The sequence below is a fragment of the Bos indicus genome, chromosome 1 (genome assembly GCF_029378745.1).
Source record: "Bos indicus isolate NIAB-ARS_2022 breed Sahiwal x Tharparkar chromosome 1, NIAB-ARS_B.indTharparkar_mat_pri_1.0, whole genome shotgun sequence".
Lineage (NCBI taxonomy): Eukaryota > Metazoa > Chordata > Mammalia > Artiodactyla > Bovidae > Bos > Bos indicus.
This window is the reverse complement of record NC_091760.1, coordinates 73662336-73806514: the sequence shown is the minus strand read 5'-3', so window position 1 is coordinate 73806514 and position 144179 is coordinate 73662336. Positions and strand designations below refer to the sequence as shown.

The 144179-nt window shown below is 41.3% G+C and overlaps 4 protein-coding genes across 8 annotated transcripts in view; all 4 read right to left on the bottom strand.

The window, feature by feature from the left end:
- The window catches only part of CPN2 (carboxypeptidase N subunit 2), a 9346-nt gene extending 5911 nt beyond the window's left edge, over nt 1-3435 (bottom strand). The window contains exon 1 of the mRNA XM_019957818.2: nt 3279-3435. The gene's annotated coding sequence lies outside the window, so the exon portion shown is untranslated. The remainder of the gene's footprint in view (nt 1-3278) is intronic.
- A 1589-nt stretch (nt 3436-5024) lies between these two features.
- Nucleotides 5025-10660, bottom strand: LRRC15 (leucine rich repeat containing 15). The gene has a single exon (XM_019957806.2). The coding sequence runs from the start codon at nt 10649-10651 to the stop codon at nt 8897-8899; it is 1755 nt and encodes a 584-aa protein (XP_019813365.2). The 5' UTR covers nt 10652-10660; the 3' UTR covers nt 5025-8896.
- A 34664-nt stretch (nt 10661-45324) lies between these two features.
- Nucleotides 45325-49483, bottom strand: GP5 (glycoprotein V platelet). The gene is given in 1 exon segment (XM_019957794.2): nt 45325-49483. A coding segment is annotated over 1 exon segment (1620 nt). The 3' UTR covers nt 45325-47863.
- Nucleotides 49484-54560: 5077 nt separating this feature from the next.
- On the bottom strand, nt 54561-134043 carry ATP13A3 (ATPase 13A3). Of its 5 annotated transcripts, XM_019957746.2 has the most exons (34): nt 133546-134043; nt 132394-132437; nt 112267-112365; nt 111631-111804; nt 110581-110763; nt 110218-110288; nt 108377-108457; nt 107145-107214; nt 104281-104415; nt 103530-103602; nt 100535-100666; nt 99215-99394; nt 98907-99064; nt 98038-98226; nt 96436-96497; nt 92562-92712; nt 89964-90080; nt 89335-89352; nt 89038-89191; nt 88821-88941; nt 85264-85388; nt 83423-83598; nt 82765-82887; nt 82608-82687; nt 81643-81685; nt 81445-81554; nt 81067-81163; nt 80080-80152; nt 78246-78423; nt 77137-77324; nt 71109-71197; nt 66020-66100; nt 64108-64197; nt 54561-57974 (listed from the first exon to the last, which is right to left on the bottom strand). In XM_019957746.2, the coding sequence occupies exons 3-34, from the start codon at nt 112315-112317 to the stop codon at nt 57777-57779; spliced, it is 3771 nt and encodes a 1256-aa protein (XP_019813305.1). In that variant the 5' UTR covers nt 112318-112365; nt 132394-132437; nt 133546-134043; the 3' UTR covers nt 54561-57776. The 5 variants fall into 5 exon arrangements, with proteins under 5 accessions (XP_019813305.1, XP_019813342.1, XP_019813332.1 ...); XM_019957783.2 differs by lacking the exon at nt 64108-64197; XM_019957773.2 differs by lacking the exon at nt 108377-108457.
- Nucleotides 134044-144179: the final 10136 nt, after the last annotated feature.

The window sequence follows — 144179 nt, the reverse complement described above, 5'->3', positions numbered from 1 at the left end:
TGATGATCCACTCCCAGCCCAAGACTCACTCTCACATCCCTCTAGAATGGCTAAGAGTTTGTGCTCTAATGTCAGACAGTCTGGGTTCAAATTTTATCTCCACCCCTTATTAGCTGTGTGGCCTTGGCTAAATTACTTAAACTCTCTGTGCTTCAATTTCTTTATCTTCAAAATAGCAAACTTCAACACTACCTTCCTCATGGGTTCTGAGGACTGAGTAAGAAAACGCACTGAAAGCTCCCAACCCAGAGCTAGGCACAGAGAGGACTCCCAGTGACAGGAGCTCAGGCCAGCCCCAGCTCTGGGCTGAAGTAGCCACAGGAGTCAGCTAAGGAGAAACGGATGGGATCATCCGAGCGCCTCACTGGTAGACCCGAGAGAGGCCCCTTTAAAAACTTTCTGGCTCTTTCCTCCCAGCCAGCGGAAATGGGTCACTGTTTTGTGCTTGGTTTAGTGGAGCTTGGATTCTGATGACTCTGGTCAGGATGTCCTGGACTTGGGCCCCTTCCCCAAACCACCCTTGAGAGCAGGTCACCAGGGACTTAGGAGACGGGGAACATCCCTGCCTAGGTACCTCGGAGGCTGGCACCAGAGGGGACGGTGGGGCAGCAGCCGGAAGATTCTAGCTTGTCACCTGACAAACCACCTCTGCATTTGTGCAGAGAGCAGCAAGATACCCACAAAAATGTTCCATGCTTTCAGCAAGCCACAGAAGCCTGGCTTTTTGAGGGTGGGGGATGTAACTGGCTGCAAATGGACTCTTCCCTCTTCTCAAATTGCTTTTGTGTTGGTACATTTCTGTGTCATCCACCACAAAGCCAACCCTCACTCCTTCCAGAGGGTGATGGGAGCTCAGAGCCCAGTCCAAAAAAAAAAAAAAAAAAGCCCCAGGGGCTTGCCCCTTGACTGGGATATCTACATCAGGGGCTGTCTCACCAACACGGTTGGATTTTGCCCTTGGGCTCCACTACATCTGGGGGCAAGGAAAAGGGCTTCCAAGGCTCATCTGGAGCCCCTGACTGCCTCACCCAGGTTCCCGGGACCCCTGTCTCCTTTGTTCTCAACCAGAGAAATAAGCCAAGTGGCTGAGGCTGGGGGACCTGGGCTGGGCTCCTGCCTCAGGCCCCTCCCCACCAACAAACCCCGCCCCCCACCCCCCAAAACACACAGTGCAGTAATCCCTCAGAGTCCCAGTTTCCATACTTGTAAATAGAGAACAGTCGTGAAAATAAAACCCACATTACATACTGTTAGGGCTATTGTGGCAATTAAATGAGATAATTGGCCATGGGTTTCTGATACTCTGATATAATAAATATATATTTGGTCTTCCTCTTGGTTCCTGGCACAGAGCTCCAGAAACCTTTGGAATATCCTGAGTAATAAGAGAGAAATGTCTTTGCTATTCATAATAAGACCCTTCCACCCACACTGGAGGCTAAGTTAACGAAGTGACTCAATGGCTTCAGATTATACACAAACATATTTGCAGCAGTTATCACTGACGAACAGAATTAATTGCAGGTGATTCTCATTTTTTCCTTTTGCTTAATCATATATTTTCAACTTTAAAAAATAATAAACAGACATCACTGTTGTCATAAGAGTGAACGTTATTAAGAAAATCATATAAAACATGAAGCATGGTTCCAAGCACACAATAGGTGCTTCCTTGATTCTTTCCTTCCTTGCAATTACATTGCAGAGACTCAACGAAATTTGTCTGTCTACTGTGTCATAGCTTCTTTTTTCTTAATTTTTAAAAATTGAAGTATAGTTGATTTACCATGTTGTACCAGTCTCTGCTGTATAGCAAAGTGGTTCAGTCAGACATATATAGACATTCTTTTTTGTATATTATTTTCCATTATAGTTTCTTGAAGAGAACGAACATTCTGAAGTAAGAGCAGGTTGTGAACCTGGCACTTTCCTTTCCACAAATGCTCCCCATGGGCCCCACCTCTGGTCCTTGATTACACAGTCCCCTCCACTTTAGAAGGCGCACCCTGACCTTTCCCTGTCGCTCCCTGTCCCCACTCTCCCCATCCTGCGGGACAGCATAAGTCACACTTCCTCTGGGAAGCCTTCCCTGCCTGTATCTCCTTTGGGTCCCTCAGGAACTTGTCTTCTATTGACCATGAGGGTCCTTCTTCTCTGCCTTCTAGTCAGTTGCATCACCTGACTAGGAGCCTCTGGGATGGCGGTGGAGAAGCAGAGGTCTTGAGATCGCAGCATCCCTTACCTGGCCGTGCACCCCAGTACCTGACTCAAAGTTGAGCACAGATAGGTGCTCAGGCCGTGGGTGCCAAATGGAACTGAATGTGTCTGCGGCTCTCGTGAGCCTGTATCTAGGGCCTTAGTCTTCATCCTGCTTCAGGGATTGGGGTGCTATTGACACTGCACCCTGTGTGCAAATTCTGATACCACTCCCTACTGGCTGCGTGGGATTGGGCAGTTCACTCCATTTCTCTAGGCCTCAATTTCCCACTGCCTGGTTATAGCCCATCCCTTGGTATTAAAATTAGCACTCAGTTGGATGACAATATGCTAAATTAGATGGTAAATAATAAAGCACTTAATACAGTGCAGGGTATATAATAAATGTTTGACTAAAAGGTAGCCACATGCACATTTTATTTCAACTTTATCATCCAAATCAGGACACTTCTGAGAATAAAAGAGGAGCTATTGATAATTATGGGCTTCCCTAATGGCTCAGTGGTAAAGAATCCACCTGCGATACAGGAGTCATGAGTTCTATCCCTGGGTCAGGAAGATCCCCTGGAGAAGGAAATGGTGACCCACTCCGGTATTCTTGCCTGAGAAATCCCAAGGACAGAGGAGCCTGTCAGGCTACTGTCCATGGGGTTACAAAAGAGTCAGTCACGACTTAGTGACTTCGTTGTTGTTCAGTCACTAAGCCGTGTCTGACTCTTTATGCCAGAAGGACAGACATAAGCAAGGGTGGCATCAGGCCAAGTGGAACATGTGTCACACTACTTATCCTTCCCATTCACTGGCAGCCTGAGCACAGGGACCAGATCACCCTCATCTCAGAACTCCCCCGCCACAACCTGCCTCCAGCCCCAATGCAGCACGACCCGGGCTGAGCAGCCCTCAGGGACTTCCCCTACCCTGGCACAGAGGTGCAGCCTGCCTGGAGTCGGGCATATGGTCTGAAATCTGGGACAAGTGGCCAGCCCATCTCCTGCCCCTGAGCTGGGACCCCAGATTCCTCCCATGCCCCCATGTCCCCTGTAGTCTTGTAGTGACCATACCGTGAGGGGCTGACAGGTGGGGACCAGCTGCCCTGGCTCTTCCTCTGGAGCAGAAGGGCCTCTGAGGTGGTCAGTGGTCAGCACGAACCCAGCAGCCCTGGCGCTGATCAAAGTTCCAGGCAGAGGTTCCTCCCCTCACGTGGCCTGAGCATTCCTGGAATGTCACCAGCGTCACAGGACAGCAGGAGAGAGTCTAGGCAAGGCCTCTGAAGATTACAAAACGACCCTGAACTCTTACCACGGACAGATCCTTGTTGGAGCCAAAATCCAGCCAAGGTTACAGGTTTGGCATCTTTAGGACCCCAGGGGAATCCATCAGGCCCTAGAAAGTTCCCAGTAGGCTGCTCTGGGGTGAGCACTGGGATCAGGGGTTAAAACTTATATCCCTTCCTGTGCTAGACAGGCTGACCACAGCTGGGCAGCCAGCCACAGGCACCTGCAGACTCCCAGTGCCAGGAGAAATCCTAAGAGGTCTGCAGCTTTGCTGTCCTTCTGTAGCTGTTTATTGAATGCTTATGTTTCTAAACCCTTTCTGAGTTAAAACGGGGGAGTGATATAGGGAGGTGAATTTTGGCTCAGTATGGACAGGAACGCATTCACCGCTGAGATTATCCAGGGATGAAAGCAGTTGCACGAGGAGGCAGTGATTTTCTGGCCTTGAAGGTATTCATGCAGGGGCTGCAGAGCAGAATGAGGAGAGCGTGTGAGTGTGTGTGTTCATTCGTATGCACTTGTGTGAAATCAAACAGTGGGTCTGTGCTGCTGGCAGGACCCTGGGCAGATGTGCAGGTGTGGAGGGCAGGTTTGTATTAAGAACTCCAGGCATCTTTTGGGAGATGGGAGATAGGCGCTCACTGTTCTTCCGTTGTTGGAATTCCAGGCTCCCATCTTGAGTGGATGGGCTCAGTGGTTAGGGAAGGTGCATAACGCCCTGTCCCAGTCATTGATAGGGTCCTGCTTTGTGAGACAGTGAATACACTACTGACCCTCGCCAGGTCCAGCCTCCTGGGACAGGGTTACACCCGGCAGAAGGGATTGAAGAGCTAAGAGAGCCTAGGAAATATGGTTTGAAGCCCTCTTCCCAGGCACGGCCGTGGGATGAAGGGACAGAGAAAAGATTACCCTTCTCATAAACCCTGGACTTGCACCAGCAACGGTGACAACCCCCGAACCTGGAGGCCTGAAAAGGTCCCAGGGACTTCTGGACACCTGGAGAGTCACTTTCACTCACAATGTGTCTTCTGAGAGCCTGGGGCTCACTGAGCCTGGGTGCTAGGCACTGTAAGAGTCCAGACGTGTGCAGGAGAGTCCTACCCATCAAAGCTAGTGTGCACCTGTGTGTGCATGAGTGTGAATGCATGTGCACTTTGATGAATGCTGAGGGAAATTCACTGCCTTTCTGAGACATAGAAGAAGCTCCAGGTTGGGAGTGGAGGCCTGGTTGTCTTGCAAGCTCAGCCACTAGTTCACTAGGTGACTATGAAAATTCATTTCCTGTCCTGATCTTATTTTCTCCATCTATAAAATGGGTTGAGCCTATTCCTAAGGCCCCATCCAGCCATAGTGACCTCAAGACATCATCTTGATCCCACTCGCTTTCCAAAAGCCTTTCCCAGCCCTGAATATCTGGTGTCTGTGAAGAGCTGTCTGGGTCAGCCTTGCATTCGTGTGACAAGCATAGAATCAACAGCGAGATCCCTTAGCCAAGGCGCCCATAGGAACACATGTGTCCTTAGTATACCATTTATTGTCGATTCTGTACTCCAAATCTGTTACAAGCAGCATCCAGCAAAGAAGGACCCCCCACCTCGCCCACCAGGGCTCACACTCTATAAAACCCTGGGGGCCTAGAAAGCTCTAAATACATCACCAAGCACCTGGGACTATTTGCAATGGTTCCCTAAGTGAGGCAAAATCGATCCACTTTTGAAGGCAGCATGAAGGCGATGAGTTGGTGAGAACAATCCCTCCTTGGGTGAAGAAGAAAGTTCAGACGGGGAGGAGTTTGGCCTGGAGGAGTGCCCACCCCGCCCCTCTCTGAACCACAGCCATGACCTCCTCCCCAAGATCACCACTGCCTCCCCAGCAACTCCAGTTCAATTCCAACTGTGGGATCTGTGGGTTGATTTCTTTGAGTGATTCGTAGCTAAAGGCAGGCTACCGCCCATGTCTCTCTAGCAACTCCAGTTATCTTGTTATCTGTAGTTGCCTCCTCTTCATAAACTTCCTGAGTCTGGAAATGATTCCTAACACTTCACTACACAGACATCTGTGACAATGCTGTTGCCGCCCATGAAGAGTTCTGAGAACGGCGTTGTGCCTTTAAATCCTGGCGAGGAGGAAAAATATACACTCAGCCCAACAGTCCCTTGAGGAAAGCCAGTTTTTCTTTAATGGATGGATGAGTTTAACTTTTCCTGTATTTACAAAGCTTTGGATCCACACAGTACCAGGTGGGGTCGAATAGCTAAGATGACGGGGAGCAACAAGACAGTGACTCCCATTTTCCTTGGTTTAGCAATGAAAGCCTAGGACAGGCCATGAATTCTTGTATGAGCTTAAAGAGAGAAGGAACACTCACAGCCTGTTAAATAATGTTGCAGAAGCAAGAGGTTTTAGATCCTCACACGTGTACCACTCCTGCACAGGGCTGTTGTGAGGGTTAAAAAGAAAATGCCTGCTAAGTGCTTTGAAGGGTATCTATGCAGAGTAAACATTTTTGAAAAACAGTGGTTCTAACCAGTTTTTATTATCTTTCCTCCAATATTTACCCTCCACTCCAAATGGAGAACTGACAAGGAGGACTAGAAGCCAATGAGCTACGGAGAAAAGTGAACTCAACTCTGGGGAACCAAGCAGCTCACTTCAGCCCCAAGAAGTGAGCAAATGCCAAGAGCCAAGAGCCTGTTGGAAAGGAAACTCCACCCACCTTTTCCGGCAGCTTCCTGACCAGACAACATGGTTTAGAGAGACCACATGGCCTGCCAAGGAAGAGAAGGCTCAATGGTTCCCTCCCGTCTCTGATGGAGAAAAGACCAGGGGCACTCAGAAGGTCAGGAAAAGGGTCCACCAGCCCCACCTAGGGTGCTTCCCTGGGGAGTCATCTGAGGACAGCTGCCCTCAGGCCAGCCTTTGATCTGGAGACATATGAGGTATCTTGGGCCAGAGAGGAAGATATTCCAAGGTCGTGGCCAATGCTGTTAATACCCAGGGGTCTGGGCTCAGCTTGACAGGTCACACTGGATGACGAAGACTCCTTCCTTACCTTTCTGATATCTCTGGCCCACTTGTACCCTTGCACAATGACCCGCCTTACACGGAGTCCTTTGAAGAATGCAGTGCCAAACCATGCTTCCTGTCTGGAGGAGAGTAGGCCACGCTTCCCCTTTGGGGCCCAGGATCAACAAGGCAGGTCACCATTGGGAATGATGCTCAAGCCCCAAGCTCTAGGCTCATTTCTTTTTGGACCCTGGCAAACCCTGGTACATGTCTGCCAAGTACTATACATATTTTGCAAACATTTTGGAGACCCGGATTTACCTTGGTGAGATAATGTCTTTTGCCTCTAACAACATCTCTCCCAGATTTCCTGTGACAGAGTGAAAAGCTACAAAATGCACTAGCTCTTAACACACATCTGCTCCTGGACTCTTCATCGGGGCCCGTCAGCACAATGCTGTTAAGGCCAAAGTGGATTTCTTATTTGTCTCGTGCAGCAGAGGGAACTAGTAAAGGCCAGTCAGGATTGATGGCAGATTTCCAAATCTGTACAGTATTGGCTTCAGCTCTTTTATGGGAAGACACAGACACCTGAAAGTCTCCATTTCACTGTTTCTATTTCTAAAGTGGTATACCAGTTGTCCAGAGAAAGACATGCATCGTCATGAGTGTCCTTTCTTTACCACTGTGAATATGTGTGCAGCAGGAATGGTGGCCAGGGCAGGTATTCATGTGACTGCAACACTGAACCAAAGCACTCAACTGTTGTAACCAGACTACAGGCAGGGGGAAGCTCCAGAGTGGTCCCTGACCCAGTCTGACCTGTCTGTGTATCCGTGTTGCCTGCTGTGTGTGAGAATGCTGAAGTTCAGTTTCTAGCTGACTGTAATGTCTATGAAGAATTTTACCATGACCAGAAGGATTGCTGGGTTCTATTATACTTGGCTGTCCAATTAAAGGATCTCATCCCTAAGCTATTTCACTTCCCCAGATGCAGAGTGAAAATTAAAAACAGATATAGGGCATCTCATGCCCATAAAAGGCCCAAGCAGAGGAACCTCCAGTGAGCAACAGACAGCTTGTTGGCAGGGTAGGGTGTGTGGTTGCATGGGCCTCTCTAGTTGAGATGCTTCTGACCTGCCCAGTCTGGATGCCTGAAGGTCTGGCATTGAATACAATTTCCTGTTCAGGCCAGAGTATACCTACATCTTCTCCTCCACTGCTGGTAGCTGGGCCTTTGCAAGGACTGGCTGCAGGGGGAGGGCAGGCAGGGGCCTATCCTGGTCTGTGGGGAGCCAGTTTCCAGGTAAGTCCATACCATCTCCACAAGCCCCAGTCTTCTCCAGTAAAAGCCCCAGATGGAGGATCCTGGTGATGTCTCGTTTCTTGAACTGGGTACTAATCACACAGGTGTGTACAGTTTGTGAAAATCCATCAAACCTTACACTAGCATGCTCCCACTTTTCTGTATGTAGGTTACATTTCCAGAAACAGTTAGAAGAGAAAAACCTTGCAGGTGAACACAAGGATCCCCAGGTACCAGACTGCTTTCTCCATCCAATACCAATAAGCTGACTTTCATGTTTTGGGGAGGTCAGAACTTCTACATGATTTTATTCCTTAAAGGACTAAAATTTTCAAAGCAAAGTTTGCAGTTCAGAAATATTCTCTAAAGAGGCAAAACTTGTTTCACCGGTGCCTTTCTTCTTTTTCCAGATAAAAATCACAAGACAGATACTGATGATGGCTCTGTCTTCAGAAACTGAGCAGCCTCAGTTTTCCCTTTCTTTCTATCATAGCATCCTGAAAGCCAGGGCATTTGGCAGTTCTTGGAAAAGCAGCTAAAAGGTTTGAAGCCTCCTTTGAGGAGAAAAGTCACCTTGTCTTCAGGGGCAGGAAATGAAGAGAGACTTTTCATTTGAGGGGACAGGGTGGAGCCATGCCACAAACAAGACGAGCAAAGAAGGGGAATCAACTTACATAATACTTGGGAGAGGGGCTGTCCCGGTGGAGAACTATTTCCACAAAGTGGCAGGTGTGTGATAACTGTGTCTATGGAGGCCAGTGGGGGCACAGACACAGGGAAGGCACGTTTTGGAGGAGAGCTGGTGAGCTTTAGAGGAGGGGCTTTCTGGAAATAAGCCCAGGCATGTGAATTGGGACCACCACAGGATTTTTTCCATGGCAGGTTAGATCTCCCTGGTAGTAAGAAGGTTCTGACAGAACCTCATCTACAGGAGAACCAGGCAGGTCAGGAAAAGGTAGGGATGCCTTTCTCTAGGGAACCCGAGAGAGAGGGACAGGGGATGGTCTGTGGACCCAGAGGTGAAGGCAGCACGGTGAAATCCCAGGTCCTCTGGGGTCCCACCGTCCCCTAGCCCTTCCTCCAGCCCTCCTCTCTAACACTCATTGGGTGCCTTCATCTGCATCAGGACCGCGTGGCTCCTCTTCTTGCAGCAGCAACAGCAGATGCAGGCAGCCAGGGAGCAGGCCAGTGCAATGATGCCGATGACAATGGCGGCAATGGCCAGCCCTCTCTGGGCCTGGGGCATGTCCCCCGGGCCACGACTAATGGGGGTCTCAATGGTGGTCAGATCGGTGTAGTCCTGTGAGGGGCTGGTGAAGTCAGTGGTGGAGGAGATGGAGGTGGTGTCGGGGTAGCTGGACGTGTCCGGGTATGTCGGCATCCCTGGGTAGCTGGGCACCTCGGGGACCACTGAGCCCTGCACACTGGGGACAACAACATTGATATTGATGATGATGAGGGACTGGCCACGGACACTGGCTGGGCTGAAGCACACAGGGACGCTGTCTGTCCCCAGCCTGGCCTTGTTGAGCAGGAGCCAATTGTGGAGCGGAAGGATGTCTGAGTCACACCTCCAGGGGTTGTCATAGAGCCGCAGCTCACACAGCTTCCCCAGGTGATCGAAGATGCCCAAGGGCAGGTTCTCCAGCTGGTTGTTCTGCAGCTGGATGGTCAACAGGTTATTGACGTTGGCGAAGAGGTTTCCAGGGAGCTGCCGAAGGCGGTTGTTCTGCAGGGAGATGTTCTGCAGGTTGACCAACATGCGGAAGATGCTTCCATCCAGCTCCTGCAGTGCATTGGTGTGGAGGGACAGCTCCCGCAGCTCCACCAGCCCGTTGAAGGCATCCGGGGAGATGTAGCTGATCTGGTTGCGGCTGAGGATCAGGACCTGAAGCTGGCTGAGGCTGCTGAAGACGTTATCCGGGAGGGAGGTGATGTGGTTGTCGTAGAGCCACAGCTCCCGCAGGTTGTGCATGGGTCCAAAGATGCCAGGAGAGAGCTCTTTCAGGGAGTTCCCAAAGAGCGTGAGCTGGTTGAGCTGGGGCAGGTGCAGGAAGATGCCGGGGGGCAGCTGGGAGATGTGGTTGTTGGACAGGTAGAGCTTCTGGAGGTTACGGTTGTTGTGGAAGAGGCCAGGGGACAGCATTCCAATCTGGTTCTGCTGCAGGGCCAGCTCTTGGAGGTTGCTGAGCCCATCAAAACAGCCCATGGGGATGTCTGAGAGTCTGTTCTCATACAGCCGGAGGACCTGAAGGTTGCTCAGGCGCTGGAAGACCCGGGGTGAGAGGTGGGTGAGGCTGTTCTTGCCCAGATTGAGCTTGGTGAGGCCCACCAGGTGGTCAAAGACCCCATCAGGGATGTACTCCAAGTGGTTGCCATGCAGCTGCAGCTCCTTGAGGTTGCTGAAGTGGGTAAAGTGGGCCGGCTGGATCTGCACCAATTGGTTGCTGGACAGCAGGAGCGACTCGAGGTTGTCCAGGCCCTGGAAGAGGCCAACAGGCAGGATCTGGAGCTTGTTGTTGGCAAGGCTGAGGTAGCGCAGCGAGCCGAGGCTGCGGAAGGCACCGGGAGCAATGTGGGCCAGCTCGTTCTTCTCTATCCGCAGCGCAATCAGGGCCGAGATGTTAAGGAAGGGGGACTCATTGAGTTCGGTGATGTGTGTGTTGAGTATCTGCAGGCTCATGGCGTTCCAGGGCAGCGGGGTGGGCACCACTGCGATGCGTGCCCCTGTGCACTCCACCTGGGAGGCCCTGGAGCAGGTGCACTCGCTCGGGCAGCCATAGAAGGCCAAACCCGCAGCCCAGGCCTGGCAGCCCACCAGCAGAAGGAGGTAATGCTTCGGTAGCATGGCCTCTGCAAGGGGAGAGAGAGCATGTGGGTCAGGACTGCCTCACCGACACTGCCACTACTTTTAAGCCAGCATCAACCTTGGGTGCCAAACACTGGCTTGCCTTTGAACCCCATGACCACGTGCCCATCTCATGCTACCTATAGGTTGATCTGCAAGCCTCTTCATCTTCCCCGCTGGCCTTCCTACTTCCAGGCTGCTGCCCAAGCAACCTAGAGGGCTCTTCATCCTCATCCAAATCTTTCCCGCACTTCACATGCCTCCACCTTAGGATTCCGTGAGTCGGCTTTAGTCGCCCTCCAATGCCGGTGGTTTCCCCAGCCTCCTCCCCAGCCCAGCCACAGAGGCACATATGGCATCCCCTGTGACCCCGTCTGCTTCCTCACTACTCAGTAGGCTTCACAAGGGCAGGGCTGCTGGTGCCCCATCCCAACGAGTTCCTTAAGTCAGGAACAGTATCTTATCCATCTCTGTGTCCCTCTCAGTTCCTGGACTTGCTGGCTGAACATGGCTTCCTCAGGAGAAACCAATAGGAAATGAGAACAAATAAACCAGGCCTGAACCAGGAGGAAGATGCTGAGGCCATGAACACGGAGGCTGCTGGGAGGAGCTGCGGCAGCCAACAGAGTGGGACCATGCAGTGATCTGGTGGAAAAGACTGCAGGGAAGCTCAGTTTTTGCTCTCCCTGGGCCCCGCCCTGCCCCATCACCACCGGCAACAGCCTGCCCCTGTGTTAACCCTTTCACAGGTGCTTCATCAAGGTTTAATGCAAACCACCTTCCCAATAAAAGAAATTATCCACACCACTTCCTGTCTCGCTGAAAGGACTGCTGTGCGTCAGCTGACATCTGGAGTCTGCCTTCTGGGTACCAGTACCACTTTCCAAAAGAAACATCGAGTGGCCTTAAGTAAGTCCGAGAAAATTTAGGATGTACTCTGAGCTGAGAGGGCTTCCCTGGTGGCTCAGACAGTAAAGAATCTGCTTGCAGTGTGGGAGACCCTGGTTTGATCCCGGAGTCAGGAAGATCCCCTGGAGATGGGAATGGCTACCCACTCTAGTATTCTTGTCTGGAGAATTCCATGGACAGAGGGGCCTGGCAGGTTATAGTCCAGGGGCTCACAAAGAGTTGGACACACTGAAAGGTGGTAGGTAGGCCCAAATGTTCCCTCAGACATGGTACTGATCTGAGAATGGATCCAAAGTCATGGAAGTTTTGGTATTTGAGTTCAGGCCTATAAACTGTATAGAAAGTGGAAAATGGGGCATGGGGGTTGGGCCCTATGTGAATATTTAAGGACCACTAACTAGTTTATTTTTGGGGGCTCCAAAATCACTGCAGATGGTGACTGTAGCCATGAAATTAAAAGACGCTTACTCCTTGGAAGAAAAGTTATGACCAACCTAGATAGCATATTGAAAAGCAGAGACATTACTTTGCCAACAAAGGTCCATCTAGTCAAGGCTATGGTTTTTCTTGTGGTCATGTATGGATGTGAGAGTTGGACTGTGAAGAAGGCTGAGCGCCGAAGAATTGATGCTTTTGAACTGTGGTGTTGGAGAAGACTCTTGAGAGCCCCTTGGACTGCAAGGAGATCCAACCAATCCATTCTAAAGGAGATCAGCCCTGGGTGTTCTTTGGAAGGAATGATGCTAAAGCTGAAACTCCAGTACTTTGGCCACTTCATGCGAAGAGTTGACTCATTGGAAAAGACTCTGATGCTGGGAGGGATTGGGGGCAGGAGGAGAAGGGGACGACAGAGGATGAGATGGCTAGATGGCATCACTGACTCGATGGATGTGAGTCTGAGTGAACTCCGGGAGTTGGTGATGGACAGGGAGGCCTGGCGTGCTGCGATTCACGGGGTTGCAAAGAGTCAGACACGACTGAGCGACTGAACTGAACTGAACTGAACTAGTTGTTTGGGCTTCCCTGGTGGCTCAGAGGGTAAAGCGTCTGCCTGCAATGCGGGAGACTCGGGTTCAATCCCTGGGTCGGGAAGATCCCCTGGAGAAGGAAATGGCAACCCACTCCAGTACTCTTGCCTAGAAAATCCCATGGACAGAGAAGCCTGGTAGGCTACAGTCCATGGGGTCGCTAGATCTTGAATGAAGTTTGAGGCCTCCAGGCTCAGCTTCCTCGCCCTCAGTGATGTCGATAACCACTGTCCCCACCTGAGGCCATTGTGAGGGGCAGATAGGAGAAAGGCTGTGGAGGTGATCTGTACAGCATTGTGAAAATGTGTGAGATGTGCCAAGCTCACCCACAATATGCCCTTATAACCTTGGCATTCTTAGTCAAGTGATGAAGGATTTCTGTGTATGTGCAGAGCATCTGTAACTTCCATCTGAGGTTCAAAGAGGTCTTTAACTCCCAAAGGGTTAAGAACTGCTGATCATACATTCCCATCATTTTAAGGGATGTAGGAAGCAGGGAAACTGAGGCTTAAAGCCTCAAGCCAAGATCTTCAGATAGCTGATGAGAACTTTGAGTGTTAATGCAGTGCCTCTCCTTGCCTCTCCTTTTAATGAGCAAAAGCCCTGAGTCAGAGGAAAGAATTTCAAATGATGGTCTATAAGGCCATAAACTGACTGGGTAGAAAAGGTATTTCTTTGACCTCTCTTTGCTCCCCTGCACTCATGGGGTCCTGAGCCTGGTCCATAACTCAGAATAGTCCAGGCTTCCTTACCTGGAACTCAGTGCAACCCTCCCCCGTCCCCCAAAAAGTTTACTCTAGGGACAGAACCCAAGTTCATCCCACCTCAGACCTTGATTGTTGCCTTAGTCACAAACCATACAAGCCTTGACCTGCTGTGCTTTCACTTCAAAGACTCAAATAAGTATGTAAAACTGTAGAGAGAAGAAAGAAAAATAACAACTTGACTAATGAAATCAAGATGTAAAGGAAGGGGGCCAGAGTAAGCTATGGACACATTTAAAAGTATAGAACAGTCTTATGGACTCTGTGGGAGAGGGAGAGGATGGGAAGATTTGGGAGAATGGCATTGAAACATGTAAAATATCATGTATGAAACGAGATGCCAGTCCAGGTTCGATGCACGATACTGGATGCTTGGGGCTGGTGCACTGGGATGACCCAGAGGGATGGTATGGGGAGGGAGGAGGGAGGAGGGTTCAGGATGGGGAACACATGTATACCTGTGGCGGATTCATTTTGATATTTGGCAAAACTAATACAATTATGTAAAGTTTAAAAATAAAATTAATTTAAAAAAAAAAAAGGATGAACGTGTATAGGCAAATGTCAGATCCAGAACTTGAGAGCAGAAAATTAACAGCTTAGATAAAGGGCACTGAAAAAAGTGAATTAACATCCACCCTTAGATGTTAGGGCTTTTTAACTGATGGTAACAGAGAAGGAAGGCTGCTCACAAAAGCTAATGTGATTGTAGATTGCATTAATAGAAGTGTTAAGTGTGGAACAAAGGAGGTAATTGTCTTCCTCTACACTGCCCTCATCAGTCCACATCAGCAGTGCTGTTCTCAGTTTCACCCTGAACTTGAAGAAGACCAGTAATAAACTGGTCTCCTGAAGGACTTCTGGAGAAGAGTTTGAGGAGGGTGAAGGGATGCAGACACCAGAACATCCTTGCATCCACTGAAGGAACTGTGGATAAGTAGCCAGAAGAAGAGATGTGAAGAATCTGCAAGCACTTTCTTAATATATGTCAAGGGCTAACTTGGGATAAAGAAAGCAGCCTTACTCATGTGGCCTCCAAGGTCCAAACCAGTGTGCAGAAGCTATGGGGTCACATATTTCAGTTCATCACCAAAGACAGCTTGTCAGAATCAGAATGGACAAACTTATAAGATAGTAAGCTCCCCATCACTGAGAGTGTTCAAATAGAAACTGAGCAACTACTTGGTAAGGATGCTGGAGAACAGGGTCCTACACCAGGTAGAGTATTGAGCTGGATGACAGCTGGTGTCCTGTTCATCCCCAAGAGGTTAGGATTCTAAGGCTGGGTGTCAGAGCAAGGACATGAGAGCCATCTACCAAGACAATAGTGTCTGCACTCCCAGCGAGTGGCGTTCTGCACTGCACTCCCAGTGGGTGTTCGCCCATCCCCTTGATATGTGTGAGAGAGCGATCCACTCCCTGGACTAACTTACCAAAGGCAAAGCGTCACTTCTGGTTATGAGCCATGCAGTACTCAGCTTCTATGCCCAGAATGCTTCAAAATGGTATTGTCACCCAAGTATTAAAGATTAAATTAAAGTGCCCATAACCTGGCGAGCCCAGGGCAGCCTCTCAAGTTTCCCCATCTATAAATGAGGGTGTGGGCCAAGGTACCTTCTGAGGACACATCTAAGACCTCTCTGAGTTTGTACTCCCCAGCTGGGGAGGGGCATCAAACCAGGCCCCGGAAGGGCCCAGGGCCAGGGGAGGTACCTTGTGATTTGGGAGGAGGAAGCACAAGATAATTCCTTATAGGAACAGAGGCACTGTTGTTTAAAACAGACCACACTCAGCTTGACAAATATTGCAAGAATTTGCAGATTTTCCCCCTCATAAAACCCTCCCGTCTGCAGAGCCCACCCCAGCACCACATGCAGTGGGCTCCTACTTGCCAGCACTTGTTGCAGCTGACACTGCTCCAAAGGACCTCTGGGGAGCCCACTACAAACCCAGCTGCAGAGCTTCCGGGGAGGGAGGGACCGCAGGAGCAGGGCTGGACACCGGGCAGGCCCTTAGATTTCCAGTAAGGGTGGCCTGCGTCTGTGGCAGCCTGAGGCACTCGGGAGCCCAGCACACAGCAGCCTAATAGCCCACGCTGCCCTGCGCTGCTTGGTAGCCGTGACAAATGCCAGTTAAAGTCCCACAAAGCTACCGTAATTACACCTTCCTCCTCCAAGCAGCCAAACGCATTCTCAGTCACTGCAGCGACCAGCCCCTGTCGTTGGAGGGGGCCCAGGCTGGCATCTGCCACGGGTCCGGGGAATTCACTGAGCCCACAGTACACAGAAGGACGGACAGACAGCTCACCTGGGCACTCTGACGTGGTTCCTCCCCAGGAGAAGTGCTCGGACCCAGAGCTCTGGCTCTGGGTCGCCTTAGCAAGAACTGCCTATATGACTCATGGGCAAACACATAATTAGCCTCGAAGCCCTGGGCTTTGTTGGCTGGTGGGTTGGGACTTTGGGGTTTAATACCATCATTCACATTCCCTAAACACGAGCTTCCATGGGAGGAGATGCCTTCTTATTTCAATGCCACGGAACAAAGATTTTGGAAAGAGCCTCGGAAATGGATGAGCTACCCAGTCTTGACTCTAAGCTGGAGTGTAAGTTTAGGTGAATTCTCCAGACCTCAGTTTCCCCTCCTGTAAAGACTCCCAAGGCCCCTGGGCAGCTCTGATATCTTCAAGGACACAGAATGGAGATTTGGCCTGAAGCCCCGCCATTCCCACCGCCCCCTACAGGTTGCATTGACCCACCAGCATAGCCACCTTCTCACTGAGGCTTGAGGACCTCATATCCATCTTTTCAGGCCCACCATGTTTCAGAAGTTTTCCAGGCAGGGTAATCCCACTCGTTAACTGGTGCATTTTCACATGGCCAATAGCCATTTCATGGACTGGGGAGCTCAGAGGTGGCCTTTGGGAGGCAACCTCCTAGCCCATCTGGGGAAACTGAGCCCCAGACAGGAGATCTCTCTCCCTGGCCTGTGTCCTTCCCCCAGAGAGGCCTCCCAAAACGTGGCTTCGTGTGCACTGAATGGTGCCCCATTCACCAAGGGAGCTGTATTGTCTCTCCCTCACTCAGCCAGCGTCAGCCTCGGTCCAGCTGCTCCTCTGTACATGGTCCACTGGATCTGAAGTCACTAAGAGGCTCACTGCATCCTAACCTCCCATCTCACTGATATGAGGTAACCACCCCCCACCCCAATCAGTATACAAACACTGTCTGGAAGTGCCTGGGAAGTGTGTTTAACAGAACCAACCTCACGGCATCACATCAAAGAGGATTACATGTAAAGCACTTAGACTCACTCTTGGCCCCAAATGAGTACCTACTAAATGTTACTTACAATTATTGTTCTTCCACCTGTTGAGTAAAATCCGAATCTCTGGAGGCTCCACCCACAGAGCTCCTGACCCTGAGGTCTGGGATGAGTGGGTGCCCAGGACCCTGCACATTTAACAAATCCCCCAAGTGACCCTGATACAGGGGTCCACAGCCCTTACCACCACTTGAGACCTAGGTCAGCTGGGACCCCACACTCCTGATGTATGTCATTTACTGCCAAGCAGTAAAGAGAGACTGAACCCTGGATGGGGGGAGCTAAAGGTCAGGCCACAGACCTGGTCCAGCCCCCTCTGTCGCTATTTCCTTCAGTGGTCCTTTCTCCATCCCTGTCATAAATCTGGGGCTGAACTGAGTTGAATCCAGCAGTGGAGGCTGTTTCCAGGAGCAGCACTTAGAGGGCAGGGCATCAAAGGAACCAGCGTCCTCTGAGCCCATCTGATCTAACCATCTGGTCAATGTGTAGAGAGGAAAACTAAGGTACCCAGAGGAATGAGGGGTCTTGCCTAAGGTCACACAATCAATGGAAGACTCCAGACACACAGATCAGGGCTCTATCTAACCATAATGCTTGGTGACCCCCTGAACCTTAACATGAGGCTTTAGGATCTCATCAACCACATGTCTGGCAGCACCTGGAAGCAGAAAGAGGTGGCTTCTCTCTCTCCATCCTAAAATGATCTAAGGTTTATCTACAGTCCACCCTCTAGCTGCCCAGCATGATTATTCAAGGTCAAGTGCCTCTCCCAACTTCCAGGCTGCATGGTCTGAGAGATGTTCTTCCTCAAGTCTGCCCTGATGCTTATGTTCACTCAGTTTCACCTGAGTGCCCTGGAGGAGTGCAGGGAAGGAACCAGAGGGATTGATCCCATCATCTCAATACACAGCCCCGTTCAGGACTTTACCCCCAAACACATCCTGGAACCCCAAAGGAAGAGTGCCCACATCCTCATTCCCCACCTGGTTCAATCATTGACCCCATCTCTCATGGCCCACCAAAGTCAATATACAGTTCATTTGTTTAAAGAAGAAAATGAGAAAGAAAAAGCCAGTCCTTTCCAGACCCAGGGTTAGGGGATGTAGGGCTTCCTAAAGAGGCCAGAGCAGGGCTGTAATTAGGTTGGCAGAAGCAGCAGGAGATACTGACAAACTTGCCAGCAGACCAAAGAGATACTCCTACTTGGGGCTTTTATTTTAAAAGCCTTGGGCTACAGCCCCCTTCTCAGGGTAACACCTGGGGGGCCCAACTTTGATAAAATGGATCAGCCCCTCCTCAAAGGATCTTGAAAGAAGTTTCTAAATCCCGTGTTCCCAAAGCCCATGGAGGCAGTGAAACCAGAAGCGGGAGTCAGTCTTTGGTGGTCAGGACTCAGCGAAGCAAATTGCCATGTGTGATCACCGCCCCAGGAGCGTGCGCTGGCAGGACAGAGTTAGAACAGCTTCTGCCCCAGCTCTCCTGACTTCTCCCCATCTGGATCTACTTCCACCCACACCCCACCCCCCCTTCCATTTGCTGAGCAAGCCAAGTAGTGTCTCCAGCCCTGCGAGAGCCTTCCATGTCCTGACTTTCTGCAGGGTCTGTTCAGAACCCTTCCCCCTGGCCCTGACCTCTCTCACATATTTGTCTCCTCCCCACAGAGCCTGCCTGGCTGACTCAAGACCACAGGCAAATACTACGGTCTGGCCCTGAATGTACCCCAGATGTTCAGTCGAGGCAGAGTGTAAGAAGTGACAGCCATTAGAGAAGTTCTAAATTATGGAGGCAGTGGTGCCCACACTGGTTGAGATACGGTGATATAATCCTAAAGGAGAAGCCAGAGCATTTCAGATGGGCATCTAGCACCTTCAGTCTGAGTGATGTGTCATCCAAGAGAGAGTCCCAGCCCGCTCAGAGGTCAGGCATTTGGCCCTGGAAGTAGACTGGCACTCTCACACTCAGCATGGCGGGAAACTCTAGAAAAGTTCTGGTTTTCCACAGTTGGTTCCTTGGCCCCACTTCTGTCTCTGTGTGTGAGCAGAGAAGCTGGTAAAGGTACAAGAGTCACAGTCTTAAATGCAAACCACCCTCATCACAAATCCATCTTCAGCCCTGACTCTCTCCGCCCATAGCCATTAGCGGCCAAGGCAAGAGGGGAAAGTGGCCTAAGCCACACACAAACTTAGCATCCGGAAAAACTCTGAATCCACAGCGGAATTCCAAACTGGAATCCAAACCAGACATCAGAACATCTGCTGAAGCTGCTTTTGTAGCAACTGTGAGTCAGTCTATGAAAAGAGGACAGTTCTTGCCTGGGGAGCCCCCAGCAATCCCTGAGAGACCCAAATTCACCATGGACCACTGGTGGCCACCATAGTATGTGCTGAAGAAGAGGACCTGGGTTTGAATCATCTGAAACTTAAAAAAGAGAAAACTCTTCTCCCGATGGAGCTAGTATCCTGAAAGAGGTACACTTGATGGGTAACTGGTGTGATAATTTAGTCAACTTGCCATGCGTCTTGCCAATCTAAAACATCGTCTCAGCATCTCAGGTGGACATCAGGGATGGGTAGGACCAGTGGAGCCAGAGGCGGGCCAGGGATCAGGAGAGGCGGGCTGTGGCCCCAGGCGCCTGGGCAGCAGGGAGGCGCGTTCTGAGAGCATCCTCAGGCACCGCGCCAGCCCGGCCTCTTCTGGACTCTCTTCCCCGGGGGAGCGGGGTCAGCAGAAAGAGAGGGGGAGGGCAGCCGGGTCCTTCCAGTCCGGTAGGAGGGAAGGAGGAGGTAGGAGGCCGACCCGCCTACTTACCAGCAGCTCGGCGCCCGCCCGCCTGCTTGCCGTCGACCAGAGGGAGCCGGAGAGGAGGACGTGGGGCGGCTCAAGGCTGCAGCATGAGTGCGGCTCCCGGGTCCTCCGCGTATTTAAGGGCTGCCTGGCGTGAGTCACCGCCAGGGGCAGTGTCGGCGCGGTGGCAGGGAGGGGCGCGCGCCACTGCAGCGCCCGACGTGCGAGGACAGCCGTGCGGCATCCCCTGGGGAGGCAAGCCTGCAGCGCTCAGGGGAAGGGGTTTCCTTCTGCCAGATTTTGTGATATTTTTTTGGCCCGGGAACCGGGGTGGGAAGGGAGCGTTGTTTGTTTTTTTGAACACGTTTTCCTCTTGTCTGTTTTTCTCCAGTGTTTCTTTTGGACTCTCAATGGCATTGGCTGCTGCGGTTCTAAGAAAGGGCTGTGGCTCTAGAAAAAGCATCTGTCTTTTCCGTTTAAACCTTGTATTCAGAAGTAATTTCAAGTTTACAGAACATTTTCAAGAAGAATACAAGGAACCCTCTTATTTGCTTAACCCAGTTGACCCTGTGCGAACATTTTGGGAAAATTCTGAGGCAAGTTACCCCCAGGGTGTCACTCCTAAAAACAGTGTTTCAATTGCCTTCTGACATCATCCTCTGTTCCCTCACTGCCCCTCGCAGATGTGGGTACACAGGGCAGTCAGCGGACCTGTCAGAGTGAGGGGCTCCCTATGCCCTGCACCTCTGCATTGAAGCCATCAACCTGCTGCCCCAGTGGGAGGGTAAGAAACCATTTCTGTGCATAGCATCACCAAGAGGGCCTGGGAAGGGAAGAAAGAAGTCATAGTTGGAGGGGTGGGGAGGCTGTTAAGCCCCAGCTTCTCCAAGGTGGAGCCTCAACAAGGTATGAGCCACGCTGGACTAAGCCACCTGCCCTCTTCCGCTCAAGTTACCCTCGCAGCCAAGTGGGGAGAGTGATATTTACACACAGTGCCTCATGGGATGCCGAGAGTCTTAATTAATGTTTGCACTGTGCTTTGAGATCTATGATGAAAGGAAAACATAAAAGTGCGTAGTGTTATTATTGAAATAGTCATTTGGGTGGCTTGCCATGGTCAAGCCCTTCAACCTGAATCATGCTGCATTCCTCCTCACCATGGCCCCATGATTCAGAGCCAGAAACAAAAAGTCCCCAGTCCATAAGTCATACTGGCCCAAGAGGGAGGCAGGCAGAACTTGGAGGGGATACCCACACAGCTCCCAGCTGTCCTCTTCAGCCACTAGCCTCCCTTCCAAATAATAGTCCACGTGGAGAACTCCCCCCAACCCCTTACTCCCCTGGAACCTCCACAGCCCCATATTTGAGTCTTCAACTGCCTTTCCTTAGAACCTATAAGAATAAGAATATTCCCTCTTTACTTTCTTTCCTCCCTTCCCAATCCTGACACCCAGCTGCCCTGTGCTAAGCCCCATCCTGGGAGCTGTTGGACAACACAGGGATGAATCAGAAACATTTCCTGCCATTCAGTGAGCCCCTACTGTGAACCAGAAAGCGCACAGGCACCTTATTGCATTTATGCATTACTTTGTCTACACTGGGTTTCACAGCTTTACCAGTATTGCCATTTGGGGTCAGAGGATTCTTTGTCATGGGAGCTGTCCTATGTATTGTAGGATGCTTAGGCATCCCTGACCTCTACCTGGGGCTTCCTGGGTGGTGCTAGTGGTAAAGAACCCGCCTGCCAATGCAGGAGTTGTTGGAAACTCTGGTTTGCTCCCTGGGTCAGGAAGATCCCCTGGAGTAGGGCGTGGCCACCCATTCCAGTATTCTTGCCCAGAGAATCCCATGGACAGAGGAACCTGGTGGGTTACAGTCCATGGGGTCTCAAAGAGTCAGACATGACTGAAGCAACATTGCATGCATGCGTGCAAGACCTCTGCCCACTAGATACCAGAAACATCCCTCCCAAGTTGTGACAACCAAAAATGTCTCTACCCAGTGCCAAATGTCCCCTAGGAAGTCAATACAGACACAGTCGTGTGCATACACATAGACATGGCCAAGAACCAATGATTACCAAATAAGCCTGTGAGTGGGAGTAATTGCCCGCATTTTACAGATAGAAAAACTGAGGCCCTGGGCAGTTAACTGATTTCCCCAAGGCCACCTACTAAGTGGCAAATCTAAAATTCAAACCTTAGATTCTTTGTTGTATGCTATTTCCACCACATTGTATGCTTGGATACACATAATACTATAGACAGAAGTGTGACTGTGTGGTGATTGGTGCAGAGTAAGGATTCGAAGGGGAGGCCCCTGACAGAAGGTCACTGATAGAGGCTTCCCTGGGATAAGGTTGGTACCTCTGGGTGCATTTGAAGGGATAGGACTTGAGTTTCATGTAAAAAGTGGCCTAAAAAGATGAGCAGAGGGAATTCCTTGGTGGCCCAGTGGTTAGGACTTGGTGCTTTCACTGCTTTGGCTCAGGTTCAATCCCTTCTTGGGGAACTAAGATCCCACAAGCCTCACAGTGGGGCAAAAATAATAGATAAATAATTTTGTAATTAAAAATAGAAAGATGAGTTGTATCTGGAAATGCGGAGACGATTAAGGAAAATCTTGGAGTCAGAGCAAGAAGGAGAGAGAGCTCACAGTCAGACACTGCATGAGCCCAAGGTGCGTGACGGCCCCACAGGGGAGGCCTGGGCGCCTTTCCAAGGGGTGGGATGCCCCTCTGCAGGCAGTAGGGAGCCCCCAAAGTTTTCAGAGGAGGGGACTGGCACAGTCCCAGCCACACTGCTGGAGGTGTAGTACAGCAGGGTTCCCAGGTTTCACGGAGGACCCATGGGTGCTCACAGAGAAAGCAGTTTCCAGAGCACTTCTATCATTTTCTTTGTCCTTATGACCAGCCCTAGGTTTCAGTACAGTAACTGGGCTGTGCAGGGAGGACTGTTTCCCACATTAACAGTGTCTATGGGCAACAGTTGCACACAACCATATATAAAATAGAGAAACATCAAGGACCTACTGGATAGCACAGGGAACTAAATTCAGTATCTTGTAATAACCTATAATAGAAAAGAATTGAGAAAAAAGAATATGTAAGATCCCCTGGAGAAGAGATAGGCTATCACCTCCAGTATTCTTGGGCTTCCATGGCGGCTCAGCTGGTAAAGAATCCGCCTGCAGTGCGAGAGACATGGGTTCAATCCCTGGGTTGGGAAGAGCCCCTGGAGAAGGAAACTGCTACCCATTCTAGTATTCTAGCCTGGAGAATTCCACAGACTATATAATCCATGGGGTTGCAAAGAGTCGGACACGACCGAGCGACTTTCACTTCACATACATATAACCAAATTACTTTGCTATACAATTGAAAGTAACACAATATTGTAAATCAACTATACTTCAATTCTAAAAAAAAGAGTGTATGTGGGGATCTAGCTACAGGACGTCTGGGTTTCTGCTCACTGAGCCCATCTTTTTCATGGGGAGGCATATTCTCTGCTACAGGGAAAGCGAAATGATCCAAGCCAATCCCCAGAAGTGAGATCTATTACTGGTGAAAGTAAAAGCCTGATTCACTCCCCGCAGGCCCTGTAAACTCCAGAGCTCACTCTCCAGCCCCCCTGGGAGAACCAGAAGGGCCAGGTTGTCTCAGAGTCTCAGGGAACTCTGCACTCCCACTCACACATGTTTCTCTAATTTGGGAAACAAGCACAGAACCCAGGGAACTGGGGGCCATGTGATCTAGTGTCCCCCCTGGGGAGGAAGCCCCTCCACCTCCACCTCAAGAGATAAAGTTATAACTCTGCTTGGTCTGCTTCCAGGGTAGGGAGGTCATTACCACACACTGAAGTCTCCTGGTAGTTGGGCAGAATAAAAAACATGGAGACACTTAGGCGTGGGACAGATGTGTGTGGTCTTATGCACTTTTATGGGAATATAAATTGTCAGAGCAGTAGGTACCAAAATTCAAAATGTGTAAATCCATTTACCAGCATCAATCAATGCTACATACACAGATGGGAAAATGTGTGGGCAAGAAGCTACATGTTCAAGATGGGTCCATGCAGCATTGTTGTCAATAATAGATCACTGTAAACGATGCAGATGTCCATACATAAGACAATGATTCCATGCATCATCAAACCCCTGCTGCTGCTGCTAAGTCGCTTCAGTCGTGTCCGACTCTGTGGGACCCCATAGATGGCAGCCCACCAGGCTCCCCCGTCCCTGGGATTCTCCAGGCAAGACCACTGGAGTGGGTTGCCATTTCCTTCTCCAATGCATGAAAGTGAAAAGTGAAAGTGAAGTCGCTCAGTCGTACCAAGCAGCTAATTTAAAAGATGGGATTCATCTCTGTTTGCTAAGAAAGAAAAATATATGATGTTTTCAGCAGACTAATATACAGTGTGTTAGTTGCTCAGTCATGCCTGACTCTTTGCACCCCATGGAATAGCCCTGCCAGGCTATTCTGTCCATGGAATTCTCAGTGGATTCCCTGAGAATTCCAAACTTCAGTGGATGTTCCCAACCCAGGGATAGAACCCAGGTCTCCTGCATTGCAGGCAGATTCTTCAGCATCTGAGCCACCAGGGAAGTGCATGATTGCACTAATTGGTTTTAGGAAAACACTCTGTTGATCACAATCACTCAAAAAGCCAGATGGTACAAAACTTCAGTCTTCCCACTGCATGGCTCTTCAGTGCCTATGGGGTCAGCCTGGCACGGGCATCCAGGGCCTGTCCCCCTACTTCTCTCCTTTCCCAGGTGGCCCTGTTCAGCCCTCACCTGTTCTTCCCCTCCCAGTGGCCCAGCTGTCTTGGAGGCAGAGAAGGCCATGGCCCCTGAGTTCCAGATGCATGATTGTGGTTCCAAGCTAATTCCCACAGCCCTGGCTTCTCTCTGAAGGAGGAATTTTAGTTTTTTCCTCAGAGCAGTGGATCCCAAAGACAGGCATCGCTTTTGCTCACCTGGACAGCCTTTCGTAACAGGACTGGGATGCAGCCACCACCTGTCTCTGATCACTTACTCCGTTTTATAAAAAACCAACACATGCAAGGAGAAACAACAGAGGACAGTGCAGGTGAGAGAAAATTTCAACCAGCTATACATCTGTATTTGTGTGTAAATTAATACATATTAATGCATGCATACATATATATTAATACATATGTTAATACATACTTTGTCTATATCTCTTATATAAACACATAGAAAAAGATCTAGAAGGATACATGTAAAATTGCTACAGTAGTGGGGAGCAGGGAGCAATGATGAAGGAGAATTTTTTTATAACTGTGTATTGTTTTATGTTTCTCTTAAGAAAATACACAGATGAACTTAATTCTAAAACAGAAAGGACACACAAACACAGAAAACAAACTTATGACTACCAAAGAGGAAAGGGAGGTGAAGGGAGGGATAAATTAGGAGGCTGAGACTAATATATGCACACTAATATGTGTAAAATAGATAACCAACAAGGACCAGCTGTAGAGCACAGAGGACTGTACATCAGAAACTTAAACAATATTGTAAATCAACTATACTACAATTTTAAAATTTTAAATAAACATACATTCTAGAATTGCATCTAATTGATCATTAGAATGACTATTTTAAAAGATAAAAATAAAATTCTATTTTTTTATGTTTCATTTTATTGCACTGAGACCTATCTCCCTGGGCCCTCTACCAATGGTTCTCTCCCCCTCTTCAGGCCCCATCATGCCCACTGTCACCCATGGGCCAACCCCTAGGACGCTTGGGGCCCGTGAGCAGGCTCACCCCTTTCCAGAGCCCCCTCCTCTCCTACCCCTTTGGACACATCACACAGTCACTTCCCTCCACCATCCTGGTTGCTCAGCTTGGAGCCCCAGCATTCACTCAGCAAACTGAGTGTTCAGTGAAAAGCAGGTCTAGCCAGGGGCCCGCATACAGAAATGAATTTGTCTGAAAGGGACTCACACACGTGAACAGTTGAGCATAAGGCCTGTGTGAGATGGGGCCACACAAGGGAGCTGCCCAGTCTGCCTGAGCTGCAAGAGGAAGGCTTCCCCTGGGAGATGACTCTTGGTCTAAGCCTGGTAGGATGGGCTGGCCTTTGGGCACTCTGAGAAGAAGAAATAGCATTTGCAAAGGCACACAGGCACCAAAGACCATGGCATATCCAAGTTGTAGCAAATAAACCACAGGCAAGGTGTGTGTGAGGGTTCTGTAGCAGCACCGTCTAGGGAAGAAAGCAGAGTGTGCCGTGTGAAGGGTCCCACCAGCTGGACTCATTCTGCAGGCCGTGGAGGGCCATGGAAGGGTTTAGTCAAGGAGAGATTTATCAGCTTGGGGTCAAGCAGTGGTTTTCATCCAAGAGTGATTTTGCCACCCTGCCCCCCAGGGGACATTTGGCAATGACTACAGACATTTTTGGTTGTCACAACTTGGAGAATGAAAGTAGCATCTAGTGAGTACAGGTCAGAGATGTTGCTAAACATCTTCCCAGATATGGGACAGTACCCCTACAACAAAGAATTATCCGGGCTGAGATGTCAAGAGTGCTGAGGATGAGAATCACTGATACAGAAGGATGGACAGTTCTGGCAGCAGTACAGAAGATGGATTGCATGGGAGGAGGGGGTAGGGGTATGGAGACATGAAAACAATTACAGCAATAGCTCAGATGGGAGACGGTGAAAGCCTGAGCTAAGACAAGACAGGGACTGAGAAAGAAACCTGAATCAAATGTTATATTAGGAGTTAAACTGGTAAAACGTAGTGATGGATTGGTTATGGTGGTTAAGTGAGAGCTGTTACTATATGGATAAGATAGCAACAAAGTGAGCCCCAAAAAGCAAGAGTTTAAATGAGTGCTTATCTTCCATCCAGAGCTGGAATGGTGCTGCCTCGGGTACTGGGTTCCCATCTGTCTGATTGAGATGGAATTCCCATCGCAATCCATGGTTGCCATCTCATATCCAAAATAGCTGCTCCAGCTCCAGCCTTCACATTCATATTCCAGCCAAAGGAAAAGCAAGGAAAGAGGAAGCGAAGGACTCAGTCCTTTTCTTTACAGAAATGACCTAGAGGCTATACATACCACTTCTGATCACATTCCATCAGTCAGAACTTAGTTGCATGGCTGCCGCCATGTATGAAAGCAAAGCTCTTATAACTATGGAAGTAGGGATGAGCAGCCTCTGAAGAACTCACAGCAGTCCATGCCACAGGTGATGAAAGAGAAAAAAATCATGAAGGAAAACAGGCAGGTGTTCAGCTTGAGTGACTGAGTGGGTGGTGGGTTCTGTTAAGAGGAGGAAACACAGGGAAGGGCATGTGGGGAGATGGCAGAGTCACTTGGACAGACTGTATTTGAGCCCTATGGGACCACAGTGTAGACTGTCTAGCGGAGTCCAAGATCAGGGTCTGAGCTCAGGGGAAGGGTCTGGGTGGGGATGGAGATGTGGGGAACTGTCAATAAGGACATTGTTCCGAAAAGGTGCTGGATGTGGAGTCCAAGAACCCCAGCCATTCAAGCAGGCTCTACACATAGAGGACGAGAGGGAGAGGCCACCTGTGACCCCCTGAGATCGCATGTCGAAGCATGTGCTGTGCAGGAGCACTTTTCTAGGGAGACAGCTTGAGGCTGGCATCAGATTCTCAGGGGTCTGGGTGCACAGTAAGAAGGTAAGAAGGGGTTCAGAAAGGCAGTCTGGGGCTCCCCAATATTATTGAGGCAGGCAGAGGAAGAGGAGCCCGGCAGAGGGACCAGAAAGCAGTAAGGAAGGTAGTAGTGCTGAGCAGCAGGATGGAGAATTAAGATGGGGATGGCAGTCGACGGGTGGGGCCTATAGACATAGCAGTAGTGTACAGGACCAGAACAGATGTAGGAGACAGGGTCCCGGAGGGAAGGGTGGGAGAAACGGCCCATCCTGGAGGGGACACGGGGCTTTTGGGGTGACAGAGGATTAAATGTGCCAGAGGTTGAGTGCAAATGTCCAGCAGAGAGAGTGGGATTGTGAAGAGAGAGAGGGCAAATTATATCTTCTTCTTGAAACCAGTTCCTGATACCAGCTTCAGGTGTGGTCCACCAGGGGCCACAGATGCATCCTTTTCTTGCTGCCACAGAAAAGGGCTCAGACTGCTGGAGTGTCTTCCACCTCTGCCTGTCTTATCTGACTGGGTCCTTGATAAGTTAGTCGCCTCTCCAAGCCTCCTTGTCTCCGTGTGTGAACTCAGATGAGAAAAAAAATCATGGGTGAAATACCCAGCTCAATCGTGATCACAGAAGGTGCTCAGTGCTTGGGAGGGCCCTTCTCTCCTCCCCATCCTCCCCTTCTTACAGGACAGCTGCTTTTTACTTCTCAGGGAAAGGACAGTCTTTAAGAAAATGACTTTTTAATCTTCCTACTTATCCCAAAGTATCAGGATTTGGGCCATTTAAAGGATTGTACACCAGCCTCATGAAGGAAGAATGAAATGCTTAAAATACACAGAGAAGGACAAACAAATTAATGGGACAAACAAACAGAAAGTCACCTTATTTTCCTTCCATCATAGTTTATTACAGGTTCTTGAATATAGTTCCCTGTACTACATAGTAGGTCCTTACTGTTTATCTATTCTATATATAGTAGTGTGTATCTGTTAATTCCAAACTCCTAGTTTATCTCTCCCCACTCTTTCCCCTTTGGTAACCCTAAATTTGTTTTCTATTTCTGTGAGTCTGATTCTGTTGTGTAAATCAGTTCATTTGTTTCATTTTCTAAGATTCCTATGTAAGTGATATCATAGGGTATTTGTCTCTCTGTCCGACTTACTTCACTTAGTATGATAATCTCTAGATCCATTCATGTTGCTGCAAATGGCATATTTCATTCTATTTTCTGGCTGAGTAATATTCCATTATATATATAACACATCTTCTTTATCCATTCCTCTGTTGGTGGACATTTAAGTTGCTCCCACATATTGGCTGTTGTAAAGAATGCAGGTGTGAACTTAGGGGTACATGCATCTTTTCCAATCAGAGTTTTGTCCAGATATATGCCTGTGGGATTTCTGGATCATATGGTAACTCTATTTTTAGTTTTTAAAGGACCCTCCATACTGTTCTCCATAGTGGCTGCACCAATTTACATCCTCACCAACAGTGTAGGAGGGTTCTGAAAGTTACCTTAAAATCCTGGTGACAACTCCCAGACTCATCTCCATCCATAACTGGTTATTAGTGGTAGTTCTCCAAGTGTCATGAGACGGTTCTTTATCCTCGCGTTCTGTTCCTGATGATGATGATGTGTTTAGAGTTATGAGTGTCCCAAGGAGGCTGTTTGGTCAGAGGCTGTCAAGCCTGGAAGCAGTGGGTGGAGGAGAGAGGATTTCACACGTGAAAAAGCAATCTTAAAAAACAAACAACCCAATTAAAACATAGGCAAAGGACTTGAGTAGATATTTCTCCAGGAAGATACACAACTGGCCAACAAGCACATGAGTAGATGCTCAACATTACTAGTCATCAGAGAATTGCAAGCCAAAACCATATGTATCACTTCACACTCATTAGGATGTCTGCTATCCCCAAAATAGAACCTAGGAAATGTTGAAGAGGATGTGGAGCCTTTGTGTGTTTCTGGTGGGAATGAAAAATGGTCCAACTGTTGTATATAAAAACATGATGGCTTCTCAAAAATTGAACAAAGCAAGGCCCTCTACTCAGTACTCTGTAGTAAACAATATAGGAAAAGGATCTGAAAAAGAATAGATATATCTATTTGAATAACTGAATCACTTTGCTGAACACCAGAAACTGATACATTGTAAATCAACTGTACTACAATATAAAATAAAATTAAACACAGCATTATTGTATGACCCAGCAATTTCACACACACACACGCACACACACACACACACACGTATATGTTGTTGTTTAGTCACTAAGTTGTGTCCGACTCTTTGTGACCCATGAACTGTAGCCCGGGCTCCTCTGTCCACAGGATTTCTCAAGTAAGAATACTTGAGAGTAGGCTGCCATTTCCTTCTCCAGGGGCATCTTCCCAACCAGGGATCGGACCCAGGTCTGCTGCATGTCTCCTGTATCACAGGGAGATTCTTTACTGCTAAGCCTGGGAAGCCAAATTTGGAAAACTCAGCAGTGGCCACAGGACTGGAAAAGGTCAGTTATTCTGATCCCAAAGAAAGGCAATGCCAAAGAATGCTCAAACTACCGTACAATTGCACTCATCTCACATGCTAGTAAAGTAATGCTCAAAATTCTCCAAGCCAGGCTTCAGCAATATGTGAACCGTGAACTTCCTGATGTTCAAGCTGGTTTTAAAAAAGGCAGAGGAACCAGAGATCAAATTGCCAACATCTGCTGGATCTTGGAAAAAGCAAGAGAGTTCCAGAAAAACATCTATTTCTGCTTTCTTGACTATGCCAAAGCCTTTGACTGTGTGGATCACAATCAACTGTGGGAAATTCTGAAAGAGCTGGGAATACCAGACCACCTGACCTGCCTCTTGAGAAATCTGTATGCAGGTCAGGAAGCAACAGTTAGAACTGGACATGGAACAACAGACTGGTTCCAAATAGGAAAAGGAGTTCGTCAAGGCTGTATATTGTCACCCTGCTTATTTAACTTATATGCAAAATACATCATGAGAAACGCTGGGCTGGAAGAAACACAAGCTGGAATCAAGACTGCCGGGAGAAATATCAATAACCTCAGATATGCAGATGACACCACCCTTATGGCAGAAAGTGAAGAGGAACTAAAAAGCCTCTTGATTAAAGTGAAAGTGGAGAGTGAAAAAGTTGGCTTAAAGCTCAACATTCAGAAAACGAAGATCATGGCATCCGGTCCCATCACTTCATGGCAAATAGATGGGGAAACAGTGGAAACAGTGGCAGACTTTATTGTTTTGGGCTCCAAAATCACTGCAGATGGTGATTGCAGCCATGAAATTAAAAGACGCTTACTCCTTGGAAGAAAAGTTATGACCAACCTAGATAGCATATTCAAAAGCAGAGACATTACTTTGCCAACAAAGGTCCATCTAGTCAAGGCTATGGTTTTTCCTGTGGTCATGTATGGATGTGACAGTTGGACTGTGAAGAAGGCTGAGCGCTGAAGAATTGGTGCTTTTGAACTGTGGTGTTGGAGAAGACTCTTGAGAGTCCCTTGGACTGCAAGGAGATCCAACCAGTCCATTCTGAAGGAGATCAGCCCTGGGATTTCATTGGAAGGAATGATGCTAAAGCTGAAACTCCAGTACTTTGGCCACCTCATGCGAAGAGTTGACTCATTGGAAAAGACTGTGATGCTGGGAGGGATTGGGAGCAGGAGGAGAAGGGGATGACAGAGGATGAGATGGCTGGATGGCATCACTGACTCGATGGACGTGAGTCTGAGTGAACTCCAGGAGTTGGTGATGGATAGGGAGGCCTGGCGTGCTGCGATTCATGGGGTCGCACAGAGTCAGACATGACTAAGCGACTGAACTGAACTGAACTGAACTGGGAAACCTGTATATGTTTATCCAAATGACTTGAAAGGTTGGTTCTATGACCTGTCCACATTGGGTGAACCAGGAACCAGATCATTTAGACTGGGTCTCTGTGTTTATCTTTTTCAAAAAGGCCTTGTTTTTAATTGCATAGGAAAACATTTTACCAGTTAAACAGGATCTTCAACTCTGTCCCACATAATTTGATATGAGAATTGCTTTTTTTTGTGTTGTAAAATACATATAACATAAAACTTAGAATTTTAACCATTTTTAGGGGTACAGTTCAGTGGCATTAAGCATATTCATATTATTGTGCAACCATCATCACGATCCATCTCTAAAGTTTTGAATTGCCCCAAACTGAGACTCTGCACCCATGAAGCACTGGCTCCCCATGCCTCCCTCTCTTAACCCCTGGCAACCACTGTTCTACTTTCTACCTTAATGAATGTGAATGCTTAGGCACTTCATATAAGCTGTGTCATACAGCATTTGTCCTTTTGGACATTTGGGTTGCTTTTCCCTTTTGGTTATTATGAATAATGCTGCAATTAACATGGGTGTACACTTATCTTTCAAGTCATTTAGAGATACGCATGGCAGAAAGTGAAGAGGAACTAAAGATCCTCTTGATGAAAGTGAAAGAGGAGAGTGAAAATGCTGGCTCTTAACTCAGCATTCAAAAAACTAAAAATCATGACATGGCTTCATGGCAAATAGATGGAAAAAAATGAAACAGTGACAGACTTTATTTTCTTGAGCTCCAAAATCAATGAAGATGATGACCTGAGAAATGAAATTAAAAGACGCTTGCTCCTTGAAAGAAATCTATAACAGACCTAGACAGTGTATTGAAAAGCAGAGACATCATTTTTCTGACAAAGGTCCATCTAGACAAAGGTCCATCTAGTCAAAGCTATGGTTTTTCCAGTAGTCATGTATGGATGTGAGATTTGGGCCATAAAGAAGGCTGAAAGCCAAAGAATTGATGCTTTTGAACCGTGGTGTTGGAGAAGACTCTTGAGAGTCCCTTGGACTGCTAGGAGATCCAACCAGTCAATTATAAAGGAAATCAACCCTGAATATTCATTGGAAGGACTGATGCTGAAGCTGAAGCTCCAATACTTTGGCCACCTGATGCAAAGAGCCAACTCATTGGAAAAGCCCCTGATGCTGGGAAAGATTGAAGGCAGAAGGAGAAAGAGACAACAGAGGATGAGATGGTTGGATGGCATCATTGACTCAATGTACACGAGTTTGAACAAGCTCTGGAAGATGGTGAGAGACAGAGAAGCCTGGCGTGGTGCAGTCCATGGAGTTGCAAAGAGTCAAACATGACTTAGTGACTGAACAACAACAACAACTATATATATATCTCATATATATATAGATATATATATGAGATACATATATGTATATAATATATATGTGTGAACAATTCTCATACTGAATTATACTGGACAGAATTGAAGATTATTGTTTAACTGGTGAGATATTTTTCTATGCAATTGAAAAGTAGGCCTTTCTGAAAACATTATCAAAGATAAATATAGAGACTAAGGAAGCTGGTTCCTGGTTCAGATGGACGTGGACAGGTCATAGAACCCACCCTTCTGCTCTGGCCGGAACTCAGCTCACTTCACCCAGCAGACATGTCTGAGCCTTTGAGAGAGACTGGCCTGCCTCTGGGTGACGAGCATATGAGCCATCTTTCCCTCCCCTATAATTTTTTGTCTTCTGTAATTTTTCCGCATTTTCTGTAATTGATTTGATGATTTTTACATTGAAGAAAACGTTCCTTAAATTCCCCATATTTTAAAGACCCCATCCTCCATGCCGGCCCCTATGATCGAGGGCTCAGCATTTCTCAGGAGGGGCCTCCACTGCTCAGGACCAGACCTCGAGTGAAACGCTCTTTTGCTAAGTGAGTCGTGCAGGTAGGGCCACAGGGATAGGTTAGGCTCACAGTCCAGACGAGCAGACGTCCCAGCAAACCTTTGTGGCCGTCAGCTGAGCTCCTGGTAGGCACTCGTAGGGACAAACTGCAGAGACAAACTGGAGTGACCTTCAAGGCCGCATCCTGAGAGGTCAGTCTCAGGGGCCTGAGACACATAAACAGCCACCATAAAGCATCCCAAACTAAAACATCTCCTGACGTCATGCAAGCGGAGTGTCCGGAAAGGACAGAAGAGGGCAAGGTTCCCCAGCCAAGACCAATCAAGGAAGCCATGGTGGGGGGGTTGCAGGCTTCAGAGAGTGAATGGGGTTCTGAAAGGGTTTGAGGTGGATGAAGAAGCATTCCAGACAAGGGCCACGGGGTGATCAAAGGCAGGAAAGGGTACTGTTTGAAGGGTGCTGGTTGTCAATCATGAAACCCTTGTATGTCCAGCTGAGAGATTTGGGCTTCAATAGCTGACTGCAAACCAGGAGGGTGGTTGGTGGTGGCCAGGGTTTCATTTACTTTATCAGGAGACTAGCCCACCTGGACCATGAGGCCTCAGAGTCTGTTTTGTTGTCCTGGCAGCCTCAAGTCACGCCAGGAGGACAGTATGAGCCTAACTAGTAGCTGTCTCAGAATCTACAGACTGACTCCAGCAAGCCTGCCAAATGTCTTTTTAAACACTGCTTTTCAAAGAGCCCCATCCTCCATTTCCCTCAAAGCGATTCAGGGAGTTTTAAAATAGTTAACAGACCGGAGTGGGAAGGGGACAGAGCTAGAAGAAGGGAAAAGTTCTCTTTGGCCTAAAGCAATTTATTTGAGTTACATTTAATTGCACATTTTAATGTGAGACTTCCAAATTTTATGCCATAATAGAACAGAGAAGCCTTTGAAATGATTATTCTAGCACGTTCCTGGTCCTCATGGCTAGAACAGCTTCCAGCGCGTCACCACACCTAATTAAAGGTCAGAGATGAGCGAGGGGAGGGCAGCTGTGTTTTCCTTAATTATGACACGAATGAACAGGTCTGTTTTGAATGCCCTACATGACTGAAGTTTATACAAAAACACAGGGGCACGTGGGCCCTATCTGAGGAGCTCTATTCTCCTGGTTCCCACTTTGAGAAACTTGCCTGGCTCATCACTCCCACTACAAATGCCTCTCTGTGCACAACCCAAAAAGGAGCAAGAAGATGCTTTTAGCTAGACCAACATGTTTAACACAGTCAGGGACAGCCAGGAGCCCAGAATCTGGACCTTAGTAAGTCCTGTTCCCTTTTGGGTATCAGTTTTCCCATCCATAAAGTGGGGACATTATGTGAGCTAACTATTTATAACAGTCTGTTTTTCTGTGAAAAAATAATAAATTTTCATCCAATTCCATCTGATAAAGGAGAAGAAAGAAAGGAGGGAGGGAGGAGAGAAGGGATAGAAGGAGGTGGGAAATTTTTGTTCATATTTGCATTTGCCTTGACTCCTTTCAGGCTTCCCTAGTGGCGCAGATGATAAAGAATCTGCCTGTAAAATAGGAGATCTGGGTTCAATCCCTGGGTCGGGAAGATCCCCTGGAGAAGGGATTGGCTACCCACTGCAGTATTCTTGCCCGGAGAATTTCATGGACAAAGGAGCCTGGCAGGCTACCACCCATGGAGTTGCAGAGAGCTGGGCATGATTGAGTGGTTAACACCTTAATTTTGACTAATTTCAGACCCTTTTAACTCCATACTGTGCACCACATACATCAGTTCCCAGACTCGACAGCTTCCAGCTTAATTTATTATTGTTGTTATTTATTATATATAAATGGTAAACAAGATCTCACCACAGGTGCAGAGAGGGAACCAGGCTCCTTCTAGACTTGGCTGGGGAAGTGGAGGCTCCTGAAGGATGGGAGTCCGCTGGGCTGGGTCTGAATAAGTCCCAGACCCAGATTTTTTCACAGAATAACAGACTGTCATAAATAGTTAGCTCTTCAGAGGTTTCATCGCACTTGGAGCCTTCAGCAACTCAGTTCCACAGTAGGACTTAAAAAGAGCATTTCAAATTGGAGCCCCTTCAGATGGCTTGCCTGAGCTGAGGCCTCTGTAATTCTGCTCCTTGTTTGCTTCAAAAAACTCCCAACTTGTGTTTTTAGGCCATCTATTCAATCCTGTACCTTGAAAGGTCATGGCAGCTACTATTCAGAAACGGAGATATTTTCATAGCAAGGTTCCCATTTCTCCTTTTAAGGACTTGTGCAAAAAGGAAATAAATCTATAAACTTTTCCAAATAAAATCAGTATCAGACAGAATTGGGGTTTCTTCTTTCATTCAAACAATTGCTTATACATGTGTTATTCTCCAGAACCATTTCTGTCACTTAAAAGTGGTCAGGGTCCTCACAATACTACCCACCCAAACCATATGCTTTTGGGGAGGTGTTGGGGGGAAGCCAAGATCTGGAAAGGCCCCTAGACCTCATCTAGTTTAAATCTACACTCTTCTAGAAAAGGAAACTGAATTCTAGAGAAGTCTTGGTCAGAGATTGAGATTAGAGTCCTGCATTTTCTATTATACAGAGTGAAGTAAGCCAGAAAGAAAAACACCAATACAATATACTAACGCATATATATGGAATTTAGAAAGATGGTAACAATAACCCTGTATATGAGACAGCAAAAGAGACACTGATGTATAGAACAGTCTTTTGGACTCTGTGGGAGAGGGAGAGGGTGGGATGATTTGGGAGAATGGTATTGAAATATGTATAATATCATATATGAAACAAGTCACCAGTCCAGGTCCGATGCACGATACTGGATGCTTGGGGCTGGTGCAATGGGATGACCCAGAGGGATGGTATGGGGAGGGATGAGGGAGGAGGGTTCAGGATGGGGAACACATGTATACTTGTGGCGGATTCATTTTGGTATATGGCAAAACCAATACAATATTGTAAAGTTAAAAAATAAAATAAAATTTAAAAAAAATCCTCAAATCAAACAAATAATAGAGGGAAAAAAAAAACAACAACAACTGCCTTCCGGTCAGCTTTCGCATTAGAAATAAGGCAACTGAACAAGCTGTTGCTCTTCATTAATGAAGCTGTGGTTACTGCTCGGAGGGGGAAACAAGGATAAATGACGGTAGTAACTGGGTTCCATCATCAGAGCCATCATCTGAATCCTTGGAATGACAGGCTGTCTTCTCTGGCATCAGTCATTTCCCTGGTGACAAATTAAGGGACATGACTAAGCTTTGCTCCTGACAGCAGAGGATTTTGAAGACAGAAGTGCAGTGATGGAGCTTATTACAGCTGGAACCTAGAAGGAAGTGGCAAGTGGTTAACAGGCTGAGTGGAGACCCAGGTGACAAGTGACAAGGAGGAGAGAGCTGATGTCAGAGCTGGTGTCAGGACTGAACAAGGATTCCTCCTGGCTTTCTCCTGCTCTTATCACCCATCCCTCCTGGGAAGCCTTTCCTCATGTCTAGGATGGAGTCGTGGTCCTCAGGACTAGTGACTTTGGGTGGACCAGCTTCCCAGTCATCTGAGAACTGTGTATTTATCCAGACACTCATTCATCTTTTTGCATATTTACTCTCATCCCTTCCAGTTCCAGAAAGGATTTGAGGTAGCTCAAATAAAAGGTCTGTATAGTCATGACGTCCATCTAGTCAAAGCTATGGTTTTTCCAGTAGTCATGTATGGATGTGAGAGTTGGACCATAAAGGCTGAGCACCGAAGAATTGATGCTTTCGGACTGTGATGCCGGAGAAGACTTGAGAGTCCATTGGACAGCAAGGAGATCAAACCAGCCAATCCTAAAGGAAATCAACCCTGAATTTTCACTGAATGGACTTATGCTGAAGCTGAAGCTCCAATACTTTGGCCACTAGATGTGATGAGCTGACTCTTTGGAAAAGACCCTGATTCTGGGAAAGATTGAGGGCAGGAGGAGAAGGGGAGACAGAGGATGAGATGGTTGGATGGCATCACTGACTCAATGGACATGAGTTTGAGCAAACTCTGGGAGATGGTGAAGGACAGGGAAGCCTGAGGTGTTGCAATCCACGGGGCCACAAAGAGTCAGACACCACTGAGTGACTGAACAACAACAAAATAAAATGTAACAAAACATTTATAAACAAAACCTAAGTTAAAAGGAAGAAGGAAAGAGGGAGGAAAAGCAAAAGTGAAGGACTAAAAAGATTCTGAAGGAGACCCAAAGTGGACACTTCAAACTTCATTTTCTGATCATTCATCCAGTGGCACACATGTGATTCATGTACTTTTCTGTATGGGTTTATGGGTGGGAATTTAAAAAACTGGTTCACCACCTGGTTAATCTGAGCAGAAGCAGGTATTCCTCAGGAAGAAACAAAGATGTGGGAACTGGTTTTCCACTGGGTGTTTAAATTACATCCCATAACTCGGTCTATAAGCCACGTCCAAAGGGTAGGGCTCTGATTAAGAGGCTGGCACTGCAGGCCCGTCAGGAGGCTGACGCCTCAGTGCGGGAGGGCTGTGGGGGTAGAGCCCGAGCAGGGATCTCCATGGCCCCACTGGCTCCCTCCTCTGCCCAGACCACTCTGGTTCCCTGCTGCCTCAGCCTTGGCGTCCCAGGGAGGCAGAGAAGAGCCTTGAGTTCACTGAAACTCACTGAGAGCGGGGGCTTGTGGTGGTCTGACATTGAGAACAAATTTCTCGATTTGCAGTTGAGGGGACTGAGATCACAGAGACGGAGAACTGGCCGAGGGCACTGCAGTGAGGGGCGTGGCCAAGATGGAGTCCACACGCAGTCTTCGTCTCGTTCTGTCTCTCTGTCTCTGTCTTGCTCTTTCTCTCTTTCCAGGAAGCATCTGACTCAACGTGTCTAAGCCCACTAGCCCCAGTTGACCTAACATGCCTCCCCGGACGCTACCAGGGAGAGCCCAGCCACCAGGAGGCCCTGCCTTACTGTCCCAGTGGACCTCCCAGATGTGGTCATTCCTCACAGAGAACTCTGCCACTTACAAAACACTTCCTCACCCAGGTCTCACCATGATTGTTCCAAGAACACCTGTGTCCAGCCATCGGTGGGGGGCAGAGAGCAGGGCCAGGATCACCCAGAGAACTCTTGCCATTACGCTAGGATGAGTGAGATTCCAGGACTGCCAGAGGGTGGCAGGGATGAGGCAGCAGGCAGCTGCTGCAGGACAGGCAGGCTCTGTTCCCAGTTAGCAGGGAGCCCTGGGCCCAGCCACAGCGCCAACTGAACTCAGGGCTCAGAGGGGACCTCGCCGGGTGGCCTCCAACCAGGAGTCATGAGAACAACGCTAAAATGCGCTTCTGCAAAGGTGGTAAGAATGCATATGGGGACAGAGACACTTGGACAGACTCAGACTCTGTAGTTGCTTAAGTATTAGGAAGGAGATGAGACACTCAACTATTCAAGGGCAGCCTAGGGTGGGGAGACAAGTGGCAGGGATTTGTCTTTGAAAGGACAGAGGCAGACGGACAAAGGAGGGAAGTGTTTTTTTCATGGTCTAGACTCTGGGCTCCCGTAGCATCAGAGTGGGAGGGGCCTTCTGATTCAGACCCCTACTTTACCAGTGGGGGCACTAAGGCCCAGGGAAGGAAAAGAAGGCATTCACAGTCACACAGCTGGTCAGTATCAGAGTGAGGATCTGATCCCTGGGGGGTGGAGTGGAGGAGCTGGGGGAGTGGGTATCTAGAGGAAGGGCACAGGAAGTGAGGAGAAAAGCAAACACACATTTTGGCCAGGGGCCAGCCCTCAAAGGACTGTGGGAACCTAGGACTGAGCTTTTCCAAAGCAATCTGGAATATAAACCCCTGGGAGGCCCTGCTGGCCAGTGACAGGCCTCCTCCCCGAAAAGAGCAAGCTGCAAAAATCCTGCTGTTGGGACAGCAGGCTTTAAGTCTGAGGACGGGACTGACCCCAGGGCATTAGGCACCGACACCAACACAGTGTCAGCAAATTGCTCTTCCTTTTTGTTCAAAGCAGCTCAACAAGGCCATGGCCAGTGTCTCCGGAGGCCAGAGTCTGGGCAGTGGGTTACACCCATATTTGCCCAGGTCAACCCAGGGCAAGGTAGAGTAATCACAGGCCATGTGAGGGAGAAGGGATCTTAAAGGGCATGATCCAGCCTCACACCTGTCTCCATCAAACACTGGAATTCCTTCCATCTCTGGGTGGCTCAGCTGCAGCTTGAGCAGCTCACAGAGACAGCTCATGCCCCCATGTGACGGCCACTCCAATCCTTGGGCCAAGCGTCTCCCCCACCACCCACCGTGTGTTCCCTGCCAAGTGGTCCTCCTTCTGTTCCTTGGGACCAGAGGGGAGAGGGAACAAGTCCCTCTCCCTTCCCCATGGCAACCCTGAACTGGTTAAACACAGTGATGTATGCGTGCTCAGTGGTGTCCGACTCTGCAACCCCGTGGACTATAGCCCGCCAGGCTCCTCTGTCCATGGGATTCTCCAGGCAAGAATACTGGAGTGGGTTGCCATTCCCTCCTCCAGGGGATCTTCCCGACCCAGGGATCGAACCCCAGTCTCTCGTGTCTCCTACATTGGCAAGTGGATTCTTTACCATGAATGCCACCTGGGAAGCCCTAAACACAGAGATCAGCCCCTCAAATCCTCTCCTTTCCAGACTAAACACCCCTGCTTATCTCAACCAGTTTCCATATACCTGGGTTCCAGTCTTTCACCAGCTCCCCTTCCCACCCTTTGCCCTAATCATTTTCTATTACACTGCCTCCACTAGATTAATTACTAATCCTGGTTCCACATAACATTCAAGGTGAAGGCCAACATCTCAAATCACCCTCCTAGAGACCTAAGGAGGCAGCTTATCCACAGGCCCCTTCTCCTTCCTGTCATCTCTTCTCTAAGCTTCAGAGGCACACACACAAAGGCCACAATTTCTCAGAGAACAGTTACGTGAACCTATGCTCATAATTACATGCATGGTAAATCCGGATTTTCCAAAACCTTAAAAAGGAAGAATATTTAATTCTTTAAAAGGCAGGACATCTGTGTGGCAGCTGACCTCTGTCAGGTCTGATTCTGGAGTTCAAATTAGGTAAGGAATATTCATTTAGGAGAGCAAGCTCTGAGCACCTATTAGACCCAGGAGCACCACGGCAGAAGGCTACTTAATATATAGCTTTTATTCCAAGAAGCCCAGTTAAGGAGATCCGTACATGTAGAATTACAGTAAACATTGCTAGATGCTGTGATCGAGGCATGGAAATGGGAAAAGTTAGTTTCCTATTGCTGTAATAATGAATGACCACCAACCCAACATGTGTCTCCCTGGTCAAAGGTGTCAGCCGGGTTGGGCTCCTTCAAGAGGTACCAGAAGAGGATCCACATCCTTGCCTTTTCCAGCTGCTATAGGCTGCCTGAATGCCTTGACTCAGGGCCCCCTGTCTCCATCTTCAAAGCCAATAGCATTGTCGTCACATCTTCAATTCTTTCTCCAGCTTCTGCCTCCCTTCACTTATGAGAACCCTTGTGATTGGGTTCACCTGGATAATCTTCTCAACTCAATATCCTAAACCCAATCACTTCTGCAAAACCCCTTTTGCCTTGTAAGGTAAACTATTTATACATTCATAGGTTTGGGGACTAAAACCTGGACATCTTTGGTGGCCATTATTTTGGCCATTGTGTTCCACAGGGAATAACTAATTGCTTGTGGGAATAGATTCTTTAAGGCGTTGTAGTTGTATGCAGGAGGCTTCCCAGGTGGCGCTAGTGGTGAAGAACATGCCTGCCGATGCTGGAGACTCGAGGCCAGTAACTCAGAACACTAGCATTCCCAAAGCTGGGTGGGCTGCAGGGTTTCACTGCAGTCCTCTCCTCTACCTCTGCCCTACAAATTAACTGAAAAGAATTTAAACTGAGGCTGACTTTGACCTTGAGTTTGAAGGGGGCAAAAACACGGAAATACTGACATTTTCTGTTTCTCTTTTGATGTCACTGAGGATCTGAATTGCTAGGAGTTTGGAGCCAGGAAAGAGGCCCAGCTTTCTGCCTTCTGTCAAGGCAGAGACAGCCCCCAGCTCTCCGGGGTTCTACTGGGGTTCAGTCTGGCAGCCCCCGCTATGGTGGTCGAGGGGAATGTGGGTGCTCTGGGCTGCAGGGCCTGTGGAGGGAGGCCAGGACCATGGGAGAAAGGCTTGTGTCCCTGTTGTCCCTTTGCATCCTCTGCTGTGTTTTTCAATGCTGGGTCTTCTTTGTGTTGAGCAGGACTGTTCTGGGTTATTCTCTGAAATGTGGAGGCCGTGGATCAAAAACCACCTGCCCTCATGGTGTGCTGACAACAAGGAGACCATTCCCTGCTGAACAGAACTCTGGTTTACAATGCACTTTTACACCCATGATCATCTTAGACTCGATTTTTTTGGGCTACATGCGACATGTGGGATCATGGTTTCCCAACCAAGGATCGAAACTACTCACCCAGCAGTGCAGCTTTAACCAGTGGACTGTTAGGGAATTCCCTTTCTTTGACTCTGATAATACCCCCAAGAGGATGGGGGAAGTCAGTCGGTGGCATTGCTGAGACCCACAGCTGAGACCAACCCTCTGCCACGCCCACCGCACAACAGTGCCTCCCGTGGGCTCTTGATGGTGACTGCTGGGTCGAGGCCACCCTTGCAGCCACTGTCAGAACTTCTTTTCTCTTGTTTCCTTCTCCTCTCAACTACCTCTCTCCCACTCTTTTTTCTTCCCTATTCCTCTCTCTTTATCTCTCTTCTTTCCTCCTTCTCAGCAACCAAAGCCCCCCAAATAACTCTCAGCTCTCAGGGAGCCCCCAGTAGGCTTAAGGGACTAGAACTCCTAGGTCAGGATGTCTACAACCACAAAAGAATGTCCTCCTGATGCTTGCCTCCCATAATCATCATGTCCTGGATTGAGCAGGTGACCTGTCCATACCAGGAGAAGCACTGGGGGCTTGGAATAGTCTAGGCCAGAAGCCAGGAGACTAGAGCTCACAGACAGCTCTGCCAATCATAACCTTAGGTACACCACTGCTCCACTCTGGACCTCAGTTTTCTCATCAATAAAGTGGGATAATAACAACTACCTCTCAGGGCAGTTTGAGGGTTAGGAAAATTGGTTTCATGGTACTAAGCATGTATTAGATGTTTAATAAAGCTTGGTTGAATGCGGCAGATGCTGGAACACAGAACCCTCCCAAGCAGTGGACTTGAAAATATCAATATCTGTGCTGGGGTAATAAAAGTCAAGAAGCACCTGGAAGCATCAACAGAGAGGTGGAAGGGGATGGAGGAAGAGTGTCATTGGGGAGGGGCTGTTTACTGTTTCCCTCTGCTGGGGGCATTTCAGGCTCCCCGTACTCTGGATCCAGCCACTGAATTCAATTAATGCTTGTCTCTTTATGATGGTGAGGAAATCGTGTTGTAACATTCCAGATGCCTAATGAGGGTGTGTGCAATGACTGGGCAGTGAGTCTCGGAATCTCCCTGCCTTCGACACGCCCTGGTAGTAATGGTGATTTTTAAAAGCTGGGAAGCCCAGAGTGACTTCTCCCAAAACAGACTTGGTCAATCCCAATGTCAGCAGAGATTCAAAGTCCAACTTGCAGTCATTCCAGAAAGAGGAGCCAATTACAACACACTGGGGGGAGAGGGGATTGGAAACTTGGAGAAAAGAAATGGATGGACTTGCAGTTACACATGCAAATTGATTGTCCCCATTTATCTCCTCTCCCTCCAGGGACCCCACTTAGATAGCAGTAAAGGAACTGAAATGATAAACCCACTACATCACAGGGAATGGAAAAAGATTATCAATGGACTAGAGATTTCAGCACATTTATGGAACTAACAGAGCTCCAGAGAGGTTTGAAAATTGATTATACCAGGAACAATGCAGGACAGTTTTTAGGCTTCCCTGATAGCTCAGTTGGTAAAGAATTCTCGTGCAATGTGGGAGACCTGGGTTCAAACCTTGGGTTGGGAAGATCCCCTGGAGAAGGGAAAATCTACCCACTCCAGTATTCTGGCCTGGCGATTCCATGGACTACAGTCCATGGGGTCACAAAGAGTCGGACACGACTGAGTGACTTTCACTCACTCAGTGCAGGACAGGTGGGTGTGAGATATGGGATTAAAATCCAGGGGGCTGTTTGAAAGCTACTAAATTAGTTTTTAAAATTACATTGTGCTAGAGAAAACAACCCTCCACAAATATTCTGGCCTGTCGAGATCCCCAGGATAATACTCAGCCTGCTACTCCAGAACTCTTAACATGAAGCTTGCCCATGCACACAAAGCTCTCAGAGTTGGTGATTTTTATTGCCTCACTTTTCAAGTATGAGCCAATAACCAAGCACTTAAGGAAAGCAAACAACAACAACAAATCCCAGAGAAAATAGATACAGCTGAGAAAGGAAGCCTTTAAAACCTCAAAATTTTGGATAACCAACAAGGACCTACTGTACACGTGGAACTCTGTTCATGTGGATGGGAGGGGGAGTTTGGGGGAATGAACACATGTATATGTATGGCTGAGTCGCTTCACCATTTACCTGAAACTATCACAAAACTGTTTGTCAATTGGCAATCAGTTCAGCTCAGTTCTGTAGCTCAGTCATGTCCGACTCTTTGCGACCCCATGAATCGCAGCATGCCAGGCCTCCCTGTCCATCACCATCTCCTGGAGTTCACTCAGGCTCACGTCCATCGAGTCAGTGATGCCATCCAGCCATCTCATCCTCTGTCATCCACTTCTCCTCCTGCCCTCAATCCCTCCCAGCATCAGAGACTTTTCCAATGAGTCAACTCTTCGCATGAGGTGGCCAAAGTACTGGAGTTTCAGCTTTAGCATCATTCCTTCCAATGAAATCCCAGGGCTGATCTCCTTCAGAATGGACTGGTTGGATCTCCTTGCAGTCCAAGGGACTCTCAAGAGTCTTCTCCAACACCACAGTTCAAAAGCATCAATTCTTTGGCGCTCAGCTTTCTTCACAGTGCAACTCTCACATTCATACATGACCACAGGAAAAACCATAGCCTTGACTAGACGGACCTTTGTTGGCAAAGTAATGTCTCTGCTTTTCAATATGCTATCTAGGTTGACATAACTTTCCTTCCAAGGAGTAAGCGTCTTTTAATTTCATGGCTGCAGTCACCATCTGCAGTGATTTTGGAGCCCAAAACAATAAAGTTTGACGCTGTTTCCACTGTTTCCACATCTATTTCCCATGAAGTGATGGGACCGAATGCCATGATCTTCGTTTTCTGAATGTTGAGCTTTAAGCCAACTTTTTCACTCTCCACTTTCACTTTCATCAAGAGGCTTTTTAAAAAGTTTTAAAAAAAACTAGGAAATTTTAAATTCTATTATCCTAAGAGAAATCCAAGAGACTGCATCCATAAAACAAAAGTCTATGAGTGCTAAATTGCTTCAGTCCTGGTGGCTCAGTGGTAGAGAATCCACCTGCCAGTGGAGAAGACACAGGTTTGATCCCTGGTCTAGGAAGATCCCACATGCCGTGGATGAACTAAGCCCATGAGCCACAACTATTGAATCTGTGCTCTAGAGCCCAGGCTCCACGACAAGAGAAGCCACTGCAATGAGAAGCCTGAGCACATAACAAAACGTAGCCCCTGATCTCTGCAACTCGGGAAAAGCTCACACAGCAACAAAGACCTGGAACAGCCACATAAATACAATTATTTTTTAAGAAAGTCAGATAGTGAAAAAAGATAATTGCAAAGAATATAATTTACAGAACATTAGTGTCCAGAATATGTACAGAGTTCTTACAAATTAGTAATAATGAAAAGACAAAATGTCCCATCATGAACTGGTTGATGTATATACACAGATAATTCAAAGAAGGATCAAAACACTCAATAAACATTTAAAAATAAGTTCAAGTTCACTATCTTATCTTCACTATCAATATCACTATCACTATAAGTTCAAGTTATCAGGGAAATATAAAATAGCTATGAGATATCATTTCATACTTTTCAGATTGACAGAAATTTAAAATTTTGATGTTATCAAGACTTGGTGAAATTGTAGAGTAATGGGGCATAAAAAGAAAAGAAAAAAAACACTTGGAGTGAATGTCCTTCAACAAGAGAACAGGTAAGTTGTGGTGTATTCATTCACTATTATGTAGCTATTACAATGAACTAGAGCCAAATACTTCGTGTGGATAAATCTAAAAAATGTGAGCCCAGGAAAAAATTTTAATACTATATGCAAAGTAGCATTTATATACAATCTTGAAAATAGGCAAAGGATTCCATTTGCTTAGAGTTGTGGGCACATGTAGTAAGAGTATAAAAAGACACCTAGGGATGTGAAAAATTCAATTTATTAATGTGGTTACCTCTAAGGAAAGGAATAGGAACAGGGGAAAGACGGAGACAGGAGCCTTCAAATTTATCTGTTGCATTTTATTTGGTTAAAAAAATATTTGAAGCAAATAAAGCAAAGTATAAAGATTTGACACAGCTGGTTAAGGTGTCCAAAGACATTCTCTACACGTTTCTGAATGTTTGAAGATAATGACCAGGAGTTTGGGGGAGATGTTTTAGCTGAAGGGGGACACCAAAATGTAAACATTTTGTTTTATTTGCTATTTTTATTTGCTTCTTTATCCTTCTGCTTAGAAGAGTGCCTAGTACAGAGGACGTTGTCAGTAAACAATTGCTGAATAAACACATGTGCGCAAAGGCATTGAGCTGCGTTAGAACATGCTGTGTTCTGAGAGAGCAAATCACAGTAATAGCCAACTTCTGCTGCTGCTACTGCTAAGTCGCTTCAGATGTGTCCGACTCTGTGCGACCCCACAGACGGCAGCCCACCAGGCTCCCCCGGCCCTGGGATTCTCCAGGCAAGAACACTGGAGTGAGTTGCCATTTCCTTCTCCAGTGCATGAAAGTGAAAAGTGAAAGTGAAGTCACTCAGTCTCGTCCGACTCTTCGTGACCCCATGGACTGCAGCCCATCAGGCTCCTCCGTCCATGGGATTTTCCAGGCAAGAGTACTGGAGTGGGGTGCCATGGCCTTCTCCGAATAGCCAACTTCTATCAAGCCCCATATAGCAGTGCCCTGGATTATTTCATCCTTGCAAGAAAGCATGGCAGTTAGGACTGGAGAACACAGTCCATCAAAAATAAAAGTCTGAGTTTTATCCTGTAGGTAGTTTCAAAGTGTGGAGGAGTGGAAATAAATAAGGAGGCACACACATACACACATTCCCCTAGAGTGCAAGGTGAGCGGGCCAGATGGGGTGGGGAGCATGCCCAATGCCTGACAGCCTGAGAGGGGGCACACAGAAGGGAACACTTTTAGTCTGCCAGGAAGACTTCACCAGGAGGAGACATCTGAACCTGACCTTGAAAATGAAGTGCACCTACAAATGCCAGGAACCCCCAGCTCTTCCTGCTCCGTATCCAGTGGTTGTTGTTGGAGGATCTATTTCTCTGGACCCTGAGCACGGAGCCTGACCGCACAGGGCTGAGACCACTCACAAGTGAAGACAGACTAACTTGAATGTAAGCACCCATTCCAGGATGTTTGGTCTCACCTTTAAATACAACAGAGGAAAAAAGAGAAAAAAAAACCTACCAGCTCAAAGCTCTTTTAAAATTATGACAGCAGTAATAATTGCTTGCCCTTTAATAATAAGAGCTACCATTTATTGAGCATTTACTGTATGCAGGGCACTGGGCTAAGTCATCAGAAGCTTGTCTTTAGTTCTTACAACAACTCTAAGAGGCAGGTACTATTTATCCCTTTCCAGGGATGAGGAAACCAAGGCTTGAAGATTTCAGGGGTGTTGCCCACAGACCTATGCAGTTAGTAGGTGGAGCTGGGATCCCAACCACCAGTTTCTGACTCTTCTCCAGCCCATGCTTTAACCACTGCTTCTCCCAAGCAGACACCCAATTAAAGAAAGGAGGGTTTTACTGCCTTCAATTGGAATAAATGAGAACGTGATCCGAGCATAATAAACTAGAACCCAAGCTTATCATTACATTCATGAATACCTGTCACTGTCAGGTGTCCCGTAAATGCTTGTGAAATGAGGTAGCGTTTAGTTCCAGGAAATGAAACCCAGTGTCGAAATGACAGACTTCACCCTTGTGGGACTCCAGTAGGAACTCACACATCACGTGAACAAGCAGAGCAGGGCTCTTCGGCTCGCAGCAGCCGGGGACAGTCGAGATCAACAGCATCTCCCAGCAGCACACTGAGAGCCCCTGGAACGTCCCACCCTTCCTGATGCCCGCCCTTCTCCAGCTCCTGGGCACTCAGCCTGCACCGTGCTGGGTACCCAGCTCTTAGAGGGAGGGCTGGGTTGTCTCTCTCTCAGCCCATCATCAGTCACACAAGCCTATCCACACTCTTGCGTGGATGGAGTTCAGCACTTTCCCCCAAATCCGACAGGTCAGACATACGTAAAGTGAGAAAAAACGGGACGAAAAGAACTGTGAAAGAGTTCTGCTTTTCAGATAAAGGGAAAGAGAGCAACCCATCTTCTCCCCTAGGAAAAGCCACCATCGCCGGATCCCATGCATTCTATTTATTCATTTCGCAAACATTTGCCAGACATCTACCAGGTGCAGGAAGCAGGCCCTGGCCTGGAGCTGACTGTCTCCTTTGCATCCAACCCTCAGTTCACAGTTCAGAGACCGCCGTGGTCACCCCACCCACCGACCCCTGACTGTGGGCACAGGGAGGGGCCTCGCAGTCCGCGCGGCCAGGAGCACACTGTGGGTAGGCAGACAGGCACAACAGACAGTCACGGTTTACCACTGTAAATGGTACGGGGGCTCAGAAGGAGGGGGGTCACTGAACGGGGAGGAGAGAAGGAGGCAAGGACATGGCAGAGGAGGAAGGGAGAGGAAGATAGCGTCAGCGGGTCTGGGCTCTCTCCGGAGCCGCGTCCGCAAATACTCCGGTCACGTTTTAATTAATTGCAAGGTTTTCTCACCGCCTCAAACCAGAGCTCTGTGATTAATTTCCGAAAGAGCCTGCAGAGTTTAATCATCGCAAACACAATGATCCCGGTAATTAGGGCCTGAGCAGCTAAAAGCAGAAAATAAAGACCCCAGAACAGGTTATGGTCCTGACTTTGGCCCTCAGCCACCAGCCGGGTCCACGACTCGGGGCGCGGGCAGCCGAGGTCGCCGGCCTGCAGGGTCCAGAGCAGTCGGCCGGCGTGCGGCCCGGGCCCGTGACACCGCGGGGGCTCAGCTCGACCCACGAGGCCCGCGTGCCGCCGCAGCCACGCCAGGAACGGCCCCAGGCCACAGTCGCAGCGCCAGGGATTGTGTCCCAGCAGGACCCCCGCCAGCCGGGGCAGAGCTTCAAACGCGTCGCCCGGCAGGGTCTCCAGCTGGTTGTGGTCGAGCTGGACCTCCTCCAGGCTGCTGAGGTTGCGGAAGAGAGCGCTGGGTAAGGCGCGCAGCCGATTGCTGCGCAGCTACACGTGGCGCAGCCTGCAGAGGCCGCGGAGCAGGCCGGCGGGGAGGGAGGCCAGGCCTGTGGAGCTCAGGGCGAGCACCTGCAGCTCGCCGAGGCCTCGGAAGGCGTCCTCCGGGAGCGCGCTCAGCCTCGGGCTCAGCGACACCTCCAGGACGCGCAGGCCAGTGAGGTTGCGGAAGGCGGCGGCCGGCAGGGTGCGCAGCTGGGTGCTTTTCAGCCTCAGCTCCCGCAGGCCGCCTATCTCCCCGAAGAGCACCTTGGGGAGTTCCTCCAGCGGGTTCTCAGACAGGGTCAGGAAGGTCAGATTGTGCGAATGAAGAAAGAGGGCAGAGGGCAGGAACTCGAGGCGGTTTTCGGAAAGGGTCAAGGAGCTCAGGCTTCGCAGCCGGTCGAAGGCTCCGGGGACGATGGAACGGAGGTGATTGGTGTGGAGCTGCAGCTCCGTCAGGGCGCGCAGGCTGTCCAACAGCCCCGACTCCAGAGAGGCCAGCCGGTTCGAGTGGAGCAGAAGCTTCTGAAGCTTAACCTGGACCCCAAACAACCCCTCGGGCAGGTGGGTCAAATTGTTTCCCGATAAATCCAACAATTTCAGGTTCCCCAGGTGTGTGAAGAGGCTAGCAGGCAGGAAAGCGAGTTGGTTTTGGTTCAGAAAGAGCTCCTGCAGGTGAACCAGTTTCTGAAACAGGTTTTGGTCAAGGCTCTTTAGTTCATTGCCGTCCAGAAACAACTGTTCCAGGAGCACCAGGTTATCCAACAGTGCGCTTGGGAGATGAGTGATCTTGTTGCGCGATAACCTCAGGGTTTTAAGTTTTATAGGGTCGTTGAACGTGCCCGGGGCAATGGCGGAAACGTGGCTGTCGGACAGCAACAGGCGCTGCAGGACGGTCATGTCACTGAAGCTGTTGTTCTGCAAGGTGCCGCGGCCCATTTGGAAGAGCAAGATGTGCGTGAGGTTGGTGGGCAAGCCGAGCGCGGCGATGCCGGCCACCGTGCCGCGCGAGCACTGCGCGGCGTCGCGGAAGGCGCACCTGCAGGTGGGTGGGCAGGGAAAGGGCTGCGCGCGCAGGAGCCAGAGCGCCGCGCATAGCAGAGCGCTCCTCAGCATGTCTGAAACGGCGTCCGCGGCAGATCTGTGGGCTACAAGCAAAAGGGCAAACGCTCGTAATCCTGCATGATCCTTTCACTCGAATTATCACTGACTTTAAATGTTACCCGGATATGCTACATCTCCCTCTTAGCAGTGCTGATTTTTCCTGGGTGGTGAAAAGACATTCATTTTGCACTCCGAGGTCTCATCCTCTTGTTTCACTGATTTTCCACTCTTAATTCAAATCGGTAAAATTAAAGCATTTGCAAGCTATGGAAAAGGTAATAATACCTTTAAATCTTTACATAGCAAGAACTAAAATAATCTTTCTCACAATCAAGCTTGGAGGTATCACAGAGCAGTGCCCGTTGTGAAAATAACGCTGCTCCTGACTTTGTTATTATTAATTTTTTGGATTCACTTAAAAATTTTTTTTAATTATTTATAATTTAGCCAGGGGTGCCTATAACCTACAGCCCTGAAGGGAACAGCAAAGTGTGTTAAAACAGCAGCAACCACTGCCTGATTCTTTTAATCACTATCACGCTGTATCTGCAGTGCCTTCTTACTCCACTAACACAGGACCGCTCAAAATAATGAATAGTCTCAGCCACACTGAGACAAGTAGGTTAACAGTACTTCATCACTTTATGCCACACACTGCTCTCAGCACTGTATTTAAATTAATGCATTTACTCCTTACAGTAACCTTGTGAAAGTCACTCAGTCATGTCTGACTCTTTGCCACCTAGCAGGCCAGGCTCCCCTGTGCATGGAATTCTCCCAGCAAGAATACTGGAGTGGATAGCCCGTCCCTTCTCCAGGGGATCTTCCCGACCCAGGGCTCCAACACAGATCTCCCGCATTGCAGGCGGACTCACTGCAGTCTGAGCCATGTGAGTTGGGTTATCCGCAATTAAAGGATGATGCAACTGAAGGCACAGAAAGGGTAAGTAACTTAACCAGGGTCACAGAGCTAGAATTTGGAAGTATTTCTGATTGTGCCATAAATAAGGAACTATTACTTCTAACATGCTATATTAAAAATTAATACTCAAGGCACTGAATTATCCATGAAATACACGCAGTAATACTAATCTGCCAAAACAATGTTTCCCACGTGTAATTTCAAATAAACTGCATCTTGTACTAAATTTTACTTATTTGTACAGACTAGCCAAGCCGTCCAGTTACCCACACTTAATTTTTAGAATATTTGGCCTTACCTGAAATGGTGCTGCACCCCAAAGCAACTGAATGGTTTAGAGCTTTGCATGCGATTTGGCACTTTCCAAAGGAAGAGAGGAGTATCTTTGCATCCTGAAGATAAAGACTTTCCCAGAACAAAAGTCATGGAAAGAGCCCTATCGCAGAGGCCATATTCTGGTTTTTTAATGACAAATAAATGACAACTGTCTTCAAACTCTGAAAGAGACTGTATGTAACCCAAGTCCTGCTGCCAAAGCCGAAAGATGAGCAGGAGGGGTGCAGTTTCTTCATAAATGGCACAGTATGACCTGGTGATGTGTGTCTAGTGTCACACAGAAGGATCATTGTAGCAGCCATATATCCCTGGTTGGTCTACACTTCCTTGGGACCTTCCTTTATCTGCTACTTCACTACAATTCTACTCAGGTTCCCCTCTGCCCCTCTTAAGAACAATAAGGTTAAGGACATTCTCAAGTGCTCCACTCATTTTTTTAAAAGTATTTTCAAGTATGTTCCCTAATGGCCTTGCTGGGTTGAGGGTGTCCACATGTTCAATTGAACATAGGAATGTCCAACTGCTTTGCAAAGTAATTGTACCAATATATGTTGTCACGTACCACGTATGACAGGTCCTGTACTTCATTTCTGCCCATGCCTTGACATTTTTTTTTAACTTTTGCCATTCATATGAAAGAATTGTGTGGTTTTAGTTTTTCATTTTCCTACTGACCGATAAACTTGAGAATTTTTCACATTTTTAAGGGCCAATCTTCTGAGAAATTTGGGTTTTTCTGACCATTTTTCTATATGGAAAAATGTCTTTTAAAAAGTAAATTGTAGGCATTCTTTATATATTCTGGATGTTAATCCTTTGTGGATTATAAGTGTTTGTTGCAGATATCTTCATCTAATATGTGCTTTGCCTTTTCACCTCCTTTATGTCTTTTACTGAACAGAAGTCTTAATATAGGCAGTTATTAATATTTATGATTTGTTTTTTGTGTCTATCAAAATAATTCCTCTTCTTGCAAACCAAAAAACTTCTCCTATAATAACTTACTACATTTTAGAATATTGTCCTTTGCATTTAGGTCTTTATTCCATCTAGAATTGATTTTTGTGTATGATGTAAGTACAATGTTTTTTTCCAACAGATCAGTTGTTCTATATATATATATCCTTTCTTCCCTCAGAGCTACAATGTCAGCACTGTCACAGAGCACCACTGGATGAACGTGTGGTCTGTGTTCTCGGCTACTTGATAATCCCTGTGCCAACACCACACTGAAATATAAAGCCTGAAAATATCCAGCGTCTTATCAAGTGTGAAGAAGTAGACATTCTCATACATTGGTGGGAATATAAATAGTAGCAAACTTTGGGGAGGAAACCTTAATTGTATCAGCCAAATTTTAAATATACATATTCTTTGTCCAATAGTTCCATTACTAAAAATACACACTATGGAAATGCTCATTAAGACATCTACACAAAAGTTTATTTGCAGGATTGTAATAGAAAAAAGGAGATCCACCCAATCCATCCTAAAGGAGCTCAGTCCTGGGTTCATTGGAAGGACTGATGCTGAAGCTGAAACTCCAATACTTTGGCCACCTCATGCGAAGAGTTGATTCATTGGAAAATACCCTGATGCTGGGAGGGATTGGGGGCAGGAGGAGAGGGTACAACAGAGGATAAGATGGCTGGATGGCATCACCGACTCAATGGACACGAGTTTGGGTCAACTCCAGGAGTTGGTGATGGACAGGGAGGCCTGGCGATTCATTGGGTCACAAAGAGTCGGACACGACTGAGTGACTGAACTGAACTGAATAGAAAAAAAAAAAAAAAAAAGCCTAAATGGCCATCAATATGGAAGTAGTCATTTAAATTATAGTACATCCATGCAATAGGATGCCTTGCAGACTTTGAAAAGAACAGATTTGAGCTGCAACTACTGATGTAACTTTCTAAAATACACTGAATGACATAAAACAAGGGCTGTGTAGCATATAACAATGGGGTTCTACACAAATGTGTACAATTTTTAAAAACATGAGCATATATATATATTTTCTAGAATACACACAAGAAACTTTAGTAGTCCCCCTTTGAGAGAAACTAGGGAAAAGGCGACTTCCTTACATACCTGTGAGGTTGAAATTTTATCAAATGTGCTTAATGTCACTGTTAAAATTTTTTTAATGCAAATATAATTTGGAAGGGAAAATGGCATTATTTAAGAAAAAAAGGAAAGAACATAGGTATTTTAAAATACTGGGAAAAGCCAGTGGCTGAACTGCAAAAGAATAAACATTAACTTCTGGAATTATTGACTGGAGTGGTGCTACAGAAATGGTCTTTTATCCTGGTTGGGAAAAAAAACGTCCCCCAAACCGACACTGGCAGGTGTAACAGAAAAGGAACTGAAATCTATTCAGCCTGTGATGTAGCCAAATGCAGGCAAAGCCCATTAAATGCTAAACTGACTGAAATTACCTTCTAAGGCATATAGTCCTAAACCACAGGGAAAGCCGCTGCCTATGCCAGGTGTTGTGGGAGGCCTGTCTTCCCACTCAAATCAAGGGAAGCAACTCCAGAGCTCAAACCAGCTCCCCAGCAGGAAGTCTGTCATGCACATACATGGCCACGCCAAGTGAGAGGCCCCTTGCCCATCAAATGCCAGGATCCAGCCCTGGAAGAGGTGCTGTGGATCAAAGTACAACTTCGAGTCAAACTCAGGAGAAGCTTCCTTGGCCTATTTCCCCAGGAAGATTTCCAAGAATTACCTCCAAGTTTTATTTTGAAGAGAGGACATTACAATCACCCAAGGAGGGAACACCGGGCACAGAAGTTGCGGACAGTAGAGGAACACTGAGTTCATTCAATGGACAAACTGATGAGCTACTGAGAACTTTGAGCACTGAAGTAATGACACCACCAGTGTTTCCAGTCCTTTGGATTTTGAATCCATGAAACAAGTCAGGAACCTGCTGTCCTAAGTGGCAGCTTCCGGATCAAAGTCACAGAACCCTGGCTTACAGGGTTTGGCCATTCAAAAGCAGGTTATCCACCGGAATGAGATATGCTTTTCTTCCTCCATGGAGGGGAGGATTCCAAGGCCAGGGCACAGCAGGGATCTCTCTGTGCTTGGAGAGTAACCACAACCCCAACTTGGCATGGGGACAATCTCATTCAAACTCCTAGGACTCCCTCTGTCCTCTCCTGCAATATACACCTGGAATTGATGGAGGGGGAAGAGGATGGAGAGACAAGCACAACTGTACCACCACCAGCAGGCTGTGGTGCAAGGGACAGGATCAACCCACACTGAATGGAAGGAACTTGGGCTCAAACTAGGTCTTACACCATGCAACCATCCACATGGCTCACAGAAGACACAGAGCTCCTGCAGAACCTATGATACAAGGAAAGCCCTCCCACCCAAACAGAAGGCCAGGTACAGCCTGCCCTCTCTGGGATTCCTATGGTCAGTAGTTAGTTCCAAGTTTTCCCACTCCATGGAGTGCTCTTTTCACATTCATGGGTGCCACTTCATCTCAAGTGTACCATGGCGTACATGGCATTAGCTTTTAGTTTGATCTTCCTAACTATCAATAAATGCTGAGTCCTTAGTCTTCTATTTCACCATTTCCCTCAGATCTCCTGATACTAACATTTGGCTCTACAATGCATCTGACTGATGGGTTACCATGGGCTGGTCACAGACATGTGACATGTGGAAAGGTGCATTGTTTTCTTGAAAAATTCAAAGTTAAAAAAAAGAAACAGGAGAAATATTAAGCAGGAAAATAAATCCAGAGTGGGCAGTATTCATGTAACTGAAGAGCAAACAGATGTATATAAAGACACAGAAAAAAAGAAATGTTGTATCATTCATTTAAATCTTTATTTTGATCAGCTTCAATCAAAAAAAAATTCATAAGGTTATTTACAGTGCTGAATGTACAATTTGAATGTATGCCTTTTTGACATCAGGGTACCATTCTTGAGCAGCAATACAATTTTAAAAATATAAAGATGCAGTATCATTTCTGATATAAAGTTACTTAAAAAAATCCAAAGTCTTAGGGAATTCACAAATCATAACAGAAAGTAACTATTAATTTAATGTGCACATAATTACCAAATCTTAATGCATTAAAAATATGTGTAAATGCCCACAGACTGTACAAAAATTAACATTTTGTTAAAAGTTCCCAACCACCTCCCACCACAAATATACAAAAGTCTATTTTCAGATATGTCCAAACTGCATGCGTGAAATCTTAGAATGTTTTCTAAAGCTGGAATTCTGCTCTTCTCTAGACACTGCCATTTTGGGAACAGAGTACATAAAGGCTGATATAATTTTCCATGCCTTTGAAACTGTGCAGTTATTTTCTTAAACATGGGAAACAAAATAAATAGTAAAAACTGCAACAGTTTTATTTAAATGCAAGTAGAATTTGGAAAGCTTTCCAATGTAGGGATTACAAAACTAATATAAAAAGTTTTTATTTTATTGTTGGCTTAGCCACTTTTTATTCAAGCATTATTTGCAGCATCGCTTTACAGCAGTTGGTGCTAAAAGTTACAAAACATATAGTTACCACTATTTATATTTGAGGGAGGGGAAAAAAAAAAACTTTAAACAACCCTGAGGGAGACACACATTAAAAATCTTGTTATTTATTTAAAAAGTTAAAAAGTTACATATTATTTAACAATTACTTTTCTGGACATTTCTGTCCTTTAAGTATATGCATAAATAAAATTTAAATCAGCAATATTTATTAATCTTAATACATCAAAATAATATATGTACAGATTTTAAAATTTAGATCTGTATACACTCAAATAATTTAATGTGAAATTCAGAATCGAAATTACTATGTAATGGTGACCTACAGAGAGAGGACTCTATCTATGGCACTGAACAGGACCCACACCTGAACTCACAGACATTCTTCAAATCACATTCTGGAAGCCATCCAATAACCACCTGAACAACCCACCCTGTCTATATTCAAATCTAACCTCCTACAAATGCTTTGTCTACCTACCTAAAAACCTCATTCCTCTGAAAACAATATGGGAAGATGTGATATAAAACCCTTATAAAATCTAAAAGTTAAAAAAGGGGGGAGGGTGTCAAAAATATAGCTCTTTTATGATCATGCTCTTAAGGATGTTAAATACAATCTAATAATTGGATTTTAAGCTGCTACTTAGCAATTAATTATATGCTTCAGTATTTAAATCAAAGGATACACTCATATGTATTGAAAGTGAATTGAATGTGGAAATTATAAAATGATTAAAAGAGTAACTATAGAAAAAAGTGCTAATTCACAGCTCAAGAGGTCTAAGATGCATAGCTTCATAGAATCATTCATGGAACAACTGTTCTTATCATCTAATGTGTATTAATATAGTATCATACTTTTTGATGGAAAACTTCGATTATGTTTTTGTAAGAATCATCAGTGGCCATAGCAGTAACAGTGATCCTGAGTGTAACTTACATTTTTCTACAGTTACCAAACATCATCAGGTCTCTGCAGCATAAAAAATGAGAACCATGTGGTTCTACGGTTCTGGGTAACATGTGATCAAATTGGTAAATATGTATCAGGAAGATAATGATCAGCTAGAAGCAGAAAGCACAAGCATGCTACTGGTCAAGGAAGAACAAAGGATAAGATCATACAGTCTTAGTAGTTTAGTAGCTACTTTACAGCAGTATCAGTTGTCCTGTTTATCAGAACTCGGCTTTGCCAAACTACTGGATCTTACCTATAAAGACATTTTTAAATCACCTTAATTTTGTTTAGAATTTAAACGCTAACCAGGAAAAACAGAAAGGTGAAAAACATGTTCCACATTTCTTTTGGCTCAATGAATGGTTTTTTTTTTTTGAACTTCATTTTTTTTCTCCCAGAAATTTCCACAACCCAGTATGTTCATTTGCAAACACTCAATCCAAAATAGGTATGCTCTGACCTGTGGCGCCACCTAATGGCATAAAACAAACTCACCAGGTTCATACTGGTTTGAAAAAAAAGCAGTCATTCAAAGCTGCTCATTTTCTAAGCCTCATTATTGACAGGAGAGACCTACATCAAACCTTTAAAATTTTAAGAGGGAAAATTCTAACTCCAAAACTAAAACACAAAAAACCAAAAGACAATTATCCTATGTCTTTAGGTAATAAGAGACGTAAATAAAAATAAAAAGGCATTTAAAATAATATAAAACCTGAGAGGGGGTAAAAAACAGGTATGAAGGGATATTAGAAAGACAGATCTACATCTACTGCCAAAAGAAATAAGCTTTCTTCCTACTGAAAAATATTTAAACATATAACTAAAGCAAATTACACTACTGACACCAGACGTAGTCCAAGATGCACTTAATAGCTTTGAGGGACATCTCAAGAAGGCAGTGAAGCACCTTGCTGATAGAAAAATAAAACCTAGGCAGTCTGTACAGAAAATATAAAACCATAAATGGAAATTACCTGAGTTGTTCTATAAGCAACATCCTAGACTCACTCCTAACTCTAGGCTATCAAAGGGAACTGGTGTATGTATACAAAGTTTTCTTTGGGAGAAATACTGAAATCAAATGAAAACGGGCTTTTTACCTATTTTCATTGGAGGCTAACTAACACCCATTTTATTTATCAATCACAAATTTAGGGACTGTATATAAATGATGACTTTTTCTAAAAAGGGGGCTGTGAAAATAAAGGCATAAACTAATAAGTCTTAGAAAATAATATCTAAACACCTTTCAGATACCAACTTTCTTCTCTACCCTATAGAGCATCACTGGAGGGTAACAAGGAAGCAAGTTCTGGAAATATAATATTTTAGAGTTACTGAATGAAGGTATAGGACTTTATAGATAATTAATTATTTAACTGGCAGGCCAATTTCTTTTTGTTTTTGTTTAAAAAAAAAAACTCTCAATCAGCTACTATATTGGAAGGGTACAAACTGAAAGGGTGCCATTCTGACACACAGGATCAGATACAGTCCTACATTTACACTCTCCTCAATACTGCTACTAGAATGCCACTGAGCCCGATTCACTGCTAGGTTATGGTGATGATCTGACATGACCCATTCTCCTTTACTAAAGCTTTAGCTTCTGTTGTTGTTTGAGGTTTTGGCGGCCATTCCGGGTCAACCAAGAGCTCCTGAGCCAGATACATGTACTTGGCCTTTGGCATCTTCTTCCTACAGTTCAGGGCCCAAGACAAGCAGCATTTCTCCCACCAATCCATCGACTCCTAAGAACATAAGGAAAAAAAGGTACACCCAGTAAATTAAGAGCTGCTGTTTTTAACAGTTTTGTTAAAGCATAGTTCATCAGCACAGAAAAATAAGAGGAAATGACTTCTGAGCGCAAGAAATCATGAAAAAAAAATGCTTTAAAAAGTCAGCTTTCAATTAATTAGGAACATTATTTTTTTTAAGAGTACAGTTTTAAAATTATCTATGTCATTTACTTCATTTTATTTAGTTCTATGTTCCTATCTCCTCTTGTACGCATACACATTTAAAAAATAACTTGTATAACTGGAGGCTATGATTCCATTACATAAAACATCTAATGTATTGAGAATAACTTTAAACTATTCAGAAAGAGAAAAAATTGTTAATATTATATGAAAGCCCCAACTATCTTTTGGTGCTATTGCTTCTAGCAACTTAACCACCAGATCATTTTTGGAAGAAAATGGTATAAAGATACCACTGCTACTGTTAGCATCAGCTTTCAAAGTATTATTTAAATATTGTTAGGTCAAAATCAGAGCTTAGATCATGTTTAATGTCTATCACTTCTTTTAAAACCACATTCTCATTAACATAAAAAAACAAATTTATTTTATAACGATGGTTTCCCCTTGGTCCTCCACAACTGGAAAGAGAGGTATAAAGTAAGTACTATTTCTTAGTAATACTTCACTATAAAAAGCTCTGCTGTCACAGAAATCCTTCTGATCAATCCTAATGTTTTTACTGAATGTGATCTTAGATAGTTCTTGGAGAACAAGAAAGCAGAGTTCCTGGTTACTGTACAAAAAATGTAAATTCAATACAGGTCCTCAGAATTTGTCTTAATTGAAACTGGAAATAAAACCAAATGACTATACTGAGATCTGTAGTTACTTTCATCTCTGAAGAACAGTCAATCCTTAAATTACTTTGACTGTTTCTTCTACAAAGAAAATTTAAACCCTAGGTTGTTTTGTTTTGCCATCAACATATAACCCAGGCTTCAACCAGGTATAATCTCAACTGCAGTAAAGATGACCCTTGAGCAACATGGGTTTGAACCTGTGCAGGTCCACTTACACGTGGATTTTTTCAGTAAACAGTACAGTACCACATGATCCATGATTGGGTGAATCTGAAGGTACGGAGGGACCCCATTATCTGAGGGTTCTTTAATTATAAGTTATATAAATCTTGGCAGATTTACAGCTGCAGGGAGGGTCAGCGATCCTAATCCTTGACATATTCAAGGATCACCTGTAATCTCACGGAATGGAATAACTGACAAAGACATTCTAATGTTAACTCTCAAAACACCTTCATGATGGAGAAAGACAAATTTGATGTAACACAGATCCTGAAACACAGGTTTCTCAATTGGCCAATGGAGAACAGCAAAAATACTTTAAAATGAAAACCTTTTTAAATTTCTTCATACTTTTACTCGGTAGGTCTCCAGGACCTACTACTCTCTCTCCCTTCAAAACTGGGGATGGGCACGCGGCAGAGCACGTGCAGGAACGTAAGACACCACGAAAGAAGTGAATGCCGCTCAGTTGTGTCTGGCTTTTTGCAACCCCATGAAATGTACAGACACCATAACGACGTGCTTTTAAAGGCCTTCTAGTTTACTCTTGTCGACAAAACACAGTAAGCTGCACCATTACCAAGCGTTTAAAGGCAAAAACTGTGACCTGTCACAAGTAAGCTATACTGAATCTGTGGTGGGGTGGGTGAGTGGGGATACAGATTTGAGGGTTATTTATCTAGTAGCCTCTATATAATAGCTAAAAAGTTATCACCTTAAAGGAAATCCACAGGAGAACATCTGCCTTAGAATACAGAAGAGACTAGACAGAGGATTCTTCAGGTGATCAAAGAATAATTCCTTTCCAGTACAGGCACATGCACGACATACCTTAATATATAATCTAAAATTATGGTTCACCACTTGGACCTATCTTTTCCCCAAGATTTGTTCAAATTCTTCAATCTAACTACAGAAAAAAAAATCACTGTTCCTAAATCAATGTGAAAGCTGTCACTTTTTACTTTATAGCAAATGACATGGTTAAAGGGCGAATGGTGAAGGAAGGTGACTTAAAAAAAAAGAAGAGAGGGGGACCAGAAACATATAGGCATTGTTGCCCAGATGAGCCAGCTAGGCTGAAAGTAATGCATAACAGGCCGAATTAAGGAAAGTCAGTCAGGTGTATTCAAATGTAAGATACACACACATACACACACAAATTAAATCCATCATTCCCCACCAGTAAAGAAAGGCAAGCAATAACATTTTAAACAAATTCCATTGCAAACAGAATCACAACTGCATAGTATTCTTTTTAAAGTGTATGTTTTTTAAAAAAAAATCCCCATGTCCCTATTAAAAGCAGCATACACTTGTTATAATAAATTAAGTCCCGTGGAACACTAGGGATCCCCCCTCCCCATTAGATTCATATTTTGTTCTTGAGCCTTCACCTCCCCTGAACATTATACACAAAAATACACCATAAGCAAGCATAGACTTGTTAGTTTACAAACACAAGCATACCGCAAACATCCTCAAACAATGGAATTCATTGGTAGAGAAAATAAAAGGTGCTACAGGCATGCCAAAATGAGAACTAAATCAAGGGAGAGACGACGGTGGCAAGAGGACAAAGGCAAGCACTGTGCAAGGAGAGGGAAGAGCTGCATCACAGGGCTAAGAGTGTGCACCAGGCCTCCCTAAACATCAAGGCCAAGTCCCTGAAGCAGAACACAGGAGCCCCAGTAACAGGATCCTGTGACTTGCTGCTGAAAGGAACGGTTAAATAACCAAGTGTATCCCTGAGAGAAAGGGAAAGTAGCTACTGCAGCCCAGCAGAGAAACCACAAAGAACTTTCAAAAAGTTAAAATTCTCCTGCTTTTTAGAAGACCAGTCCAAGCTGTTCATTACAGAACCCCAATGCTTACTCCTAGCAGTGTCTTTTAGGAAATGTTTTCAGGGGTAGAAAGTAAAATATAAAGTTATGCTACAGGGAAAATGTTGTAATGGTACTGTGGTATTCATATGTCTTTTTTCATACCAATCCTGAATATGAAACAAAGACAATCAGAATTAGCATTCTATCTAAATAAGCTTGAATAATATCCTAAGTGGCATAAAGACTATGGCTGACATCTGGATTTTTTCCCTCTAAAAGGAAAACAAAATCAGGACAAATTCTCAGGCATATCAAAATACCTGATATTAATGACTTTAGTTTTACATCCAACACTAAGCAGCCTCGGTTTAACAGACACAGGATACACACAAACGCTTCTTTAAAAGAGAATATGCAGCACAGATCTCAAACACGGGGAAAGTTGCATAGTAAGCCACAGGTGATGGGGTTCTCCACTGAACACTCCTCATTCAGCAGATGAAGGGTGCAGCTCAGGCATTTTGTGAATGTCCTTGCTTGAAAATCACTGCCATTTCAACAATCTTTTTTCCTTTCTCTACTTTTTCTTTTTGGTCAGAGAATAAGTATTAATATCTGGGGCCACTAAAGATCATTGTAGGAAAAAAAATAGTTACATAAAAGTTTTAACTTTGATTATTTACAAATGGTTTATTTAACCATTTGATTCAATTTGATTCAACGGACATTTACTGAGGCCACTGAGCGTTAATAAGAAAAAAACATTAATATTTTATTAGTAATAAAAAATATGGGAAATAAATGACTATTATATAAAAACATTACCTGTATCTAAATTAGGTTAGCTGCATGAATGTTCAGTGGGCCAAAAAAAACACCCCATATCTAAAACATCTACTATTAAATAAAATGACACCTAAGTTTATTTGGTTTTTTAAGAATTTTGAAGCCTCTGAAGCCTTTCCTGGACCCAGATAAAACTGAATTTGAATTCCAGTTCTAACACCATTTCCTCATCTGTGAAGACAGGGGTATCTTTAATCTCTCTATCCTAATCTCTTAGGTGATTGTAACAATTAGAGAGAATTTATACAAAGTACCTCCCAGTGTCTACCATAAAAAGTAGGTATTGAAACAGTAGCTATTGCTTGTCTCCATTTTGTCACTTGATTGTTATGTTACTTTGCATCTCTATGGCCCCATAAAACGAGGCAGTGTGGCATAGTGGAAAAGACATTCCTCTTGAAATTGGAAACCCTGGCTTCAACTCCCAGCTCTGCCACTCTCATAAACTGCATAACCATGGCATGCTGACTGAATGCTCTTTATGTATTAACCAAAGTTAGAAATACCTTAAGATTGGAAGGATTTGTATTTGTTTTGTGTGTGTGTGTGTGTGGCGGGGAGTGTAATTATTCCTGACTGAGTCTTACAGTAATCTGACTAACTGATCGGTTTCCAAGGGTCACAAATACGAACGGTGAGAGTAAACTACAAACGGAAGTGTTAGAAGATGAAAGCACAGCATCCTGTGCTAAGAGTTTCTAAGAACTCTCTTTACTAAAGCCAGTAATTTTAAAAATGCTTCCTTAAATCATGACCATAGATAATGAAGACCAAAATCCTTGTCTACTCAGTGATGCTCAGAACTGGTAAACATGTGGGCCTGCTGGAGCCACCTGCTCTAGACCACTCTTCTGCCTTCACTCTCCCCCACAGCACTTGAGAGGTACAGCTTCACATGAGAGGCACAGACTCCTAAAAACAATGAGGACACATACTTACTTATAAACTTTTAGAAAACAGATATAACAAATGATAGAATTTTCTGCCACTTAATTCTGATTGAAAAGTGAGGAGGGCTTTCCAATTCAAATGGTTTAAAGGAGCTTTATGATACCCACTTTTGACTTAATCAGGGTATAGTTCCTCTTCAGAATCTGCATTTCCTGTTTAGATTAATTGTCGGAGATCTCTTTGGAAAAACTAAAAACTCAACAGAAATGTTTTCCTGGGCCAAGGCTTTGACAGTACAGACATTTTACATGAGGACTGATGATATGACCCAGACTTAACCCTCTGAAGTAATGCAGTGAGGTAACCAGGACAGAGGAGGTCTTGCTCAGGACTTGAGTCTCTAATACAGCTCTGGTCACACTACTGGGGACAACTGGGTACTACACGGCATTGAGATACAGAAGCGAAAGCAGATTCCAGACTCATCACTTCATTACAAAACTATCCCTACTCATCATCGAGCATGAGAAGAGGAAATGGTGCTCTACAGGACCTCTTATAAACTGATCCTGTGATACTATGCTAGGCATCAAGCCTAATGAATTACCACAGCAAAGCTCAGAACACAGCTGCTCAGGTAAAAGAAGGCTAAAAATAAGTGAGTGACCCACGCCAGGGAATCCTCTTGAATTTGGAAAGCATCTGTGTGGCTTGGGATGAGTGAAAAGTTTAGAACTCATGTGTATAAACTGTACCTAAAAATAGCAATGGGCAAAATGAGGGAGTGAGGCTTTATGTTGTCAAGTTCTCTGCACTCAGTAAGCTGGCTCAGTGCTGTGATTCAATGGTACTGGTTTAAAAAATAAGACTAACCTATATTTTCTGTCAAGAATTTCAACATCCTAATACCAAAAAAAAAATTGGTTCTATTCTGTTTCTCTTTCCTTTTTACCACAAAAACAGTAAAAAGTCCTAAACCATGGTTTGCATAAAAATGAGCACTCTCTCTGAAAATTTTTCTGAATGATGAGAGATTGGGGAAACCCAAAATTAAGATATAGTAACTAACAAAGAATCAGAAATAATTCCTCAAAATTTTGACTTCTGAACACTGATCCATGAAGAAACAATCTCCATTTCATAACTTTATTTACATCCATCTCATTTAGCTTCTAATGGGACTCTCTATAAAAACCAGAAACAAAATTAAAGCCAGACAGAAATGAGAAAATTAATTCTTACCAGTGAGGACAAGACCTTCGCATAGTGACATGAAAGAGATCGGAATGGAAAAGAGATTTTGAAATTTCTGAAGTCCTAAAACATCTGTAACAAATGCTTGCCATGAATTTTCTAGGATGTCTTTACAAAAAAATGAAATACCAGGCACAGAGGGAAAGGTTGAGCAACACACAACAGAATACCATCCTACACATCCTACACAGTGCAGAGTACACAAGTGATGTGAAGAATTGAGTAAGGCTGATTTCCAACCTGTGGTGGCTGTGTGGTGGTGAAGCGATATTCTCCTTGTTTGTCTCGACTGAACACAACTTTCCAAAGGACCATGTCAAGGAAGAAATTCTGAGAGACAGTCCAGTGAGTTAAGCATTAAAAACAACTACATCATTCTTTATTAATGCACACGTTTAAAAAAGCTCTCACAATGCAGAAACATTAGTGAAAAACATGATTTGGTTTTCACACAGAGAATTTCAGTTAATACTGAAAAAGGATAAAGAATACAACAGGACTTTTGTAACAAATATAAATCATCACAAAATTCTTGGTAAAATGGGGTCTCTAAATTTTCCACAAAATATGGCTTTTATATGAATCCTCAGGCCCTTCTCATATTAAAATAATGCTTTGTAATATGAATTATTTTTTGTAACAATGAATTATTTGTATTTAAATATACCTATGTGAGCATGATGAAAAATAATTCTTTTGATAGTAAGCAAGAATAAATCAATGGAGATTAGAAAGGATTCCCCAGAAATCTGTTTTTTAAAAATATTTTATCTTAAATAACATTAACATGAAAAGATAAACTATAGAAAAAGGAAAGCTTTTAATATACATTATCTTAGATGTGCTTTCCATAAAATAGCAAAAATACATTAAACTGGGCAACCTAAAAAGATTAGTACCATAATATTACCAGGCCACCACTATGGCCCCAATTTTAATACAAAGTCATTTTTTAGAAAGATAACAAATTAAACATAATTTCTAAGTCTAGAACTATTATCTCTAAAGTATACATATTTTCCACAAATACCTAATTTTAATTCAAAAGCCTACTCTATGAAACCCTTAACTTAAAAAAATCACAACTGGAACTTCCCTGGTGGTCCAGTGGTTAAGACTCTGTCTGCCAATGCAGAGGACACAAGTTCAGTCCCTGGTCTGGGAAGATGTAAGCCCATGTGCCTCAACTACTGAAGCCTCCAAGTTCTAGAACCTGTGCTCTGGAGCAAGAGAAGCTATCACAATCAGAAGCAAATGCAGCACGACCAGAGAAAGCCCATGTGCAACAATAAAGACCCAGCAGAGCCACAAATAAATTTTTTAAAAAAATCACAACGGTATCTCCTTCTTCATTTGATATACTTCTACTCTAAGAGTGAATTATAACAGTAGTTCTGAGAAGAGACCAAATTTTATTAATAAGCATCAAATGAGAACTTACTATCTCCTTTTAGAAAAGCTGACCTAACGGCAATCCTAGAGAATAACCAGATGGTATACAATGGATCAAAGAGTACTTAAGACCTCTTTCTTCTAGGGAAACTGAAAAGTAAATACCAAGGGAGAAGTTCCAGCAATTGAGTAAGTTTATAACAGTCATTATTTTATATTTTCAGTAAACTCTCTTACTATTCATGTTTACTATACTTCATGGAGACAGCCCTGTCCCTCTCCTCCCTTGAATGTGAGGCTTTACTGTACATCACAGGACTCGGGTGGTACTCTGAGCTCACGGCCTCGGTTTACCAGTTTATGGGCCACCAGAGCACCAATCTTCTCTCAATCACTAATTTTTTATTTTTAACTGCTTATTTATGATGGTACCTAAGTCCTATCTCTCTTTTTTGGGGGCCACACTGCGTGGCTTGCAGGATCCTAGTTCCTCGACTAGGGATCAAACCTGTGTCCTCCACAGTAAAGGCATGGAGTCCTAATCACTGGACCACTAGGGAATTCCCTCGTATCTCTTAATATGACTATTATTAGTTCACAGAAAAAGTGAGAAGAGAAGGCTAAATGAATTTAACTAGAGTGAAACAAACTCTCTGTGGATCTCCATAATTTTACCTATCCTTTTCCTGCACTACCATTAAATCACCAAAAATCACAAAGCAGCAAGGCAGCCATTTGATTATGTGAAGTGCTTACTTACCTCTACTGCAATTGAAACAAAGGCATTGACAAGAACGATGATGAGCATAGTTATACGCCACTGATACGGTACACACACTATCTGTAAGACAAAAGTTAATATAGTAATGTAGCTGATAAAATAACATTATATCATAATTTCCAAATTTATTTAATACCTCTTATATACCAAACACTTTCACGTATACTATCTACTCAATCCTCAACAACGCCACAAGGCAGATACTACATCCACTTTTCAGATGATAAAATGTAAAGTGCAGTAACTAAATGTTTAAAATATACATTAAACGGCTGAACTTAAAGAGACAATTCCTATTCAAATTCAAAAGCCCATACTCTACTAGATTATGAATTCTAACATGTCCCTAGTTTTTAAAAAATCCTATCTTTAAACAATGAAGTAGACACTGATCTAACAATGAGGTAATACTCAAACTCTATACTGTTTAAAGCAAATTCATAAAAAAGAACTATCAGTTCAGTTCAGTCACTCAGTCATGTTTGACTCTTTGTGACCCCACGGACTGCAGCACACCAGGCTTCCTTGTCCATCACCAACTCCAGGAGCTTGCTCAAACTCATGCCATCCAACCATCTCACCCTCTGTCATCCCCTTCTCCTCCTGCCTTCAATCCTTCCTACCATCAGGGTCTTTTCTAAGGAGTCAGTTCTTCACATCAGGTGGCCAAAATATTGGAGCTTCAGTTTCAGTCCTTCCAATGAATATTCAGGACTGATTTGCTTTAGGATCGACTGATTCGCTCTCCTTCCTGTCCTAGGGACTCTCAAGAGTCTTCTCCAACACCACAATTCAAAAGCATCAACTCTTCAGCACTCAGCTGTTTATGATCCAACTCTGACATCCATACATGACTACTGGAAAAACCATAGCTTTGACTAGACAGACCTTTCTCGGTAACCAAGTAGTATCTCTGCTTTTTAACACACTGTCTACGTTTGTCATAGATTTTCTTCCACGTGTCTTTTAATTTCATGGCTGCAGTCACCATCTGCACTGACTTTGGAGCCCAAGAAAATAAAATCTCTCACTGTTTCCATCGTTTCCCTATCTATTTGCCATGAAGTGATGGGACCAAATGCCATGATCTTCGGTTTTTGAATGTTGAGTTTTAAGTCAGCTTTTTCACTCTCCTCTTTCACTTTCATCAAGAGGCTCTTTAGTTCCTCTTCGCTTTCTCACATAAGGGTGGTGTCATCTGCATACCTGAGCTTATTGATATTTCTCCCTGCAATCTTAATTCCAGCTTGTGCTTCATCCAGCCTGGCATTTCAAATGATGTACTCTGCATGTAAGTTAAAGAAGCAGGGTGACAATATACAGCCTTGACATATTCCTTTCCTGATTTGGAACCAGTCTGTTGTTCCATGTCTGGTTCTAACTGTTGCTTCTTGACCTGCATACAGATTTCTCAGGAGACAGGTAAGGTGTTATGGTATTCCCATCTCTTTAAGAATTTTCCACAGTTTGTTGTGATCCATAGTCTAAGGCTTTGGTGTTGTCAATAAAGCAGAAGCAGATGTTTTTCTGGAATTCTCTTGCTTTTTCTATACTCCAACAGAATTTGGCAATTTAACCTCTGGTTCCTCTGCCTTTTCTAAATCCAGCTTGAACATCTGGAAGTTCTTGTTTCATGTACTGTTGAAGCCTGGCTTGGAGAATTTTGAGCATTACTTTACTGGCGTGTGAGATGAGTGCAATTATGCGGTAGTCTGAACATTCTTTGGCATTGCCTTTCTTTGGGACTGGAATGAAAATTGATCTTTTCCAGTCCTGTGGCCACTGCCGAGTTTTCCAAATTTGCTGGCATATTGACTGCAGCACTTTCACAGTATCATCTTTTAAGGTCTGAAATAGCTCAACTGGAATTCCATCACCTCCACTAGCTTTGTTTGTAGTGATACTTCCTGAGGCCCACCTGACATCACATTTCAGGATGTTGGCTGTAGGTGAATGATCACACCATTGTGGTTATCTTGGTCATCAAGATCTTTTTTGTATAGTTCTTGTGTGTGTTCTTGCCACCTCTTCTTAATCTCTTCTGCTTCTGTTAGGTCCATACCATTTCTGTCCTTTATTAGCCCATCTTTGCATGAAATGTTCCCTGGGTATCTCTAATTTTCTTGAAGATATCTCTAGTCTTTTCCATTCTATTGCTTTCCTCTATCTCTTTGCATGGATCGATGAGGAAGGCTTCCTTATCTCTCCTTGCTATTGTTTGGAATTCTGCATTCAGATAGATGTATCTTTCCTTTTGTCTTTTGTCTTTCACTTCTCTTCTTTTCTCAGCTATTTGTAAGGCCTCCTCAGACAACTGTTTTGCCTTTTTGCATTTCTTTTTCTTGGGGATGGTTTTGACCACTGCCTCCTGTACAGTGGCACGAAGTTTTTCAGGCAGTCTATCAGATCTAATCCCTTGAATCTATTTGTCACTTCCAATGTATAATCGTAAGGGATTTGATTTAGGTCATACCTGAATGATCTAGTGGTTTTCCCTACTTTCTTCAATTTAGGTCTGAATTTGGCAATAAGGAGTTCATGACCTGAACCTTAGTCAGCTCCCTGTCTTGTTTTTGCTGACTGTATAGAGCTTCTCCATCTTTGGCTGCAAAGAATATAATCAATCTGATTTCAGTATTGATGTCCATGTGTAGAGTTGTCTCTTGTGTTGTTGGAAGAGGGTATCTGCAATGACCAGTCTGTTCTCTTGGCAAAACTCTGTTAGCCTCTGCCCTACTTCATTTTGTACTCCAAGGCCAAACTTATCTGTTACTCCAGGTATCTCTTGACTTCCTTCTTTTGCATTCCAGTCCCCTATGATGAAAAGGACATCTTTTTTTGGTGTTAGTTCTAGAAGGTCTTGTATGTCTTCAAAGAACCATTTAACTTCAGTTTCTTCAGCACTGGCAGTTGGGGCATGGACTTGGATTACTCTGATACTAAATGGTTTGCCTTGGAAATGAACAGAGATCATTCTGTCATTTTTGAGATTGCACTAAGTACTCAATTTTAGACTCTTTTGTTGACTATGAGGGCTACTCCAATTCTTCTAAGGGATTCTTGCCTACAGTAGTAGATATAATGGTCAAATGAATTAAATTCACCCATTCTGGTCCGTTTTAGTTCACTGATTCCTAAAATGTCGATGTTCACTCTTGCCATCTCCTGTTTAACCACTTGCAATTTACCTTGATTCATGGACCTAACATTCCAGGTTCCTGTGCAATATTGTTCCTTTATAGCACTGGACTTTACTTCCATCACCAGTCACATCCACAACTGGACGTTGTTTTTGCCTTGGCTCCGTCTCTTCAATTCTTTCTGGAGCTATTTCTCCACTCTTCTCCAGTAGCATACTGGGTACCTACTGACCTGGGGAGTTCATCTTTCAGTATCGTATCTTTTTGCCTTTTCATACTGTTCATGGGGTTCTCAAGGCAAGAATACCAAAGTGTTTTGCCATTCTCTCTCCAGTGGAGCACGTTTTGTCAGTAAGACTATAAACTGCCAAATTCTCCAGAGTCCAGTAATACAATGTTTATAAAAATTCAGATTCTAGATATCCTTGCCATCCTTTGACCAAGAAATTCTACTACTGACGTTAACTTCTAAATATGTCTTTCTTAATGAAGTCTGCAAGAATCTGCAAATACAGCACTGTTTATAATAGCAAAACAGTGGAAACAACCTAAATATCCATTAAAGGAATTAGTTAAAATACAGAAAAGTTAATGAAATAAAGCTCTTCCATAAAGTTCATATAAGTTTTATATCCAAACCTGTCAATAACATCAAGAAAAGAAAACTAGGTCTGATTTCACTCATGCAACCAAAAGCAAAAATTCCGAAGAAAATCTTAATAAACTAAATTGAGCAGATATAAAAAAAGAATGCATCATGACCAAATTGGTGTTATTCTACAAATGCAGTACTGGTTCAACATCTGAATATCAGTCAACTGTAATTCACCACATTCTCCTGGGAGAAACACTATGTGATCATTTCAACAGCTGTAGAATAAGCGTTAGATAAAACTAAATATTTATGTTACCAACACCATAGAAGTAAGCTTCCTCAACCTGGTAAAATTGTATATACCAGAAACCTACAGCCCATAATATATCCAATGGTGAAATACTAGAAACGCTCCCCATAGAGATAAGGACATTACTATCACACCAACATTCATGTTGTTAACAGACATGAAAAATATACAGAAGACATAAGGATTAAAATGTGATAAAAAAAAAAGTCACTATTTATAGATGATAAGTGTCTAAAACAAAATCCAAGAGAATCTAAAAATCCAAGAACAAAGTCTGACAAAGCTGATAGATGTGAGATGAATGTCCAAATAAATGCACTGATTCACCAGCATAAAAGGATCACACAATGTAATTTTAAACAGATACGTATCAGAGGAACAAACCCTGTTAATACTACAGGAATAAATCTAATAAAAACTTGTATAAAAACCTTTAGAAAAAAAGATATTCTGAAGAAGTAAGAGAGAGCCTCCCCCTCAATTTTTGATAAACCCAGTGTAATTCTAATAAAAAATCCAAAAGGGCTTTTCCTGGTACTTGACAAACTACACTTAGAATTTATATGGAGGAGGAAAAGCTCAGGAATAGCCAAAAAGATCACGATAAACAACAATGTGAGGTAAGGCTACGGCTCCTACCCATCCGTGTATCAAAATTACTTATAAAGTCACGTGACATTTTTGTACCCATTAAGACAAATGTTGGCAATGATGTGGAACAAAAGCTCTCATACAGTGGTACAAACACTTTGAAAAACAACTGGGACTTTAGAAACGTGAAGAGGGCATGCTCAAAATTATACTAGAACACACTAGAAGAAAGAAACACAATCAGTTTAGTCTCTTCCCCCAGTAACATAAGAGCAACAGAGGGGGATAAATCTTAAGCCCTAGCAATCACCCAGCACTCTCATCTGTGTAAGAATAATGTATCATCTTCCCCTACTATCTTATTAACCACTGCTATCCCAGATCCTATCATTTTTCAGACAACCAGTAATAACTGATGTGCTTAAGCCTTACCTGAAGAACCTGGTCAATAGAGTCAACTGGATGCAACATGATGAATAATATGAAAGCATACAACATAATCACAGATACAACAAAAAAATCTGGAAAAGAAAGGAAAACAATTAAATTAGGGAGTTCAAGTAAAAAGGCATATATTAACAACTGGTATAGTGTCAATCCTAAATTTGACTTGAATACTTCTATTTAGGTGGATTCAGAGAAGGCAATGGCACCCCACTCCAGTACTCTTGCCTGGAAAATCCCATGGATGGAGGAGCCTGGTAGGCTGCAGTTCATGGGGTCGCTAAGAGTCGGACACGACTGAGCGACTCCACTTTCACTTTTCACTTTCATGCACTGGAGAAGGAAATGGCAACCAACTCCAGTGTTCTTGCCTGGAGAATCCCAGGGATGGGGGAGCCTGGTGGGCTGCTGTCTATGGGGTCGCACAGAGTTGGACATGACTGAAGTGACTTAGCATAGCATAGCATAGCATTTAGGTGGATGAAGTATATAAAATGTGTGCTATATGATATTTCCTAGAATATGATAGATCATACAGGCCCAAAGGATTTATTTATGTAATGTGAAAATAATCAGCATTTATAAAAAAAATAAGGGATGGACCTTTATGGACATGTATTTGTACTTATCACAGATAGCCGCTTTATAAGATAATCAAGCCAATCTATAATTCACAAACAGGAGACCAGACTGTTTACGGCAAAATGAGATTATCATTTAAAACTATATGCAAAGACAATTATTGTTGATTGTAAAAATGCTGATAGCATTTATCATCAGTATTAGTTATAATCCTAAATAGAAGCATTCTAAGTTGAATGTAAGTATATTTCTATATCTATACTTACATTTCTATACTCTATACTTAAGTGAATCCCACTTTTTCATTAATCTCCTCCATGAAACTATTTCCACAGAAAACACTAGCCAAAACCTAGGAATTGCTTGATCTGCTACTTTAAGGGTGGGCTAACCCTGTGGCTTGCTGTTGTAGGCAGAGACGGTAAATTCCATCCATCAGCACTCTGTATCACTTTCCTAACTCAAAAACAAAAAACTCTCTGCTCGTGACGCTTTTGTTAACTGTACATACATACTTTCACATGCACATAAAAGCACACCCTTATATAACAAGCTATGAGGGGGGCTCAGAGATAATCTCAATTATATTGATAGATTCCAACTTTTTCCTCTGTTTTTCCTTGGTCTGGAATATTTATTTCTAAGCTCCTATTTGAAGTCAGCTTCAAACTCAAACTTTACTATGACCACATATAATCAAAACCTTATTGTGAAGCCTTCAGATTGAGTAAAGAAGTTTAATATCCTATTTACAGACTGTAAATGGGGGGGGGTTCAATATTTCTAAATGTGGGAGACATTTGTAAATATGAAATTTGTTACTATGTCAGTTGAAAACTATAGGCCAACTGTTATTCTATAGAAACAATACTGTTTTATATATATATTTGTTGCTGTAATATATATTAATATACATTTATTGTTCTAGCAGCTTAGGCTGAAAGTTGTGTTACCAATCATGCCATAAGTGAGGAATCTTTTCACTACAAGCCTCTGACCAACAGGGTGAAAAATTTGGAACCCATTTAAGATAAAAGAAGGAATTTTTTCTAGATTTTTTTTTTTTACACCAAACTTCTACTAAATTGCAAACAGGAAATACAACATTCTATTCAATAAATGTAGCAACAAAAGTAATACATGTTACACAGCCATTCAAATATTTATATAGTTAGTTAAAGAAAAAGTGTTTGGAAAGTTGCGAGCTGGGAGTACATGAACATACACAAAAACACACAAAGACTAAATCAGAAAGAGGACTGGGGGAAAAAAAGGTCCAAATATAAATGCCATAGAGAGACACAGACAGAAAATGTTTTGTTTCAATGAAGTAACAACCTATATTGAATGTTTTCCAAATCCTACTGCATTTTTACAATGATAAGCAAAAACAGATTTTCAATCTAGTTCTCACACATTACCAGGAGAAAAAAAAATTTTTTTTTACTCAAGCTGAAAAACTTCTTACATCTACCTCAACAATATTCTCAAATTCTCATCTGTCTTTCTCCTATAACCACTACCTTTGATCACACCTCTAAAAATCTGCCAAGATTTCCATCTGAAGGAGAAAATAAATAATTGAATCCTTCCTTTGTTTAGCCAGGGGAGAAAAAGAGGCACTGTTCAAAGGAATTTGACAAGGGTGGTAGATGGCTGGCAGATCTGTATAATAACAAAAATGGAAAAATGAATAAGAATTTCAACCAAGAATGGAAAAATCAGGTGTTCATTTTGTAGAGGTAGGAGTTTCTAGGAGACTGTGCTCTCAGCTCCTGGAATCTTCTGGCACAGTCAGTGATTCCTTAGTAAATCCTACAAAGTGCAATGAATACTCTTCACCAGAAGACAGCTATCAAACTCTGTATTGGTGGTGATCGGAGGCTGAGAGAATATTCCACAAGTTAAAGGTTTAGATTCTGTTTCAGATACTGCCACAAGGCTATGTGAACATCAGCAAGTCATTCATAGTTAAATTTTCAGCTATAAAATGGGGATATGGTGAGGCTCCTATAGGAAAGGGTAGATTTATTATTTGTATGTCCCGGCCTTGGCGTCACAGAATTGTTCTTAATACCAGTTCCTTTTTTTGGAATATGGCATCAAAATAAGGCACCATAAAGGATTTCCTTCATATTTACCTTAGTAAGTAACTCAAAAACAAAAACCTATTTAGAGTAAATAGATCCAAAATACTTGTCTATGGCTCTGACATATACCTCTTGCTCCTTCTTCAAAAATACCAATCAGGATTGTCTGACCTACAGCCACAAACTTCAAGTCTTTTTATTCCTAATCCTTCCTTCCTTACCCAGTTACTTGTCTTTACAAGGTCACCTTATCCTTCAGAGCCTCTAGGTATCTGCTCCAAGCAATTCAGGCAAGGAAAAAACACACAGGCCTGAACAGGAGAGACACTGGCAAGTCAGTAATAATGCCTTCAAAAACTGAAAAAGAACCTGGATTTCACAAACAGTAAATTACAGGGATCCAATTTTTTAAAGTGTAGCAAAAATTGAAGCCAGATCCCAAGAAATCACATCTAGTTAAGAGAGAGTGTTAGAACTACATCCGTGTCATCACGGTCCTTGAAATGACAGCATAGTCAAGCACGAAAATATAACTAGGCTGAACTAACATCAAAAATAGGTAACCAGACTGAAATTAGGTTTTACTTAGAATCAAACTGAACCACTACAAGTGAGCAAAACACTCTATAAAGCCTTACATGCCTAAGATTGAGGTTAATTCTTGAAAAAAAACCACCTCAAGATAGACTGAATATATTATACTGTTTAGATATCTAGAACAGCAAGTAGCAGGCCCCATTGAAGACCTGTTTTCTGTACTCTAGAAAAGGAAAGGCTAATGTCCACTCTAGGAAAGCCTTAACCTTTCCCTTACTCTTCTCCATCTATATTTACACTTTACATTGTATATCACTTTATAGAGTAATACTTTTCTGTGATTTCTTACTTTCTTCTCTACTTTTCTTTCTTTACTTACCAGTATCAACTACATTCCAAGATCAGGGGACTTCAATCACAGACAGACAGACAAGATGTGAAAATCAGCAGAGTATGTATTAATATATATTGACTTTCCTGTTTCTATTATATTTTCCAGGAGGCATGTTTTATGACAGTATGCACTTCCATAACTACTGACAGAAACGCACAAGCTGGTAACAGTAAGGACAAAGGTTTTGTGTCTATATTTCTACTAAAATATCATTTTTAACATACATTTAAAAAAAAAGTATGGCCATCAACAATTGAGTTTATTTAAATCAATTTGAAGTTAAATGGGAATACAAAAATATTTAAGCCTTTAATTTTTTTTGAAATTTCCCATAATAATATAAAAGATGCATTTGAAAATAGGCATCTAATTTCTAATAGGGTGGACTTACTTAGATCTCTAAAATGAACTTTCCTGGTGTGACTGTCTTGCTTATTACCAACTAGTTTTGCTCTTTGATAGATGTTTTAGCTGCCCTTGGGCATGCTCAGTATTTCCTTGAAATTTTAAGATCAGATCAGATCAGATCAGTCGCTCAGTCATGTCTGACTCTGTGCGACCCCATGAATCGCAGCACGCCAGGCCTCCCTGTCCATCACCAACTCCCGGAGTTCACTGAGACTCACGTCCATCGAGTCAGTGATGCCATCCAGCCATCTCATCCTCTGTCCCCTTCTCCTCCTGCCCCCAATCCCTCCCAGCATCAGAGTCTTTTATAATGAGTCAACTCTTTGCATGAGGTGGCCAAAGTACTGGAGTTTCAGCTTTAGCATCATTCCTTCCAAAGAAATCCCAGGGCTGATCTCCTTCAGAATGGACTGGTTGGATCTCCTTGCAGTCCAAGGGACTCTCAAGAGTCTTCTCCAATATCACAGTTCAAAGGCATCAATTCTTCGGCGCTCAGCCTTCTTCACAGTCCAACTCTCACATCCATACATGACCACAGGAAAAACCATAGCCTTGACTAGATAGACCTTTGTTGGCAAAGTAATGTCTCTGCTTTCTAATATGCTATCTAGGTTGGTCATAACTTTCCTTCCAAGGAGTAAGCGTCTTTTAATTTCATGGCTACAGTCACCATCTGCAGTGATTTTGGAGCCCAGAAAAATAAAGTCTGACACTGTTTCCACTGTTTCCCCATCTATTTCCCATGAAGTGATGGGACCGGATGCCATGATCTTCGTTTTCTGAATGTTGAGCTTTAAGCCAACTTTTTCACTCTCCTCTTTCACTTTCATCAAGAGGCTTTTTAGTTCCTGTTCACTTTCTGCCATAATTTTAAGATACCCAACTAAATATAAAATATATCAACCTTAAGTTTGACAAATTCATCTTATAACAATGTAACTTTAGTTATGAAGTTCTCTTAAAAAGTACAATGATAAACCTTCTATGCAAGGCCTTTTGTCCCCAGTGGTTTTAATATGATTTTCAGTAATACAGTCTTCATTTGTTAGATAAGAAATATCAGGTCATTTTTCAAGGAAAAAAGTAAAAACAAATTTCAATTATTATTGGCATTTAAATTTTTGAACAGTCTTACCTGCTTAAAATATAAAGTAATAAACCTGCCCTAAGAACCAGAGGGTAGAAGTAAAAACTAAATAAGACAACATATGTGAATATGCTTTGTAAACGCTATATGAGACGGAGATGTGCACAGTAATCCCTCCTATGAGACACCAAAAGCTGCGACCCAACACTGTGCCAACCAGAACACTGGGACTTCCTTACAGTAAGAGAATAATCACTATTCACCCCAAGATACTGCAAAAGTCTAAAATCCTATATGAAAAAAAAAAAAAAAATTAACGTTGTTTGATATATTAATTACTGCAGTTTCAATTTCTTAAAACCAGCAACTTACATAAGGTGAATAATTCCACCCCCCCCCAAAACCCTAACTGTGATCAATCAAAATGCTGTCTTTTACAGCCACAGGCAAACAAGTTTTCATAGGCACAAGCCTCCATTCTACTGGCCCCTTCTGCGGCAGATGTAAAGGTGACAGAAATGGAGAACTCCAGGTGAATACTGGCTCAAACGGTGTCAAAAATGAGAAAAGAGCTGGTACTGTGCAGACCACCCAGATGGAAAGTATAATATCCACTGTTCCAAGTGAGGAGCCTCTGTTCTTGCTTCTAATTCTAACTTTCCAATGGGCTGTAAAAATAAAAGTTGGAGCCAGAGGAATAGGATGTGAAAACCAGGAATGTTTAGAACTGCTGACTTTAATTTTAAACCTAGGGTGGCAGCTATCACGAGAATAAAACAAGACCGTAAACATCTAAATCACTAGGTTCATACTATTTGTGAAGATCTATTTATTTTGAAAGGACAGCTTTAACTCTACTCCTGCATTACTTTTGAAGAAGGGAAGCAAGATGGAAATCACAGTAAATGCCAGACTTACAATTCTTGTAGCAAGGTTGCCTGAAGGGTTTTCCTTTTGAAAAGGCAATTGCCACTATGAGGTACTGAAAACTGGAGATAAAAAATACTGTGGTATTTTCATAATTTTCTATGTTATGTTTATCAGGATTGGTTTCATCATCCACATGCGAAGAATTCCCATCTAGGCTTTCTGTTGTATTAAAAGCACTACAACACACAAAAAAACCCTTGTATTAGTAAACACAGTATCTATGTCCCAAAGGAAACCAATTTTTCTTTCTAGTCACATTCCAGTCAATTTAAAAAAATTAGAAGAAAGAAACTTCATTAATTAATAAGCCCCTCTTATTTTTAATAAACCCTTTCCCCACTCTTTTAATTTGCGGAGTACTTCTAGCACGGGGCTTCCCCAGTGGCGCTAGTGGTGAAGAATCCACCAGCCACTGCAGAAGCAGGTTTGATCCCTGGGTTTGGAAGATCCTCTTGAGGATAAAGTGGCAACCCACTCCAATATTCTTGCCTGGAGAATTTATGGACAGAGAGCTTGCAGGCTACAGTCCACAGGGTCCCAAAGAGTCGGACACAATTGAGTGACTGACCATGCACTTTCAGCATAGTAAAGGTAAAGAGACTTTATGTTTATCTATGTGTAATTAATTTTAAAAATGTTATAATTTGTGAACTGGAAAACATTCAGCTCATAAACAAATAAAAGATCCCCTTAATACTTTTACTCAAATTTTTTAAGTTTCAAAATGTCATTTCCCAAAGTGAGGACAGAGAAGTTAGACACATAAATACTCTGAGTTTAGAAGAGACCCTAGTAATTAATTTCACTTTTCTCATTTTACACATAAGGAAAGCAAGGCTCAGTAGCAACTTAAGAAACTGGTCCATTTGGGTCATGATTATTAGGACCTGGCCTGACCATCTTCCTACAGATAAAGTCAAATGCAATTCAAATAATTTAAATGTATAATCAAGCTGCATGCAATTTTTACATAAATTTAAACATATTTTTACATGCATATACATTGCTGTTGTTGTTCAGTCGTTCTAAGTCATGTCTGACTCTTTGCAACCCCATACACTCTACACATTTTTTTTTTAATGGATTGACCAACTTACTATGAATATGGATGTGATTCTTTATACCAAGTCTGTTGCTTGACCCAAAAGAAACCCAAAGACTGAAATCCAATAGAAATGATAATCTGAGACAAAACGGAGAAGAGAAGGGCTCCAGATATAAGACCTGAAGGTGGTCTTTGTGCCACAAGTTCCTTCCAGGCTGGATTTAAACTCACTACATTGAGAAGAAAGAGAGGAAAGGTTTGTATCTAAATTAATTTGTCATTATAAAACACATAATCAGATTCATTTAGGAACTTAGAAAAACTATTTTTCTCTAACAAATCTTTAATATGAAAAATCTCCAAAAACCAAGCCAGATGCCATACATGTTTAAGTAATCTGTAAAAGTGAACAATTTAAGCTTTTTCAAGAAATGGCTCAGGAGTACTTTTTACTCTACTAAAATTCAAAGGAAACACTAGTACAAGTAAAAAGCATACTAAATAGAAGCACATATCATCACCACTCTTATATGTTTAACTAAGAATTTATTTCTGAATCTTTAATTGTAAAGCTACAGTTAAAATAATACATATTTCTTCCTCTTAAGGAGACATTAACAAAGGTTTGGAACTCTATAAACATAACAATAACATTAAAAAAAGACTTTGATCACTTATTAAGGTGGTGGCTGCCAAGTTTCTCCACCGTAATATTTCTATTTTTCTCTTTGCAATTAATAAGTAATTTGTAGAAAGATGCAAAGACTGTGTAAAATATCCTGTTTCTTATTGACTTCCATTCACTAGTTTTAGCATTCACTAAAGACTGTCAAATTCAGTGGTTCACAACCAAAGTAAGTATGACCCCTAGAGAACATTCCACAATGTCTGGAGATATTTTTGGATGTCACAAATGGGAGAGTGCTACTGGCATCGAGTGAGTAGAGGTCAGAGATACTGGTAAGCAGCCTGAAACACAAAATAGTACCCCCACAACGAAAAATTATTCTAAAATGTCAATAAGACCAGGGTCTTTCCACTGCATAAGCCAATCATTCCTTCTATATTGTTAGTTAGCATTTTACTATAAGGAAGAGCTTTCCCTTCTCTCACAATTACTTATTTATTTCCAGTATATGGACTTGTGAATTTTCATACCGTTAAACAGACCATATCTCATTACCATCATTATTTATTTTGATGTTAATATCACCAATACTGAAACAAAACCAACACCTTGTCTCCTTATATGATGTACTCAGGAGGACACAGCATCACTTCTTTGATATTCCTGCCAAGAATGCATAGCCTGAGTCTAACGAGAATACATCAGACAAACCCATATAACTGATTATCTTCTTTCAAAAATGTCAACATCAAGAAGTTCCCCCCCACAAAAGGCTGAACGTAGTATTCTGAATTAAAGATGATAAAATAGATATGATAACTAAATGAAGTTTGTGAGCTTGGACTAGATCCCGGGCCAAGAGACTAAGGGGGGAAATGGGTATAAGGGTTATTTTTGGAACACATGACAAGACTTGAACACAGGTATGAGTTAGGTAATATTGTATCAATGTTAAATTTCTTGGTCTTTATAACGGTGTTTAGCTGGATAAGAGAATGAGTTTGGGGCAATATATACTAAAGCATTCAGTGGCAAAAGGGCATGATAATGTGAACATATTCTCAAATATTTCAGAAAAAAATGGAGAAAGAATAAAAAAAATGTGGCAAAATATAAACAATCAGAAATAAAAGAACCTTACATAGAAAACGGAAAGATGTGCACTGTGTTATAATTGTTCATGTAAATTTACCAAAGTTTAATAAGCCACATCAGAATTTCCTATGCTTTAAAAACAGTAATAAAACAAAATACTTACTTGTAAATACTACTACCAAAATGATTGCCAGATCAATGAAGAGAAACTGGAAGTCTCCCAGGTTACTTAAGATCTACAGAAGGGATTTTTTTTTTAAATAGTTAGAGTTCAGGAACTATTCTTATAGTACCATTTTTATACTATTTTCCCCCTGATTTCATTAGCTTTTTCCTCCTTGGTTTTAATTTTTCCCCCCAATAATGACAACTTCAAAATAACACTTGGCCTGCTTAAAAATTAAACACATTTGCTTTTAAATTAGTGAAATAGAACATATTTACAATTTAATATATTAGTATAAAAGGTAGCTTCTGAAAATCCATTCAATAAAAACCTTTAAAAAGTTTTTTGGCAAAAAGAAAGCACAGACTTCTACCCATTCAACATTCTTGAAAATTAGTATCTTGAAGCTTTCTTAATATCCAACACCATCCCTCCTGATATTTTCCACATATGGTAAAAAGGGATAGTTTCACAAAGACTCCTGGGCATCTCACCAATGTTCACTCAGAGAAAAATCTAAAGTGAGATCACTTCAACCACAAAATCCATGGCGTACCTAGGGACATCACTTGTTTACACAAGTCCTAAAAGTACAGCTGAAACATCTTCTCTCATTCTGGCCTTTTCTTATAAATGTATAGCAAAGTTAACTGCAATTCTAAAATATGTCACAGCTTGACATTTTGAAGAGTTCTGAAAAAAAAAATGTCCAATCTGTGCTAAAGGCAAAAAAAGAATACAGTTATCTTTTATTCACAAGGCTGAAGCCACAGCTGCTGGCCTTAAAGAAAATGTTGTTCCAGATTAACGAGATTTTCAATTTGCTACTCAAAATTCAGTAAACTGTAGGAAAATTTATAGGTGCTAAGTTATTTAAGTTTCACAATTAATGAATATATTCAAATTGAAACATATATGCCCAATATTTTTAATTTAAATGTCTTAACACTAAGTACCATCTCTGTTGGCAATGTCAGTACTCACAGAATACAGCAGAGTAACACTGAAGTACTGTATAATGCTGTACAAAGCCATAAATTTAAACACACAGAAGGAAGTCATTAAAGCTGCACGGCCTTCCCTGTGAAAACAAATGTTGGCATGTGAATAGAAGTATTCTAAATGCCTCCTCCAAACCACAATTATATCTTGAGAGATAAATCAACATTCAAGTTACAACAATGCACTTTTTGCCAAAAAGAACTAAGCCAAAGCAGAACTGGAAGAAATGAGGAGTAGCAATCAATCTGTTGCTAAAGCATTACAGATCAAGTACACTAACACACCGTTAAAACAAATTCATATTATTTTCTATGACCTTTTTTTCTGTATTAATAGAGCAAGATTTCTAATGTATACTACCTGATAAGGTTTGGCACACAGGAAATACTAGGAGTTTTGGAGGTAAAGGGAGATGCCACTGAAGCCTCGAGCTCTGATAAGGAAATGCCTCCATGTGCCCTCTTCAGAGCCTAATGGATTAAAGAAGAAGATTCTTTTGAGTCCTGGGTACTTGACTTAGCCAGAGAAAGAACTGTAAATCACAAAGTCTATACTTACACCACAATCATTTGCACCGTCACCGCACATCCCAACATAGTAACTAAGAAACAAAAATTACGTTAAGATTTTTATTAATTTCTTAAAATACACAACTTTTAATTTCCGATTTCCTCCAGTATGGTACTAGGAAGAGTTAACAAACTAAGATTCCCCTAGTGCTAACTAATGAATCTTTTCATTATAATGACCACAGGCATGTTACTCTGCAAATAGCACCAGCCTACAATTCAAATGACTTGGGTCACTGTTCTATTTCTATCACATGGACATCTCAATTGCCTAATCTTTAGCACAAAGGACTCAGGCCAGCCTAGTCTTTAGTACTTACTTTTAAGGCTATCAGTAAAGATTTCTCCTTTGAAAACTTGAAAACATCATTATTTACTAAAACTGCAACATGACTTCTATCAAGCTGAGTAAATGAACTCTACCTCATGGATATCACCTAGAAGAGGAATGGTAGATATGTACTTTAAATAAATAAGCACTTGTTGGTTGCTTAGTCACTAAGTCATGTCCAACTCTTCTGGGACCCCATGGACTATAGCCCACCAGGCTCTTCTGTCCATGGAATTGTCCAAGAGAGAATACTAGAGTGGGTTGCCATTTCCTCCTCCAGGGGATCTTCCCGACCCAGGGAGAGAACCTCGGTCTTCTGCTTTGGAGGCAGATTCTTTACCACTGAGCCACCAGGAAGTCTCTTTTAAAGAGGTTTACCTGTCTTAGAGTTGACACATTTATATACATGAAATATTAGTTACTTTTCTAGTTTTGAAAACAAAACTACAATTCATAAATATTAAAAAACAAAAACAGGAAAATCCCTGGAAGTTCTGTGATTAGGATTCAGAGCTTCCACTGCAGGGAACACGGGTTGGATCCCCAGTCGCGGAACTAAGATCTTGCATGCCGTGCAGTGTGGCCAACAAAACAAAACAAAAACAAGACCCACCAATACTTACTCTACATTTTGCAATGCTTCTACTAACTGGGTCTTCTGATCAGGTGCCATACGAGCAAACACAGTGCCATGCAGCATCAACTGGAAAAAACATGAATTTCTTTAACATACTGTTTGCCATATATTCATATGAAAACATACATACCCAAATCACTAACCTTAGGAACAAGGTCTTGAAAATGCTCCAGAATCACTGAAAATGATTTTCCATTCATTGCAAAGTGATAACGAGTCACCTGAAGATCCTCTAAGTTATCATGGACCAATTTAATTGGAATAGCCTGTGTATAAGATATCCAGAACAGTATTTAGGCAGCCAGATCAAGTAAAAGAATCCTATTTTGAATATATTTGACCCAAAACTAAATTTCTGCATTTGATGTTTTATATAAAATGCTGTGTTAAACATTTATTGAATGGTAAAGAAAATTCAATTTTAAGATAATCCATCTATATTGTTTGTTTAAAGAATAACACTTATGGAAGTCTAAATATCAGCTTCAATTTGAAATGATCCATGAGCCAAATATCATGGACCATCTGCACCATTTACTACTACTTTTAAAATAAGATAAATACTTGGGATTCTTATAGTATAAAACTGTGCTTTTCAACTTTGGCTACAAACATCAAAATTTAAACACTGAGATACTCCATCTGGCCCCATTCTAGTGAATCCAAGTCTCTGAGGAGAGGGCTCAGGCTTCTGTTTTTGTTAATTTTTTGTTTTGTTGAGTTTTAATGCGCCACTTTTTATTATTTCAGAATAAATTAAAACAAGCAAGCTTCAAAAAAGAAAACTCTACTTGACATTACCTCCGGGTCAATTGCTGATGAATCATTACTCTGTGTTATGGTGTCTGCATAATGCCAATTTATCTTGGCAACTTTCCCATCCTTTGGAGGTAATGCTTCAGCAATAATAACTTTATCCTGAGGTAGTATCATTCCACAGTCTCTGGCTACAGAGACGGCAGTCAACATGTTGTCACCTAATTTTCAAAACATTGAAAATACATTAACATTAAAATGAAAATATAAATGTATTAAACAAGTATTTACTGAGAATCTACTATAGCCCCCATGAGTGGGCTGGGCAAAATGAAGTTAATGTATAGTCCTTACTCTTGGAATTTAAAAGTTATCTTGGAGTTAAAAGTTAATCAGGACATACATATATCAAAGGAAGCCTCAAATCAAAAGAAGATAGATACTAAATAGTCAGAACATTCTCACCCACAACTGTTAAAGTCAAATACATTCTCAACCTTTGTGAGTCATGCACTAGGGGTACCCCTTCAGTGCTTGGCACAGTGCTCAATAAGTATTGTTGAAATAACCAAGGAGTGACTGGTAATCTATACAAGAATATGAGCACAACATAAAGAAAAAAGTCAATTACAAAGGCAAGATTACACACACACATACACACACAAAAACAACAAAAACAAAAAAAGGCAAAGTAACAAGTATACAATCTTTATAAAACATAAAGAGAAGCAAGACAGACAACTTCTCAGTCATGAGAGGAAAGTATTAAAGACACTGGTAAAGACAAGATCAAGGAGGAAAATACAAATGTACAGGAGAAGCAGGCAAAGGTTTGGGGAGCCCACTGCTACCAGAACAGAGGTACTACTGTCTCCTCTTCCCTTAATCCTACCCACTGTTTCCAAGCATGTCTTCCTGTGACCTGACAGATCCTCTTGGGACACACCATATTCTGTCATGGCAAGACAGCAAGGACAAGCGATACAGACAGAAAGAGCTTTGAAGCAAAGTCACTAGAACCAAGAATTGCTGGGACGCTAATAAATTTGGTTACTTAAGCTATCTGGTATCAGATGGACCTCAGAGTTTCTAAACATAAAAACATACACAGATCTTCTCTTTAAGTCTCTTACTGAACACATAAACATTATAAAGTGAATGCCTTAAATCTGATTCTTTGCTAAGAAAGAAAACTTTAGAGCTGCCACAATTTCATACAGCGAAGAAATGGTAATTATCTAATATTATCAACAGTGTTAACACCAAGAGAATCCTTTGAATGCAGTAGTCAAGAAAGAAACCAAAAAATGGCTCTTTTCACTATTACACATTCAAACAATAATACATGTACTATTCTATATATAAAAATATAATTCTAACCAATCATTTCCCATGTATCTGGTGGCACAGTTCTAAAAATTATAGACAATCCCAAAATAAGTCAATCATATTCTTAATCCTCAAAAATCTTATATTCTAGTAGAGAAAACAAATCTACAAATAACTAACACAAGCAAAGGAAAATAAATGCTATAAGAAACATGATTAAAGAGAGATAACAAAAAAGAGCACAGCTAAATATTTATAGTATGTCCTCCACTAGTTTATTATACTTATTATAAACACATCTAAAGGATTTCCAAAGTGTATTGTGAAGTTGTCCTCTATCTTAGAAAAGTATTCAGAGCTGAAACAGGGCAACGTAGGATGGAGATACTCTATGATAAATCTAATTACTTGACTTATAAGATAATAATGCAGTATTAGATGGAATTCTATAGTAGCAAGTAGGCTTTTATAATGCACTGATCATTCCTTAATATTGGATAACGTGAACTCTAAGAATCACACTCAATTTTTTTGTGTGTCCTTTTTTACAGTCTAACCTGTGACCATGACAGTGCGAATGTTGGCTTTATGCAAATCTTCAAGTACTGCAGGGGTTTCTCGCTTTAATTTGTTCTGCATTATTATTAATCCCATAAAATCCATGTTGTTCTCAATGGCATCTCTGCAGAAAAAGAAATTTTAACGTAATGATTTAGTCAAGAGAACAAGCATTTGTTCACTTTGTTGATAATGCAATTTAAAATAGCCATCACTTATAAATTAAAAACATTTTATATGCTGAATAAATGTATAAGTTTGTGAGTTCAACCTCAAAAAATTTAAATCTGAAAAAGTAATTCCCAAGAAATACATTTTGAAATTAAATTCTGCCCTTTGAAACATGGGTATATAAAGATTCTTAGGAAATGTATATCTTTGTAATAAGACACAGAACTCTTCTAGTACTAAGGAATATTCATCTTGTATCCTACCTACAAAATGAATGAACATAAAATATATCTATTCCTTACTGCCCTCCCACACAACATACCTTAATTTAAATGTTAAGAGAAAAGGAAAAAACTGTACCACAGGCACATTCAACAGTTATACTGAATTCACTATCAAGTCTTTGGGGAATTTTATAAAACTCTTGATCAAAATCTTAATCTTGGAAGTACGATGCAAAAACTATTAGCAGTCCAACAATGAGATCTATTCAGGACCCAGAGATGGGTCTTCTACAATGTTAATTTTCAGTAGTTATCAAGATGCTGTTCCTTCAAAGAGGTGATTATCTACTATGCACCAAGTACTACACAAGTCACTGGAAAGTCAAAGATGAAAAGCCATGATCTCTACTCTCAACTTCCCTGTAGCTCACACAGTAAAGAATCCTCCTGCAATGTAGACCTGGATTCAATCCCTGCATTGGGAGGATCCTCTAGAGAAGGCAATGACAACCCACTCCAGTATTCTTGCTTGGAGAATCCCTTGGACAAAGGAGCCTGGCAGGCTACAGTCCATGGGGTCACAAAGAGACAGACAGAACTGAGTGACTAACACTACTACTCTTCCTCCTCTCAAGACCCTTTTGTGGGGAAACAGACATGCAAGCAAAGAGATCACACAAAAATAATATGTGCTTCAGTACTGTAATGGAGAAGTCTGTTCAGCGATAGCAGCATTCTTAAACTAAACCTATAGGTTTAATCCTAAGTAATAGGATTCTATTACAGAAATACTCTCTTCAATGGAGAAAGCAGGGCTTGAAATTAGGGACCAAAATTTCAGACTTGGATTAACCAAGTGATTTTTCTACACAAAATTAAACTATAAGGGTGCTTAAGTAAACAGCAACTAAGTCTAAATACCTTTAAAATTATATAATTTATACAATGGGTGGTAAAGATATTAAGAGAATAATTAGAAAACTTTATACAAATGATACTGCTGGAGGTAACAGGAGAAATAAGTCTTGAAACTTGAAAATGCATTTCAAAGCACAAAGCTGTGCCAATGTGAAACTACTGGGTCAAAGCTCTGTAACCATTTTCCGGTACTGGTTTCTGCCTGCAGTCGGTTTCCCAACTCTTCTATGAATGATACCAGTCATAGAAATCTTGCCCTCTAATTAATGAAGAGTACAATAATCAATTCAAGATACACAGGTTCAAGCTATAAGAGAAATCCCAAAACCTGTTCCCACAGGTAGAATGGAAACACAGAGACAATCTTGACTGAAAGATGAGGAAGGGAATCAGAGAGAGAGAAGAGTTGATAGGGAGGGTAGGGTATCCTGGGCAGACGGAATAGTTGGTCCAAGGCTGGAAGGTTGCCTGAAAGAGAGGCTCAAGAACTAGAGGCAACTCAATTCTCAGTCTTTAAGGTCTGGGAGGAGGAGTGGCAAAAGGCAAAGCTATAAAGAAAGGCAACTCTAATGTACCCTTCGTAGGAATTAGGATACAGTATTTTACATGTGTGGCTCCTAATCACAAATATGCCTCAAACCATTTGATTACTGCTGCTTTTTTTATGCCCCTTCTTAGGCCAAATCCCCCCTAATATTCTCTTTTAATGGGTAGAATTCCTAAAGTTGCTTTTCCTTTCAGTTATTATTTAGCTATCCACTCCACTCCCTTAATTTTCATCCAGAAAAATGGAATTGCACTATAAACACTGCACTTCGCTTTTCATCTAACGAGCTCAGAATAATTAAAAGAAGTATTAATGCTTCATAATTTAACCACTATCATATTTATGATATTTACACTATTTTAACTTGAATCTTATCTAACATAGACATATTTCTTTAGGCTGAATTCCTTGGACTGTACATGCTGGGTCAAACTGCGTAAGTAAATTTAGATTTTAATAGGTATTATGCAAGTTCTTTATGAATTTACAATAGTTCAGCAGCAGTATTTTTGTTAAATTTTTCTCAAGCCTTCGCTAACACTTGATATCATCAATCTTTTGAATTTTGTAAACTTTAAGAAAAAACTCTGGTTGTGGTTAATTCTGTAGTTCCCCCAAAACTGAAGTGTCTCATTATTTTCATGTGTTCAGTGGCCACTTATATGCCCTCTTCTGATAATTATCTGTATCATTTACCCTTTTTTAAAAATTAAGTGTTTCGTTGTTTCTTTCCTGATTTATATTCTTGATCAAGAACTCCTCTGAAAGGTGATGGGGAGCCATTTATTATAAGAATTCCAGGTAGAAGACTGGTATAAGATTTGAATGTTAAAGACCTCTCAGTGGACAGAGTGTGGTACACAGATTAGACAAAAGAAAAAGTGGAGAAAAAAGCTAAGTCCCTGAATTAGAGACAATGACGGTGGGGATGTGAAAAGAAAAGTCTATTTGATAGGCAGAATTAGCAGGAGAGCCAATAAATCTTTCCTTCTGCTTTGAAATGCTAGGTACAGCATAAAATATTCCTAACCAAAAGTGTTATTTTCAAAAGATCAGGCTAGATTAGTTTTACTATAACAGGACAATCCTTGAATGTGAAATACAGCTATAACTGGAGGTAAATGTGATGTTGGTAATGGCCATCTGACCTTTGGCGGTGAGGGTGGAAGGTGTATTTATTGTGACTCATGATACTCTGGTCAAATGAGCACTTGGTTTCAACTACTAGGCAAAAGCAAGTACGGTTGACCCTTGAATAACATAAGTTTGAACTGTGTGGGTCCACTTCCACATGGATTTTTTTCAATAAATACTATCAGTACAAGATCCACAGTTGAATCTGCATGGCAGGTCCAGGACCCAATCCCCTTAGATACCAAGGAATAACTGTAGATCATTGGAAAATAAACTTCTGTAGAAGTATGTTTACCAAAAACATAATTATGTTCCTCGAACATGCCCAACACATAGCAGGCACTCAATAAACATTTAAAAAATAAATTAAAAATAGTTCCAGGGAGTTATACTTTTATCTCAATTGCCTAAAACACTGAATTATGCTATATATTTGCACATATCCAATAATCATTTACTTAATAAATAATAAATTGAATATAAATGATTGCACAAGACTTTCATAAACATAAATGATGTCTTATTGGAAAAACTGTAGGCAAAACCATTCATCAACGTTTACCTGCCAACATTCTGCACTTTGTGCCATGTCAGTTTTGACTCCAATTTTCTGTGTGCAAGAGCAATCACACGGAAGCCCTGTTTGGTATAATCTTCCAAAACTTTTTCAAAATCAACAGGAACTTTTAAAAAAGAGAAAATGGAGGTCATTGTTAGAACTGTGATTACCAGCTTACACAAATATCAGAATTTCACTCAAAGCCTTGCTGCGTCCTTACCTGTTTCAGGCTTACAAAGACCAGCAATGACTTCTGGTGCCCCTTTCATGTAGGCATCCATCTTTCTGTCCCCGAGCACCCTGGCCACCACACACATTCGTTGCAAAGCAGAGGAGAATGGGAACTGGCGAACAATTCCTATCTCATAAACAGCCTACGGAATTTCAAAAGATGCACAAACCATTCATTACTTTTCAAAGAATTAAAACAGATATACCAGTATATTTACTATACCGCAATTAAAAAGAATTTTTTTTTAAGATATACTTAGGTAATGAGTAAACATTCTTCACTTACTGGAAGTTCAAACAGCTCCTAAAAAAAAAAAAACAAGACAAAAAGAATAAAGTAAAAGTACAGATTAAGTCAATTAACACACTCAAGTGAAAAAAAAAATTAACTGCGTATCCTCAAAAAATTATTTGGAAAACAACACAGAATTTTTAATATTTCAAAGTCAGGTTTTAAGATTGCTTCTCTACTAGCTCCCATTTCTTAAAAAAGAAAAGTTTATTCTTGAGTATTTTAAAACACTCTGCTATTCTAGGAATATTAACATATTAAGTTCTTAAATGAACTAAGAGGTATATATTCAAAAATTAACCTAAAAACAAAGGCTTCCACATATTCTTTTTATTAAATCCTAGGAATACAGATGCAAACTAAAAGTCTTCACCACCATGTATCTAAATCACAAGGCTCTAAGCTGCTTGGTAAGCAGGAATTAAAGAACAGCACTGAGAATTAAATCTCAGTGTTTTACATGGAATGCCTCCAACACGCCAGGCGTAGTTTCTGATAAATGCGGTAAAGATATTCATATCTGCATTAGAGTTTTAAAAAGGACGTGTGATTCCATCTTCCAGCAGTATTTTAAAATGAGGAGAAAATGTGAGCACCGAAAGTATTATCAAGCAGTTCCATACCATTTCTTGGCTTCCTGCAGGTGCAGATTCAGGAAGCAGCTGTTTTGGAGGACGAACCACAGTTGGCATAATTCGATTATGAAGTGCTGTTTCCTCTTCAGTTGCTTCTTCCAGAATCTGAAAGGAAAACAATCAACACATGAAACTCATAAATTCAACTCACTGGTTCCATTTTAAAATAAAACATTATGGCTATCTTCAGTTAAGGTTTGTTTTTTTTTTTTTAAGTAAAACAAAATATAAATAAAGCTAGTTTTAAAGTCCTAGTAACCTGTGGGAGAGGGGAGGCAGAGGTCAGTAAAGAAATAGAGAAAAACTTCTAATATTGTTCCTATAACTAATTAAGTCTAGAGACTAGTTCTGTAAAATACAGAAGGTCCCTGCAGTTTCAAAAATTTTTAGTCTATCATCCAGAGATTCCTTGCTAACAGGAGAGGATTCAATATATGCAGAGCTCAGATATGTTTAGTAGAACCACTGGGTCAGGACCTCACTGAGGTAGGAATCGTAAATTTAGATTTCCAGCTTGTTGTTATTGTTTAGTCGCTAAGTCATGTCCGACTCTTTCACAACCTGATGGACTGTAGGCCCGCCAGGCTCCTGTCATGGGATTTCCCAGGCAAGAATACTGGAGTGGGTTGCCATTTCCTTCTCCAGGGGACGTTCCTGACCCAGAGATTGAACCTGCATCTCCTGCAGTGGCAGGTGGGTTCTTTATCACTGAGCCACCAGGGAAGCCCAGTTTTCCCAGTCTGAACACATCTAATTAAAGCACAATTATCCTAGCTCCTTGAAATTTAATATTAAACTATTTTTGGTGGAAAATTCAATAAAAAAACTTATATTGAATACACATATATGAATAAGAAACTAATTTCACTCTGTAAGTGAAGGAATCATGAGTGGGAAAATGATGGGGAAGAGAGCTATGCTGAATTAGCCAATTTTACACAATTCTTAAGAAACATTTTAACACCTCTGAAATTGTCATGCATCTTACATGGTATTAATCACTTTAAATAACAGCAGTGCCTAGTTATGTAAAAACATTCCATAGATACTCTGTGCTAAGATCAGATATCAAAACATCTCAGAGTCAAAAAAGCATGCTATTTACTATACAAACTGACTTATTAAGCCCACTTTTTAAGGGTCACATACAGAGCAATAAATCTACTGAAATCAGCTGGAGAAAAGCTTTAGAAAATATCAAGATGAATCAACTACACTTTGTTTTACTCTTTATAAAAGAAGTGGGCCTCTTTTAAGGAATTAAAGTTGATGAGTATTTACTGTGGGCTTTCAGAAGACGGCAGAGAACTTTGTCACTCATCCCCCTACCCCCACCTTTCAAAATATTAACCAAACACACAGGAAAAGAAATAACACTGTAAAAGTAAACAGAGTAGAACTGAAATACAATGGTGGACACAGCAATAAGGAAACAGTAGCCCAGGATAAACACAAAGGACATAGAGGAGAGGTGGGATCAAACTTATCAGTCAGAATAGCTTATCAAAGCAAAAGCAAAAAAAAGTCACAGAGGTCATACCTATAGAGAGATAAACTACATCCCTGAGAGGAGGAAGGGCTGCTAAAACGAGGGGCAGTATTCCAGGGTACTGCTTGTGCAAGCACTGTGGAAGAGAGTGGGAAAGCAACCAAAAGACTACTGCTTCTCTCCTGAACTCAAGGCCTGCTGATGGGGCCCCAATACAACAGGCTCCCCCAGGCAGCCTTCCCATTCAGGGAAGACCCTTCCCAGGAAAACCAACATACCAACATACTTCTCAGGACCAACATACATATGGGCAAGGATAAAAACCTTGCTGCAGCACCTACCCAGAGTATCAAATCAAACCTTCACTCTCAAATATGAAAGTAGGATGAAGAAATATACTGAAAATCAACAAGAAGATGTCCATGACACCTCAATTTTTTAAAAAAGTATAAAGGAGACGATTAAGTATAGGGAAGGGGGAAAAAAACTGAACCTAGAGAAAATGAAAAATTCAGAAGCAAGAAGGGAACTTTAAATACAAACTAATACCTGTAAAACAAGAACTGGATGCTGGAAACACTAACAATCAGAGCAAGCACTCAGAAATTAAAATAATCAATGACAAAACAAAGAAGTGAACAAACAGAAACCTCTGTGAGCATGTGTGTGTGGACATGTGTGTGTTGAGAAAGAGAGAGAGAAAGGACACAGGAAGTAGAACGTGGGGACTGAAGACACATGACCACTCTATACTTCTTCCCTATGGCCAACAAACTGAGTCACTGAGATCACCTTACTGCTTAGACCTACTGCCTCAAGATACTGATTCCGCTTTATCCTGTAAACATAAAACAGGGCCCTGAGCAGGTCCTCTATTAAAGGTCTTCCTCTATGAAAGGTTGTTTGAATGAGTCAATTAAACTAAAACAGAATTTCTACACAACTGTAACTATCTCCCCGGTGACACACCTTTAGAAATTACATAGTTCCTTATATGAGACAGACCAAAATCAAAACAAGTTGAAGAAATAATTCTTCTGCAAGTTAATTTTTACTATTTTCCTGAAGTTAACTGTACTTTAAAACATTGAACTTACCCATCCGATGGCTTCAAACATTTTCAAATCAAGTGGATCTCCAGAAAGCACTCCTTCAATTTTTGTAAGTGAATGACAAGTAGCCATACAAGCAACAAACTGAGACTTTACCAACATCTCACTGCAAACCTTTTCTTCTGGCAAAAGAAAACTATACAGAAAATGCACTGAATTAGACTCATAAACCCCAAGACTGAAGAGAGTAGTTTAACAGAACTTTTCAGGTTTTATTATTTTAAAAGTAGAAATAAAATGTTTGCATTTATGTACATATTGCATGTATTCATTTCATTATAGATTCTGACATTCAAAAACATTTTCTTCCATGAAAATTATTATACATGAGTAAAATACAGTATTATCTTAGATTCTAAATAACTAGACCAGACATACCAGTACAGAAAATACTACATACTAAATAATAATTAAAACTCTTGCCTATGGACATATGGCAAATTAGAACACACAAAAACTCTCTTGCAAAAACATAAAATGACTGTGTAACACACTACCTTTCAAATACAAAACTGAGCTTGTAAGAAAGAAAGGGAAAATTTTAAGTGCCAAAAACAGCGAAAGGACAACCAAAAGGGTGTGACCTTAAACAGATGCTGTGACTACGGGGGGAGAAGGAAGAAGGGAGGGGAGCCCTCTCAGTACCCTTAAGGCCTTGGGTTTTAATAACCACACAAGAACAAGAGACAAAGCCCTGGCCACATACAAAGTAGGAAGTTGGAACTGAGAGAATCCCTCTCACCAAGACGCTCTTGAAGAACTACAACCTTGGAAAAAGAAAAGATTCACCCATAGACTCAAATGCGTAAGAATAAGCTTATCTCTTTCCCCTCACCCAAAGTTCAAGAAAATAATTAATATCTATGTAATATTTACTATGTATTGGGCACTATTCAAAGAACTTTAAATTTATTTGCCTCATCTCATCCTATACCAGAGAAAGGTGTTTATTATCACCATTTTATAGATGAGGAAACTGAAGCCGAAGGGTTTAAGCCACTTGCCAAGCCACAGCACACAGGTGGCAAAGCAAGGGTTCAAACACAAGAGGTCTGGTGTTAGGGCCTGAACTCTAAACCATTAAGCTGCTCAGGATGGGATCTGGGTTTGAATATATATGCTTCTGTCCAGTCCAGAAATCCCCAAGTTATAAAAGTAACATTAAAGTTTGCCTGGTACCACTGACACTACTTTTGGCCAAGAAAGGTCAAAACTCTAGGGAGAGGCACTCCCACAACACAGCTACAAAGGAGTCTCACAAAAAAATTCTGCTAAGGATGAATCCATAATTTAAAAATGAACCAGGAAATAATTCTCATGACTCAACAGACACAACAAAGACAAAATTAGAATCCCATAAACTGGAGATAATAGAATGGCGATCTGAAAGAATGCAAAGAAGGCATTTTAAAATTACAGACTTCGAAAAAGAACAAGACACCATGGTGGGGAAAGGAGAGAGCCAGATTTGAAAAAAAACCAAATAAAATTTATTATCCAGGATATGGTTAGGATTCCCAGATGGAGAGAAAGAATGGGGGGAAAGCCACAGTGGGAATAAAAAGAAGCTGCACTCTTTTCCAGAATTTATGAAAAGAATGAATCTTTGGAATCAAGAAGCAAAATTAGTCCCACACAAACAAAAAAAGAGATCATAGTGAAACTGCAGAAATCAAGCATAGAGAAGTATTTTTTAAACAACAAAGGAGAAAAAAAATTACTAAAGAAGACTAAGACATCTACAAACATGGCAATTTAATCCACAGGAATGGGATATAAGAAACTGGTTACCGAAGCCATCCATCAACCTAGGTACATCTTAGCATGTAGATTGTATACAAAACCAAAATCATAAAAATCATAAAATGCTATACAACAAATGCATACAAAAAGGGAGGTAAAAGTAGTCTACAGTCCATAGGTTTTATGGAGTTAGAAACTAATAAAGACACCCATAGGGTCTTCCCTGGCGGTCCAGGGTTAAGATTTCACTTTTCAATGCAGGAGGTATAGGTTCGATCCCTGTTCAGGAAGCTAAGAGCCAACATGCCTTGGGGCCAAAAAACCAAAACTTAGAACAGAAGCAATAAAATCTTTAAAAAAAAAACAACCAAAAAAAACCTTCACAGACTCTAAATATGAATATTAGTAACTTACAGGCAAGTAATAAAGATTAGGATGTATAAATTCTGAAAAAAATGAGAGAAATATGAAAACTGTGTGGGAACTGGGGTAAGAGAGTCGGTGGTAGAAATAATTTCAAATGTACCTGAAATCACAATAAATGTGAACACAATGGCAGAGAAAGAGTGAAAAGAGATGGAAAAAAAAGATACATAGGTATATATTAGGCAAGAGCAAGCTGGTATGTAAGCACACAAATATTCGATGAAACAGAATTAAAAGCAACAGGCCTCATTAGGGATAAGTAAGTTCACAATGTGATATGCTATTTACCAAGATGTGCCGATTCTGACAATCCATGAACCAAACAACAGTCTCTCAAACTGTATAAACCAAAATTCCATACTTTCAAGAGAGGAAAAGAAAAAACCAGCAAAAACACAACTATAGTAGTAAAACTTCTAAGCATCAAAAGATAGCAATAAAGTAAAAAAAAAAAAAAAAAAAAAAAGACGGGAGAAATATTTTCATAACGCATAGTACTGAAAAAGATTATCACCCAGAAAATACAAAGGACTTCTAATAAATGAATAAGATAAAGACAAACAACATCATTAAAAAAGAAAATCAGGATATAAACTGACAATACACAGAATGCCAAATAATCCTCCTTCCAAAAATGTGAAAAAATGTTCAGCTTTATAAGTAATGAAGAAACTCCGAACAAAGCCACAATAAAATAACATTTCATAGCTATTCATTTGGGAAAATTAGAAGTCTGGCAAAACCAAGTTTGGCAAGGATGTGGGGCAACAGGATCACCCATACACTGAGGGAGACTGAGTTTGCACCATCACTTAGAGAGTAAGCAGACAGTACCTACTAGAGCTGTGGCCATGCATGTGCTGTATGATCCAGTACTGAAACTGTGAAGAAATGGGTTTACTCAAACTCAACCACATACTCACAGGAGTTGTAACCCTAAGAACTTTAATTGCAATACTGTTTAGGAGTATGGAAGGAAAACTGGAAAAAAATTGAAACTGCCCTTGGGCTGAAGCACAAATATTACGGCTTAGTCACACAATGGCATACTAAACAATAGTTAAGATTAATAATTTGGATCTATACGTATCAACATGGAGGAATCTTGGAAACAATGTTAGGAGGCCAAAAGGCGGCAAAAACACATACAGTACATATCAGTCGTATATACTTATTTATGGACAGATCTTGTTTATGGGTAGATACACAGGAAGTAAACTATGCAAGGATAACAACACAACTTCAGAACAGCAGCAAGGACAGACAAAAGGATAGGTAAGACTTCAGCAGTATCTGTAATGTTTTAAATCTTTTTAAATCTTTTTGCTTCAGAGATCTGAAACAAACATGGCAAAATGTCAACTGTTTAATCTCAGTAGTGGGTACAGAGCTGTCTGTCGTATTACTTTCTATAAGTCTGAATGTTTCATATATTAATATATTTATTAGAAATAAACTAATAAAAGACCCTGATGCTGGGAAAGATTGAGGGGAGGAAGAAAAGGGGACAACAGAGGATGAAATGGTTGGATGGCATCATTAACTCAACGCACATGAGTCTGAGCAAACTCCGGGAGACAGTGAAGGACAGGGGAGCCTGGCATGCTGCAGTTCATGGGGTCAAAAAAAGTCAGACATGACTGAGTGACTCAACAACAACAATAAATGGTCAAGTCTAGCCAATAATTACCGTGCATTTTCCACTCGTTGAATTCCCCAAAGATCTAAACCATCTTCAGTAAGGGTTCCAGTCTTAAAAAAAAAAAAAAAAAAAAAAAAGCACACATTTACAAATCATGAAAAACTATGCTATGTCTACATAATAGAGTGCTATACAGACATAAAAGGGGGAAGGAGATGAGTAAGATCTGTGTGTGTGTGCTAACAGAGAATAACTTTCAGGACAAAACTGAGGAAAAGGGTGCAGAATACTCCCTTGGTACAGTTCCTCTATGTGGGTGGGGTGGAGGGAGATATGTATAGAAATGTATACTTATGTGCTTTTGTTATTAAACAGTGGAACAATGCGCCACTCAACCTATCACAAAAGATGCCGACACAGGAGGGAGAGATTAGGGCACATGGAGCCAAAACAGGGAAGAAGAACAAGGTTAAATGACATCAAGAAGTGTAATCAGCCAAATTCAGGAAATAAATAACCTGGGTTCTCCAATAAGATGACTGGAAAAAAAGGGCAAGAAAAACAATGGTTACAGATTAACTGCAATCGTTGCGATCTGTATTTGGATTACAACTGAAAACACAGACTGTAAAGCAGGGAAACCTGAATATGTACTGGATATTAGGTAATACAGAGGCTGTTAATTCTGTTAAGTGTAGTAGTAAGCAGTGATAATAGTGTTGTATTTTTAAAACATTATTTTATCTTCTAGAGCTACATACTGAAGTATATGGATAAAGTAATATAATGTCTAATGCTGCCACCTTCAAAATGAGGGGACAATAAAGTTAAGACTGACAAAATGCTGGTTAACTGTTTAAGTAGGATAATGGGTAAATGAGGGTTTATTTCACTTGCATCTTTTTTTCCACTTCTGGGTCTGCTTAAAAACTTTTTAAACATTTCCGAAAAAGATCAAACATAAAATTTTCTGAACAGACTAATTTAATATGAAACAATCATTAAGTTACGACCTTCCTTTTTTTCTTAACAAAATACACCTCACTTTTTATTTTCTTGATAATAAAGATGATACACAAAAATCAAATGTGTATCATATCAGTTACCCAGAAGAACCTGGTCAAGATTTAGTTCTTTGAACTTTCAGAAAAACTGATCCCACGTGAGGAAAGGAGAACCCTCTGTATTTCAAACAAGTAAAAAAATCTGTCATTTTCACATGAAATTATATAATCAGTGTCCTTTGTAATTTTATAACACATTCAATAAAATCATAGAGCAAACACTAAATGTATATACTTCATAGCAATAACATTCCAGAAAACATTATCTATATGAAGTCTACTCTGTTAAAACCATGAAAGAGCAAATAAATTTAACTACTACTACAAAGTATAATTCTAGAAGAACTGGTTAATTGCAGATTTGGGCAAATAAGCAATATCCAAAGTAATAAAAATTTTAAAAATGAAAAAATAATATAAAAATGATAGATGCCAAGTAAGTTTTAAAAAAGGAAAATTAGAAAAACATTTCTTTTAAAATGTGTGCAAATTAGTTGATAAAGAACACAGAAACCATTAATCTAAATACTTTAGCTTTACAAAACTACAAAGTGACCTTTAAGAATGATTATGAAACTGAACCAACCTTGTCAAAGCAAACAAGATTCAGTTGTCCACAGATGTTGATCCTTTGGGGACTGATACAGAAAATACCCACTTTCTTCAGTCTTCTTTGGGCATACACAATGCCAGCGGTCATTGCAGCAGGAAGTGCAGGCGGCACAGTAATTGTAATGATATCAAGAGACTCGATAATTATATCCCCAACTTCAACCTACAGTTAACATAAAAATAAATGTCAGACCCCCTAATATTAAAATTTATTAATCCAATGAGTATTTCTTTAATTTTATATATTTATTAAGCACATATATATTCATCTATTAATTATTTATAATTTTTTTTCCCCTTTAGAGATGCTGCAAAATAGCTCAATGAATCATCAGTGGGCTGTGAAATGAGAGCTATTATTTTTTTAAATTCCTACTTTAATAGCCCCATATACTTCATACACTACATACTTCAAAGTAAACATTTTTAGATATTGACTCTTACTACTATCAGAGTCTTTACAAGTGATAGAAAAAGAAATCTGACAAGGTCCCTTAGAAATATCTGCAATTCAGTAATCACCGGTAATTTTAATGCTGTATATACCAGAGGTTAAAAAAAGAAAAAAGAAGAAAGCTTTTGGTGAGTATGTGATCACTCCTCTCTTAAGTCACAAGAAAGCAAATAAAAGACCATCTAAACCTGATAAAAACTTTCTGCTATGATGGTGATGTTCTACATCTGTACTTTCTAACATAATAGCTACAAGTCTCATATGGCTCTAAGTTAAATTAATTTAAATTAGGATTTCAATTTTCCAGTCTCGCTAGATACATCTCAAATCCTCAATAGCCACGTGATAATTAAGAATCAAACTCTATTAAGGGTTTCCCACATACATACCTCATTTAAAATGTTATTGATAATAGTGTAGATAAACCCAATTGCAGCCACACCCACTAGACACAGTAGAAATAAGTAGGCATCTCTGTAGAGTTTAAAATCAGTTGGTTTGGGATACAATATGGAGCGAACAAGCTGTCCTTTGGAAGTACTAAATCCTTTTTTAAAAAAAAAAGTAAAGAAGAAAATGATTCTATAGTAACTCTATAAGAAAATGACAATTATCTTTCAAAATAGAATCTCTTTTTAAACATGCAATAAGCATCAAATGTGCTAAACCATGCAAGAAAAGATTAAGTATTTTCTACCTGTTCTAACTACTATGGCTTTGACAAGTTCTCCAGTGTAGAAACGAGTCTGAATAACAGTTGTCCCACAAAACAAAGTATGTCGTCTATGTGTTTCTGGACTATATAATTCATCTCTCGTTCCTTTCATGTCCACTGAAGGATTTGGCAAATTAGTTTTTGTCACCGGAACACTTTCTCCTTTTAAAAAAAAAATTCATAAATTAAAGCATAGAAATCAGTATCAAACATACAAATCTTGAGTTGTTACATTTACTAAATGTTAAATACTGTTGACAACAGTTATTGAAAGTTCTCAAATGTGAATAATACAGCTTAATCAATCAGCCTTTTGTCTTCCAATTTCCTTACCCAGAAATAGCAAATCTTGTCTTCCACAGTATTTCTCGAAAGTCATCTGTGACTCAAATGTAATCACTTGGAAATAATTACATCAAGTTTCATAAGAAGACAAGGTTGTTGTCATCACCTCAGCACCTGTTCTGTGATCACCACAGCACCCCTGAGAACTAACTTGGGAAGCACTCTGCAACCCCAAGAACACACAACATGTGAAGATCCAGTCCTATCTGCCCTCACCTCCCAACACACACACACACACACACACACACACACACACACACAACGAAGAGAACAGACATCTGAGCAAAGAGGAGTACGGTAATCCTCTAATAGTAACAAACAGACAAATCATTTTACTGCTACAATGTTATGCTCTGTAGCATCTACACTTCTTGTGTCAAGGGCAACAAGTGTGCAGGGATGTTTATGTGCATGAGTGTGTTTTAAGACAGACTCTTAATAGTTAAAAAATGTATTATATAAGAATCACTTTCTTGCCAGACTGACTATGACAGTTAAAAAAGTCATATGATAAAAAGGTATAAAGCTCTACCTCTAGATTCTGAATTTCCAAAGGGAAGTTATTTTGAAGTCTATTTCTCCCCAATTTAACAAAAATATCAACTCTTTTATTCCTACATTTTGCACATCAAAGTGAACAGCAATAAATATGCTGTGGGGAAAGAACTTTTTTCCTAGTCCCTTCTTATAAAGCATTTCCTCCTGTCAGAAGAATTAACAGAAGCTGGACAAGAGATGTAAGCACCAGCATTATACTTTAGTATTACAGCTGAGTATAATGCAGGATTTGGTCCCCTCAAAAAAAAAAAACAAAACTTCAACATCTATTACACGACATTTGTGAGTAAAGGATACAAACTGCATAGTTAATGCTGATACAAGCTTAATCAGTAACTACTTAGTCCTAATATCATTATAAGCAACTCAGCTAGTTTTTACTCATTTAATTTAGTTTACCTGTTAACATGCTTTCATTTACAATACAAGTACCATTAATAAGCACTGCATCACAAGGCATGACTGTCCCATTTAATGGAATGACCATGACATCTCCCGGCACAAGGTCTGTAGAAAAGATCTCTTCTATTTCTGAATTTAAGGAAAGAAAAACAAAGAAAGGTCTGAAAAGAGTATTCTTTAACTTGTAATAAAAATACAACAAACTAAAGATCTATCCAAAGGTCACCTGATCTCAGTAAGACATTAAAAATATACTGGAGTTAAATAAGAAAATTTCAATAGATGAAGAGTACTGACAGACAAAATTATTATTCCTTAAGCTAACAGAGCACAGTGTCTATAACGTGTCAGCTAGTTTGTCCCAGGATAGTACGCCAAGCGCACACAGTTAATGCCAAGTCCCCTCTAAGCTAAGAGATGGGTGGATTTCAACACTCATTTCAACAGTGGATGGTCAATCTTAGCTATCAGCCCTGTGAGCTAAACAGGCAGTAAGTCCACCCAGGACACCCCCCTGCAACAGGTACATAACCTCAGATTTCTATAATCCCTTGGAAACAGAGAAAAGCACTGAAATTTTATCACTTTCTTTTCTAACAGCACTCTTTTCCTTACGGCTACTATTTATAATCCATATTGTTTCATTGTCTTCTCAATATTTCTAAAATAGTTCCAAATATCTTAGACATTATTTCAAATAAATGTATAAAATAAAACTATCATATATAGTTCATTATTTCCTTAGAAATTTATGTATTATATTCAAGTTAGTTAAACACTTTTTCCAAGATCTTCTCAAGTAAAAGGTGGCCTTATATTTGGGCATTCTTTCTTCCCCTACCCCTAGATTTTATTAAACTATGCTTAGAAGAGACTTACACTACTAGTTTTTAAGCAAAGATGGATGAGGAGAAAACTACTGTTTGTGATGTTGGCCCTTAGGACAAATATTCTTTTCTTTCTTAAAAAAAAAAAAAAAAAGGTATAAGTAGTTTACTAAGCTAAGAGCAAAGAATTCTAAAGTTATTTAGCATGTATTAAGTATAATACTCTTCATTTCTTAATATGATCCTTTATTTTAAAAACTTGACTCAATACCCTCCTGCCACTTGAAATTCTAACCCTTAGGTATATGGGAAACTAAGTATCAATAATCTGTTGGACTACTGAGGGGGTAAGGAAGAAATACATTGAGAGATGCCCAGCATCTTTGGCAGTGGCAGAGTGGGAAGGGGAGAACACCAATAAACCACACATCTTAGGACTGCAGCTAGGAAAGGTGATATTATCAGCTAAAGTAGCAAGTGACCAAGAAGCACAAAGAAGAAAACAACCTGCTAGGCTAACTTGGGTTCACACTTGGATGAGGGATATCAAGTTGAAGAGAATGCAGACTGATTTGGTTTTCCTGATAAATCAAAGAGGCTGCTGTCTCCAAGACCCATGATGCTGAGTTGCCTCCCCTGTATCCTTAACCTCTTCCGTATCTCACCAGACAAACCAATGTGTCCAAAACATTATCCTTCCCTACAATTTTGCTTCTCCTCCAGTGTTCCCTATTTAATTAAATGACACCAACATCCATCCCCCACCAGCCTGACACCACTCTATCAGCAAATCTTGTTCAATGCCCACATTTAAGTATCTTTCAAAGCCATCTCTCTACCCTCCATCTCCACAACCCTCACGCTGATTCATTTCATGCCTTCAATATTACTTCCTTCTAAGTAAGTCTGAACATGGCAATCGGAAGAATTTTTTCAAATAGGCAAATATGATCATATCACTCTCCTGCTTAAAACCCTTGAATGTCTTTCCACTGCCTTTTGGGAGAGTCCAAATTCCTTCACAAGCCTTAAAAGACTGTCTACCCTCTAAATGCTGCATCTGCCACACTGAATTTCTTCCAGTTATTGCAATGAACAAACTCTCTTTAATTTCCAGGCCTTTGGGCACTAGAATCCTCTTATTTCCCTCTTTCAGTTCAGTTCAGTCGCTCAGTCGTGTCCGACTCTTTGCGACCCCATGAATCGCAGCATGCCAGGCCTCCCTATCTATCATCAACTCCCAGAGTTCACTCAAACATATGTCCATTGAGTCGGTGATGCCATCCAGCCATCTCATCCTCTGTCGTCCCCTTTTCCTCCTGCCCCCAATCCCTCCCAGCATCAGAGTCTTTTCCAATGAGTCAACTCTTCGCATGAGGTGGCCAAAGTACTGGAGTTTCAGCTTTAGCATCATTCCTTCCAAAGAACACCCAGGGCTGATCTCCTTTAGAATGGACTGGTTGGATCCTCTTGCAGGCCAAAGGACTCTCAAGAGTCTTCTCCGACACCACAGTTCAAAAGCATCAATTGTTCGGCGCTCAGCTTTCTTCACAGTCCAACTCTCACATCAACCCTGCCTTATCACTTTCTCACCTATACTTTATCTGGCTAATTCAATCACTTACGACCCAGAGGGATGGTATAGGGAGGGAGGAGGGAGGAGGGAGGAGGGTTCAGGATGGGGAACACATGTATACCTGTGGCGGATTCATGTTGATATATGGCAAAACCAATACAATATTGTAAAGTTAAAAAATTAAATTAAAAATTAAAAATAAATAAAATAAAATATATATACTTGTTCAAAGCAGCCATCCTATATTAGAAGGATGTCTATATAGAAGACACCTATATTAAATGAGCTCTAACATCTAAGTTCCCTGAACTCTCCCTATCATTTATCACACTTCATTGTTCTGTTTTTCATCTGTCTTTCCAACTAGACTGAAGTTCAATGATGCAAGGACTATGTCCATCCTGAGAGCCTAGTATAGTGGCTAAATGAATGAACTTGATACAGAGACATGACTATAAATCCAAACACACACTTTTGTTTCTTATGGAACTACGTGTATATGCATAATATACTGGGCTTGCTTCACACATTAGTGCACAGTGGATATTTTTTTCTATTTACTTTTCTAAGAGTAAACTGAAGTACTTACCTTCATTTACTCTGCAAACTGAAACTCTCACAGTACTGTGAGCCGCCACCATGTCATGTAACATAATATATTGCTGAATCAGAGGAAAAAAATTTTGAATTCATTAATATAAACTCACTCCTCAATCTATTAGAAAGCAAGGGTAATATAAAATAAGCTAAGCTAATATATAGTGGTAAAGAACCCGCCTGCAATGCAGGAGATGCAAGACTCGGGTTCGATACCTGGGTCAGGAACAGCCCCTGGAGGCAGAAATGGCAACCCATTCCAGTATACTTGCCTAGATGATCCCATGGACAGGAGTCTGGTGGGCTACAGTCCATGGGGCACAAAGAGTCAGACATGACTGAAGTGACTTAGCACACAAGCTAATATAATAAACACATATTACTCTACCTTTAAAAAGGTCAAGACCAAAAGATTCAAAGATCATTCCATGTTTCAGCCCCAAACAAAATAAGAAGCATTTTAACAAGACAGGCCTAAAAACAGGAGATTCAGCCCTCCAGTATTCCAGTCTAAGATAAGCAACTAGAGACCCCTACAGTCCCAAAGCAATCAAGTGATACTCCGACTTGAAAAAGCATCTGCCTTCCCCCACCTCAAAAAGAGGGCAAAGGAGTACATATTCACATAACTAAAAGAAAAACTGTATCAAGAACGTGCTTTATACTAAACATCATTCTGCACACCTTATGTGTTATTACAAAGTACAAATACAGTTGTGAAAACCATAATAAATTGGACTCACCTTTCTTATGGCATACAGGGAGCTTATAATTGATACTACAGACATAATCACAATGGCTATAGCATAGTAATAGTATTCATCTGTGCTCCAGAGTATAACACTGAACAACTGGAAAATGTAAAATGGGTTGAGAACCTAAAAAACAAAAATTTTAAGTCAAACTGAATGAGATATTTAAAACCATACAGATTTAAGAAATAACTAACATGATACTAATAGGATAAGCTCTATAGTACCCTAGGGCAACATGTAACTAACTACCCAAAGAGTAGAGCAAGATACTACCTTTTTAGAAAAGAATCATTAAATTACTAGAATTTGACTAAGTAAGCTTAACTGAAATCGGGAGCATCCCGTTAGATTGATACCAAACCCAAATACAGATTCAGCTAGAAACAGCTAAAATGTGTGAATTTAGCTGTTTTTCACTTTGCCTTAGGAATAAAGCACATTTACTTTCAATAATTACTGTGCTGCAAAAGAGTACAAAATGTTTTACCAAATGGAACAAACATTTACTTATTATGAACCTGAAACACTAATTTAGTTATAAGTCAAAAGTTCACTGAAGTCCAAAGAGAAGACAAATATGAGATAAGTTACACTGCTTTGCTTTCTCTAAGGAAATAAGGATTAAAACCTGAATGAAAAAAAAAAAAAAAAAGATAAGGCGTCCTGCTAAACACAAGAAGCAGAAAATACCTACAAAAATAAAACCCAAAACCATTAGTGACAGAATCACCCATAGTGATAATTACCTTAAATATAAATGGATTAAATGCACCAACCAAAAAACATAGGCTGGCTGGGTGGATGAAAACATGTGCATGTGTGCACTTCCACACTTATTATTTCAGTGACTTAAAAAAAAAAATTTGACAGAGGTTTGAAATTTCGAATCCAATTCTGAGAATATAAAGAAATATAAAAAAAAAAAAACCCAGGAAATTAACATGTGATACAGTATTATTAACAAAAGCACAGATTTTGTTCAAATTTCACAAAATTTTATGCTACTGTCCATTCTTTTGTTTTCATACCTTATTCAAGACTCCACATTCAGTTGCATTGAGCAGCTTCAGTTGCATGCAACAAATTCTGATAAATTCTCTTTTCAATTTTATTCTATTACAAATATTTTCTAACTTTCCTTGCTATGGCTTCTTACATACACCCATCATTTAAACATGGACATTCAATTTCCAAATACATGAGACCTTTAAAGTATCTTTGATATTAATTTCTCATTTAAATCCTTTCTTCTCTGCAATCACCTTCTGAATTTTTTTCAGTCTTTTAACTTTACTGAGGCTTTTAATGGCTTAGTCAAAGATCTCTAACGGTAAATATCACATAGCACTTGAAAGTATGTGTGTTATTTTCAAGTATATTTTGATATTGATTTCTAACATAATTCCACAGTGATAAAGAGAACAGACTGTGTGATTTCAATACCTTTAGACCATGAAATTTTTCCACCTTGTTTTATGTCCCTGGATATGTTCCAGTGTCTTTTGGTTTATAGTCTATGGGAACTTGTATAGAATTTGTATCCTGCTGTTATGTGAAAATTATATAAATCTTAATTATTACTATGTTGAATTGGTTCATACTGCTTTTTAGGTCTACTACATCCTTCTACTTTTCTGTCTATTTATTCTATTAATTTTTGAGAGTTTGATATTAAAACTCCAATTAAAAACCTTAATTTACTTAAAAAAATAATTGTAATGTATAGTGGAACTATATGTAACTTTCTTCTGCATTTTCCAAGTCTCCTGTAAAGGTGTTATCATACTTTCATAATCTAAAAAAATTTAAAAGATGTTTGCATCTGATTTGGCCAATAAAAAACCAATTGGCAGGTTTACTTCAAAAAAAAAAAAAAAAGGAGTCCTGCTAAAGGACTTTGACTACCCAAATTTTATAGTATTTTTATCAATTTCACTAATAATCTCCAATATCTTAAAATTGATGTTTCTGTACTTTTCAAAGCACTTTTACATACATAATCCTATTTTACTTCAAAATCAAATAAGGCCATTAAAGGATTTACTACAATTTACTACAATTTTACCAATACAAGAGCAGCAAGTCTTCTAATGATCAGAGCTAGTTACTGATGGAGTCATGTTACAATCCAGTCTTTCTAATTCCAACTCCTTACATGTTGCTGTGCTCTAAAGCTCCATTACACAGCTACTCTCAAGAAATGATGGAAGGCAATCTAACTTCTACTCAAAGTATTGACCCAGTACAGCTAATTCTGATCTTTAGCCCAAAATCAGAAAGAAGACTGGAGAGCCTAACTCTCCCAGGCAAAGCCACTTACTCTCTTTCTTTACATGCCACACCCCTTTACTTACACCTCCTCTGTGGCTCTTACAGACTGAAGTCACTACAGTAACTACCAACATGCATTCCCCCTAGGCTAAAGTGCAAGTTCCTCACTGTCACTCATCATGTTATGTTTTTATTCCAAACATCTGGCATGAGGCCTAGTCACTAAGAGTGTACCACATGAAGAAAACATGATAAATTATTTTTAAAATTGGGGGGTGGGGGGGCAGACAGAGGTACACATCTGCAAAATAGGGCACGGTTTAGATGCACAACCTCCTGAGAATAAGAAAAAAATCTACCGACAAGAAAAGCAAACAAATCAGACAAAATAAAACAGTAATCATGCCCCCAAATGACTGATCTACTGGAGAAAGATCTTTCTGACCTTCCAAGTAAAAAAATAAGCAAAGAGAAGTTAGGAAACGAAAAAACAAGAATATCTTCTTATTACTTAAATCCTGACTCTTTTCAACTGACAAACCTATTGATCACAAATGTTAAGACAGGTACAGTTGTCTTACCTCCTTAACCAGGAGCTTAAAAACTGAAGGCACTTTCACAGCAATTTCATTTACTCCATAAAGCAATTTTCTATAACAGGAAAATATAATAACAATAATATTACATTATATTGTATTATAACAGTACAATTTACCAAAGGCACTGCATTAGATAAGGCTCAAAACACCAACTGCTCCTAAATTCTGGAACCTAAACATTCGTTTTTCTAAACAGTTGTCTTCTACAATTTAAATTCTCTATCTACAGTATTTAAATCAACATAGTCAATATTGGATAACTACACTGTTATTATTTTATCCTTTTTGTGACAAGTACCTCTCCCACTAATCTACAATAAACCGTATCAGCAAAAGATCTTTTCCACCCATAAACACAATACAGCTCAACAATTCTGAACTGCAATTAATTTTTTCAAGAGACTACATAAGTAATTTGAGGTGTCCTATACTATTTTTCTAATAAGAATACTGCACTAAAAATGTTTATTTCAAAACAGCATACATTTGGAGCCTTTTTTTTAATGCTTAAGAAAAGTTGCTTAAAACCTTCCACTTAAATTCCTTATAATAGTACTTTCTAGATGATAAATTAATTCTCGTGTTTTATGAAGCAGAAGTCTGAATGAATTTATATTGCAACCCTTTAAAAGAACATGCTACAGAAGTACAAGAAAATTCCTAATTTAATTTGAAAACGGCATTATCTTTACAATACATAATACACTGGTATACTTTTATACCTTAGCAAAGAATAACACTATAAAAAAGATATTGTCTCCCAATTTACAAATTTTCATTTTAGTACATCTGAGCTCATGCTTACAATTCCCAATATTTCAGTAAATCGAAGATGCTATCAATTGTAAGACATTCCATGATTTTATGTACTATCAAGAAAGATTAAAATGCTGTCAAGTAAAGGGTGACACTTCACCCACTGTATGACACACCCTCCTTTTAGAGATGTTAAAATGTAGGAAAGTGTGCACCTTAGAAATGATGAAATACAGTATATTTTCAGGGATATTCACTTCAAAATCGGCTTCAACACTTTTATAATTCTTAAACTGAAGAGTCTCACCCAAATAAAATATCAATAAGCTGTCAATTACTATGTTATAATATTTAAATAATTGTTAACATTACAACTATATGGTAAAAGGGTAAACTATATATACTACTTTATTTCGGAATTTTGATAATAGAGCTAACTTTAGTTGGATAAAGATTACCTGTAGGCATGCATCCCCTTTGTCAGTCCTGCACTATGCTTTTCATAAATTGACGTACAAGAAACACCTTCATCCAGTCCCCTAAATAAATCCAAAGTTTTTACTTTAAACAAAGTTTAAAATATCCAAATTTCTTAATGCCTCATTTTTCTATATTTCTGATTTTAAAGTGTGATTTCCTTACAAATAGAAACCCCTAACAAAAACTGAGACAATGGATGACAATTTTTAAATTTCTACTTCCTAAGATAAACAGTAATAAAAGGCCTAAATCTCAAATGTGGCAACTTCTAAGCTACACAATGTATCTATCACGGGATAAGATTATATAACAATATTATTATCCTTTAAGTCTGTGCCAAAGCTGTAACAGTTAATAACCAAAAAAATTAAAGGTAAAGTATGACTAACTCAAGTGTTTCAAACTTTACTTTTTATCAAGTTTCCCTTCTTAAATGTTGAAGCTTCACACTAGTAAGTCCTACTCAGTTATTTTTCTTTCTACAAAAAGCATCAATCTGAATTCTTCTCTCATTAAGGAGAAGTGCAGAATCCGTCTAAGTCACAGACAATGTCTAAAATCTGTAATGATTAAAACTGGGATTCGACTAACATACCTGCTTTCCTCTCAAGGCTTATTTTAACTGAGATACTATTCCCAAAAACTCTATAGAGAATCTAACACATCATTTAACTCCAATCTTTTTCTACTTTTTCCAAAAGAAAAAACTAAGCTCCCTAATTAACTGCTATCATTGGAATAAGCTTAAATCCTACAAGTTGCCATGGTTGGCAAAGGCTACACAGCAAACATGTGTGCTATTTTCCCCCAGGGCACTCCAAGTCAAAAATTTTTTAAGCACAAAATGACAGTTCACTGGGAGTATTCTCTAAAAAATAAGCAATGGTTCTTAACTAGGAATGGTCTTTACAACTAGGCAGGTGGAACTCCCCTGCTCCATTCCATAATATTCCAATTCTTCAGGAATACTAGCAATATTCTTTAGGAATTATCTAATTCTTTAGGAAATGTCTAAGGGAAAAAGTCCAAGCATGAATATTTTAAATGTTCATAAGGTGATTCTCTTTTTACTGCTAATATTAAGAATTCCTTTGCCACTCTCAAGCAAGAACACTTAATGGGTATTTACTATAATCACTTTAACAGCAATAAAAATAAAACCCTAAAGGAATTCCCTGGTTTCCTAGTGGTTAGTTTTGGGCTTTCACTGCAGTGGCCCAGGTTCAATCCTTGGTGAGGGAAGTGAGACCCCACAAGTTGTGTGGTGCAACCAAAAATAAATAAATAAAATCCTAGTAAATTCAGTCCTGATGTAACTTGAAGTCTCCATAAAAATGAAATTTTAAGAATTATTCCAATTTGTCCTACCCAAGGCTTAACACATTTGACCATGTCCCATCTTTATCCACATATGAAAGTTAAATTTAATGTTTGTCTATTACTCCATCCCTCAAGTACTGAATACAAATGGATGAAACCATCAGCAAATTGAGAGGTGATAATTCAGATACTCTGGCAGGCTAAAAGGTATACTCAAAATTTACTCTGAGATGAATCCTCAAAAAGAAAAGGACTCAGACTGGATTTTGGGAGCATGGTGCTTTTAACTTTTGTGTCAATTTTGCCAGGATACAACTTGCAGATGGGGTTTATTCTAAACTGGTTACTGAGTTATTACTGAGTATTCAAACACCACCAGGGAGTTATTAAAATTAAGTGAAGGGAAATCTTCCATCTTATATAACACTAAAATGAATTATTTTCTATCTAAAACATAATCAAGACACTCATACAATCCAAACAAAAGAAGAATACTTACTTTAAGAAATCAAAATTGTGAAGGGTATCATTCCAGAAGTATTTCATACTATGGTGGGTGAAATAGCGAATCTGTAGAACATATAAAAAGGTTACATCAAAAAGCATTATCATCACTTGTTAATAATTAAGTTTACTAACACAAATTTAGCATATAACAACTATTAAAATTAAAGCAATCACATGTGACATAATCCATTTCTTCTAGTAAATATTTAAAATGTTTACATATAGTGATAAACGGGTATTTTATATGCATATAGTTTTATCTTAAAAATAAGTACAAAATTATAGACTATCTACAGTAGCATAAAATGTAACAATTCCAGTTTTTAAAGAAACATTGAGAATAAGATCACAATACCTGTTGTGACTGAGGCTGTGAGTATTTATTCATCTCAAGCCTATTCTCTTCAGCCAGATTTTCAGTTAAGTGAACTGCATGGCCATTTAAAACTTTATTAACCAGAGATTTTGAACTTGAAAATGGGGGAGTTTCTAGAGAAAGGAAGCGAACTTTTGCACAAAACCACGTTCTGAATTCATCCTTCAAAGAGAAAGGAATAAGGGTAAAGAGTCAATTATATATAATCATATATACAGTTTCCATTCTTTACACGATATATTATTTATTAATACTAATCTCTAAATGAGAAAGCGTCACTTTCTACTCACTAAATATTAAACCATTTCATGAAGATGCACAAATTCAAACATAAAGTGTTCTTGATCGCTTAGCATTTTATATACGTCATTCTTTACTGATAGAGGATCTCATAAAAGATTATGCATAATTTCTTGATTTAATCCACCTACATACTGAGACTGGGTATTAAAGCCTCTTATAAAATGCTTCCAAGTAGGATTACAAAACAAAACCTGGGGAGCAGCAGCACTGCACAGTAGAAGAGATCTGGGATACAGCCCTTTCGGGTAACCTTGACAGACCAGCCATCTATCTAATCTCTCAGTGCATCAAGAGCTATAAAAAAGGGTAGATTTGAGTGGCTCAGACAGTAAAGAATCCACCTGCAATGCTGGAGAGCTGGGTTCCATTCCTGGGTCGGGAAGATCTCCTGGAAAAGGGAATGGCTACCCACCCAGTATTCTTGCCTGAAGAAGTCCATGGACAGAGGACAGCCTAGTGGGCTATAGTTCATGGGTTCACGAGGGGTCAGACACGACTGAGTGACTAACACTTTCACTTTTTTTTTTCACTTTCAAGATTCCTTTAAACTCAAATCACTGGGATATTAGTCACTTGGAACACAAATGCTTTAGAAATACCAGGATTAGTATTTCTCATTGTATCCTAGCAATGATGTTCTCATCATATTTTATTTTGAACAGAATACACATAAACACATCATTTTACCCCACAAATAATTCACTACAAGTAATCCTGTGGACTTACAGTAGTCCTCAGCAGCACCACTTCACAGTCTTTAATTGCAGCTCTCACACAGGTCACCTTCACCCGCCACTCGGGCATCCAATAGAGGAGCAGGAGAAGAAAGCCGCCGGTACACACCACTCCAAGAGAAATGATGGCAAGCTTCCAGCGACACAAATTATAGCCGTAAATCTCCTGCATGGACACAGTGATTAATAATCACATATCAAATGTTAAGAGAGTTCCAACACAACAACCCTATCTTTCCCCTACATACACCACCAAGAAAGAGTTGAGTTTTACTAAGCTGATTTTAAACTTTCTTATAAAGGAAAAATTAGAAATTTTGCATTTAGAACTATATATAAGCATTAGCTAACATAACTTCTTAAGTTATATCAAATGAAAAAACATTTTCCTCTGAGTTTTAACAGTTCACAAGTGAAATACGAAGCACATTAGAACCATACAAGAACATACTAATACCAGAGGTATTACATAATCCCAATTCAAAAACACAGCCAGAAGGGGAAAAAAATCACACTGACTTAGCTGCTGTTTTATTGTATTTTATTTTAGTGTTTTTTTAAATGTACTTTTCTACTTCCCTAGAAAAATAAACTCACACTTCACAAGTAAATTGTAAAAGCTGGTTACCATTTCATCTTCCTGACCCTGGTTGATAATCTTTCTTTCTTCTTTGTCCATATCTACAGTGGTTGGAAAGGTCGTGTGCTTCAGAACAATTGAAGATAACTGAGGGAAAGAGGAACAAACATCTTAGTAGATTATAGTATCTTATAGTAACTGCATACTATCAGACTTCTTGTTTGGATAAAAGTTTAACTGATATTTAAGTAATCACTAAAGTGCTAACTGATTCTCGTAACATTTTCAATGGTGTGCCAATTCTTGAAACTGAATGACTTACTACTATCATAAAACTTGATATATTTCACTAATTAATTTATATTAGCACTAGCCCTGCTGCTAAGTCATTTAAATTCTAAGAGAAATTACAGTATTTTCCTTTTTCACTCTCCATACTCATCTACTGAGCACCTATCACATGTATGGCAATCCCTGGCCAATGGTCAATCTCTAATGCACGTGGACCCCTACTGGAGACCACCCTGATTCCAAGTCCACTGAGTAATCTTATTGTTCCTGACTACCCATGATGCTCATTTCTAGGAGAAACTTTATTGAGCTCACTGACAAAAAAAATCTCCTGTACTAAAAAAAGATTAAATTCAAACATTAAAGAGAGCTGCAAAATGTAAAACAATGCAGGTTTTCTTGCTTTTTTTTTTTTTGGATTCTGGAAAATATATATATTTATTTGGGAAAATGTACTTATCTATTACTGCTTCAGTAAGTTAATATTCTTAAAGATCTATATGGCAATAACAGATATAATCCATATAAACAAAATCTTCTTAGAGTTCACAATAATTTTCAAGAATGTAAAAAGGTCTGAGCCCTGAGGTGGATGAGTTTGAGAGCCACTGCTTTAGACATGGCTGACCTCTGCAGAACACAGTGCAAATGTTACCTCCCTCATTCCAGATGCCATGCCTCCACTCATCTACCTGGTGGACAGCACAATCCTGACACATGGCTGGTACTCAAGAAATACTTCCTGAGTGACCTAATAAAGAATTTAGCTATATAATGTTTATCTGATATGAATTAATAGCAAAGTAAACCAACTGCAGAATTTCAACTTAATCCCCCACATCAGACTACTGAAATCTCCTGATTTATGTCATCAAGAAAATGACCAATAAAAAACACTGATGTGTCCTGAATGGGCACTCAAAGTTTCTCTACCTTGTGGTAGCCCTGAAGAGAGGGCCAGAGGTTAAGTAGAGTCAGGACTTTCCACAGAAATAAAATGCAAGAATTTGATGACAAACACACACACATACACACACACAATATACATTGGACTTGGTGCCATCTTAGAAAAGAAGCCTCAGAGTTATCCTGTTTTTCAGAGGAAAGCAAGTCACATTATCATCCAAAACCTTTTAGGTAACTTAGTGACAATTTCTTCTCACACTAGGGTGTGTTGCAGCCCTAAAAAAGTACAATATTAGAGTCATCCCACCAATGTAAGCTTGTCCCATCAAATCAATATGACCTGAGGTAGCAGTTGTTCTCAAGGGCTATACACCTGATGCCATAGATTACATGCAGAATGAGCAAATCCAACCTCTTTCCGTGCAGAAAAGGTCAGCTGTTGCTGCCTGAGCCTGTAAGGTTTAGTCCAATCCTGCAAGGTTTCAAATGTACACATGCCTACCTTCAAAGCATAAGGCAAAGGAACTCTCTGCTCTGACACTGTCCCCACTAAAGAATCCAATCTGGGGTTCTTACCCTTTAATCTGTGCTCCTTCCTTAAATCCTGGCCTGAATCTCAGGATCATCACTCAGGATTTCCCAGAGTCATTTTTAACAACCAAAACATATAATTCTGACGCCCATTTCCCATCACCACCTAAAATATGCTTCTTGAGGGGAAGAACTTATTCAAATACTTAAATGGAAGAGAGTTCTGCTTCCAACCAAGATGTAAAGACAGACCAGACTAGCCATCCTAACTACTGGGTTGGCCAGAAAGTTCATTTGGGTTTTTCCGTAAGATATTATGGAAAACCCAAATGAACTTTTTTGCCAACCCAATAAAATAACAAAATTAATAAAATATCTAAAACTATATAGTTTTCAAGGAACTGGACGTCAACCAAACTTGTTGTTGTTTAGGCATTCAGTCATGTCCAAGTCTCTGCGAACCCATGAACTGCAGCATGCCAGACTTCCCTGTCCTTCACCATCTCCTGGACCTTGCTCAAACTCATGTCCATCAAATCAGTGATACCATCCAACCATCTCATCCTCTGTCGTTTCCTTCTCCTCCCGCCTTCAATCTTTCCCAGCATCAGGGTCTTTTCAAATGAGTCAGCTCTTTTCATCAGGTGGCCAAAGTACTGGAGCTTCAGTTTCAGCATCAGTCCTTCCAATGAATACTCAGGGTTGATTTCCTTTAGGATTGACTGGTTGGATCTCCTTGCAGTCCAAGGGACTCTCAAGAGTCTTCTCCAACACCACAGTTCAAAAGCATCAATTCTTCGGAGTTCAGCTTTCTTCATGGTCCAACTGTCACATCCATACATGACTACTGGAAAAACCATAGCTTTGACTAGATGGACCTTTGTCAGCAAAGTAATGTCTCTGCTTTTTAATACACTGTCTAGGTTTGTCATAGCTTTTCTTCCAAGGAGCAAACGTCTTTTATTTCATGGCTGCAGTCACTGTCTGCAGTAATTTTTGAGCCAAGAAGAAAACGCTGTCACTTTCAACTGTGTCACCATTTCTTTCAACTGTTGACAACTGTTTCACTCAACGGAAGAAACTGATATAAAAATGGGAAGTATCTAGGTGAGCTCTATAATTGTCCCAGTTTACAAACTGAGTAATTACAGGATGCCACACAAAAAAAAGGTAGGACAGGGAACCTAGGGGGAGCCCAGCAATCAACCGAGTTGAAGAGATGAAGCTGTGAGTCTAAGGAAGTGCCAAAGTGACTGGATTTGCAAGGCAGATTACCAGAGAAGAGGTGTGTACAGAGAATGAACACTAAAAATTTGCAACATGGGGACTCTTCTCAAGTCTTCAATTGAATACTGATCAGCAATTCTGTGTGAGAAAACTACCAAGACCAGGAGAAAGCCATTCAAAAGGTTTTAAGGGAAGAATGCATCAGGTTCACATGGGGGAGAGTACCTGTTCCCACCAACCACAATGGAAAACCTCATTAGTTGCGTGGAATCAGGAGGACCCAGAGGATTTTGCTTCAGTGGGTTTCCCTGGTAGCTCAGTTGGTAAAGAATCCGCCTGCAACGCGGGAGACCTGGCTGGGAAGATCCCCTGGAGAACAGAAAGGCTACCCACTCCAGTTTTCTCGTCTGGAGAATTCCATGGGATCACAAAGAGTCAGACTGAGAGTCTGACTTTTCTCAAAAAAGTCGTGACTGAGCGACTTTCACCTTGCTTCAGTAGTAGGTTCAAATTAGCCCCAAACTAAAAGCTACTCTGGTCCTGCCAAACAAAACTTCTAGGACTTGAAAGAATAAAATTGTTTCCAAGTAAATGCTTCACAGAACACAGTCCAAGGAGATTTACAGGAATGCAAACTATCTAGTTACCATGTCTGCTATCCAATTGAAACTTAACAGTCTTACAAAGAACCAAAAAGAGACATCCCATAATGAGAAAAATCAATGGACAAAAGAGGACCTAGAACTGACAGAGGTAACAGAATTGGTAGACAAGGCCATTAAAACAACTGCTGTAACTGTAGTCCACATGTTCAAAAAACAAGAGGAAAGACTAATCATGTGAAGTAGACACATGAAAGATATAAAAAATAACCAAACTGAACACAAAATAAAAAGTATAATATCTGAGATGAAAAATATACTAGATGGAATTAACAGCAAATTAGATATTACTGGGGAAAAAAATCAATGAACTTGAAGACAAAGTAACAGAAATATTGAAAATTAAAAAGTGAGAGGAAAAAATAGACTAAGGAGGGGGGAAAAAGCTAGCATAACAGCATCAATAAGCTGTGAAACAACCTCAAGTACTCTGATATACACATAAGGTAGAAAGGAACAAAAAATAAATAATTCTATAATGGCCTCAAAATTTCCAGATTATATGAAAAGCTATAAACCCAGAGATCCAAGAAGTTCAACCAACACTAAGCAAAAACATTAAGAAATTACATCAAGGTATATCACCATCAAACTGCTCAAAATTGTAATGAAAATAAATTTAAAATGACATTAAATTTTTTGCTAAAAACAATGCAGTAAAAAGACAGAGCAAGATCTTTCAAGTGTTAAGAAAATGAAACTATGATGAGAATTCTATACCCAGCAAAAAAATATCTTCCAAAATCAAAATTGAACTAAGTCTTTCTCAGATATAAAAGCTGGTAAAAATTCACCAACAGCAAACCTACACTATAAAAAGTTAAAGGAAGTCCTCAGACACAGGGGGTAAAAAAGATAACTGATGGTAATACAGATCTCTACAAAGGACTGCAAAAACCAGACATGGTAACTATGTGGGTAATTATATACAACAACAGCACAGAGAACACTGAGAAAGGAAAGCACTCTCTCATAAGGTTCTTAAGAAAGCAGGAAAAGAACGGCAAGGAACACCCAGTGTAAGCAATTAAGAGAAAGACTAAAATTTAGAGAAGAAATAAATGAAATTAAAGAAAAAAAGCTGGTTCTTTGACATCAGTAAAAGTATCATTTCTGATTGCACGTGGGGGTGGGGGGTACAATTATCAATATTAGCACTATGGCAGGAGACACTGCTTTAGATTATGCAGACATCAGAAGGAGAATCAAGGAACCAACAAGCAACTTTATACAAACATACCAACTTTTTTGCAGGTCTGAACTTACTTCCCAAAAAAATTTTTTTCTTTTAAATTATTATGGACCAGGGAATGGCCATGAGTTGGTAACTACTAAAGCTCACTTAAAAGCTCAGTGATGGTCCATTAGAGTTCATTATACTAATTATTCTACTCTTTAATAATGATACTATTCTATTCTTCCTACTTTTTAATATGTATAAAAGATGGATTGAGAGTTTGGGATTAGAAGATACAAACTATTATATATACAATGGATAAACAACAAAGACCTACTGTATAACACAGGGAACCATATTCAATATCTTGTGATAAACCATAATGGAAAAGAATGTGAAAAAGAATGTATATGTGTGTGTGTGAATAACTGAACCACTTTGCTATACAGCAGAAATTAACACAACACTGTAAATCAACCATACTTGAATAAAATAATTTTTTTAAAAAAGCCACCCATCTGAGGTGAAAACAGAAGAAAATTTCAGAGAACAGTCATTCCTGGCATGAGGGGATAAGATCCTGAGGACTCTGCCTCTGAGTCCCAAATCTACTGACTCAATGTATTATGTATCAGGTATTATCCATAAACTCTTATTCCTGGGTTTTGAATCTAATCCTTCTTCACTCTCGTCTTTTATCCATTGCCTACAAATATAGATGCACTTTCTCACTTACATAAGTTCTAATTTTTCAACACAGAATATATTTGTAGATAAATAAGCATGCTTTTATAATTTTAGAAAAAGAATTACCATTAAAAATCAATGTTTTCATTAATTTCATATACTCATAACTATTTAAAATATCTGAGAGAATACACATTAGTCCAAGATAACTACATTTTCATCTCATATGACCACAGCAAAAATACTTAAATGAGCTATTACATGATGCACTGCTTAGAACAATCTGAATTCCCACTTATTTAAACATAATTCTTGACCATATTACCTCATTACTCATTTTACAAGTGTTATTTTTCTGAAATTTAACTTACTTTTTAAGGCAAAATTCTTATGTCTCACCAAGTTTTACCAAAGTTGAAATAGTAAAAATAATTTAAGTAATTCAAATTAAAAGTTTCTCTAAAAGTCACCAATTACTAGTCTCTTTAGACATACTATACTTCAAAGGAAATTACCAAGATTTCACTTTTCACATAAACTTTTAGTAAAACCCAGTGAGACAACTGCAACAGCTTACATTTGAACATAAACATGCTGAAAATATATATTTAAATTTTAAAAACATGTACATAAATAGAAATCCCTTATCATTTCTATGACATATCTATGAAGATAAAAATCTACATGAGCATTTCAAAATATATTACTTATAAAGGTGAAAATACATGTTAAACACTATTCTACTAATTATCTAATTAAATATTTAAAGCTTTGATATCAAACTTCTAAAATCCACTGACTTACAGAAGTATAACTTCTGGTGGTTTGAGTGCATGTGTTTTTTAATCAAGTCAATTTCTAGATCATAAAAAACAAAGAAATTTTTCTTACCAATAGCACTATATCATCATTCCTTCCAACTGTGATATTAGCAGAACTTTCAAAAGCCAGCTCTTAACAAAAACAAAATAAAACTACACATAAAAATTCATTCAAATGAGAATTTTCTGCCACGTACTTGTTTGAGTTCTTTTTGAACTGTTTTCAAAATGACTAAGACACTAAAATTCAGAATTTTTTTAATGCACCAATTTTTGTGGATTTTCAAAAGATATACCTTCCGCCATCTGACCGCCACTGAAGAGCTCCTAATATTTGAATAACTCGCATCTAGCTAGTGTATTGAAGTCCCAATTCCACAGTGCATGACGAGCCTTGATGTTATCTAAACAGCAAGCAGCTTATAGGCTATTGTGCTTAACCAAACCCTTCCTTGCATTTACAATGAACCTGATTTTTTTGTGTTGAGTAAGAACAGCAGCACAGGACAAGATGAAGCTATCAGGAATAAAACTCACTAAATCTAATTTTTGTGAAAGTTAACTTTTTTCTACTACTGTATAGTATTAAATCTAGAATAAGAGTCAGATCTCATTTCCTAAAACAGGATGAGTTGGCCTCAACAAGAACAGAAATCCCAAAACTTAAGGTATCTTTGCTTCAAACCTGAGTTTCACACGAGCTGTAACAATATTATAAGAGTATGTGTGGAGGATTTTCTTTGAGGATATGTATGTGCCTAGAGGATATGTATGTAACAATATTATAACAGTATGTGTGGCGGGTTTTCTTTGAGGACATGTACCTGCCTAAAATTCCAAAGTAGATAATTTTACAAGGTGATTTCATTAATGATCTGCCACTCAAGTAAAACCTCAAGCAAACTATATTCTGAATAAATATTTTTAATTTTTTACTTCAGTTGGTATTTGCCAACTTCAGGGAGACTGGAGTTAAAAGAAATAAAAACATACTATTTAATGTTCACAAAATTAAGAGTTAAAAAGTTCTCAAATGATACGCTTCATAAGTTTGTAAACATGTACTTTTGAAGTCTTAAAAATTAAAACTGCACTAAACTTTTGGGCTACCTTGTATTGTTGAAAAACAAAATGAATCATCCTACTTCATTCTGTAGTTCTAGATTCTTTTTCTGGAGAATTAAACATACCTACTCATGTTAAATAAAGATTTGATAAATACATCTTTCAAGACCACAAAGCAAAAGGTATCATAAAAATCCTAAAAAATAAACAGCACAGCCAGCATTCTGAGTATTATTTCATTGTCAAATGTGTAGCATCCTCAGCAATTAAGATGACCTTCTGCAATTCAAGAACAGTTCTACTGAAATAAAATGTGCAGTAGTCAACTGAAATAAAATGTGCCCTAACAAACATGAAATCTTTACTCACTGTACAACCTTAATTTTAATATCTATACAAATATTTGTGTAAAAAGAACAAAAAAATCTCAATCTCCCAACTGCAGTAACAAAATTGTGAAAAGGGTAAAACTTAACACTCAAGTCAGCTCCTAACAATAAGAATGACATAATATAATTTAGTGAATACATGGAAATTTTACAAGGATACCAGCTAAATTTTAACAAAGCTCTACTCAATACCCATTTTATCACTTCCCATCTTGAACTTTCTCTTATAATACATGCTTTTGTTTCTGTGTTTAGGCTTAAGGAAGACCATTGTATCCAATATACACCAAACCAAAACTGTATTTACATTTGCAAAGTGCAGTCTTTGTATAATTTATTTTTTGTGAGTTACAAAACAATGTGATAGCTTAACAAAATAAGTTATAATTAGGAAAGGTAATGCAATTTTCTGTCTTAGGGTCAATTAAAGAACATTAAGAGTTCTAACTTAACCTGCACTATAGCATATGTGCATACATTTTAATAATTTTTTATTATATACACTATTTAAAAAAAGAAAGAAACCCATTTATTCAGAGAAACTCCATGTGGTAAGACTATCATTACACAACATAATGGCTTTGAGTATTACAGTCAACTGTATAGCATTTAATCAGTACAAACTGGGAGAAGGCACCTTTGAAATGACAAATGGCATCTATGCTTTATTTTCATTATTTTAATTTAAAAAGGAAATGACTAAAATTAATCATTTACATACATCATAACTAAGTTTGCATAATTAATTAAGTTTGTTTACTTAATATGAGATTTTTTTCATTTATTCAAGTTACTCTGATCTTAACACTTTTATACTTCCCCTTAAATCTTCCTCATGTATTCAACTTTCTAAAACTCCCTACTCAAGGAGAGTTTTCAAAGTACTGTAATTGCTAGATTTATTTCAAAACTTTACTAGTAGACAGGCTCACTGTGGTTAAGACCAGTCCTAAACTGTGAATATTCAAAACTGGCAGAACCAAAAAGGCCTCAAAAGAAAACTGGCACCCACCCCTAAAACAAAAGGCTGAACAGATCTGTAAACTGGTGACATAGCTAGTGTGTCAGGATGGGAAGGGAGGAGACTTCAGTACTCTTTGAATGCTCCTACCATCTATGTGCAATAATATTTTTAAATAGATAAGGAGAGAAAGAAGAAAGACTGAGCATATGTACAGAATTCTAATTCTACCACACACGGCCACCTGTGGGCCTGAACCTATGGCAACCTCCAATGGTCTCTATTAAAGCATTCCACTCTGTGCCTGCACAGCACACTCTCACTGTTATTTTACCCCAGACACAGTAAAGTAGCCATTTGAAGGCTCCCTTCACAAATATATTTCAAGAAAGCTACAGTTGGCTCTTTTTATTTTTTTATTATTTTATTTTTCTATTTCCTCCATATTTTGGCTCCACTGAGGAAAAGTACTAACCAGAGATACAGCATAAGCAACAGCAAATTTTAAATTATTTTATCAAACTAATTCATCTATAAACCTTAAGTGACCATATATGCCATGTTCGTTACTATATTAGGAACAGTAAGAGATATACATTATCCCAAAATACAAAAAAAAAAACAGAAAGAAGAGTACAGAACTCAAGAGTCAGCTTTAACTTGTTCTTAAATGTCAACTAACTCCACATGAACTATTTTGCAAGTTCCTTCACCCATCTTGGTTTCAATTTCTCCACTAAAATGAGACGGTTGTAATAAATCACCATTCATTCCAACCATGAAAGTTTTTGACCTCCTGAAGTATTGCCTGTGTATATAGCCAGCTGTTGCACTCTTTCACCATTAGGTGGTGCTCCAACATTGGTAAGAAAGACTGACAGGTTTCACAACTTTGACAAGGCAATCACTGATTTAAGTATGATTAAAGGTAAGAAATTTTATACACTTTTTTTAGTACCAATGCAAATACTAATATGACAAAGTAGGAGCTTCTCATAATAGAACTTCTGCTGCATGTGTCTCGATGGAAAATAAGACATCACAATAAACATAAAACACATGATAATGGGGAGGGGAAGGCAGATATTATTCCCTTCATACAGACTCCCAAAATCACACTCATCTGAAACTAGAATTTAGGGTACAATGTTGTAGAACCAGGGAGGAGGGAAAACAGTAACAGTTAAAGCTCATGATCCTACTGGAGAACAGGATAAGGTAAAGTATGAAGTTATGTGATAAAATTACTTATCTTAACTGCCAACAACAGCAACAAAAGCACCTTTATACATTGCTGCTAAGAGTGAATCTGTACTAGCTTTTTGGGAAATCAACTGACGATATACAAAAACTTAAACCTCCTACATCCTGACCCAACAATCCCAATAAGAAATCACACATGTACCTATACGTGTATGTTATCACAAACCCTTTCTTCAAATTCCTCTCTGCACTGTTAGACTTCTGAAACAGAATATAGAAGTTTTGCACTTTTTTTTTTCCTTTGGGAGTGAGACTGGGTACTTACAAACAAAAAACCTAGTTGAAACAAATGAGAGTATTTTAAACACTCACAGAAGAAACTGTATAGCATGGGCATTTGATACAAAAGAAACTGACAAATCAAGAGTTCTAATAACTATGTAAATAAATCAAATTGTTTGAGCCTAAATCAAATTGTTTAGTAATTCCCAAACTAAAAGTTAGACTTTTAGGGTTAAGGGATTAAATGGTACAAACTATTATGTATAGAGTGAGTTACAAGGATACATTGTACAAAACAGGGAATACAACCAATATTTTATGATAACTATAAATGAAGCCTAATCTTCAAAAATGTGAATCACTATTATTTTACACGTGTAACTTACATAATATTGTACATCAACTATACTTCAATTTTAAAAAGTTACTTTATAGAGGTGCAGTAAAGGTTTTCATTAAGCAATATATACATGAATGTTTCTTCTATTTTAATGCAAATTAGTAACTATTTCTTCTAAACTGTAATGCTGTTAGTCCAAATCCCTAATAGCTTGTTTGACATTTCAATCAGCAATTTAAAAGGTGGTCTTTGAAATCTAGACACATTAATTCTAAGACTCATCTTTCACATTTTAGCATAGTTACAACTGGGATATAGCTTAGGTGTCACTGTTGCAGTTGACAGTTGACCCCAGTGATGCAGCCATCAATGCATGCTCCTAGGACAGTGTTTATAGCATTGTCATTTCAGCTGAGTGAAGTGCTTTATTGCACTACAATGCTCAGTTTAAGTTGATGATTAAAAGTATTCCAAAAGACTACACTGTAGTTGAATATTAAAACATAAAGTGATCATTTGTGCAGAAAAGTATCAAAATAGAGAAGCAGGGTGGAAAGGAAGGACTAGGATTAGAAAGGGGCGGGGGCAGAGAAGAGTAGAGAGAGAGAAAAAAAAAGAGGGGTGAACAGGAGAACTTTCCAGAGAATTATACTTCTAAATCTTCAGTATGTTAAAGAGTCACACATGGACTACAGATTTGTTCATTTTTCTTATAACAACAAACTCCAAATAATTTTTCTTCATTAACTCAGCAGTTCACTTCAGGATTACTGTATTATGCTTGTAAGAATATAAAATTTACTCATGATCTATACTACAGTATGGCTCACATTTCGTTCTTCCAAACATTATAAAGACTCAACCACAAAGAAGCACAAAATCACCAAGAAACCATTCTGTACAAAGAGTCCAATCCTGCAAATTTACAGCTACAACTGACAGGCACTTGGATCAGCTTTTTTCAATTATGTGAATGTGGGAAAACCCACTTTACTCTTTTTTCTCCAATTTGAAACCTACCCAAGTTGACTCAGCACGGAAAGCAAGTATAAAGCCCTTATATCTGCATTCAATGAATACTTCAATAATATGGAACTTTAAGTTTCTGTTGGAGAGGATAACGGCCTTACTCAAGGCACAACTATCACAGAAACCTAAACTTCCTCATTTCCTGTGGTCATTCTGTAACCCACTATTCAGGATTAAAGAAAAAAATCAATGTGTTTGGGTACTACTGACTGACATTTGTAGAAGGATTTTTAGTTTACAAAATATTTTAACTGGCATTATCTACTTTCAGTTTTCAATCAATATTGTCTTTTAAAAACTGAAGGAAAATAATCTTCACTTAACTAAGATTAGCATTTTGCACTTTTCCTAGAAGGCCAAGCATGGAATGACTTTATATAGAAAAGCCTTACCAACACATTAAGGGATGTCATGTAGATAGCACCATCCATTTTCCAAAAATTCATCTGAAAGCAACACATACTTGAAATGCATGCTTTCATATGGAAAACAGTGACTAAGTTCCCAAGACAGAGCACAAATGACCTTTTTACCTACCACAATGCAGCTGAATTCTACTTCCTATCATACTAGCCTGGGTCATGGGGCAGGTAGCCAGGTGACCAAGCCTCTACTTCCTCTGCCCACTTCTTAATTATTAATATTTCCCGAGCCTCCACTTCCTCTGCCCACTTCTTAGCCATTAATATTCTCTATGCTTCTGTCAGGGGCAAAGGGTGATACCACTGTCCCATCAACCATGGCAACCACCAATCAGTACTGTCAGCACTGCTCTCTCCCAGACCCACAGAGTCAAACATCTCCTGACCACATTTTGCTAACACCAAAAAGGCTTGTTTCATCTTCCAAAAACCTGCTCTCCCACTTGCTGCCATCACTACTAGCTCCCCTCTACCCCTTTAACAGATAAGATAGCCCTTGCCTCAAAAGCCATGCCAGGAATTTGGAAGTCACCCTAGACTCCTACCTATCCCACACCTTCTATATCCATCTGGGCTCTGTCTTATCATCTCTGCTTTTCTCATACCCACCTCCCCTATCTGCACAGGCATGCCTCAGCTCGGGTCCAGAGCCTTCTCCAGTCTCCCTCATTCAAACCAATAGAAGAACCAGATAGCATCATTTCTCTTTGTTTAAAATTTCCAGAGCTTGCTATTGTCTGCAGCAGCATTTCCCAATTGATAAAAGTCCCTCCAAAATTTTAAAGGCATTGCCTGCTCATATAAATTGAAGAAAAGTACTGAACTAAACAAGGTGCAGCAGCCTTTTACTAGCAAGTCTTTGGAAAGTTTACAGCACACTGCTACTATGCGTTTGCCCTCCATGGGAAATGGGCAGAAGAGGCCCGACAGGCTCCAAGACAAAGTCCTTCGGAGCCTGGCCTGCCTAGCTGTCAACATCCTCCTCCAGTCAACAGTGATTATTATTCACCTCCTACAAACCTTAATCCCGTCTATACAGAACACAGCTTGCAGTTCCTCTAAGAGCCCTACTGATTCCTCATTCCATTCCTTTATGTAAGTTGTTCCTTCTGCAAAAAATGCCCTCCCCTACCTAACCTAGTCTGGCTGAAGACCTCCTGCTAGTCCTTCCAGACCATGGTCAACTACCTTCTCTAGGAAGCTCTGATGAATCTCTAAGAAATGAAATTTTTCTCTTATAAAGTATGGAGCAGGCATTGTGGTTCTAGCATGCAAAGAGGCTGGCTCATGTAAGAGTCGAGAGTACATCTGACTGAGTTTCCCTGAAGGGTCTCCCCATCGTCATTTCACCCACTCCCACCCAGGAGCAGCAGGGGTGCTGCTGGCAGCGGTAGATGGAGCTGGCGCTGTGGCAACCCCATGGATCACTCATTCTTTTTGGACTGAAAAGCTTTGTTTCTGTTTTAGAGACCATTTTTCATTATTATGGACAGAGAGTCTCCCAACATGTTCATCAATGAACTTAAAACAGGGCCTTTATCCTAGCCAAGTATTAGTATCTTGAAATCTAACCCCAGACCAATTGTTTGATTTAGGGAAAGGCAAATTGAAAACACCAAGATTTTGCCAAAGTACTCTAATATTTCAAAATAAATCTAATAATATTACATTAGCATTCCAGCAAGAATCATTATGGTTGATCACTACTTCTTATTTCATAAAAAATCATTTGTTGGAATGTCATGTCCACACATGCCAAGTACGTGCTACATTCTGGAGATTACAAAGATTACATTTCTAACCTCAAGAAGCCAAATCTAGGTTAGACAAGTAAGCAAACATATCACACAAAGCGGTTGCATACTGCAGTGAAGTATGCATCACGGGAGCACTGAGAGAAGGGAGGGGCACAGGGAGGGAGGACGAGGCGTGAAGGAGACAGAGAAGTCTGCAGAGAAGAACTAGCTCTCCCTTGATCTAAGACCTGATGACCTGAGCGGTGAAGTTCATCAGGCAAACAAGCCGTACAAAGACGGGAAACGAGAGAGGGATGGACTCCAAGTAGAGGAATTACCACATGCACAAGTGCTAAGGTAAGAAATCTGAGAAAACGTCAGGGCATACACGTTGCCTGAACTAGCTGGAGCAGAGGATGGCCTCTGAGGAATGGTTGGAAATGGAGCTTTAAAAGATGGCACAGAATCAAATTATGATGAAAGACCTTGTTTGATAAAGTTATGGATTAACTTGTATGTAATGAAGCTTCTGAACTTCTCTCAACTGAAAGAGACCGAAGGCCATGAGGAGGGGCCCACATTCCCAAAGAATACAATGTGAACGGGGTGCAGTGCAGCAGTTCTGAGTTCCCTTGCTAGACTGTGTACCTCTAAGAAGGCAGAACTCACTTATCAGTGTATACCCAACATTCGGTCCTGTGCTGGGCACCGACAGGATCTAACAAAGTATCCAATAGTTAGATATGCTAACACAAACTCAGGGCTCAACTAAGAAGCCCTAACCCAGCCTCCTTCCTTACTGCCTATAAAATCACAACTCTTATGCACTACAGTAAGTGGTAATTGCCACAACTTTTAAAAGAACACGCAGAAAGGTCACTCGCTATGGGATGCAGAGAAAGGATTTGGGGAAAAAACACATTAAGATGCTTTTGAACCTGAAAAAATTAAGCAGTTTTTCTATTCTTCTCACTAAAAACTGAACAGAAAATACCTGTGGATTATAACAAGTATATTTTCACATCAAAAGAACTCAGATAAAAATAGATTAAATAAAAATAAGTAAATGACAAATAAATAAAAATAAGTAAATAACAAATAGATAAAATAAAAATCTATTTTAACTAAGAATTTGCTAGATTAGTCTTTCAAGTACTTAAGTGCTACTTAAGCCACCTGCCTGTAGTACTTTACATTTTACTTAGTAAACTGAATTATATTATGATAATTAGCAGTCAAGTAAGAACTCTGGTGCTTGGGGATATAATAAAAATAGTAAGGAAAAAATATTTGGTCCAAGAAGAACCAGTGACTCACATTTTAACGAAATCAATCCAAAGGCCACAGAAGTGAAACAAATGTCAAGCCCTCTTTTTAAAGAAAAGATGAAGACATACTTCACTAACCAGAATTTCTAAATAAGGGAACATAAAGTCCTATTAAGAAAACATAATTAAACATATTTTTAGATTTTATAATGTAGCCAGGGAGAGGGAAAAAAAAGGTAACAGTAATACAGAGGATAGGGGGGTGAAGAGTCTGAAGACACACCCAGGAACATCAAGATAAAAATATACATCAAATGTATAAGAGACACATGAAATTAACACTTTTTAGGATGTTGCTACCAAAGACACAAAATCATGGTATTTTTCCTATGAAAAGCCTGAATTAAACAGTATGTCATTATGGCCTGCTACTCTAGTTGAAAAAAGAAATCCTCAATCACAATCCACACACTCTCTCATCACACACACACACACACACACACACACACACAGGGCGGCTTGTTTTGACTATGTTAAATATTATTAAACTAACAATAGTAATTTACCAATTACTGGGCCTCTTACCCTCAGAACTCTCTAGGTTTTATTATCTCCATTCAGCAAATGAAGAAACTAAAAACTACTTAACTATAGAGGTAGTTAAGCGATGAGGCTGGAATTCAAAATCTCTTATATGTATAAGGTTCTGAGACCACATTTTAACCAATATACCATGCCCTCTACTGGGGCATATGACTGTTAAATCTTTAGAGACCATGACATTTCTTTAAAGAATGGGGTCTTCTTACTGTGCTACCCCCACAGTGATATTAAGTTCAAATACTTTAAGCTTCATGGAAAATATTAACAACTTATAGTTGTTTCAAGATAAAGCAAATCTTGCTCCCAGTAAGGTGACATTCACTCTTAAAAACACTGAAAGTAGCTGAATATCCACCTAAAATTACAAAAAGTACCAACAGTGCCCCAATAATCCCAACTTTATTCCTTAGCCCTTAATTCTGCTAGTGTGTGGTATAAAACACCCAGTATAACCCTAGGGAAATAGATTTTCTTAAACACCTAATTTCTTTCTCTATTATTCACACTGTAGAATCACATCACACATGGATTTAATTACATCAATCCAATTATCTGTGCTGCAAGAAAAAAGAAAAACACTCTAAATAACGGTGGTAGGATGCTTGCCCTCACATCCTCGTACCAGAGTGCGCAGGCAATGGAGACTGACTCTGCTGTTCCTCCGTCGATCCAAAGTCCAGTCCCCATGGAGATTACGACTCCAGAAAAAAAGTCACCTGTACTAACAGCTGGGGAAAACACTAGCTTTTGAGAACTGAAAAACAGTACGTTGGTTAACCAGTTTTCAAACTGGTGCCTTCCTAAACCACTTTTTCACGGGTAATTTTGACTACACAGGATTTTACCTTAAATGAGAATTTAAGTCCAAAGCCCCTACATAAAACTGGATTTCACTTTACTCAGGACTTCAGATCAGAAAGAATTAGGATCCAAAACACTTGTCTTTTATATAGCAGAGTAAGCTACTATTTTTCACCCCCACTTTACAAGTGGGAAAAAGAGAGCAATAGGATGCTGTAAAGAAGCCACACTAAACACATGTGAGAGCTGTTCCATGACTTACTTTAAAATAAACTAAAAATGTAATAGAAGTCTGTCAAATGATCAAAAGCAATACTTTAAAGCTGGTTCTCAACGGAGAAAAAAAACAAACCCACAAACATCCACCAAGCTTTGAGGTGTACCATTACTACACAGTTCAAACTAAAGACAGGGTGAAAAGAATACCCAACCAACAGAAAGCTTGTCCTTTACCAACATGCGGTCACTTACCTCTCCAGACATCAGTTTCCTTTTCTATAAAAAGAAGGGACTAATCTAAATAACCTTTGACTGTTCAACATTATTATTTTCCAATCTCATACCTCCTTATTTCAATGTCCAACTCATAAATCTTTTGTGAAAAAAATAAGAAAAACTAAGTATGAGTCAATTAATCAAGTGTGCTAAGGTAGAACAGTTCTTCACTTCGCTATCAACAACAGTCAGAAATACTTTTATTTAAAAATTTTGAGAAAGATTATATAGACATCAGCAAGTTTCACATCATGTACTCAGGAAATTCTACTCTAACTCACTGTTCCTGGAAATTTTATTTCTAACCTAACTAATATCTGACTGTCAATGGCTTTTTTTTCCCCAGGGAGGTGGGGGGTTATGGAGGGCGTGGCTTGTGGGATCTTAGTCCCCCAACCAGGGACTGAACCCAGGCCCCTGGCAGTGGAAGCAGAGTCCTAACCACTGGACTGCCAGGCAATTCCCTCAACAGATTATTTAAAAGCAAGATCCATAGCAAGTAAGTGAAAGGGTTAACTGGACAAAAATTTTGATTAAGAGATTGATTACAACTTACTTCACGCGTTTCAGGTCACATGCAAAAAAGAGACTTCAAACAGAGTACTACTCCTTCCTGCATTCTCAGCTCATCCTAGTTTTAGTGGCCTTTGGTGACAGAAGGGGTGAAAGATGCATTTTCACCGGTAACTTCAAAGACACATGCCTCTGGGCAGCTCCATTCTCATAAATCTGCAAGAACTCTTCCCTTGGGGAGACACCTTATGGTACATTAAGTCCTTTTTAAATTTGGACAGTCTCTAAGTTTGTTATTTGAGTTAATGACTTACCATCTCACCTAGCAAAGGCCCCAATACAAGCCTTTGGGTTTAAGTATCATGAGGTCTGGTGTTAGGAAAGTTCTCTCTGGAGAGCTGGTCTATGGAAACTCTTCAGCATTCCTCATCCTTAACTTTCCTCACTCTCAGACATTTGACACCTGGCCAACTCTCCTTTTCCTTCATTCCACTTTTTTCCTTTCTTACTGAAGATCAAAAAGTAATTTCAACTCACCATTGTAATAGTGATCGTTTCTTCCAATTAGCATTTATTCATGACATTTCATATTATCTCTATGTTTAATCTTACTAATACAAATGTTTTTATCTCAATTTTATAATTACTAGTTACCATTAATTTCCCTGTGGCTTCCCTTGTGGCTCAGCTGGTAAAGAATCTGCCTGCAATGTGGGAGACCTGGGTTCGATCCCTGGGTTGGGAAGACCCCCTGGAGAAGGGAAAGGCTACCCACTGCAGTATTCTGGCCTAGAGAATTCCATGGACTGTATAGTCCATGGGGTTGCAAAGAGTCGGACATGACTCAACGACTTTTACTTCACCATTAATTCAACATATTCTACCTTATAAATGATACTGACTTTTCTCCAGATTAAAAAGCTTAGAACCTTTTATTTTTTAACCTGAATGTTAAAATACGTGGCCCAATTCTGATCCTCTCTTATTCCTCTACTCTCAACAAGTGAAGATTCAAGACACTATCACACACACACACAAAAAGACGCTACCTATCATTTCCTTGCACATTACCTGGACTAGTTAAATGGGTCAATTAGAATACAGTTTGATAACTACAGATTTACTGTCTCCAACAAACCAGTGGTCTTCATTTCACACAGAAAAACTATGTTCCAAAACCAAAGACTAAATCTCATCAGCTAACTCTTAGATCCAGATTGAACCAGATGAGCTATCTAGCACATTCAGAACACATTCCATCACTGGAACAAACCTGAATATGTACCAAGTAGATCTCAGACATCAGACTGTGTTCCTTTAGCATACCACTGACAGTTGTTTTAAGAATGTTGTTTTCAGTAAGTGATAAGCTGCTAACTCCTATTCAATTTAAGATCCATTCACAAGGTCATCCGCTTAGATTACTCCGTATACCAGTGAACAGAAACCAGCTTTAAATGAACCAAGTCATCAATATCATTACGAAATTGTATTTCTGTCTCCTAAGATTTTAGAAATTACAACCCTCATTGTCATTTACAGGCATGAAGTTCCCATTTCCACCATCACCTAGACCAGTGGGAAAAGTTACAAAAGAAAGACAGAATTCCACAGGATGCCCCATATCACTCATCACTGCCCATTTCCTAGGACTGCCATCAACTTTAGCAATAAAGTATATTCACATCTTGAAACTTTATATTTACGGTGGTTACAAAACCACCATACTAAACAAGCACAGCCAGAGTCAGTATATAGAATGGAAGGGGCAAAAAAACTATTTACTACGTGCCAGGACGAGTGCTCTTTCCTTTACATATGCTCTCAGCAGGTCCTCAAAACTGTGATGTAAGTACTAGTATTCTCCTTTGTTAATAAAACAAGAAAGAAAAAGAACAGGGAAGTTAAGCAAAGGAACAGTATGATAATTTTAATAACCAGAGCTACCCCAAATAAAGCTTCCTGGACAAAGAACTCAGCCCTCTTACTACATAATTTGAACACGGAGTCAAAGCAACGACTGTCAACTTTATTTTCAAAAGAAACTGCTACTTAATATTTTTATTATAACTGCACTACTTAGGATTTAAAGTAACCAGGATCAACATTTTTCCTACTCAATTCTCTGATCAAAAACAGGCTTTGTTGTTCTAATGTTCAGAAATCTCACTTAGCTGTCTCACCCTCACCTGATCTAATGGTGGGTAATGCAAAAACAAGGACACTAGCAAAAGTAAGCTTGCATGACAGTGATTAATAACAGGCCCACTATTTCAAGCAACTGCCTTTAAAAGGGGTTGCTAAACCATAATGGGATGCTCACAAACTTTTATTTTGGCAACTATAGCCTATTCTGCAAAGCAACAATCCTAAGAATACCACACATATTCCAGTGAAACAAAATTAATACGTGTGCTGAATTTTAAGCAAAGGCAGAGCATTTTTAACTAGGTAATCACCCTTCAAAAGACAATCAAATCAGATTAGCAGCAGTCTTCAGAAAAGTGTTCATTTGGCAATAATCTTAAATGTTCCTGCATTTCTCAAAGATTTAAAAAAATTCTAACTTCCTGACTCAGAGATCCAAAATAGCCATTACATACACAAATGTTCTACTCATTTAGTTTGGAATCATGTGCAGGAAACCTAGGTTTGTGTTTCTAGGTTTACAACCCCATACCCATTCATTTTGCACTAATATAACCACTAAATATAGCTCTAAAACACTGATGATTAAAAGTAGTTAATTATGTGAGTGATTCATACCTCCTATGTCCAGACACCAAGATCCAAGGATGTTTCTTTCAGATCTATGGGAAAAGGAATGATAAACACCTGTTACAAAAGCTTTCCAAATTCGGAAGCTCTGAATTTTTGTCAATCCCCAATCACTGGTGGTGCTGGAGAAGACTCTTGAAAGTCCCTTGGACAGCAAGGAGATCAAACCAGTCAATCCTAAAAGAAATCAACCCTGAATACTCATTGGAAGGACCGATGCTGAAGAAGCTCCAATAGTTTGGTCACCTGATGCGAAGAGCCGACTCATTGGGAAAGATCCTGACGCTGGGATAGAAGGCAGAAGAAGAGGGCGACAGAGGATGAGATGGTTGGATGGCATCACCCGTTCAATGGACATGAATTTGGGCAAACTCCGAGACGGTGAGGGACACAGAGGCCTGGAGTGCCACAGTCCATGGGGTCGCAAAGAATCGGACACGACTTGATGACCAAACAACAACAAAATCAGATTCCCTCGGCTCCCCACGCCCGCAAAAGGAAAAGAAAAAAACCAGGTCACACATCCATCAGAACCTAACTTTTCGGAAGACGTGGGGAGAAGGAAAAGCTATAAAGAGAGCGGTCACGTAACTACTGGAGGAAAGGGCCCTAGGTGTTTCTAGAGTCGAAGTGAGAGGCCTTTGGCAAGTTAAGTCACTTTTCCCCTCTGGGCCTCACTCGGCTTAATGCGGTGACTGGCAAGGCTATTACTCCGTGATTCCTCAGTAAGCACCCAAGCAAACCCATCAAGCTCCCTGCCAATACTGCTACCTTCGATCTCACCATCTCCATGACTTTCTAAAAGCGCTGGACCACCTCACCATCTCACTCTCAAATCCCAACACACTTGCCTCCCCAACTAGCGGCGTTTCCTATCCAGGCCTTCACACCCACAACGTGAAGCCCTTCTTCTCGCCGCACCTGTCCCAGACAATCAACAGTCTTAGCGCTCCCCTCCTCACCCTACACACACCTTCCCCGAAAAATGATGCCCAATTCCGGCCCGAGGAGGCCGACCTGGTGCCCGCCACCCCCAACAATACCACTGACCTCTTCCAACCTCCCACATCACCACCACCACCCGCTCCACGCCCCGTTCACCCTGCCCTCCGCCGTGACGGGGAAGCTGGAGCCACTCACCTGGCGCCCCGGCGCCGTCTCCCGGGCGGCCTCCCGTCCGGAGCTGCCAAAGAGCCGTGTGGGGCCGGGGCCGGGTTCGCCGCTGTAGCCGCCGCCGCTTCACCTCAGCCCAGCCCCATCGCCCTCGGCCGGCGCCGGCGGCCGCGGGTCGCTCGAGCTCGAGGAGCCGCCGCCGCCGCGCGCTGCGGCTCCGGGTGAGGGGAGGGAGGCGCCGCGGCGCGGCCCGGGCCGAGCCGGGCGCTGGGGCGTCCGCGCTCTCCTCCTCTGCGCCCGCGGCGGCTGCGTGCAGCCGCAACAGGGCGAGAACAAGGGCGGGCGACAGGGGGAGATAGGCAGGGGAGGGGGGCGTTCTGCACTCCGAAACTGCCTCTCGCAGCCAGCGACGACGCGAACCCCCCTCCCCTCAGCGGTGGCGCCCGGATCAAGCTGCGGGGAGAGCCAGCGAGCGGACAGGAGAGCGCGCGCTGCTAGCTCGGGACTCCCGCGCCGGATGTGAGGTCACGTGCTTGCCTCATCCAGCGCGGAGGGCGGAGGGGCGCAGAGGGTACGCCGGGAGGGGCGGGGCCGGAGTGGGCGGGGGCGATGGCCAGGCCCCGCCCACATCTTCCCCTTCAGTCCCCTTTCCCCAGGCCAGAGCAGAAGAGAAAGAGGGAGTAAGAACGCTGCTGAGGAGCTGTGTGTTGGGTAGGTTACTAACGCAGGACGGCATTTTTTTTTTTTTTTTTTGGCGCGAGGAGGTGATATTTGCCATCTTGGCCGCCGTGCAAAGACCAGTTTACAGTCCAAATCCTCATTTTATGAACAGGGAAACCGAGTTGTAGTGAGGGGCCTAGCCTGACTTGCCCAGAGTCAAGGTCACAGAGGTAGCTTGTACAAGAATGATGGAGAGGAGGTCAGATCCTGGCTCGGCTCGCGGTTCCTTAACATTACACTCCCCCTTGCAGAAACCAAAAACTATAGATCGCATTTAACAACCCGACTCAGCGGTGCCCAGCCTTGCGAGGAGGACTGGAAGGCGTACCCAAGAGAAAGCTCCCACGCGCCCACTACACCTCCTCCAGTGATAGGGATTTTCTTCCGACAGCGCTGGATGCAAATTAAATACTTCCCCTAGCAGAAGATTTATCTCGGGGTACAGAGATGAACAAATCTTCCGGCCGCGTGAGCAAATCGCAAATTCGATTTTCGCGGCGTCCCTTGGGCGACCCGCACAAGGAGCGCACTCAGCCACCTGTTGCCTCGGGCTCGATTTTCGCGGCGTCCCTTGGGCGACCCGCACAAGGAGCGCACTCAGCCACCTGCTGCCTCGGGCTCCGGCCATCTTTTCGCCCTAAGACTCTCGCCCGTGCCCTTTAGGCCCCGCCATCACTGTTAGTGTCATTCACCTCGCGGCCAACAGAACTCCCATCTGCAGGGGCGGAAGTACGGAAGAGGCTCCGGACCTCTGGTGCACCGCCCTTGGGAGCTGTCAGGCTCTGGTTCCTGGCACATGATCCTACAAGTCGGGGGTTGCTACCCTTGATCCACGACACGTGGTGACACCTCATCTGAGACAGCACACACCCATGACATCGATGTCGCCTCACCAGGAGCCAGGAACACGCTCCTGGGCCTCTATGTCACCTGGAGCGGGACAGTTTACGCGCACTTCCTCGTACCGCGTCGTGTGGCGCACACTGTACCCAGATGGATCTGTAGCCCTCTCTCTAGCCCATGGGATCAGTCTCACTGTCTGTTTCCTCCCTCAAATGAGTAAATGAGATAAGGAGTGTGGTCGTTGTTGGGCAAACTATAAGAAGCTGTCTTGGTGGGGTTGAGCCCATAAAGCTTCCTTCCTCACCTCTCACTGCTACTTGGATCCTCGCTGTTTTCCCTCGGCCATTAAACAAGCTTAGCTCCTAAAAACAAAACTATGGCGCCCAACCTCCGCTCCAAGTACCCTCTCCAGTTAGCTTCCAAGGGCTCCACTCCCTCTCATGACCTCTTAAACAGTGGTCTCTCTGCTGTCTCCACTTCCTCATTTCTCCTCACTGGGCATTCCAGCTTCCCCTCTTCTCCCCAACACACACCCTTCCTCATCCTGCTTGGGTAAGAGAACCCCTGGGTTTCATTCTCCCAAATCTTAGTAGGCATTCTGCAGGCATTCTCTTTCTGGGTCTCTCTGTTACATTTGACAATTCAGATGACCCCCACCTTCTGGAATCTCAACATTCTCTTGGTTTGCGGAAGAGTATACTCTTCCAGTTCTCACATCTCAGTAAATAAGGCCTCTGCCTCCTTGGGCGGCATCCTTAAGTGCCACTAATTGTGAGTCTCCACCTTATATGCAAGACTCCAAACCCACAGTTCTTCTCATTCTACTCTTAGGAGATCACCTCCAACCTCACGTTGCAATTACCCAATCAGCAGTTGCAGCCCAGACCTCTTCCACAAGAGTTAGACCCAAATATCCAGCTGCCTGCCAGGAAGCTCTAGATATCATAGGGGTGCCTCAAACTCAGCTTGTCCAAAACTAAACTTGCCCTCTGCCTTCAAAGCAGCCCTTCCCTCAGCTGTTGGCACCAGCATCCACAGCCGTCAGAATTAGAAAGTTGAGAATGAATGTGAGTGTTTTTATTTTATTTTGGCCTTGCAGCAGGGCATGTGGCCTGACCAGGGATGGAACCTGCCCACCCATCCTGCTTCTTCCCCCTGCAGTGGAAGGCAAAGTCTTACCCACTGAACCATTAGAAAAGTCCAAGTGTGAGTCATCATTGATTCAGCCCCTTGTCTTATCCAATCATCTAGTCATTTCTATTTCACCTCCTTAATAAGCCTCAAATCTCTACCTCCATTTCCACTGGCAAACATTCCAGTCATCCTTTCCAACCTGAACTATTACAGTAGCCTCCTAACAATCTCTTCAGACAAATTCATCCTCCACTCAGCCTCCAGAGTGAACTATCTAAAACACAAACGTATCTAAAAGTCAAGTGGGCCCTATTAGAAAGCATCACTACGAACAAAGCTAGTGGAGGTGATGGAATTCCAGTTGAGCTCTTTCAAATCCTGAAAGATGATGCTGTGAAAGTGCTGCACTCAATATGTCAGCAAATTTGGAAAACTCAGCAGTGGCCACAGGACTGGAAAAGGTCAGTTTTCATTCCAATCCCAAAGAAAGGCAATGCCAAAGAATGCTCAAACTACCGCACAATTGCACTCATCTCACACGCTAGTAAAGTAATGCTCAAAATTCTGCAAGCCAGGCTTCAGCAATACGTGAACCGTGAACTTCCTGATTCAAGCTGGTTTTAGAAAAGGCAGAGGAACCAGAGATCAAATTGTCAACATCCGCTGGATGATGGAAAAAGCAAGAGAGTTCCAGAAAAACATCTATTTCTGCTTTATTGACTATGCCAAAGCCTTTGACTGTGTGGATCACAATAAACTGTAGAAAATTCTGAAAGATATGGGAATACCAGATCACTTGACCTGGCTCTTGAGAAATCTGTATGCAAGTCAGGAAGCAACAGTTAGAACTGGACATGGAACAACAGACTGATTCCAAATAGGAAAAGGAGTACGTCAAGGCTGTATATTATCACCCTGCTTATTTAACTTATATGCAGAGTACATCATGAGAAACGCTGGGCTGGAAGAAGCACAAGCTGGAATCAAGATTGCCTGAAGAAATATCAATAACCTCAGATATGCAGATGACACCACCCTTATGGCAGAAAGTGAAGAGGAACTCAAAAGCCTCTTGATGAAAGTGAAAGTGGAGAGTGAAAAAGTTGGCTTAAAGCTCAACATTCAGAAAACAAAGATCATGGCATCCGGTCCCATCACTTCATGGAAAATAGATGGAGAAACAGTGGAAACAGTGTCAAACTTTATTTTTTGGGGCTCCAAAATCACTGCAAATGGTGACTGCAGCCATGAAATTAAAGCTTACTCCTTGGAAGGAAAGTTATGACCAATCTAGATAGCATATTCAAAAGCAGAGACATTACTTTGCCAAGAAAGGTCCGTCTAGTCAAGGCTATGGTCTGTGGTCATGTATGGATGTGAGAGTTGGACTGTGAAGGAGGCTGAGTGCCGAAGAATTGATGCTTTTGAACTGTGGTGTTGGAGAAGACTCTTGAGCGTCTTTTGGACTGCAAGGAGATCCAACCAGTCCATTCTGAAGGAGATCAGCCCTGGGATTTCTTTGGCAGAAATGATGCTAAAGCTGAAACTCCAATACTTTGGCCACCTGATGCGAAGAGTTGACTCATTGGAAAAGACTCTGATGCTGGGAGGGATTGAGGGCAGGAGGAGAAGGGGATGAAAGAAGATGAGATGGCTGGATGGCATCACTGACTCGATGGACGTGAGTCTGAGTGAACTCCGGGAGTTGGTGATGGACAGGGAGGCCTGGCGTGCTGCGATTCATGGGATCGCAAAGAGTTGGACACGACTGAGAAACTGAACTGAACTGATCTAAAATCCTGCAGGAGTTCCCCCTGGTGTCTTGCTGTTACATGTATCTCCAAGGAACGCAACAGGAACTTGTCAATGCACTCTTGCCTTTAAAAGACCACAGAGAGGTCCAAACTTCAAGAAACAGCCAACATCCCCAAAATAAGGCAACACATGGCCAAACAAGAAAAAGCTATAGGAAGAAAAAGGGCAATTGAATATTTCAAACAGTTTTCTGTTACAGATGTTCTGGGTAGGAAAGAAGAGAATTTGGACACTGATGGGAGGAGCTCCTGAGTCACTGGGAAAAGCTTGAGCATGTTTATAGGTTAAGGGGAAAGATAAGCTAGAAAAGGAGAAGCCAAAGATGAAGGGAAAGGGAGTGGAGTGAAGCTTGAAAAGTTCTGGAAGGCTGGCTGGTTCTTGGCCCAGGATAATTCTGGGCCTGGACTTCTGTTCATGCTGAGCCCAGCCCTTCCCTCCTCTAATCCTACTCATTCCTTGAGACCCAACCTCCAATTACAACTCCAAATAAGTAACAGTCCTCCATGTGTGCATGTGCTTAGTCACTCAGTCATTTGGTAAGCTCTCACTTAACTTTCCACCCTTATTCTCGATTGTCTTCCCCTCTTACATCATCTTACCTTTCTAGTTCATTGAAAAAAAAAAATTGTAGACCATCAAGAAGGAACACCCACAAATCTATGCATTAACCCACACCGGCATGGAGTATCTCCTTCACTCACCTTTTTGCCGAGGGGCAGACAGTGCCTCCTTCCTTCAAGAGCTCTAACCCTTTGTAAGTATAGTCCTGGGCCTCCCAAAGGTCACTGCTATTGCCAGCTCCAGTGGATACTTTTTAGTCTTTATCTCTCAACCCTCTCAGCAACTTTATCTCCCATTCTTGAAACACTTTTATCTGGATGTCTCTTTCCTATTTCCTCATCCCTCTTTGTGTGTATCATTTCAAACTCTTGTGGCTACTGCCGCTGTCTCACCTCTAAACGGTGCTGCTCCCCCAGGCTGAATGCAGGGCCCATTTTTCTGTTTGTACAGTCTGTGTGGATGTGTTGTTGGATTTTGGTCTTTGTTTTGGTTTGCTTTGGTTTTGTCATCTATGGACCTTACAAAACTTGTGGATGGGCTTCGGGAGGTCTATAAATTCCTTAAACTTGAATGAAAACAAATACTTTTAAAGGAAGAAGTATAGCTTCTATCAGCTTTTCAAAGTCATCTGGAACCCCCCAAAAGGATAAGAGCACTTATCTATATTTGCTCCCCCAAATGATATCAATCACCATGGTGATAGCTATCATCTGTATGTACATTTATAACATAATGATATATATATGTATCTGTAGCCCAGGTCTCACTTCAGAATCCCTGGGCCGTATGTCCATGAGCCATATGTCACATAATTCCTCAGTAGTACCTCATCAATTCACTCATCCAAAACTCAACTCTTGCCCTTCTTCCCCAAACCAGACATTCACCTAGGCTTTCTGGTCTGGTGGCACTGTTACCTAACCAGCTCCACAAACCAGAAACCTAGGGGTCATTCTTTCCAATTCATTCTCAAATCCACTACAAATCCTTTCATATCTTACCATCTCTACTTCCACTAGAATAATTCAAGCCACCTGCATCTCTCACCTGGAACTACTGCCTTACCCTCCAACTGATTTTTCGAATTTCATCCTTGTTGTTGTTCAGTTGCCACGTTGTGTCTCTTTGTGACTCCATGGACTGCAGCGTGCCAAGCTTCCCTGTCTTCCACTGTCTCCCACAGTTTGCTCAAATTTATGTCCCTGAGGTCTATGATGCTATCTAACCATCTCATCTTCTGCCATCCTCTTCTCCTTCTGCCTTCAGTCTTTCCCAGTATCAGGGTCTTTTCCAATGAGTTGGCTCTTCACATCAGGAAGGCCTGCCCTCCCAGAAACCATTTCATCCTTACCCATTTCCAATCCCATTCTTACACAACAGCAAAGTGAATTACTATGTGTGACTTGGAGCATAGCTTCTGATAAACATTTTCAATTGCTCCTTATTTCACTGAAAATAAAATGTGAACGTCTTTGACCTACAAAGTCCAGTGTTGGATGTGGCCTGCCCAGCATTACACCTTTCCTGGCACTCCTGTCTTTCACCTTCCTCCCAGCCTAGATCTTTCCCCACTTCACCTCATTCTAATCACAAGCCTTCTTTCAGTTCTTCAAACAGATTGCACTTTCCTGCCCTCAGGGGCTTTGCACAACCATTTGTTTCTCTCTTTCCCTTGTTTCCTTGCTTGGCTAACCCTCGCAAATTCAGCTCTTGGCTTAAATATGTGTACATCAGTTCTTGATAAAGACCTTCCCTAACTATTCGTTCTTTCCTTTATTTTCTGATGCCCTCCATTTATTTTCTTTATAACCATCATCCCAATTTTAATTACCTGTGAGTTTATGTATGTATTTAACACTATCTCCCCCACCAGATTTCAACTCTGTAAAGATGAGGACTTATTACGGTGCCAGAATTTTTCTAGAAGGGGCTTAAAAGTAGTAGTCTTTTTGAGAGAGGAAATGGTTTGTCTTGAGGCTATGTTTGCATGGCACTTTACGTAAGACTGAAAAAGTTATCAGTTTTCCATGTTTATAAAGGGCAAAGGAGTTTTGGAATTAAGGGGAAGGGACACAGAAAGCATTTCCCCTGCCCTCCCAAGAAGCCATCTCTTCGTGCTGCTGAGTTGGTTTGGTTTATCACTACAGATCTAGCACTAGATGAAGCCTTGCATGGCCTTCCCAGGTGGCACTCACGCTGCTGCTAAGTTGCTTCAGTGGTGTCTGACTTTGGCGACCCTATGGACCGTAGCCCGCCAGGCTCCTCTGTCCATGGGATTCTCCAGACAAGAATACTAAAGTGGGTTTCCATGCCCTCCTCCAGGGGATCTTCCCAACCCAGGGATTGATTACCACCTGGTACTAGTGGTAAAGAACCTGCCTGCCAATGCCAGAGACATAAGAGACAGGTTCAATCCCTGAGTTGGAAAGATCCCCTGGAGGAGGCCATGGCAACCCACTCCAGTATTCTTGCCTGGAGAATCCACCGACAGAGGCGTCTGGCAGGCTATGGTCCATAGCGTTGCAGAGAGTCGAACACGACTGAAGCGACTGAGCGCACACTCGTGAAGCCTGACATATGGTAGACTGTCAAATGTTTGTTGTCAAATGTGAATGAATGAATTTACAGTCTCAAACACCATCTCTGTTAAATGCCTTTCCTGACTCTCAGGCTAAGGATACCTATTCTGTTCATCTTTTCCACTACATTTACAATCTTGAATGAGTACCTTATTTGGTGTCTGTCTTCCATTAGTCTATGTTGCATTCATGTTTTTGCTTTTACAATTCTAACTACTTTCATATGGTATTTGATCATTATAGCAATACCAACACTAAAAGTTGTAGCTACTAATATCTATATTTTTTATAGATGAAGAAATGGAGGTAGCTTTATATGTATCATTTCATTTAATCATTGGAATAATTCAGGAAGTAGGTACTATCATCATCTCAGTGTTTACAGATGAAACTGAGGAAAGCTTAAAATTTCATTTTACAGAGTAGGAAAAGATACTATTAATAAGTAACTCTCTTAAAGTCACAGAGTTAATAAACAACACACAGCCTGCATTCAACATAGGAAGCTTGGCTCCAGGGTCAAACTCTTGATCAGTACAACCAAATGAAGCTGTAGGGATCCAGCCTCTGGGATCCAAACCCTTTGGATTATCTGTTGAAGCACCCAGACCCTGACTTTTCATGAGCAGATACCCAACTCATCCATCCTTAGCACTTAGATCAGATCAGATCAGTCGCTCAGTTGTGTCCAACTCTTTTCAACCCCATGAATCGCAGCACACCAGGCCTCCCTGTCCATCACCAACTCCCGGAGTTCACTCAGACCCACGTCCATTGAGTCAGTGATGCCATCCAGCCATCTCATTCTCTGTCATCCCCTTCTCCTCTTGCCCCCAATCCCTCCCAGCATCAGAGTCTTTTCCAATGAGTCAACTCTTCGCATGAGGTGGCTAAAGTACTGGAGTTTCAGCTTTAGCATCTTTCCTTCCAAAGAAATCCCAGGGCTCATCTCCTTCAGAATGGACTGGTTGGATCTCCTTGCAGTCCAAGGGACTCTCAAGAGTCTTCTCCAACACCACAGTTCAAAAGCATCAATTCTTCGGTGCTCAGCCTTCTTCACAGTCCAACTCTCACAACCATACATGACCACAGGAAAAACCATAGCCTTGACTAGACGAACCTTTGTTGGCAAAGTAATGCTTTGAATTACTTTGAAATTACTTTGAAAGTAATTCTGCTTTTGAATATGCTATCTAGGTTGGTCATAACTTTCCTTCCAAGGAGTAAGCATCTTTTAATTTCATGGCTGGAGTCACCATCTGCAGTGATTTTGGAGACCCCAAAAATAAAGTCTGACACTGTTTCCACTGTTTCCCCATCTATTTCCCATGAAGTGATGGGACTGGATGCCATGATCTTCATTTTCTGAATGTTGAGCTTCAAGCCAACTTTTTCACTCTCCACTTTCACTTTCATCAAGAGGCTTTTGAGTTCCTCTTCACTTTCTGCCATAAGGGTGGTGTCATCTGCATATCTGAGGTTATTGATATTTCTCCCGGCAATCTTGATTCCAGCTTGTGTTTCTTCCAGTCCAGCGTTTCTCATGACGTACTCTGCATATAAGTTAAATAAGCAGGGTGACAATATAAAGCCTTGACGAACTCCTTTTCCTATTTGGAACCAGTCTGTTGTTCCATGTCCAGTTCTAACTGTTGCTTCCTGACCTGCATACAGATTTCTCAAGAGCCAGGTCAAGTGGTCTGGTATTCCCATCTCTTTCAGAATTTTCTACAGTTTATTGTGATCCACACAGTCAAAGGCTTTGGCATAGTCAATAAAGCAGAAATAGATGTTTTTCTGGAACTGTCTTGCTTTTTCCATCATCCAGCAGATGTTGGCAATTTGATCTCTGGTTCCTCTGCCTTTTCTAAAACCAGCTTGAACATCAGGAAGTTCACAGTTCACATATTGCTGAAGCCTGGCTTGGAGAATTTTAAGCATTACTTTACTAGCGTGTGAGACGAGTGCAATTGTGCGGTAGTTTGAGCATTCTTTGGCATTTGCCTTTCTTTGGGATTGGAATGAAAACTGACCTTTTCCAGTCCTGTGGCCACTGCTGAGTTTTCCACATTTGCTTGCATATTGAGTGCAGCACTTTCACAGCATCATCTTTCAGGATTTGAAATAGCTCAACCGGAATTCTATCACCTCCACTAGCTTTGTTCGTAGTGATGCTTCCTAAGGCCCACTTGACTTCACATTCCAGGATGTCTGGCTCTAGGTCAGTGATCACACCATCGTGATTATCTGGGTTGTGAAGATCTTTTTTGTACAGTTCTTCTGTGTATTCTTGCCACGTCTTCTTAATATCTTCTGCTTCTGTTAGGTCCATACCATTTCTGTCCTTAATCGAGCCCATCTTTGCATGAAATGTTCCTTTGGTATCTGATTTTCTTGAAGATATCTCTAGTCGTTCCCATTCTGTTGTTTTCCTCTATTTCTTTGCATTGATCACTGAAGAAGGCTTTCTTATCTCCTTGCTATTCTTTGGAACTCTGCATTCAGATGTTTATATCTTTCCTTTTCTCCTTTGCTTTTCGCTTCTCTTCTTTTCACAGCTATTTGTAAGCTACTAGCACCTATGTAGGATCCAGTTCATGATGGTACTCAGTAATAAATATACTAAGTAAATGAATAACAAATTTTCAATGATTTTCACAATCACAATGCAAACTAACAATGAAATGACTAAGCTTCCCAGTTTTATAGAGAAGAAAAGTGAGGTTAACAAGTTCATAAGAGGAAGCGATTTGGCTTACTGGCCTTCTGGCTAATTCCAGCCTCTTTGGGATTTCTTCTGCTGCTTCCACAAAAGGCTAGAGGATGGTTTTGAGGAAGGGCTACACCTTAGGAAAGACTAAAAAAGAAAAAACAATTGCAAAAATGCCATAGCACTCATTGCCTTTCCTATGAAAACTGACCATTAAAGTACTTTATGGTGTTCACCTAACAAGCTCTCTATTCCCTTTAGTTCCTCCTAAGTCATTTTGTCCCTATTTAGCTTGAACC

Bases quoted from the DNA above. Each gene is read 5' to 3' on its own strand.
- ATP13A3 (XM_019957746.2), bottom strand. From the start codon at position 112,317: ATGGACAAAGAAGAAAGAAAGATTATCAACCAGGGTCAGGAAGATGAA. The intron at 107,215-108,376 runs GTAATCTTTATC...TTCCTGTTATAG, and splicing joins AAGGGGATGCATGCCTACAG to AAAATTGCTTTATGGAGTAA. The intron at 104,416-107,144 runs GTAAGACAACTG...TTTGTTTTTTAG, and splicing joins TTAAGCTCCTGGTTAAGGAG to GTTCTCAACCCATTTTACAT.
- LRRC15 (XM_019957806.2), bottom strand. From the start codon at position 10,651: ATGCTACCGAAGCATTACCTCCTTCTGCTGGTGGGCTGCCAGGCCTGG.